Source organism: Ornithorhynchus anatinus, chromosome 9 (assembly GCF_004115215.2).
Source record: "Ornithorhynchus anatinus isolate Pmale09 chromosome 9, mOrnAna1.pri.v4, whole genome shotgun sequence".
NCBI classification, from domain to species: Eukaryota; Metazoa; Chordata; class Mammalia; order Monotremata; family Ornithorhynchidae; genus Ornithorhynchus; species Ornithorhynchus anatinus.
Genome location: NC_041736.1, coordinates 49,425,586 through 49,542,402, shown reverse-complemented (window position 1 = coordinate 49,542,402; position 116,817 = coordinate 49,425,586). Strand labels below are relative to the sequence as shown.

The window sequence follows — 116,817 nt, the reverse complement described above, 5'->3', positions numbered from 1 at the left end:
AAGCACTTACTATGCATGAATGACTGTACTAAGTAGTGGGGTACATACAAGATAATCAGGTTCATTATCATCAATGGTATTTATTGAGTGCTTACTACATGCAGAGGACTATACTAAGAGCTTGGAGAAGTAGAGTATAACAGAATTGGTAGAGATGTTTCCTGTCCTCAAAGAGCTACAGTCTAGAGGGGGGAACAGACATTCATATGACTACATAATTTGTAGGTTGGACACAGCCTATATCCCACATGGGGTTCACAGCCTCAATCCCCCTTTTACAGATGAGGTAACTGAGGCATAGAGAACTTCAGTTGATTTACTCAAGGTCACATATTCCTTGAAGGATCTCTCCAGCTCCCTACCTGTGACCCACTCACCGCTTGCTTGCAGTGTCCCAGCAGCTATGGCTAGTTTCACCTCTAGACATTCCAGAAGCTAATAAGGCTTTATGGGCAGTGATCCTCCTTTTGGCAAATTCCTCCAAAATCATTATAACTTAGCAAACCACCCACCTCTGGTAACTCCATACCACAGCATCCTATGCTTGCCCTCTCTTAGGGGCCCTGCGTTTCTTAAATCTCTTTCTAAATTGACTCCAGGCAAATCAATTGTCCCCAGATGGTGCTCCAATTAGTCTTCAGAGTGTTTTCTTCTTCTAAAACAAGCATGATCCACAGTGTTTCTTTCTCTTTGTTTTTGAAAATTTAGTATTTATTAACATAAGTGTATTGTACAAATGAAATAAACATGATGGGTTTCTGTTGATATGACAACTCTGGTGTTCAACTTTTGCTTCTTATTTCTTCTCTGTTGAGTTGATGATTATGGTGATTATCTTCCCCACATCCCCACTGCTGATCACCCTTCTGTCTGGCCACGATGGTGCAAGCATCATAGTTGTATGTGTGTGTGTGTTTTGGGGGGTGACTACTGTGTTTCAAGAGAGCTACATTACTTGTCCCATACAAAGCAGTGTGGCCTAGTGGAAAAAGCATGGACTCGGGTTCTAATCCTGATGCCCCCTCTCTTCTGCTGTGTCACGTTGGGCAAGTCATTTAACCTCAGATTCCTCATCTGCAAAATGGAGATTAAATTCCTGTTCTTCCCTCTTACTTAGACCCTAAGCCTCATGTAGGACCTGATTATCTTGCTATTTATCCCAGTGCTTAGTATAATGCCAGATTCGTAGTAAGTGCTTAACAAACACCATAAAACCCCCACAATTACTATTGTGACTGTTGTTAATAAAGACAGAATCAGGTGCTTCCATGTTGGTCAGGATTACCCAATCTAATCCACTTGAAAGGTGTCCTCCTCTCCAGCCCTAGGAGTCTAGGATGCTAATCTCTGAACACTGTAGCTTTCAGTATTTTGGTATTTTTGCTGCAGCCTGGCTTGTGACCCAAATCCAGAAGTTCAAAACTATCTAGAATGAAGCAAGAGAAGGGTGAAGAAAGAGGAAGAAGGGAAATGATGAGAAAGTGAACCCACCTTATTTAAACATTAACCAACCTCAGAAATCAACCAGAAGTTTGATGTTGGTTTGGCTCAATTTCAAGACAAAAAGGAAGGGCAGTTTTGGGCAGTTTTAATATTATTTGGGAACCTGTCTCCCCGGCATTTCTTTATCTATTTGGGAAAATCTGTTGCATAAACCTTTCAGTGCATTACCAACTTCACCTCTTTAGGAACACATAATGTTTTTGTTGAGGGTGCAGAGAATCAGGGCTAAATCACAGCACATGGAAAATCACTACTCTTACCCTTGTTATTTCACTGGCCCTTCTGCATCATAGAAAGTCAAGATGAAATGTACTGGGTTTATTCACACCCTCACACTTTAGCTTGAATTAGGATTTAGATATCGCTGACTGTTAGATCTGGTGCCCATCTGCTTTGCACAGAAGACCGTTTCTCCAGAGAAGGGTTGGCTAGTGATTCCAGCCCTTAACCCCACTCCGTGATGATTATTATTATGATTATTATATGCCGTTGAGTCATTTCAGATTCATAGTGACTCCATGGATATGCTTTCTCCAGAACATCCTGTCCTCTGCCATAATCCGCAACCTAACGGTTCTTCCGTTATCGTTGTTACGGTCCCTGTCCATTTAGCTGCGGGTCGGCCTCAACATCCTTTTCCCTGGATTAGCAAACACAAATAGATGAGTGGATTCGTTTTCATTTCCCTCTCTGCCCTCTTCTGGCAAATCAGTTTGCAACAATACTTCCTGAAACCTCAGAGGCGATAGTGTCAAGCCGGAAGGTTTTGATAGAGTGTTAATTAGGGGGTTTTTTAATCAAATTTTGCATGGACATGGTCGATTTGGTTTATCTTCAAATTTCAGACATCCGTGGATATGTTCTTCAGTGTATCAGTATTAAAAAGGACAAAAAACCTCAAACCACAATACATTTTTGTCATAAGGAAGTGAATGGAGAGAGAGAGGAAAGAGAGGTCAAAACCAAGGCTTAACAAGTCCAAAACAGGACTCTTCATTTTCTCACCCAAACCTTTCCCTCCCCATGACTTTTCCATCTCTGTAGAAAGCACCACCATACTCCCTGTCCCGCACACTTTGCTCCTGTAATGACAACCTACTCATCGTACCTCAGTCTAATCTATCTCGACGTTGACCCCTCAACCACATCCTGCCTCTGGCCTGGAATAACCTCCCTCTTCGATTCTGACAGACCATACTCTCCCGTCCTTCAAAGCCTTAATAATAATAATGATATTTGTTAAGCGCTTACTATGTGCCAAGCACTGTTCTAAGTGCTGGGGGGGTGGCGGTTACAAGGTAATCAGGTTGTCCCACGTGGGGCTCACAGTCTTAATCCCCATTTTACAGATGAGGGAACGGAGACACAGAGAAGTGAAGTGACTGGCCCAAAGTCACACAGCTGACAAGTGGCGGAGCCGGGATTAGAACCCACGACCTCTAACTCCCAAGCCCGCGCTCTTTCCACTGAGCCACACATCTCTTGCTAGAGGTCTTCCCCAATTAAGCCCTCATTTCTGCTTATCCTACTTTATCCTATAATAATAATGATGATGATGGCATTTGTTAAGCTCTTACTATACGCAAAGCACTGTTCTAAGCATTGGGGAGGATACAAGGTGATCCGGCTGTCCCACGTAGGGCTCACGGTCTTAATCCCCATTTTACAGAAGAGGTAAGTGAGGCACAGAGAAGTTAAGTGACTTCCCCAAAGTCACACAGCTGACAGGTGGCAGAATCAGGATTAGAACCCATGACCTCTGACTCCTAAGCCCGGGCTCTTTCTACTGAGCCATGCTGCTTCTCCATGTTGACCTTGCACTTGTATTTACACCTTTTATTCACCCCTTCCCTCAGCCCCACAGCACTTATTTATTTCTGTTAACATCTACCTCCTACTCTAGGCCGAAAGCTTATTGTGGCCAGGGAACGTGTTTACTCTGTTATATTGTACTCTCCTAAGCACTTAGTACAGTGCTCTGCACACCTAGTTAATGCTCAATAAATGATCAATTGACTGAGCAAATCAGATATGATCCTAAGATGGCTTCACAATGCAGCCAGCCTAGTCTGGAAAGGGGTAAAAATAAAACCCGCCTTTATAAGCCACCGCTTGTTTTTTGGTTGTCCATTCCTTCCCAGTTCAACCTTCACAACATTACTAAAGTCTGCCCTTTCCTTTCCATTCAAACTGCTTCCATGTTCATCCAAGCACTTAATTCATCTTACCTTAATTACTGCATCAGCCTCCTCGCTGACCTCCCTGCCTCCTGTCCCTCCCCATTCCAGTCCATATTTTACTCTGCTGCCCGCATCATTTTTCTACAAAAACATTCAGTCCATGTTTCCCCACTCTTCAAGAACCTCTAGTGATTGCCCATCCACCTCTGTATCAAACAGAAACTCCTTATATCACTCAATCGCCTTGCCCCACCGAACCTCACCTCTTTCTAATAACAATAATCGTGGTATTTGTTGAGCGCTTTCCGTGCAAAGATGTTCTCTGATGAGGTAGTAAGAGTGGTAACTGAAGAGAGGGAATTTTGGAAAATAGCTTCCATTCCTTTTGTAAAAAAAGAGCATTTTAAAATCTGATAAAAATGGCATTATTGCTCCTGTTAATAATAGAGCCAAAGATGGTTAACAAGACCAATTCGAGATGGAAGAGCTTTCTCACAAGCCGGGCACCTCTTTGCTGGTATATGAATGACTTTGGTGATTTCTTTTCTTTTTTTTTTTGTGGCTCATTTTTTTTGATGAATCCACTTTCTGCTCTCTGAGCATCATTTTAACATTCTAAGATCCTGGCAAGAGGTTCTTCTTCTAAGTGAGGGGGTCTTCAGTGAAGGTTTCTATTTGGGTAACCCATAGGCCGCTATGTCTCCGATGTTCATCTTTGTATTGTTCTGGGGAACGTCTATCTTCCCCTTGAGAGCAACCTCAATGAAGTTGGGGCAAAAAAAAGGTTTAATTCAGTCGTCGAGAATCATGGCTCCTATCAACCAAGTTACCACCCTGAGTAAAGATGCTGACGTAGATGTGAATGTTTTCTGACGTTCCTAAGGCTCTTCTTTTAGCCCATGTTGATGGGTAGGTGTGAACCTTGGATCAAAGTCTTACAAATTGGAATAGGAATAAAATGCAGAAGAGGGCAACCCCAAATCAATGTGCATTTGTTACTGAGCAGCTGAGAAATGGAGGTATGGGCAGAGTACAAATGAAAACCTGTGCTCATCCTCACGAAGCAATCAATCAATCAATGGTATTTATTGAGAGCTCATCATGTGCACAGCACGGTACTAAACGCTTGGGAGAGTGCAATGCAATAGAATTAGCAGACACATTATGAGATGTTCTTCCTCTCGACTCTATTTATTGCCATCGTTCTCGTCTGTCTGTCTCCCCCGATTAGACCGTAAGCCTGTCAAACGGCAGGGACTGTCTCTATCTGTTGCTGACTTGTTCATTCCAAGCGCTTAGTACAGTGCTCTGCACATAGTAAGCGCTCAATAAATACTATTGAATGAATTCTTTGCCCATAATGAGCGAGGGGTCTTTGAAAGTGGACACCTCTCTGAGTACGTGGATTAAAAATCTATTCATCACAAGGTTGTCTCTACCTTTTGCAAACCTCTAGTGTAATGTCTTAATGAGATTATAAAACATTTGCTCGTGGATGAGGGACTGAACAGTGTGTCTACTGTTTGAAAGCTGTGCTGTTCAAACCAGCATGTCCTAGTAGACAGGGTGTGGGTCTGGGAGTCAGAAGGACTTGGGTTCTAATTCCAGCTCTGCCACTTGTCTGCTGTGTGACGCTGAACAAGTCGCTTAACTTCTCTTCTCAGGTCCCTCATTTGTAAAATGGGGATTAAGACTACAAGCCCCGTATGGGACATGGACTGTGTCCAACATGATTAGCCACAAACGCTGGTGGCTTTCTGAATCAGGTATTATTTTTGCTGTCTCTTCCTCTCTCATAGAGACCACAGGCTCCCAAATTCTGAGGTGCTGGAGAAGTAAATGGTTTTCATAGACAGAAGGAGTCCTCTATTTGCCCCAGGTTATTGTCAGAGTCCAAATTGCCTTTAAAAATAGTGAAATAATGATCCCAGTGGTCACGAAACTTTACAGAAGCACAGGAGACTGAATGGCGTAGTAGAAAGAGCTCAGGCTTGGTAGTCAGAAGACCTAAATTCTAATTCCTGCTCTACCACTTTCCTGCTGTGTTACCTTGGGTAAGTCATTTCACTTTTCTGTGCCTCAGTTACCTCATTTGTAAAATGGGATTCAATACTCTCAGCCCCAAGTGGGACATGGACCATATCCAGTCTGATTAGCTTGTTTCTTCTCCAACGCTTAGTGCCCAGTCAGCGCTTAACAAATACCATTAAAAAAAACCAACAAAAAGAACCCAAACTTCTCTATGCCTCCATTTCCACTTCTGTAAACTAGGGATTAAATTCCTCTGCTCCCTCCCTCTTAGACTCTGATTGCCGGGACTGCGTCCAATCTGATTATTTTGTATATTCCCCAGTGCTTGGCACATGGCAAGTACTTAATAAAGACCATCATTATTAGTAGCTGCCAGCTATGCATTTTTGCTCGGAACGAGACTGGCTAAATGTCACAGGAATTGTGCGGCTAGAGGAAGTTACTTGAGCCGAAGGGTTTGCAGCAGGCTTGCAGCTACCTTTCAAAATCTTATGCTCACAAGGCTTTCATTTGGCCTCAAACTGCAAGACTCCCTCCACATTTGCTGACAACATAGCTTCCACTACAGTTGATTTTGTTCTACCGAGAGAGAAGGGAAGAGTCTGCCTGCTGCAGAAACACTCTGCTTCTCCCTCCAACTCAGATTCTTGTGAAAAATTAATCCAAGAGTTACAGGAAGGAGGGGCAGAATCAATTCTAGCCTTTTGGTCATTGGGCGCTCCCAGGCCCTGAACACATAGGCAGTTGTTTATTTTTACGACTTGCCTTCAGAACTAGGAAGCTTGCAAGAAAAAAATATTAAAGTAACAAATGGAAACCACAGCAGCCAGGAAATGAATACCCAAGCCTACCCTTGCAGTTCACATTTTTTGACGACTGGTTAAGCTACTACAAAACTGGGTTTTAATCCTGGCTCCTCCCCTTGGTCGTCTGTGTGACCTTAGGCAAGTCACTTCACTTTACTAGGCCTCAGTTACTTCATCGGTAAAACAGGGGTTAGGACTGTGAGCCCTTTGTAGGCGGGGACTGTGTCCAGCCTGATTAACTTGTATCTAACCCAGTGCTTATATCGGTGCCTGCCATTTAGTACGCACATAACAAATACCATTAAAAAACAACCAAAAACCCCTCAAAAATTCTTTGTGTGTCATGCACCAAATACGGACACATCGACCCAGTGAGGCTGCATTATATTTGAAAATATAATACCAGCTTGTGAACTATCTCTGGGAAATATGCAGGCGCAGTGGGTACTGTAGATACAATAGGGTGTTTTTTTTTCATTTCCCTCAGACTCTTATTTGTAACATTTGATTTCCTCTCTGCAGCTCAAACCACACTAGTGCTCATCCAGATGCAGCCCAGGTCTCCATTTATCTATAATGTAATAGTTTAGGATGTCTATTAAGTATATACTCTGTGCTTCCCAGACTATGAAAAGCAATGTGGCCAGTGAAGTCTACTTAGACTACAGAGGACAACTGATAGATGGCTGCATTTGTGGCAACAACACAATTTTCTTGGAAACTGCTGCTTTAGTTCCTTTTTTCAATGGAATCTTTGAAATGATTGTGCCTATAGATTTGATAACCTTCAATATGGCATTGGACATCATGCTCTTGGAGAAATATCTTAAAAGAAACCAAATAAATTTCCCATCTTAAACACCTTCTTAAGCAGCACATGAATCGATATCCCAAACCTAAGAGTATCAACGACTCTCATTGAAATGGGGCTGATGGTAGAGGCACAAAAGCAAGAATAAATTGACAAATTGACAAATTACTGACATAGCAATGCTCGAAGAGGCTTGAAACTTGTGAAAGTGCAGGTAAATCTCGTTTAAATTTTATTTTTCTGATGTTCAAAGGTCAGGTGCTACAACTCCTCTAAGGAGACGCTTCCACCTTTTCATTTACTTTTACTGAGTAGTTTGGCCTTAGTGGATCCCAGTAGGGATTTTAGTATTTGTGCCCTTTGCATGCGGTATCTCTTTAATGGTATTTACAGTATGCCTAATACTAATATCGATCAATTAATAGTATTTACTGAGAACTAAAACAGAATTGGTAGACGTGCTCCCTGTCCTGAAGGAGCTTACAGTCCAATAATAATCATTACTACAATCATTTTTGTCATATCTGTTAAGCCCTTATTCTGTGCTAAGCATAGAGGTAGATCAAAGATCATCAGATTGGGAGCAATCCCTGTTCTACAAAGCATACACAGTCTAGGAGGGATTTGCTTGTTTCCACCCCAGCGCTTAGTACAGTGCCTGGCACATAGTAAGTGCTTAACAAATACCATTATTTTTATTATTATTATTCTACTTTGTTGCCTGCATGGAAAGCCAGGCAGGACCTTCTGCGGTGTTTAGGAATGCATTGTGCTGCGTGAGATCCAGCGGCCTCCAAATCCAGTGTTTAATAATAATAATAATAATAATAATTATGGTATTTAAGCTCTTACTTTGTACCAAGCACCATTCTAAGTGCTGGGGTAGGTACAAGGTAATCAGGTTGTCCCGCGTGGGGCTCACAGTGTTAATCGTCATTTTACAGATGAGGTAACTGGGGCACAGAGAAGTTAAGTGGCTTGCCCAAGGTCACACAGAAGACAAGTGGCAGAGCCAAGATTAGAATCCACGTCCTCTGACTCCCAAGCCCGTGGTCTTTTCACCAAGCCACGCTGCTTCTCAGTGATGCAGTGATGTATTCATTGCAGGGCTGGTAAGAGGTCTCTTTCTGAATTTCTGGTCACACAAAGTGAAAAATTTCCAATGCTGTGAGATAGGGGAAAACCCTCCTGGTGCTTCAGATTATTTAACTGTATAAGCATAGTAAAAATGTTCCTAACCACAAACAGTCTTCTGCTAGGCTGCTATTGAAAGTTTCTGTATAATGAAAGACATAAAATATGCTTTGTGAATGAAAACATTAATGAATGATTTGTCCCCAAGATCCCACAGCAAATTCTCTCTCTTCCTGGCCTGCCTTGCCACTAATAATGATAGACTTTGTTAAGCGCTTACTAAGTGTCAAGCACCGTCCTAAATGCTGGGATAGATACAAGCTAATTAGGTTGGGCACAGTCCCTGCCTACAGAGGGCTCACAGTCTTAATCCCCATAAGTGAGGCACAGAGAAATTAAGTGACTTGCCCAAGGTCACACAGCAGACAAGCGACGGAGCCAGGACTAGAACCCAGGTCTTTCCGACTGCCGGGTCTGTGCTCTATCCACTAGGCCATGCTGCCTCCCAGGCCGTGCCCAAGCCCATGTCCGTGCCCCTTTTCATGCCCCTCTCCCAAGCCAGGTCTCCTCTAGTCCTCGGGCTGTTTCTTGGCCAGAAATTCCTAACGCACACACACGGGAATTTCCAGTAGTCGACCAACACTCTTGTTGCAATGATTCAGCATACGACATATATACCGGTGGTATTTATTGACCGCTTACTATAATAATAGCAATAGTGGGATTGGTTAAGCACTTACTATTTGTTAAGTAGTGGGGTAAACACAATTCAATCGGACCTCGTCCCTGTCCCGCAAGAGGCTCCCAATTTGAGAGGAAGTGAGAACAGCGCGTCATTGGGCAGGGATTGTCTCTGTCGCCTAACTGTATATTCCAAGCGCTTAGTACAGTGCTCTGCACATAGTAAGCGCTCAGTAAATACTACTGAATGAATGAATGAACGGACATTTCATCCCCATTTTACAGATGAGTCAACTGAGGCACAGCAAAGTTAAGTGACTTGCCTAAGGCTACGTAGTAGGCAAATGGTAGAGCCAGAATTAGAACCGGGTCTCCTCATTTCCAGTTCTTTGCTGGATTCACTAAGCCTTGCCGCTCCCCGTGTGCAGATAGATATAGCAAAACCTATATTTGAAGATCACCTGTCAGAGAGTTCACTTTCTCCGGGGACCACAAGAATTGCGTACCTATTTGAAGTTATGCATATCTATGCATTTGCATATGAAATGAAGAGGTTTTCCTCTCTCTCTTTCGTTCTCTCTGCCCTAGGCATAGCTACCACTGTATTTATGGTAAAGGCATAGTCTAGGATAGAGGCACAAACAGCATGACCTAGAGGAAAGATCAGGGGACTGGGAGTCCTAGGACCTAGGTTCTAATCCCGGCCCTGAGGCCAGCTCTCTCTTTGAAAGGAGGGATTTTAGTTTTTCCAAATAGCCAGGTATTTTTATTATTATTAACAACAATAATAATAACGATTGCATTTGTTAAGCACTTATTAAAGCACTTACTATGTTTTTTATATAGCCATAAAAATGCTACTTGATCACCCTAGCCTCAGGCTAATGACTTTCTCGTGGACAGAGGAGGGCAGTGTACATAAGATTGCACGTATACACTTAGCATTTCCTTAACGTGCATTTCCCCTTCACAGTTTGAATTAAACAACGTTAGGAATTTATTTTTCTTATTATTATCATTAATAATGTAGTACTGATAACTGTATTTGTTAAGCACTTACTCTGTGCCAAGCACTTTACTAAGCACTAAGGTAGATACAAGAAATCAGGTTGGATCCAGTCCATGGCCCATATGGGGCTCACAGTAGAAGTAGGAGGCAGGACAAGTATTGAATCCCCATTTTACAGATGAGGAAACTGAGGCACAAAGAAGTTATGTGACTTGCCCAAGATCACCCAACAGGTAAATGGTGAAGCGAGGATTAAAATCCAGGTCTTTTGACTCCCAGGCCATTACCTTATCCAATTCTATTTAGTTGCCATTGTTTTTACGAGATGTTCTTCCCCTCGACTCTATTTATTGCCATCGTTCTCGTCTGTCCGTCTCCCCCGATTAGACTGGAACCCCGTCAAACGGCAGGGACTGTATCTGTTGCCGACTTGTTCATTCCAAGCGCTTAGTACAGTGCTCTGCACATAGTAAGCGCTCAATAAATACTATTGAATGAATGAATGAATGAATAAACCACACTTCCTTAAGCTGAGTATCTCACTTCCAAAGGGAAGGGGAATGTGCCCCAAGAGGATAATATCAATTTAGCTCATTAAGACCCAGATTTGGATTCTGTTGTTTCTGCGAGGAAGGCTATAGGAGACACCAAAATCTTGCCATTCAAGATTCATTATCACTCTCAGATGCCTCACATTGTGACCAGAGAAGGGAAGAGTCCAGTAGAAGAGAACTACACTCAATCAGTCAGTCAACCAAATGTATTTACTGAGCACTTACCACGTGCAGAGAGAGTGTTGTACTAAATGCTTGGGACAATACACTCCCGGAGAATTGGTATCAATCAATCGACCAATCTTACTTATTGGGCCCTTACTAAATGCGGAGCACTGTACTAAGCGCTGGGGAGAGTACGATACCTCAGAATTAGCAGACATGGTCTCTGTCCATAATGAGCTTACAATCTAGAGCGGAGAGACAGACATTAATATGAATTCACGTTCCCTGCTCCTCAGATCTCTTAGAACGAGGGGGTTAAATTCCCTGCACTGTGCCTGGCGCCAGGCACGTAAGCGTCTCTTGTGATGTTCAATCAGTGGAATTTATTGAGCGCTGACCGTTTGCAGAGCACTGTACTAGTTACTTGGGAGACGATGAGAGTAAATTTCATCATCTGCTTTTCCAGAGCAGCCCACGGTGAGGTAAGGAATGAGACTGCAACTAAAAACTCTTTTATCTGGCAGGGTGGGGTGCCTTGAAAACCTTGTGGTAAGAATGACTATAATTTTCTTCTGATTAGTCACAGCTTCGCTGCTAATAAGGGGAAGGATCTTATGGTCGAAGGGGGTTAAACGCTTCTCACCTCTTGAAGCTTATGAACTCAGACCCAACATCCTGTTCACACTGGCTTGCAGTCTGCTTCTCTGGAGCTAAAGCATCACTGGGGAGTAGAATCAAAGCAGAGATCTTTAACCCCCAAGTTTATGGAAGGCTCTCAGTGATAATAATCCTGGTTTTTTCATTCATTCAATAGTATCGATTGAGCGCTTACTATGTGCAGAGCACTGTACTAAGCGCTTGGAATGGACAAATCGGTGACAGATAGAGACAGTCCCTGCCCTTTGACGGGCTTACGGTCTAATCGGGGGAGACGGACAGACGAGAACAATAGCAATAAATAGAATCAAAGGGATGAGAGGGTTTTTTTGTTAAGCCTTTACTATACATTAATCCCCATTGACACGTGAGGCAACTGAGACCCCGAGAAGTTAAGTGACCTACCGGATCACACGGCGGCAAGTGATAGAGGAGGGATTAGAACTCAGGTCTCCTGAGGTCCAGCCTCGTGTTCTTTCCCCTAGGCCGTGCTGCCTCTGGCCCAAAGTGAAAGAACTGTGTCCCGTGGAAGCCGTCCGGAAGGGCAGGTGGATGGGCTGAATTGAAATACTCTGTAGACTCTCGGGTCGGGTCTTGTCCTAAGGGCATCATACTGTCCAGTTTCCTTCTGCGTCATCTCTGCTCTTGGACTTGTTACTTTTGGGCATTTGCTATTCACCCCATCCTCAACCCCACAGCGCTAATGTACATATCTGTAAATTATATTATTATAAATCACTTATTTATATTAACGTCTCTCTCCCCCTCTAGACGGTAAGCTCGTTGGGAACAGGAAACATGTCTGCTAACTCTGTTGTAGTGTACTCTCCCAAGGGCTTAGGACGGTGCTCTTCACATACTAAGTGCTCAATAAATACCATCGATTGATTGATTCACTGAAGTTGCTTATTTAGCCCACAGGGGTTTTATCTGGAATACTAAAATGATGTCTTCATCTCTCTCTCACCATCTTCAAAAGCCCAACTATGATTCACATTTCATTCATTCATTCATCCATTCAATATTATTTATTGAGCACTTACTGTACGCAGAGAACTGTACTGAGCACTTGAGATACAGTAAAGTGACACATTCCCTGCCCAAAGAAGCTTATAGTTTAGTCTCCTTCGGGGAGTCTTACCCGATGAATTTCTCATCTCCCAATGAATCAACATAATCAGTTAATTAATATTAATATTTTCTCCTATTTTCCCTCCTCGCTGTATCACCTAAGCACTTGAGTCCTTAACCCCTTAAGCACGTTTCTAAATCCCACCCCCAACCTCTAGAACATGGATGTATCCTTACACTCAGGGGCTTACCCTATCTGTATTTATTTAATATCGGTCTCTCCCGCTAGATTGCAAGCTCCGTGAAGACAGGAATGATGTCTACATACTCCATTGTACTCTTCCAAGTGCTCAGTACAGTGCTCTGCCCACGGTAAGCGCTCGGAAACTACCACTGATTGATCTATTGATGTTCCAAGAGTCTTGAGCTAGCCCAGTGAACAGAACAGTTGGAATCAAAAAGAGAAATGAGACAAATGGGAAAGGATAGTGACGAATGTGGACGGCAGGGAACGCGTCTACCAACTCTGTTGTATTGTGCTCTCCCAAGCACTTAGCACTCTGCACACCGGAAGTGCTCAATAAATTCGATTGATTGTGTGATGGAGGCTCCCGTTGTAGGAGAGCGACGAGTCTCAGCCCAGTCAGCAAAGCTGCAGGAACGAGAGCCTGTGTGTGAGCTCTTTTCCAACTTCCTTATTGTACTCTCCCAAGAGCTTAGTAAAGTGCTAGTAAGCGCTCAATAGATACAATTGACTGAAGGAAATGATTATTCTAGTGGACTGTGAAAGCCACTCCTACACTCCCTCGTCTTTGTCCTGGATGCCTGAAATGGTGCCTCCTAGTAGACATTTGTGGAGCCACTGTCTGAGGAAGTGCAGGGCTCATTCATTCATTCATTTATTCATTCAATCGTATTTATTGAGCTCTTACTCTGTGCAAAGCCCTGTACTATGTGCTTGGGCTCCTGGGTGTGTGGGCAAGCTAATGTTGATGGGAAGTAGGGGAGAGTGCGCAGACTCAGTACCTGTAGATTAACGACCCGGAGTTCAAATCTTCAAACTACTCAGATGATACAACTGATGTACGATATTTAAAGGCATTTTTTTCAATGCAGTCTTCTGAATACATCAAACTAATAATAATGATGGTATTTATTAAGCACTTACTATGTGCAAAGCAATATTTGTTCTAAGCGCTGGGGGCATACAAAGTGATCAGGTTGTCCCAGTGGGGCTCACAGTCTTAGTCCCCATTTTACAGATGAGGGAATCTTAGTCCCCATTTTACAGATGAGGGAACTGAGGCACAGAGAAGTAAAGAGACTTGCCCAAAGTCACACAGCTGACAAGTGGCGGAGCGGGAATTAGAACCCGTGATCTCTGACCCCCAAGCCCGGGCTCTTTCCAAACCATCCACCAGATAACTTGCACTGTGATGCAGCAATTGTAGATGTAAGTTATAGTTACGATGCTGATTATTTTATTTAAAAATGGATTTTCTAAAGTTATCCCTATCCTTTTATAGCCCTTTTATATATACCATCATCTCAGTAGAGTCAGAGACATTTTAAAAAAAACTATGTGGTTTCCCCTTTTACAGAGCCTGAGATGACCAGAACAACCACTCCAGTATTTAATATTCCATGTCTCATAAGATATCTTAAAGTTCAGGAAATGATGTGCTGCAATTTGCAGTTCAACCTAATGCAGTTAGCCAAGTAGGGCGCAGAATACATTTCCTTGTAAAGACTAGTTTGGTATAACAAAAATAGATAAATGAAAGAACAAAGGAAGTGAGAAACTATGTAAAAGAAAAGCTGTATAATTAGGATCGGAAATTAAACGAAGTGTGAGGTGCAGACCAAATACTAAGTATTTGTAATCTGTATTTAATTTTAATGTCGGTCTCCCCGACTAGAATGCAAGCTCCTCGTAGGCAGGGATCATGTCTACTAACTCGCTTGCATTGTACTTTCCCAATTGTTTAATTCAGTGCTCTGTCTACAGGGGAGACTCAATAAATAATATTGATTGATAGTCAACCATTCATCAGGGAGTACTAGCATTGGGAAACCCATTTAGTGATCAAGTTTCAGGCTGCTGGAACAACATGTGTGAGATGCTTTGAGATAAAAGGACTCAAGAACCTTTGTAGCTAATGAAAATGATAGGGTTTTGTTAGAGAAAGTAAGATATTCTCCTGAGGTGAAATGGATCAACGCTAAACTTTGGAATGCTCAGTTAAGAGTAGAGACTATCACTCTCTCCACCTTTAAAGTCTTATTAAATTCACATCTCCTCCAACGGGGGAGAAGTGGTGTGGCCAAGTGGAAAGAGCATGGGCCAAGGAGTCAGAAGACCTGGATTCCAATTCCAGGTTTGCCAATTGCTTACTGTGTGCCTTTGGATGAGTCACTTAAAACTTCTCTATGCCTCAGTTTCCTCAAGGGTAAAATGGTGATCCAAAACCCGTTCTCCCTCCTACCTGCAGGACTGAGAGCGTGTCCAACATGATTAATTGTACCAACCCCAGCACTGAGAAGAGTGGTTGACATCTAGTAAGTGCTTAACAAATAGCATGAGAAAGAGGCCTTCCCCAACTAAGCCCTAATTTCCTCTTTTACTTCTCCCTCTCGGAATCGCCCTCGCGCTTGGATTTGTACCCTTATTCTCCCCACCCTCATCCCCGTAGCACTTAGGCACATATCCATAATTCGTTTGTATTAATGTCTGTCTCCCCCTTTAGACTGTAAGTTCCTTGTGGGCCAGAAACATGTCTATCAATTCTGTGATATTATACTCTCCCAAGCATTTAGTACAGTGTTCTGCACACAGTAAGCGCTTAACCAAGACAGTTGATTGGATTATGCTGCCCATACCATGCAAATTGACTTTTCAAGCTCTGAGATTTTCTTTTGCTGTTGCCTGGGTCCCGTCTCGGAGCGAAGATTGTTTTTACACAATGATGAAACACAAAAACCCGTACTGATGTTGGGGAATTTCCTATGCTAATAATAACAATAACGTTGCTATTTGTTAAGCACGTACTATGTGCCAAGTACTGTTCTAAGTGCTGGGGTAGATACAAGGTAATCAGTTGTCCCACTTGGGGCTCACAGTCTTAATCCCCATTTTACAGATGAGGGAACGGAGGCACAGAGAAGTGAAATGACTTGCCCAAAGTCACACAGCTGACGTGAGGGAGCCGGGATTCGAACCCATGACCTCTGACTCCCAAGCCCGGCTCTTTCCACTAAGCCATGCTGCTTCTCTATGATGAGAGGACGCTTTTAACTATTCAGCTCTTCTTTGAATATGTTGTCTCAATATTTGCATTTTAAAGACCACAAGAAAGTCTCTCAGTACTCGCTGAAAAACACTAAAGCAGACTGATAATAATAATAATGTTGGTATTTGTTAAGCATTTACTATGTGCAGAGCACTGTTCTAAGCGCTAGGGGAGATACAGGGTAATCAGGTTGTCCCACCTGAGGCTCACAGTCTTCATCCCCATTTTACAGGTGAGGTAACTGAGGCACAGAGAAGTGAAGTGACTTGCCCACAGTCACACAGCTGCCAAGTGGCAGGGCCGGGTTTCGAACCCATGGCCTCTGATTCCCAAGCCACACTGACTGATCTACGTGGCACTGCTGACCACAGACAGGGTAGGCATGTGTATCTGGGGACTTGGTGGATGGAGGGGTGACGGAATAAATCTCCGGACAGATTCAGTATAAACTTGGAAATCCGGGGGAAGTAGAATCGGACTGGGAGGAAATGTAGCTTCAAAGACATTAGAGATCTTGGAAAACCGGCTAGTTGTTCCTAGATGATGGAGAGAGAGAATGTTGTCCGGGAGTCTTGGTTTTTATTATTTTTAGGCTGCTCACGAGGTGGCGCTAAGAGTCTTGCTTAGCGAAAGTTATGGCAAAAAAATTGGTGCAATTGTGATTTCTCTGATCTTCCCAAGGCACTTTATAATACTAATAATGTTGGTATTTGTTAAGCACTTACAATGTGCCGAGCACTGTTCTAAGCGCTGGGGTAGATACACGGTAATCAGGTTGTCCCGCGTGAGGCTCACAGTCTTCATCCCCATTTTAATAATAATACTAATAATGTCGGTATTTGTTAAGCACTTACAATGTGCCGAGCACTGTTCTAAGCGCTGGGGGAGATACAGGGTAATCAGGTTGTCCCGCGTGAGGCTCACAGTCTTCACCCCCATTTTAATACTACTAATAATAATGTCGGTATTTGTCAACGCTTACAATGTGCCGAGCACTGTTCTAAGCGCTGGGGGAGATACAGGGTAATCAGGTTGTCCCCCGTGAGGCTCACAGTCTTCATCCCCACTTTACAGATGAGGGAACTGAGGCACCGAGAAGTGAAGTAACTTGCCCACAGTCCCACAGCTGCCAAGCGGCAGATCCAGGATTCGAACCCATGACCTCTTACTCCCAAGCGTGGGCTCTTTCCACTGAGCCACGCTGCCTCTCGAGCCACGCTGAGTATCTTTACTTCAGGGAGGTATCTAAGTGCCTAACGATAAAGCTCCAGTACTCGAAATCTCATTTTGACAAACAGCTACGGAATAATTAGATTTTGGATTTTTCCTATGCCATTTGTTAAGCGCCGTGCATCGTACAAAGCACTGGGTCGGATACCTTGATTCAATCGTATCGACTGAGCGCTCACTGTGGGCGGAGCACCGTACTAAGTGCTTGGGAGAGCACAACAGTATAACACAGTCCGGGTCTCAGTTGGTGCTCATAGTTTTAATCTCTATTTTACAGAAAAGATAACGGAGGCACAGAGAAGGTAGGTGACTTGTCCAAGGTCATTAAGCGGACAGGTGATCGGAACCTAGCCCCGAGGTCCATCCGCTAGGCCATACGGCTTTTCTTGCTTCCTGATTAAGCCCTCATTTCCTCTATGCAACCTCTCCGCTGCCTCACCTGTCACGGCTTTGTAACCCCTTAAGCATTTTAATACCCCCCGACCCCCCGGCATGACGCTCAAGGATATACTTGAGTATATTCTTATGCTCTATTTCCTCTGTTATTTAACGTCTAGCTCCCCCTGTAGACTGTAAGCTCCCTTTAAGCATACGATAAATACCACTAATCATTCCTTCTTTCGTATTTGTTGAGCGCTTACTGTGTGCAGAGCACTGTACCAAGCGCTTTGGAGAGTCCAATACAACAATAAAGGGACACATCCTCTGCCCACAAGGAGCTTGATGATGGGTGGGGATTGCATCTACCAACTCCACTGCACCGTACTTTCCCAAGGGGTTCGTATAACGCTGTGTCCACAATAAGTGCTCAATAAATACCATTGATTGCTCAAATCTCTTTAAGGACACATTTTGAATCTCATAAGACGACCACCTTTTCGAAGACGAGTTGTTTTTCAAGTATGATTTAATAAATAGCCCCAAACTATTTGCGTCTAGTATCACGTACACCGACACTTTAATGGTGTCTAAAATCACGGGCTCTTCTTAGGAACGGGTATCTTCTGCGGCTCACCATCCGGTCCCCTCGCTGAAGCTCTTCCCTTGGAGCTGGTTCTTGTCGTTTGGCTCATCTCTTCAGCGTACAGCTCACAAAAGCTTCCTGCTTCTTCAGTGGTCACCGGTGCGTCCGTATGAGGTGACGCGTCGTATCGAATTAGAAGAAACAGCCTCAACAAAAAACACGCCAAACCGTATTTCCAAATGGTTCAAAGGCCGGGGCCGAATGGAAGTCGAATTTCTGAATGATTCTTCCTTGGCCTCGGGCGGGGGGTGGTCATTAGTTTCAGTCACGCGACTCAGTCCTGTGCAGGTCCATCGTTGGACCAGGAGCCTGTCCTATTTGCAGCTGGGGCGCAGAAGCATCCGCCGCCCATTAGCTGCCTGTTTTATTTCCCTCGGGACATAAGTCTGCCTCGGATTGGAAACTCGCCCCGATAAGTTAGCGTGGAGGCGGCCGTGGCCTGGTGGAAAGAGCAGGGTCACCGGATCTGCCTGGAGCTCTTCCACTCCCACTTGGTTCGACACCTTGAACTTCTGTAGATTTCCTAGAGCCTCCTAGGCTGCTCCACATACAGCAGATGCTTAAGTAAATAACACTGCTACCTGCTGCTGCGGATGGAAATGAAATGGGTGCAGAGTCCGCAGAGGTCCAGAAGGGGATGTTTCAAGGGAAAGCGAGTAAAATAAAATCTGTCAAAATGCACTCGGCTTGTGCAGATCTGGCTTCTACGTAGCAGATACAAATCAAACGCAAATGGCTTCCCATTATTACAAAGCAGAATTTTAAAAATAGATCCACAAGAATATTTAAATCACTTGCCTAGAAAGGTATTTAAAAGATAAAATGTGTTGAATTTTAATGTGTACATTAAAAATCTGCCACATAAGAGCTTTTTTCTAATAAAGTGCAAGATAAAAATAAATTAAGCTTAAAATTTCATAAAATGTTCCCATGAGCTTTCTTCTATTCACAGATAATGAGTAAATAAATAAAAAGTTGTGCCCTAAGAGTCAGTTCGCTTTCTTTTCATTTCTGCTTCTAGAATTTCTCCCCACGAGTCTGCGTCCATAGGACAAATGCATCTTTTGGGCAGGCTAAAGGGAGAAGAAATGTTACTGTATTTGCCGCTCAGCCATTCGTACTTCACTTTGCTCATCCAGTAATTCCTCAGAAGTGTGACCTGAAAAAGGAAACAAAAACCAAAGAAAACGAATAGATGAAAATGAAACGATGGCAAAGATCTGTTTATTGAAAACCGAAAATGAAGATATAAAAATGTTGGGTCCTGCATCGTTACTATTGAGCTTCCGGGCATTTAAAGTAGGTTTAAAGTAGATCAATCACCGTTTGACTGAAAGCTTCTGGAGGGCAAGGGTTGGGTCTAAGAATGTGGTTCTACTCTCCCAAGTGCTTAGTACAGAGCTCTGCCCAGAGCAGACACTCAGTTAATACTGTACTACCAGAATTTTTGGGTAGAAAACTAGGTAAGAGATAGGAAACAAGAGGATAAAGATCCATTTCGTTCATTCAGTCGTATTTATTGAGCGCTTAACTGTGTGCGGAGCACCGTACTAAGCGCTTGGAAAGTACAATTCTCAAGAAATTGAGAAGCGGCGTGGCTCAGTGGAAAGAGCATAGGCTTTGGAGTCAGAGGTCATGAGTTCAAATCCCGGCTCCGCCACTTGTCAGCTGTGTGACTGTGGGCAAGTCACTTCACTTCTCTGTGCCTCAGTTACCTCATCTGTAAAATGGGGATTAAGACTGTGAGCCCCACGTGGGACAACCTGATTCCCTTGTGTCTACCCCAGCGCTTAGAACAGTGCTTGGCACATAGTAAGCGCTTAATAAATGCCAACATTATTATTATTAAGAAAGGGAGAAATCCCTGCCCACACCGGTCCTTTTCAGGATGGATGAGTGGTGTATCCAGTTCGGGCCTCCCGGAAATCACTGCTCGGATTAGCTTGGTTTAGCATTTTTATAAATGCTTTGCACATAGGAAGGGCTCAAGGCATACGACTGAATGAATGAAATGATCTGGAAGGGGGAGTGGCAAAGAGTTCTCCACACCTGCAGAAGGCCCGAAATTCTTCTAGGTGGGGAAATGCTACGCAGATGGCAGATGGCCATTAACCTCCAGGTGACTTAAGAATGCTGAGAGAGCTGTAAAAGGCTAGATAAGCTTCCACGGGAGTCACTGGTTCAGTGCACGGGAGCAGGTAAAAGGCAACTAAACACAGAGAGGCATCGGAGAGCACATCAAAGGGCAGGGCTTTGCTATTTTTTTTTTAATGGCATTTGTGAAGCGCTTACTATGCGCCCGGCACTGTACTAAGCAATGGGGTCGATACAAGCTAATCAGGTTGGACACAGTCTGTGGCTCGCGGTCTTAATCCCCATTCGATCCCCAGATGAGGAACTGGAGGCACAGAGAAGTCAAGCGACTTGTCCAAGCTCACGCAGCAGACAAGTGGTGGAGCTGGGAGTAGAATGTGGGTCCTTCTGACTCCTAGGCCCATTGGCTCAGTGGAAAGAGCCCGGGCTTGGAAGTCAGAGGTCAGGGGTTCTAATCCCGGCTCCGTCGCTTGCCAGCTGTGTGACCGTGGGCAAGTCACTTCACTTCTCTGTGCCTCAGTTACCTCGTCTGTAAAATGGGATTAAAAACCGTGAGCCCCACGTGGGACAACCTGATCGCCTTGTATCCCCCAGCGCTTAGCACAGTGCTTTGTACATAGTAAGTGCTTAACAAATACCACCATTATTTATTATTATTATTCTATCCACTAGGCCATGCTGCTTCTGCGCTATTAAATACAGCCGTGGGACATCTGCACTTGGAATACTGAGTGCAATTCTAAGACACACGTTTTAGGAAGGACCGATGACAAAGTTGCAGAGGGGCGTAAGGTAGGAATCCTTTTTACCACTTGGCTTCTCTAATATCATCATCCTCACCACCAGTGGAATTTATTGAGCACTTACTTTGTGCAGGGGGGGTGGGGGCACCGTACAACAGAGCTGGCAGACACGTTCCCTGCCCACAGCGAGCTTACAGTTTAGAGGGCGAGAACCGGCACCTACTGTCTACTGCACAGATAACAGCCATCAGGCCCCTCATGGCGGACGGGCGCCCTCTTGGTTCCCCGACCTAAGGCAGGCAGGGATGGGCGCCGCTGTGGAATGGCACCTCCAAATGTGAGCCCATCCCACAGAAGACGGGGGGAAAGGTCTGATCGCGTTAGAGCAGGCGGACTGGGGGCGGTGGGAGGAAAAGAGAGGGACTCAGAAGGTCAAAGAGGACTTCCCCCTCCCAGCCCCTCAGCACCTACGTCCCTATAATTTATTTATTTGTATTGACGTCTGTACACTGCCCTCCGCTTGACTGTGAACTCGTTGTGGGCAGGGATGTGTCTGTTGATGGTTGTTTTGTGCTCTCCCAAGCGCTTAGTATAGTGCTCTGCACACAGTAAGCGCTCAATAAATACGATCAAATGAATGAATGACAGAGGTAGAATGAAAGATGGTATGACAGAGGCAGAGGATGTGGCAGGCAGAGAAAGTTGGCGTCACAGAAAGTTGGCGTTAACCATTTCGGCCCTTCCTGGAGAACGGATAGGTAAACAGTTCTATGCAGCTTCCCCAACAGTTACTACAGCGTTCTGCACGTGACGGAGATCTGATACTTATGAAGACGATGACGGTGTTGATAAATGCCGGTTCCTTTCCTCGAGCACCGCCTCCAACAGGCCAGGAAAATTTCAACTTACCCTCCATGAATACCCATTTCCTCGATCACCATCAATTTCTTTCTGGCAGATGGCTCGGCGGGTCAGACAGTGGTGCTTCCATAAGTAGTCGCTCTTTTCAATGGCTTGGTTCCACCTTTTGCAAGTCATGGCGGCCTTGCATAAACTCTGGATGTCAAGTTTACTAAAAATTTCAAACGTGACTTCTGGAGGGAGCACTTCAACAAAGTCTTTTTGACTTTCTTTCTTCCTGTCAGTACATGATTCCTTATCAACAGGATGACTATTCCTTTTGGAGTTTTTCTGCATAATGTCTTGGCTGATCAGAAATTATATCTGGGACCTGAAACACAGGATTGAAAAATGTCAAGTTTTTTTTGTTCACATTACATTTCAGACTATAATTTATGGGGTTTTTTTTTTTTGAATTTCAATACTACTTGACTAAATGAAAGCGTCCAGTTTGACAAAAAATGATCTTCCAATCTTACAAAAATCCTTATTTTTAACAGTGTAGAATGTTCCATTTGATTTTCAGTAACTACATATTACAGTTTGACAAGAAAATAAGTCACTGAAGTGTAGGCTATTGACACGGTAAATCTGTGAAACAGATCTGTTAGGTTACCAAAAAATTTGGTGATGTGCTTTCTAGAGAAATTGTCTGGGATTAGCCCTCAATTTTTGAACTGGATTTAGGGATGATGGACGCTTATGAGCTCCAAACGTGAAATTGTGTTTGGTTATCAGCACTTGGTCGTCTGAGGAAAGTTATAGGCACCAAAACCATTTGAAACAATCAAAAGGTGTTTTTAAATGTAGCTTCTGAACTACTCACTTCCCAACTGTCATCCTTTTCCCTGAAATTCAAATAAGTAGCAAAAAACCCAATTCTAATCGAACAGTGGTACTTTTTGAGCAGCCGCTACGTGCGCAAAGCACTGTACTGAGTGCTCTGGAGAACATAACAGTTGGGTCATGTGTTCCTTGCCCTTAATGGAAATTACAATCTAATTTTTTTTTTTTTTAGTGGCTGCCTCCTCCTCCTTAGATTGCAAATTCCTTGAGGACTGGGACAAGTCTTTGAATGCTATTGAGCTCTCCCAACATCTGGTGTTCTGTATGCAACAGGTGCTCACAGAGTACTATAGATTAAATCATCTTAAGCCCCTTGAGGACAGAAATTGTGTCTACCAACTGTTGTGCCGACTCTCCCAAGCACTCGGTACAGTGCTCTGCCCAGTAAGCACTTATCAAATGCCACTGACCGAGAGCAATGGAATATATCACCACTGCAGAGATTAAAGAAGAGCGGGTGGTTTTTAATGGACCCCATCAACTCGGCGATTCTCTCCCCCATCTTCTGCCATGTCTGCAAGCTGTTTTGGGGCCCGCTCGCTCCCCTTTACCCTGCGCTGCGCAGGAGCGAAATTCGTTTCGTGAATGCCTGGGAAATGACCACCCAACCTTGCAACTCTGGTGCATGTAGATAAGGGAGCACTCGGAACTATCAATCCTGGACCTCTCGCCCATGACTTTATTTTTTTACCACATTTTACACCTAGTTTCCCCGAGGTGCCAGGATTGGGGTGGTGTTTCTGAGTTCCACAACCGGGGGGGCTGTTCATTCATTCAACAGTATTTATTGAGCGCTTACTATGTGCAGAGCACTGTACTAAGCGATTGGAATGGACAATTCGGCAACAGATACAGTCCCTGCCCAGTGACGGGCCTACAGTCTAATAATAATAATGTTGGTATTTGTTAAGCACTATGTGAACAGCACTGTACTAAGTGCTTGAAATGTACGATTCGGCAACAGAGAGAGACAGTCCCCTACCCAGTGATGGGCTCACCGTTTAATAATAATCACGATGGTGGTATTTGTTAAGCGCTTCTATGCGCAGAGCACTGTACTAAACGCTTGGAATGGACAATTCAGCAACAGATACAGACAGTCCCTGCCCAGTGACGGGCTCACAGTCTACTAATAATGTTGGTATTTGTTAAGTTCTTACTATGTGCAGAGCACTGTACTAAGCGCTTGGAATGGACAATTCGGCAACATCTCTCTCGTTCTCACCCCACACATCCGATCCGTTACCGAGACCTGCCGGTCTCACCTTTACAATATCGCCAAGATCCGGCCTTTCCTCTCCACCCAAACGGCTGCCTTACTGCTACGGGCTCTCGTTATATCCCGGCTAGACTACTGTCTCTGATCTCCCTTCCTCCTCTCTCGCCCCGCTCCGGTCTATTCTTCACTCCGCCGCCCGGCTCATCTTCCTGCAGAAACGCTCTGGGCCTGTCGCTCCCCTTCTTAAACACCTCCAGGGGTTGCCTATCGACCTCCGCTCTAAACAACAACTCCTCACTCTGGGCTTCGAGGCCGTCCATCACCTCGCCCCTTCCTACCTCTCCTCCCTTCTCTCTTTCTACCGCCCAGGCCCAACGCTCCGCTCCTCCACCGCCCACCTCCTCGCCGTCCCTCGGTCTCGCCTATCCCGCCGTCGACCCCTGGGCCACGTCCTCCCGCGGTCCCGGAACGCCCTCCCTCCTCACCTCCGCCAAACTGATTCTCTTCCCCTCTTCAAAACCCTACTTAAAACTCACCTCCTCCGAGAGGCCTTCCCAGGTTGAGCTCCCCTTCTCCCCCTACTCCCTCTACAGCCCCCCTTCTCCTCTCCGCAGCTTAACCCTCTTTTTCCCCCATCTCCCTCTGCTCCTCCCCCTCTCCCTTCCCCTCCCCTCAGCACTGTACTCGTCCGCTCAACTGTATATATTTATTACCCTATTTATTTTGTTAATGAAATGTACATCGCCTCGATTCTATTTAGTCGCCATCGGTTTTTACGAGATGTTCTTCCCCTCGACTCTATTTATCGCCATCGTTCTCGTCTGTCCGTCTCCCCCGATTAGACCGTAAGCCCGTCAGACGGCAGGGACGGTCTCTATCTGTCGCCGACTTGTTCATTCCAAGCGCTCAGTCCAGTGCTCTGCACCTAGTGAGCGCTCAATAAATACTATTGAATGAACAGTCCCTGCCCAGTGAGGGGCTCACAGTCTAATAATAATAATAATGTTGGTATTTGTTAAGTGCTTCCTCTGTGCAGAGCCCTGTTCTAAACGCTGGGGGAGATCCAGGGTCATCAGGTTGTCCCACGGGAGGCTCACAGTCTTCATCCCCATTTGACAGATGAGGGAACTGAGGCATAGAGAAGTGAAGGGACTTGCCCAAAGTCACACAGCTGACAAGTGGCAGAGCCGGGATACTACTACTGTCGGTATTAAGCGCTTATTATGTGCAGAGCCTGGAAGGCCCTCCCTCCTCCCCTCCGCCCAACTCATCCTCTTCCCCTCTTCAAAGGCCTCCTGAGAGCTCACCTCCTCCGAGAGGCCTTCCCACACTGACCTCCCCTTTTCCCTCTGCTCCCTCTTACCCGCCCCTTCACCTCTCCGCAGCTAAACCCTCTTTCCCTCTCCCCCTTTCCCTCTCCCGTCCCACCCCCTCGGCACCGTCCTCGTCCGCTCAACTGGATATAGATTTTCATCACCCTATTTATTTTGTTAATGAGATGTACCTCACCTCGATTCTATTTATTGCTATTGCTTTAACGACATGTACCTTCCCTCGATTCTATTTATTGCTATTGTTTTTGTGCGTCTGTCTCCCCCCGATTAGACCGTGAGTCCATCACTGGGCAGGGACGGTCTCTATCTGTCGCCGATCTGTCCATTCCGAGCGCTTCGTCCAGTGCTCTGCCCATAGTAAGCGCTCAATAAATACTATTGAATGAATAATGTTGGTATTGAGCGCTTCCTCTGCGCCGAGCGCTGTTCTAAGCGCTGGGGGAGATCCAGGGTCATCAGGTGGTCCCACGTGCGGCTCCCAGCCTTCACCCCCATTTCCCAGATGAGACAACTGAGGCCCGGAGAATAATAACGTCGGTATTAGAAAGGCAACGTTGGCTCAGTGGAAAGAGCCCGGGCTTGGGAGTCGGAGGTCAGGGGTTCGAATCCCGGCTCTGCCCCCTTGTCAGCTGTGGGACTGTGGGCCAGTCACTTCCCTGGGCCTCAGTGACCTCATCTGTAAAATGGGGATGAAGACTGGGAGCCTCACGGGGGACCACCTCGTTCCCCTGGATCTCCCCCGGCGCTCAGACCAGTGCTCTGCACCTAGTAAGCGCTTAACAAATACCAACATTATTCTCTGTTAAGCGTTTACTACGTGCAGGTAGACCCAGGGTGACCAGGTGGTCCCCCGTGAGGCTCACGGCTAATCCCCATTTCCCAGACGAGGTCACTGAGGCCCGGAGAAGTGAAACGACCGGTCCACCGGCACCCAGCTGACAAGCGGCGGAGCCGGGATTCGCACCCCGACCCCCCCCCCACCCCTCCAAGCCCGGGGTCTTGAAGGGACTGGCCCAGAGGTCTCACGGCTGACGAGTGGCAGGGGCGGGATTCGAATCCATTACCTTTGACTCCCCAGCCGGTTCTCTTCTCTAATGGGGGGGCGGGAGGGGGAGGGACAGTTCTATTTCCCTGCGTGCAGCTGAGGGAGAAATCCCTGAGCGTCCAATAAGTCGCGCGGCGGCGACGGCGGTCGGCAAAGAGAGAGCGCGCGCGCGCGCGCGAACACACGTCCTGCTCCTCGGCCCTCCCGCCCCCGACTGAGCGTTGGCGCGGGGTCGCGAGATCTAAGGCGGGGCCGGGCCGGGCGGGGCCGATCCGGTCCGATCCGGTCCGATCCGGTCCGATCCGGTCCGATCCGGTGGCCTGGACCCTACCTGCCGGCGGGGGGCGCCCGTTTCCGCTCCTCGGGCCGGCCCCGCCCCCCCGCCCGCAGTGCGCCTGCGCCCAGGCGGCGCGGGGCAGGCCGGGAGCGGTAGTTTTCCCCGCGGGTGGAAACGCGGGGCGCCGGGGGGCCGCGGACTACAAGTCCCGAGATGGGCCGGGGCGCCGGGGGATTTCCTCCTCCTCCTCCTCCTCCGCCCCCCCCCCCTTTCCCCGTGCCCGGCCGGAGCCCCCCGGAAGGCGGGCGTGCGGGGCGGAAGCGGGGAGCGCCGGGCGGAGCGTGTCGCGCAGAGTGGCGGCCCTGCCATGGGCGGGGGCTTCGAGCTGGCCCCGGCGGACGGCGGCGCGCGCGTGGCCCTGGCGGCGGGGGAGACGGTCATCGGACGCGGGCCGCTGCTGGGAGTAAGTGCGGGGGCCTCGGCCCGCCCGCCCACAACCCGACACCACCGGACCCCCCCACACCCCGCCGACGCCGCCCAAACTCCCACCCCCTCCATCCACCACACCAGACTGGACCCCCTCATCACCCTCTCTACCCCTCCCCACCTGGGCTGGATCTCTCACCGCCCTGTCTCCACCTCTCCACCTGGGCTGGATCCTTCACAGTCCCGTCTCCACCTCTCCATCTGGGCTGGACCCCCTCAGCGCCCCGTCTACACCTCCCCATCTGGGCTGGCTCTCTCTCAGTCCCGTCTACATCTCCCCTTCTGGGCTGGACCCCCCTCAGCACTCCGTCTACACCTCCCCATCTGGACTGGATCCCTCACCATCCCGTCTACACCTCCCCATCTGGACTGGACCCCTCAACCACCTTGTCCGCACCTCCCCATCTGGGCTGGATCCCTCACTACCCCATCTACACCTCCCCATCTGGGCTGGACCCCTCACCACCCCTTCTACACCTCCCCATCTGGGCTAGATCCTTCACAGTCCCCTCTACAGTTCTCTATCTGGGCTGGATCCTCTCCCCCCAACACCCCAACTTGGCTATGCCAGCCCTGTCTGGGCTAGATCCTTCACCCCATCCACACCTCCCCGTGTGGGCTTGGTCCTTCAGAACCCCATCTACACCTCTCCATCTGGCCCCGATCCCCTCCCGCAACACCCCAACCTCGGCGACCCCAGCCCCATCTGGGCTGGATCCCCCACAACCTTGGTTACACCTCCCCGTCGGGGCTCTGATCCCCTCCAGCAGCGACGACAGCAGCCCCATCTGGGCTGGATCCTTCACAACCCCGTCCACACCTCTCCATCTGGGCTGGATCCCTCACAACCCCATCCACACCTCTCCATCTGGGCCGGATCCTCTCCCGCAACATCCCAACTTTGGCTCCACCAGCCCCATCTGATCTGGATGACGATGATACTTGTTAAACACTTCCTATGTGCCAGGGACCGTTCTAAGCGTTGGGGAAGCTACAAGGTTATCAGGCTGTCCCACGTGGGGCTCACAGTCTTAATCCCCATTTTACAGATGAGGTCACCGAGGCACAGAGAAGCGAAGTGACTTGCCCGAGATCACACAGCAGACAAGTGGCGGAGCCGGGATCAGAACCCACGTCCTCTGACTCCCAAGCCTGTGCTCTTTCTGCTCAGCCATGCCTCTTCACTATAGTTGGTGCATTTATTGAACGCCCACACGATATAGTGGACTTTAGTGGATACTCGGGAAGTATGGATAAGAAAGTGACACGGTCCCTACCTCTAAGCAGTTTACATTCTGAAGGGGGAAACAAGCATAAACATATTTACCACAAGAATGGTCAAAATAAATTGAACAGTCACGTATCCCCAAGTACCAAGGAGGGTGTAAAGCTCGTAAGCGCTACAGTTGGTTCAAAGGGTAGTTAATGGGAGACGGGTTGTTGGAGGAGGTAAGATAAGGAGGAGAGATTTGGATTTGGGGAGAGCCGTGATCTGTCCGATACGAGAAGGGAGGGAAGGCGTTCCAAGCTGCAGGGGAGTCGAGAGGGAGGAATGGAGACGGCAAGTTAAGACGGGAAACTTCCTGTGAGCAGAGCACGTGCCCACCAAATCTGGTATATTGTCCTCTCCCAAGTACGTAGTACAGCTCTGTACGGAGTAAGCGCTCAATAAATAGAAGCACCATGGCCTAGTGGATAGAGCAGGGACCTGGGAGTCAGAAGGACCGGGGTTCTAAATCCCGGCTCCGCCACTTATCTGCTATGTGACCTTGAGCAAGTCACCTAACTTCTCTGGGCCTCAGTTACCTCATCTGCAAATTGGGGATTAAGACCGTGAGCCCCCTGTGGGACATGGACTGTGTCCAACCTGATTTTCAGGTATCTATCCTTGTGCTTAGTATAGTGCCTGCCCGCAGCATGGTAAGCGCTTAACAAATGCCATAAAAAGTACCATCATGGATGATGGCAAATAAATACCAGTGATTGATTGATGAGTGATTGATGAGTGAGAGAGTCCCCATTCTCCTTGCTGTGTTCAACCACCTTGCATTGTAAGGACGATTTTCCGTATATCTATTCAAACTCTGTCTTGCCTCAATGCCAGAACCTTAGCGCACATTAAATCCCATTGATTGATTCCAATCCTGATGAGGAGTCTAAAACCATCAGCACGTGGTGACTGCAGGTGCTACTGTGAACATATATATATATATCTATATATCTATAGATATATATATTTCAGCTTGAATAGCATCCTCAGTCATTCCACTGCTTTTAGCCTCTAATGACGGTAGCACCTGGTGAGGATGAGGAGGACTCATCCTAGTTTCCTGCATGGTCACCCAATAACATTATCCAACTATAGGAGATGGTTTGGTCTGGGGCCGACAGACATTGTGGAAATCCGTCGCCCAACAGAGGTGAAAGATGGGATCGATACACTTGATGCATTAGTGCAGTACCAGGTTGTAGGTTAAACTTGTCTTAGGAGGAAGGCACTTTCGATCTGGTTTCGTTTCTTCCAGACCCTAGAAATGTGGAATCTGACTGATGTAGGATTTATTGAACTACTCTGCTTTCCCCCTTTCTGTCTCTCTATTCCTGTTCTATACTTGTCTTTGTTTTTAGGCGGTCTTTAATGAAGCGCATGTCCAATAACGTTATTTCGTCCCTCCAGATAGCAGACAGAAAAGTATCAAGAAGACATGCCATACTGGAGGTGGTAGGCGATCAACTTCGAATCAAACCGGTAACTCGATTGTTGATTTGTTTTTTCTTCCCCGTTTTTCTTCTTTACAAGTTAGTCTATTGAGTTTCTCAATTTTGGAAACATTTGGAATTTTTTTTTTTTAAGCAGTGTGGCCTAAGTAGAAAGAGCATGAACCTGGGAGTCAGAGAACCTAGTTTCTAATCCCAGCTCTGCCCATGTACCTGCTATGTGACCTTGGGCAAGTCATTTAACTTCTCTGTGCCTCAGTTACCTCATCTGTAAAGTAGGGATTAAGGCTAACATGGAATGAGTCCAGCCTGATAAGCTGTCCGGCATTTAGTACAGTGTCTGGCACATAATATGTGCTTAATAAGTGCCATTAAAAAATTAAAAAGAACGGCCAGCTTTTGTTTCTTTGGTGATGACAAGATTTCAATGTGTTTACTGTCTTAGGAGTCTTATAACTCGGCTATTGATGATAGCCTAGGGACTGCCCACCTACAGAATGTCTCCCCTGACCAGTTGCCAAAATTGGGATAGAGAGGGGTGAGGGAAAACATTCATTCAATCGTATTTATTGAGCGATTACTGTGTGCAGAGCACTGTACTAAGCGCTTGGAAAGTACAATTCGGCAACAGATAGAGACAATCCCTACCCAACAATGGGCTCACAGTCTAGAATGGGGAGACAGCAAAATAAAACAAGCAGACAGGCATCAACTGCATCAAAATAGATAAATAAAACAGATCGACTTGGGGGGGGATGGAGCTCAGAGAGGGGAAAAGGGGGATGTTTGTCGAGGACAAACCCTGAGAGGCCCGACTCTGCTTCTCCCCTTTCTTCACTCGCCTTCTCCACTGATTTCTGCCACTGCCGGAGGAGATGGTAGATTTCCAAACCCACCGATTTTGTTGCTTTGGCATGTAAATAAATTGAACAAATGACAAAGGGACAGTCTAACAGAGTCCTCAATATTAGGGCTAAGCAAGTGTCCAAATAATAAGCTCCAGTAGTTGAAATGGGGCTAATTTTTTTTTTTCTAGGTTTTTTTGTTCTTGCGCAATTTCCGTTTTGTGTTGGTTTCAACCTCGATTTATAAAGAAAATCTAGTAAGGTATCCATTTCACAGTTAATGTCCATTTCCCTAAAGTTTTGTGTTCAAGGAAAGGAAGTGGCTTTTTTAATACTACTACTAATAATGTTGGTATTTGTTAAGTGCTTACTATGTGCTGGGGTAGCGCTGGGGTAGTTACAGGGTAATCAGGTTGTCACACTTGAGGCTCACAGTCTTAATCCCCATTTTCCCGATGAGATAACTGAGGCACAGAGAGGTTAAGGGACTTGCCCACAGTCTAAAGCCCGTGCTTTTTCCACTGAGCCATGCTGCTTCTCTTTTTATGGGAAAAAAAATGCTTCTTTTGTCTTGTGGTATTCTGTGTCCACATACGGTTCCCTACCATCAGTGAGAGAAGCTGGCAGAGAAGGGAGGGTTGGGTTAAACCGAGAACGCACCTAACCAGTCCTTTGGGAGAGATCGGCCCTGCAGGGTTGGAACACTTGAGGAGAACTGTTGTATCTGCATAATCTGTTTTCTGTTTTGGTAGGAAAAGGCAGGATTGCAATAAGAATTTATCTGCTTACTTAAACCTAACTTTCCCTTCAAAGACCTTCTTATGGTGTAGGCTACTCCGGGGAGATTAACTCTAAATTGTTAATCCTTTTGGGGAAAAAAACCTTATTGCAACTCGCAAGAAAGAGAGGATGCCCAAGCTAATCGGGAGAATGCCCCCAGAACCCAGTTTCCCAGAGAAACAGACCCTCTCCACAACCTAAGTCTAACTTTAACTGATCTGCCTAGCTATGACAATAATTAGCTGCAGTTCTTCATTTTGCTTCGTGGAAAAGTTGTTTTGGAAAAAAAAATTAAACACTTGGATCCTCCAGGATTTTTTCCAGTGGTGGTTTGTTTTGTCCCCTGTGGTCTTGGCCAATGTTTATTCTTCCTAGAAAGTGTGCCAGGAAAGGATTCTTCCTTGCAGTGAAAACTTCCTTTCAGTCTGGGCTTTTTGCTCTTACTCTGCCCATCTGCAGTAGTTCCATACATGTTCTTTAATATTTACGGTTCACGTCAAATGCTTTTTTCTTTTGGTATCAGGAAGGTTTCTTTTGACCCAAGTTTTTGGAATGACATACCGTTTAAATAAAAATATACAAATAGATTCAAATTCCATATTCCTGTTGTAATTTAGGGAGCAGTTTCTAGAAAACTAAACTATCCAATGGCTCTCTCCTTATCTCTCTGAAGAAGATATTGCGAGGAAATGTTTGCAGAGTATTGTAGAGCTCAGTGATCAACATTATCTCTTGCTTTGCATTAGGGATGCATTCTTAGGAAAGGTTGAAGGAGTGTTGTTTTTAGCTGAGGACCATTTTAACCAAGGAAGACCGATTCCTGGAAACCTTCACATCTGCCTTCCCAATCACGCCATGCCCCTGTCGGTCACCTCTCAGTCAAGTCTCAGTGCCTGGGATGTTTTATGGGTCTCGGTTAAGGATGGAATTTATTAAACACTTACTGTCTTTTAACTAACCGTCGACGTAGATAGAAGATAATCAGATTGGACCCAATTCCTGTCCCACTTGGGGCTCACATTTCATGAGGGAAGGAGGAAAGGTATTTTATCCCCATCTTACAGATGTAAAAACTGACACACAGAGAAGTCAGGTGATAGCCTGAGGCCACCCAGCAGGCAAGTGGTGGAGTCGGGACCAAAACCCAGGTTTCCTGACTCTGAGTCCCATGCCCTTTCCACCAGGCAGTGTTGGTTTCAACCTTGATTTCTACAGAATCTAGTAAGGTTTCCATTTCATGGTTAATGCCCATTTCCCTTACAGCTTTCCAGTCATTTTTAAGATCAGACACTCAAGGTAGCCCCAAGGCGGCCATCGACAGCCAGGAACTACGTTGGGGCACACTAGTGAACCTTGAGATTTCCCCCGGGAGTTTTCTGCCCCCATCGTGTGCCACTTGGATTGGGAGCCTCCGATAGGCACCGGAAGCATCTGGCATTGAGCAAGTCGGCCCCGCTTCCTAAGGGCTGCCTGCTGAGGTTGGCGGGATGTCATAATTCCACTCCCCGCATGATAGCATGTCTCTGAATTGGTAGATTTTGCATTCTACATGACGCAGACTCCTTTACTTTCAAAGAAATTCCTGGTATTTACTAAGGTTTTCACAGCAGCCAGTAGTTGTTCAGCAATCATAAACTAAATCCAAGTGTGACTGCCTTTTCCTGGCCTGTACTCATTAACCCCAGAGATAATTTGCCTTACTTAAACCCACAGTTAGGCCTCTCATAATATCTTTTTTGAGGGTACGCTGTCCTCAGGATAGTAATGATAATAAAAAAAATAAAAAATCAGTCTCCCTTGTGCCCTCCTACTTAGACTGTGAGTCCCAAGTGGGACAGGGACTATGCCCAACCTAATTAACTGGCAACTACCCCAGCACTTAGAACAGTGCTTGACACAGAGTAAATGCTTCACAAATACAATAATAATAATAATGGTAATTGTGGTTTTTGTTAAGCCCTTACTATGTGCCAAATACTATGTCTACACTGGGGTAGATAGAATTGATCATTCATTTATATTTATCGAGTGCTTACCGTGTGTCGATCTAAGCACTTGAGAGACGACAATAGAGTTGTTAGATATGATTCCCGTGCTCAAGGAATTTACAGTCGAACTCAAAGATGATTTTTCATTCCCATCCTTTAAGAAACCATCTGATCTGGGCACTGTGGGAGGTAACGCCTACCTGCCAAGGTTCATTTAAAGGAGTCGGCGCTAGTTCTAAACCTGTTCGAGGGGTCATCAGGTTAGTGATGATGATGATGCAGAAGGACAAAAAATCTCAGACACGGTCTGTTGTAGATTATGCAAATGAAAATGGCTCAGGTCCAAAGGGCCTTGCCAGTAGGACCATAGACCAGGCTCGGAAAAAGGATATGGCATATGGAAGAGTGCCTTTTGAACAGTAGGTATTTTTTCTCTAAATTGTAAGGGTTTAGTCAGGGTCTGTTAACCCTCACATGGGGCTGGGATTAATGGATTTTGTGGGGGCCCGTGCAACAGGCGACATCATTAGGTCACACTGTGAATGACGACATTGGCGTCTCGTCCGCGGGTCCAACCGAATGGCATCCGCGGAGCCTCTCCCTTGGCCATGCTGGTGGCTTGGTGGGAGTTGCAACTATGACCCCTATTTGCCCCTCACATGCTGCCCCTGCCAACTGGCCATTGCTAGAGGGAGAAGGGGCCGGGGAGGCCTCCTCACAATGGAGAGCTATTGGAAGAATAGGGTCCCATCGGACTTGAGAGAGGCTTTAGGTGGGGGCTGGAGTGGAAAAGGCAGGTTGCTTGGCTGGAGCCCACACAGTGTGGGGTGTTTGGGGTCCAGTCTCCCCCCAGGCCTTAGCTGGAGACCCCTGAGCTTCAGCCCCATGGACCCCTTAACCCAGCCCTGGACTTACTGATATGCAGATGGCTCTGCTCACCCAAACACTCTTGTGTTCTGAACTGAAGTACATTTTCTTCTGGGTATTTTGGACTCTCACAACTCTCTGAGTCGGCTGTTATTTGTAATTCGTTGTTCTTCTAGCCCATAGTCATCCTTTGAGAAGGTACTATAGTGTATCCTTTATTTCTTTTGTTTGTTTGGCAGACCCACAGTAATCCTTGTTTTCATCAGGCTTCTGAGGAGAGCCAGCTATTGCCGTTGGAAACAAATGAGTGGCATTGGTTGAATCATGGAGATAGTTTTTCCCTGTTAATAGATAAATATGTTTTCCGGGTTCTCTCTACACACTCGCAGATGGAATGCACTTTAAGGTAAGAATATTCTGAAGTGAGGGCAATAAATAATACGGTTAGTTCTGCAGTTGCTCAACTAAGCTGATTGGTTCATAAAATACTTCTGAAGTTACTTCTGCCTTAAAGTGGAATTTAGCTCAGTGACTTTTTTTTCTCTTAGTATGCTAGACTTATGAATTTAGATATTAAAGTTTTGTAATGCATCAGTGAAAAAAGGCAGTTTTAAGAAGTTAATGTAGTTGAAGCCGAGGAGGGAAAAGTAAAAGGGTGATTGTAGTGAACACCTTTTCCTTATGCATCTGGAACCTCTTTATCTTATGGTATGGAATGCTTGACTTAATCTCATCCTTTAGGACGATTTTCTAGCTCTGCTTTTCAAGACAAAAATAATTCATAGAATAAGGAATAGGTAAATCTAGGAAATGATACATTAATCCTTTAAAAGAAATGAGGTACTGTTTCCTCCTTGCACTTAACTTTTCCAGGAACCTTTGTTAATTCCCCTACTGTTAGCTCCTGAAACTTAGAACATCTACAAAAACCTCTCCCAGCAGGAATAGAAACCTTAATTGTGCCCATTTCCTTCTCTAGCATGTTACAGAAGGGCTTCTTGTGAGATGGGCCAGAGAACTGTGGGTCTGTGGGCAGTTTGTCTAGGACTCTTCATTGTAGGTCCTCCTCTTTCTCTCTTGATCTTGTATGGTGCTCTTTCCAAATTAGGTAGTTAAAATATGTCTAAAGGTTAGCAACCTCTGATTTTGTAAGGTGAGAAATATTTTATATTTTGTTGTTTAAAAAGTCATCTTAGTGGGTCAAAAACAACATAAAAAAAGAATTTGATTGAGGGCTTATTACAAAACAGATGCAATCCTGGACAAGTTTTGTTTGAGAACAAACATTCGGCTGAATTGCCCAGTTTTTATTTCTTTTTATTTTTATATCCTGGCAGAAAGGTTCAGAAATTTCATATTTTTTTAAAAAAATTTAGGATTATATTCCTTATATTGAAACCTTAATACCAGTAGATGTTTAAGCAATTTGTCTGTGCTGATTGCTAGCTTTCTTATGTAAACTTAGAACCTGTTGAGATTCGCTGCTGGTCAGCAAACGTTCTGTTCGATACAATAGAGAAAACTGAGTCATCCATCAGTAGCTGAATTCAGTTTAAATCAAATTTTCGTAAAATACAATTACCCTGTTTCATTAAGCCATTTACGAGAATCCTTAAGAAACCGACTGTCTTTTGAATCGCAGTAAAAAAGAACAGAATAACACTAAGGGTTCCATTAAAGCTTACCAAAAATTTGATTCAGACTTATGCTTCTGAGTATTTAGGAAGGTGGTTTGGGGTAACGCTAACCCAAGAGATAGTTAACATATGAGAGGTACAGATGGCATTTTAGCTTTGAAGCTGGCAGTGATCATTGATTATTATCTTCTTTTTTTAAAAACTCATGTCAGGCATTGGATGTGGAGCAAAAACCATTGGTAGTTGAGCCTTGGGGATGAAACTTTCTGTACTGATCATTTTTGAAGTATAAGTTATTATCCTTTAATATGACTAATGACCCATCTCTTGAAACAAGGAAAAATCATTTCGATCAGATTAGAAATTTCAGTGAGGTGCCACGATTTTTCTTGATTCAAGCCATTCTGAGATAGCTTGCGTTTTCATTGTGTGTTGGAGCATGAATGCTGTTGAGGAATTAGGAAATGTTCTTCTGACAACACTCACCTATCTGGGTAGGAGGGTAAAATGGTATGGTGTTGGAGGGAAGGTAGTGCATATACATTTGGCATTGTTCAAGGTAGAAATCACGATGCTGTCTGAGTAAGAAAAGGAATATGGACTGTAAGCTCTTTGGAGCAATGTTAAAGCACTTTAATTTGTGTTTTATGAGGTTTCTCTTATTTTGGGGAAATTACCTGTGGTATGCATAGACTGTTTTTAGCACAAGCTATGTCAGATCTAAAAATAAAGCAGCATATTCGGGGAGTATATTTTAGGATTCAATACGGTCAATTCAGGCTGCCATTATCTAGGTTCTGAACATCCTCACAAGTTACTTTTTGTTACAAAAATATGAAGCAGTTTGGATTTGATTTAGGTTGCCCTGTATAGTAAATAGGGATTCAAATTGGGAGTGGAGGTTGGGATTCGTGCAGATCTAGCCAGTGGAACTTTCGTGAAGCAAGCTCTGGTCTCTGAATGCTCTACCTTTCTAATTTGTGTCTTGTATTGTTGTCCTTTCTCAGGCACTTAACACAGAGATTAATCTCCAGAAGGCATTTAAATACTCTTAATTCATTGATTGATGCTCCCGGAATTTTTGTTTGATGAGAAAAGCAATGGGAAAACAAAAGAGACTTTTGGGGAGGGGAATGGTATCCTCTGGCATTTTAATAGATGTTATGCAGCTAAAGAGGCTATTAGAAAGGTCCACCTGGTAGGTGACATGTGGGCAGAGAATGTGTCTGTTATATTGTTCAATCAGTCGTATTTATTGAGCACTTACTATGTGCAGAGCACTGTATTAAGAGCTCAGGAGAGTACAATACACCAGAATTAGCAGACGTGTTCCCTGCCCATAACAAGCTTACAGTCTAAAGGGGGAGACAGACATTAATTAATATAAATAAATCAGTAATTTATAATATATAACTTAAAGGTACATGTATTAATGCTATGGGGTTGGGACAAATATCAGGTGTCCCAAGGTCACAGATTGAAGTGCATAGATATCAGAGAAGGGAGAGTGAACCGGGGAAAAGAAGGCTTATTTGGGGAAGGCCTCTTGGAGGAGGACTCCTTATTGTTGGGTTGAACTCTCCCAGGCACTTAGTATAGCACTCTCTGCACACAGTAAGCACTCAATAAATATGATTGATTGATTGGTTAGTTGAGGACCAGATGGTGATTATAAGGGAGGAGGGGAAGGGGGAACAACATCGAGGAAGCACCTTTAGCAGTTCAAGATTGTGAATTTGTAAGCCAGTGTGAGTGATGATGTGGTCTACCGGGAAAGTTGGAATAGAGGAAGTTTGGGCAGGAGGATGAAATCCATGTTTATAAATGCATTTTCATTTAACAGAAACAGTCCAATCCTTGATGAAGATGACCTACTGAATGATGCGCCTGAGTCCCCCTTAAATAATTTGCCTATTAGCCTGTCATCTGGTCCTCGGGTGGAGTCGTCCTTGTCTTGCAGTAAAAATACTGCTAAGAGAGCACATGCAGGCCTCCAGGGGACAGAAGAAACGGCCTCTAATAGTTTGGTGAGAGCATTTGACATTTGATCGCAATTCTACCATGGTTTGGGAACTGGGATTTGGGAGCTGACAAGAAAAGTGGGGTCAGATCCAAGTGGACCTGATTTCAGAGTAACCGTGTTAAGCGAATGTGGTCCAAGATTGTCTTGCTGGGTTTTGTCCATGGGCTTCTACTGGCCGTTCTCCCCTGGTGATGAGAAAGGGACTGCTAAGCTTGGGAATAAGGAATTCACCTTGGGAGCAGTATGCCTAGTGAAAAGAGCAAGGATCTGGGAGTGAAGATGTCTGGGTTCTATTCCGCAGCTCCTTTACTAATCTGCGGTATGGATTTGGGCAAGTCACTACACCTCTCCGTGCCTCAGCTTCCTCACCGATAAAATGGTAATATGCCTATGCTAGCTGCCACTTAGTTTGGGAGCACCATGTGAGACTGTATCTGATCTGATTATCTTGTGTCCACCCCAGGGCTTAGCAAAGAACAAACTAACCTTGCCGTGAGGTGGGTATACTGCTATAGTTAGCCTTATCCATCAGGCTGTCTCTACAGAAGGGGAGAGTGTAGCTCTGGAACCAGTTTCTACGTGTCCCCGGTATTCTTCTTGGAGGAAACCCGTAAGAGACTTAACTTGCCTCTTGGAGTCAGAAGTGACTAGCCGAATTATACACAAGATATCCAAGGAGAAGGTCTGGGGATGCAGGCTTATTAACTTTATCTCTGTGTCTTTACCTAGCTAGGTTTGGCCCAATTCTTAGCGATTACATCAACCTACAGAACAACGTTTATATCTTCTTTTCCGTGACTAAACTATATCTAATTTCCTAATAGGTAACAAATATCCACCTTTTTAATGAACATAACTACTTTGGTTGCAAGCAGGATAGGGTCAGACTACCGACCTTGGGAATTGCCTTTATTTTAGAAAATTAGCTGGATTTATCTTCTGCATAAGGGATGCCCGTCCAGCCACAGTAACTGGCCTTGCACAGGTCAGAAACCCAGGACTTGGTCTGGCTCTGGACCACAGTGTCCTGATGCCCAACCAGACCATAAGCGAGCCAGCAACATCTACTGCAAATCTGTACTGTGCCTTCTGGAAGCGAGGCCTAAGCTGCCTCCAGTTTATCCTCAGCGCAGATCCCGTTTGGTGTATCAAGGCTCCATAAAAGAAAAACCAGATGAGATAAGGTCATTATGGTCAGGGAATGTGTCTGTTCATTTCTCTTGTACTCTCCCAAGTGCTTAGAACAGTTCTCTGCATTGTACAGAGTGCATAGTGCGAGTGTGAACTGCAGTGAACTGCTTTCAATAAATACCACTGATTGATGGGTTGATTGAGATCCGGAAAAGCCGGGTGGTATAGTGGAAAAAGCACAAGTATGGAATCAGGAGATTTGAGTTATAATCTTGGCTCTGCACCTTGCCTGCTGTGTGACCTTGGGCAAGTCACTTAGCTTCTCTGTGCCTCAATTTCCTCATCTGTAAAATGGGGAATAAATTCCCATTCTCCCTCTAACTTAGACTCTGAACCCCATTTGGAACAGAGGTTGTGTCCACCCTGATTATCTTGTATTTACTCCAGTGCTTAGTGTAGCACTTGGCAGGTATAGTCAGTGCTTCATTAATACCTAATTATTATTAGTAGAATTATTATTAACCTAGCTAGGCCTACATGGGCTCAACTTTTTGCTGATCTGCCTGTGCTTCCTCCACCCGCTATCATCTGGAACCCAGATATCAGGCCTGGTTATACCAGTTGCCCCCCATTAACTCCTTAAATCCGTGCAGGAGTAGTGTTTTGCTTTCACTGCACTGCCTCTGCTTGCTTCAGATGAATCTTTTAAAAATTTCCAAGGGCAAGAGTCATATAGTCCAATACCATTAGATAAAATTATTTTGAAATTCCTTGATTTACAGGCGAACATTTAGCAAATGTCGATCAGCTGAAGATGGATTTTTTTTTTCTTATAATGCTTTTTAAAATATATGGATTTGAATTTTAAGGGAAAGGGGAAGGATACATTATCGATATTGTGGTATTAATCAAGGATGCTTCTTCAGTCTCTTGTGGGAATCAGCAGTGTTGAGCCAAACCCCATCCAGAGGAAACGGATCCTTCCGGCTTGGATGCTGCAGGAAGATCTAAACGCTCCAAGCCCCTCAACTACACCAACCAACGCAAGTGAGTTTGTGCCCTCCCTCATCTTTAAACTAATACTTGGTGTGTCATTTTCTGGAAAACAACCCCCCCCCCCCCCGCCCCCACACCAGTCCTGCTACTACAAAGTGCTTGGTGCAAGTGTGAGCTGCAGTTTTTATCCACTGCCAAGAAATTTGTAGAATAGTTGAAATCAACCCATTAGTTTCCACCTTTTGTCATATCTTTCTGTTTATGATTTTGAGGCAATATCTCATGCTTTCCCTTATAGATATGTGGGTTTTAATATGTAATCTATACATACAAATAGCTAGAACTGGAGCAGGTATGTCATTGGTCTTTCCTACTGCATTTGCTCCGAGCACCTAGGCATAGGATGAGTTAGAGAAGAAGCTTGAAGCATGTTGTGAGGAATTTTGTTTTATGCAGAGGGACAGAGAAAGCCAACGGAGGGTTTCGAAGGCAGGAGAGATGTGGAATGAGCAACGGTTCAAGAAAATAATCTGTGAAGCAACGAAAAGTGTAGAGTGGAGGTGGTGAAACCTTGGCAACTGGGAGACCAGCGAGGAGCCTGGTGAATAGTCTAGCCATGTTGACTATAAGCTCCTTGTAAGCAGGGTTCACATCCTACCAACTCTGTTGTGTTAATACTTTCCCATTCATTTAGTACAGGGCTCTGCATCTAGTAAACCTCAATAAATGCCATTGACTGATTGATATGATGAACTCGTACCAAGGTGGTACCAGTTTGGGTGGAGAGGAAAGAGTGGGATCTGAGAGGTGATGAGTAAGAAAAACTGACAGGATTTGACTGTAGATTGAATGTGAGAGTGGAAAGAGGTCAAAAAGTCTAGGATGGCACAGAGGTTGTAGGCTTTCGGGACAGGAAGAATTGTGGTGTTTTTGACCGAGGTGGAAAAGTTAGGGGGAAAGTTCCTTCCTGGTTTAGAAATACTGAATTTGAGATGCTGGTGGGCCATCGAATTGGAGATGTCATGGAGGTAAGAGGAGATGCAGGACTGGAGATTGGAGGAGATATAGGGCAAGAGAGAGAGATTTGGTGATTGGCTTGCAGGTAGTTCAGTGGAAATATACCATGCTACATTTAAGGATGACTTGCTTTACATTGCTGTCTCTGTCCAGATTATCTAATTTCTGTCTCACAACCCTCCCAAGAAAAAGTGCCATTTTCATCAGCACCTCTGACAAGTAGAAGGTGATAGCTGGTTGTCATGAGGAAGAAAATATATTCAAGCTGTCATATGTTCAATGTAATGATGTAGAACCAAAGTGAATAAACCTTTTAGAGCAAACTACTGCTCAAAAAAGACAAAAATAAAGATTTGCCGATAGGAAAAGAGCTAATTTGATTTTCAGCTGATTTGCCCATAATTTTGAACATTAGGTACTAGGTTGTTTTTTGTCAAAAATTTTACCATATGTCTAATAATAGCATTTTAAATGAAGTGGGCCACTTTTTCATTAGCCAAAGGTAATTAAGTTTTTAACTTTACCCACCAGCTTGTCTGCATAATAAAATCCCATTAAATAGCATTACCAGCTTAGAAACGTAATTCACAAAAGACCAGGGGCTTCTCCTCCCTCCCTCTCTCCTAAAAGAATATTTAAGCCTGTCTGACTTAAATCTTTGTAGTGAGGCCAACGCTGCTTCCCGCGTTGGTAGAACAGAGCTGGTCTTGGTACCTAGGGGTGTCTCCCCTTTGCTTCCGTTCCGATTTCTCCGTAGCACGCTGCTGACAAGGGCTCAAGGAGGGAGCTGGGGAGAAGATGGCAGCACAAAGCAGGTTGGACCAAATCGTTTTTCTCTGCCTGAAGCAAAGATAAACCTGCTTCTAGAGGATACTAGGGGAGGGCAGAGGGAGGTTGCTTTCTCAATCAGTGATTGGAATATGTTGAGCTTCATGTATATGTGTGCATGCGAGTGCCTAATATACACTGAGGTTCTAATTTTATTTAAATTGAGGGTTACCTCCTGCTGTTCTTTAAAACAGAATTAGCCACCTGGGAGAAGTTAAGCCATAGTTGAGTTACACTGTCTCACATACACACCAAAAAATGTATTACCCTTTCTACTTGTGAATTGAGGTGCCTTTGCTGAAATTCTTAATAGTTTTCAAGGGAGAAAACCACACATCACCATGTAATCATAAATCCTATGGAGTTTCTTAACTGTTGCCGGGGACTGATCTTTATTGTTCTAACAGTGTTAAAAATCAATATCCATTCATCATCAAGCCATCCCCAGGGTCCTTTAGAATTACTGTCCCAGACATTCCTCCTCCTCCTTTCTGCACCACCAAGCAAACAAAATGAAAAGAAAAGAAACCTCCTGGCGGTGCACGAGAAATAGACACATAGAAAGATCATTTTTTTCCTTTTCTCCACTTGCCTTTTCTTTAAGATGTGGTAAGGAGGACCAGAAATAACCTCACTAGAGAGAACAGGACGAAAGGGATGGACACACCCCCCCCCACACTGTTAGAAAGGACGAGTGGTATAATTTCTTTTCCATTCTCATATAACAAAGTTTAGGGATTCATCTTAAGATCAGAGTCAGGTTAGCGCTGGAGAAATTTGGAATCTGCACCCCATTTTGCTTTATTCATTTAGCTTCCTTTGTCCCCTTTTTTGTAGTCTTTTCTGTTCCCCTTTCTCTTTTTCTATAGAAAGTGCCTTATTTTTTAGGATAAGTAAAGACAGAGTCCTGTAGTTGGTCTAGTGGAAAGAGCACACTGCTGGAAAACGGGACATCTGTGTTCTAGTTCTCCAGGTCCCCTTTGCCTTCCTCTTTTCTTGCCTCACCTGTTCTTTGCTGCCATCTCTCCCTCATTTTCCCTGGCCCTACTCTTCCTCAGTGGCACTGCCATGGAAGCCAAACAGCAGAGGCTAAATGGAGATCAGCTTGCAGAACTGCTTCCTATTCCTCTCTACAAGTTTCTCTCCAGTGCCACGACTGTCCTCTACAGCGCCCCCATCTGAGCTCAGTTGGGTGGACGGGAACAGTGCCTATTATTAAAGTAGATTTATTAGAATAGTTAACATTTAGTTTTGCTTTAAATTATATTTGGTTAAAGCACGAATTGGACAAGATCCTGAGCACGCTATTGCTTTAGTGTAAATTAAACCCTTTGGGAGATGTGTTAACTGGCTAGGACTCTTGCAGTAAGCACTTAATACTACTGGTTCTCCTCTCTCTGTGCTTAAGAAATTACTGTCCCGTGGCACTAATAGGGGTGGCCCGATGGAAGAAACACAGGACTGGCCATCCTGGAGACCTGGGTTCTAATCCCAGTTTCACCAGTTGCCCACTGTGTGGCCTTGGGCAGATCCCTTAGCTTCTCTGCATCTGTTTTCTCACCTGTAAAATGGGGATTCAATACCGTTCTCCCTCTCGCTTAGAACTTAAGCCTCATGTAGGACAGGGACTGTGTATGATCTGATTGCATGGTATCTGCCAGATGTCTTAACTGATGGAATTTATGGAGGTTACTTGTCCCAATTAGGTCTTAATCTACAGACAGAATATTGTATCTTAATGCCAAGGGAATGGGGATCATAATTAAGGATTATGAAGTGCATTGTAGTTACTGGATTAAGAGCTTTTCCATTGTAAAGCATTCACCCTGTAGATCTATTTTTAGACCAATCTGAAGTTTAAATTCTTTCCTCTTGCTATTAAAAATTGCAATAATATTTGACAAGCTTTATAAATAATCAATGTAGTGGTAACAAAAATGAGGAGCTAATACAATATATATTACTCTATTTCATGATTTCTCTTTTTCTATTTTTGGAAGGTACTGGAGTAACTAAAGGGAAAGGAAAAGGAAGAAGTGTTCCAGTCTCTCAACAGCCGGGGAGAAAGCGATTGCCTTTATCAGATTTAGAAGACGCTCAAGAAAATGAAAGCGATCAGGGGAAGAAATTAAGAGTGGTTGAACAGGAACTCGAAGGAAGTCTCAGTTCAGAGGTAATTTTTTTTTCCTTTCTCAGGTATCCTCTTGGGGATAATTACAGTAGGCCAGGGACTTGGTTAATTGGGATACAATTGAATTTATGCACTATAATTTGATAGAATTGAAATGAACATTAGAAATTATAGCCAAGCATACTTAACTGCAGAGCTAAAAGAACTCTTTACAACTGCTGAATTTTGGCCCATTTGGGTCTTTGAAATCATATTCCAGGTCCTTTTTTATTTTCTGCTTAGTTTTCTTGCTTCACTCCGTGCATCTCTGCATTAATTTCACTTCAACCTTCATTCATTCATATTTGAGTGCTTACTGTGTGTAGAGTGCTGTACTGAGCGCTTGAGAGAGGACAATACAACAATAAACAGACATATTACAGATATTTACATAAGTGTTGTGGGGCTCTGGGGGGGATGAAAAGAGAAAGCAAGTCAGGACAGTGCTGAGGGGAGTGGGAGAAGAGGAAAGGGGGGTTTAGGGAAGGCCTCTTGGAGATGTGCCTTCAATAAGGCTTTGAAGGGGAGGAGAGTAATTGTCGGATTTGAGGAAGAAAGGCATTCGAGGCTAAAGTCAGGACAAAGGCAAAGGGTCAGCGGTGAGATAGATGAGATAGAGGCACAGTGAGAAGGTTAACGTTCGAGGAGCAAAGTATATGGATTGGGTTGTAGTAGGAGAGTAGTTAGTGAGGTAGGAGTGGGCAAGATGACAAAGTGCATTAAAGCCAATGTTGAGGAGTTTTTGTGTGATGCGGAGGTGGACAGGCAACCACTGGAGTTTGAGGAGTGGGGAAACATGCCTTGAATGTTTTTGTAGAAAAATGATCTGGGCAGCAGAGTGAAGTATGGACTGGAGTGTGGAGAGACATGTGTCTGGGAGGTCAGCAAGGAGGCTGATGCAGGAATCCAGACAGGATATGATATGATGGCTTACTGACCTGCCCACTCCCATCCTCTTCCCTCTTTAGTCTACCTTACATTACATATGTGCGTAGCATTTTTCTAAAACACCATTAAGAGTGCATATCCCTCCATAAAAAAACTCCAATTGGCCCTCAAATATGTATTTCTCAAGTGTTATTTATCCATTTGCTTTTTTTGTCAGTCTGTTCTCACCCTCTATTAATTGCGGTTTGGTCGATTTATCTCTTTTCCATTAGACTCCAAGCTTCTCAAGGACAGGGATTGCATTTTATATTTCATCTGCAGGTACCCTAAGCATCCAGTACAGTTCATTGTTCACATTAATTACTGGTTAAATATAATAAACGCACTTGATGAGGATTGGCCTTGTATTTTTTCCCCCACACAGGAAGTAGTTAGACCAGTTTCAGGGACAGCACATAAAGCCAAGGTGAATACTGCCGAGGCTGAATCACCGAGAAGTGAAAGTCCTTTGGCGAGACTTGACTGGGAGCCCAACGGTGATGATGCCGAACACACACTAGATTCTAAAGGCAAGCACTGCACAGAAGCAAGTAAGATGGACAGAAGTGACCCAAGGGGACATTCTGGAAATCCTGAGTGTCATGAGAACAAGTCATCTCCATCACACGCTTCTCAGATTGAGACCCAAGACCTTGATCCTGAATTAATAAATCCAGACCCTGAAGCTTCTAGTTCAGCTCCAAACAGAACTGTTCCTCAAAGTGTTCAGGAAAAGAAGCATTGCAGAATACCTTGCATGTATGGGAAGACTTGCTACAGGTAAAATAGGGCTGCAGGTATTCTTGGTGGTCTCTTGATTCATTGTTTTGATCAGGGTGGGCGTAATTGTTGATAACCTTAAGGTCTATGGGCTAGTCAAAATTTCCAACTTGGATTAATTTTTATCTTTGTCACAGTGCTTATCTTCAATTATTTTCAGTAAAACTCTCATTTGTATTACCGCAGATGAGTGTATTGTAGTCAAATATTCCTAGAAACTGGGTGGATGTTGAAGTACCTCTTATTGGTTTCCAGAAACTCAGGCATATTAGCTGTAATTTCAAGCTTCTAGCTTTACAAAGCCTCTTAAGCTGTTCAGCATTTAATAGCCTGTAAAATCATGTTTGCAAAGAGACCCCAAGGTCCTTCACCCATCCTAAAGCTATCCTGTGCCAATCTAAACCAAAGAGTTGTGAACTGGTGAAGTGATATAAAATTACTAGTTCAACAGAATGGCACAAACATCTAGTACAGTAGAGCGGGACATTTTGCAAGAAGCTGCATTTTAGTGGATTTAAAGGTCCACTGAAATGTTTCATGTTCTCCTGCTTACTTCACAGAAAAAATCCTGTCCATTTCCGACAGTTCAGCCATCCTGGAGATAGCGATTACGAAGATGCGGACGAGGCAAGTCAAGATGATGGTGATGAGAGACCAGAATGTCCTTATGGAGCTTCCTGTTATAGGTGAGGGAAATGACCCCTGATTACTATAAATATTCAGTGGTTTTCGTCTTCTCTTTGGACCCGCCCAGAAAGAAGATTAAATTCTGAGTTGAAGCTGCCAGCAGGTTATATACCAGCTCCTTAAAAGGCAGAAATCATGTCTTCTACTTTTTTCTGTATGCTCTAAGTGGCTACTACAGTATCCTGGGCCCCATAGGTGCTCAGTAAATATTGTTGACAGTGATAATGATGCTGTAGATGAAGATGTCCCAGAAGCAGGAGGAGATATGAGGTTGTAAAGGGTGCGAGAGAGGTCAGTCTGGGGATGCATATTTGGGATTCTGTGGCATAGCAGTGGCAGCTGAAGGCAAGTTTCCCAATGACCTTCCCAAGCAAATAGACGTAGAGCAAGAAGAGCCTCGGACCCGGAATGAGCCTGATTTGAACACCCATAAGTAAAGAGGAAGTAGAGGAAGAGCAGCAAGAAAAGGAAATTGGAAAGGCATGATTGAGGAGGAAGGAAGAAAATAAGGGGTAATACTCTTAGTCCCATTATTATCCTTTAATGTTATTAACCAAAAATGTGGTGCTGATTGATTCATATTTGTACTACTTTCTAGGCAAAACTGAAATTTGTTTTAGGGATTTACAAGCTGTTCACTCCTTTGCATCTGAATTTGATATGCGAGAGTTAATTAGGTTTATTTCTATATGCATTCAGGGAAACCTAATGAATTAAAATGATGAAATGTTTGTTTCAATTCTAATTTAATTTGCATGAAAGTTATTTTGCATGAAAATTAAAAGACAGATATTAATTTGGCTGTTAGTTGCAGATGGTAAAATTTTTTTTTACAAAGGGGCTGATTTTTAAAGGAGCCCACTTTAGACACTAAGTAGACCCCTGCAGCTACTGAATAGAGGATACTTACCCAGTGCAGTTTGCAACTCGTTTTCTACACCCTTACAGGGACCCACTTACCCACTTGTCCAATAGAAGTGGGTAAATATTCCTGTTCTCCTTCTTGCTACCACCTTCTCACTTCTTTTCCTAGGGAAGCAAACTGCAATGGAGGAAACTGAGCTCTGGAAATGTGGTCCTTAGTCATTTTATTTGCTGCCAAAGAAGATTGTTGAAGAATCATCCCAAATGAGTTATAAAATAAAGTGTCTAGATTCTCTAGGGTTCAAGATGAGATAGGGCTGAAAAGGAGTGGAAGAAGAGAGAGAGAGAGAGAGAAAAAAAAGTTGGACAATGGAAAATTCAAACCGCCAACATTTGGATTTCAGTTCTCAAACACATCTTCAATTAGGAACTGGGTCCTAATCTTCCATTGCGAGTCATGGTGTCCTTGCTCATGTTTCAGAACTAAAAAACACACCATGCTCTAAATCATTTTTCAAATGGTTCCAGCCAGGTTATGATGACTTTCTATGTCACAGAGTGAGACTTCAGGGAGCAAAACAAACATCAGGTTGAAATAAATTTGCAGATCCTGCCTGCTTAGGCAGTAATGATAGAAAGCTTGAAGTAATGGCTAAACTCAATAAATACAATTAAATGACTAAAAGGAGAAAGCATAGGGAGAGAGCGAGAAAGGCAGAGAAGGAAAGGGGGAGAGAAGATTCTTAAGTAGGGAGTGCCCTGAGCGAACGGAATCGTACCTAATTCCAGCCTAAGTACTATTTCCCAGCACTTAATAAATGCTATTAACTACTAATCATTCTAGAAGAGTTAACGAAAAGATTCATTGTTGTTGTTGCTATTATCCTCCTCTTTCACAGTTGCTAATAGTTCCACCACCTTCCAGCCCAACCAAAGCTGGGTTTTCTGGTGCGGCTGGTTGCATTGTCCCTGTCCCACACCTGAGGGTCCAAGGAAAGGCTGAAGATGGGTCATTTTGGCAGCAGGAACTGTTGCCAAGTAGGAAGGAGGAGCAGGAGCTTCATCCTCCTCTCCACCATCACTCCTTACCCCCTTCCTTTCCCTCCTCTTCCCCCACCCCATTGCTGTGCCCTGGCCACCACATTATATCCCCTCCTGATACCCTGTTTTCAGCTGGGAACTCTAACGGATCCTACTCTAGGCCCTTTTGAGGCAGGATGAAGCCCTCTAAAAGATGGCCCTTCCATCCAATTCAGGAAATCTTATCACTTTAACAATTGGGTGGACATAACTTATAGTGGGGAGGGGGATTTAAGAGATCCTTTCCACTACAGTAGAGAAATTTTGAGTTACCGCAGGTGATTTTTTGGGTGAAATTCACTCTGATAAATGACCTTTTGCTAGAGTTATATTAACGAGAGTCTTTACGATGTCCACTGGGAGAAGGATAAGCTGAATGTGAAAGAGCGGTTTCTCAAACAAAACACTTTTATTCTTCCCAAACTTACTCTCTGATATTGTAGTTTTAGCCAAGGTAATGAAACTTTGCATTAAATGGATGCTGCCATTTTACTACTCCAATTGGCCTAGGAATTCTGTCAGGCATGGGTTGAACCATAACCTGGAATAGTTCATACATTGGAGCAGTTTAAAAGTAAAAACATCCACCTTCACCTGCTCTATGACTGCATGCTTGATTACTAGCAGAGAGAGAGGTAAGAAGTGGAAGAGAAGTATCTCCATGAGATCAGTGGGACTGGGCTCTAAGGAAAAGATTTTTTAAATGTATAAACAGAAAAATCCCTCTGCATTCTCAGAGGGACTTCTTAGTTACGAGAAGGAATTCAATAATGAAACTTTTTTTAAAGGTGTTAAAAACTTTAACTAAGTGAGTGGCTTATAAGGTTGAATGTATTTCTTTGCATTTAAAATGAGTAATTCCCCCCGCCCCAAATTGAGTTGCAAATTATAATTAATAGGGATGTTCAATCTTGGATTATTTGGGTCGCTTTTCTCCCCTCAATTTACAAAAATGGACATAATCTATAAAATGTTAAAGTGTTATGGCATGAAGTAATATGATTTAAAAATCATGATGAAGCCACACAAAGCACAAGTCATACTGGAGCAAACCTAGGTTTATATAAGGACAGCCAAGATGTGGGTAGGGACGTCAGTCTCAGAAAGTATTCAAGGATCATGTATTGATATTAGTACAAGAATCCTGGCTAAGTCCTACACTTTGAGTAGAAAATTCAAACCACCAACATTTGGATTTCAGTTCTCAAACATGTTTTCAATTAGGAACTGGTTCCTAATTGTCCATTGTGAGTCATGGTGTCCTTGCTTATGTTCCAGAACTAAAAACACACCGGGCTTTAAATCATTTTTCAAATGGTTCCAGCCAGGTTATGATGACTTTCTATGGCATATGCTGAGACTTCAGGGAGCAAAACAAACCTCAGGTTGAAACAAATTTGCAGAACCTGCCTCATTAGCCATTAATGATAGAAAGAAGATTAGCTGAAAGAACTGAAAAACATTAGTGAGTTTTAGGGCAGAGAGGGTTTTTTTTTTCTTTCCAAAGAAGGATATGTCTTCCTTAGTGGCTCATGATTTTTTCCTGGATTTGCCCTACTGACAGCTGTCATCCCAGGTCTCATGTGACTCTTGTCTGGCCTCGTCACCCTCCTCCCAAGCTTGCTGGAGTGGGGGGAATTCTATAACCCACACCAGGGATGCAGTGGGTTGGGAGGACGGGCAGAACTGGATGGGAGATTATCAGGGTTCCTGGGGGAGGGCCTGGGAGAAAATAGTAGACTAGTGGCCCCATAAACGGGAATCTGGTGTCTGTTCAGGACAGTCCATGCCAAAGCCATCTTAAGATTTAAATTGGCCCTGTGAGGATTTGGTTATAAAGGGATTCTTACAATAGAACCTTCCTTTTAAAATTCAGTGCGTATGTGTATGTTTGTGATGAAATAGGTTCAAATGCCCTTTCATTTCAGTCATTACAAATAAGGAAAATTGCATGTGAAAACCATCTCTGGAAAAAGATTAAACCTCTCTACTCTTTTTCTAAAGATGACTGTTTTTTTATAAATCCCAGGATGTTTTGAAAAGTTACTAGAGTAGATCTATTTAAAAACAACCCACATAATGGGAGTGGATCTGTCACATATACAGATGCGGAATAAATGGAACATTGATTGTCAAGACAAGTTGCAGAGCAAGAACAATTTATAAGGGTAGTAAAGCTTCCATTAATAAGAACAGAAGTACAATTGGGCCTTCTAAATAATATGTACAGTTTTTGAATATTCCTGACCCAAACTCACTCTGCACCAGCTTTAGGAAATTGCATTTATGGACAGAGAAAATGCTTTGGTTAAATGGTTCCACAATACCCTCAAATGCTGTTGCAAACGCCTAGAAATAATTGCGTTTATCAGAAAATATTCATGAGGTTGGAAGTTCTCATAAGCAAAAAGTCTATGATGGCTTCAGAGAGTTGCTGCTTGATTTGGAACAAGATAACATCAAATTAGATCATTCCATATCATGAAAACATTAGATACTGACTTGAATATTTCTGATTCTAAAAGATGTTTCAAAATACAATCTACTTTTAAAACACCTCTCCAAAGGAGAGATTGATATGACTGTGTCAAGCCTTATCAAGGGGTCTAGTATTTGATAGACTGAAGAGTTTGTGGCCGATTGAAGAACTGGACATTGTATTTACCTTATTGAAAGTAAAAATAAGCCACTCTGATATAATTAGTTTGCTTCTCCTGACATTTAGAGTTTCCCAGAATTGATTCATTTGTTTGGGTAACAATCCTTTCGCTGAATTAGAACACTTGGGCAAAGGTTACTATACCGCTGTGTTTTTCCAGAATATATGTTGACAAGAATATAAATGAGCATGAGTGCCAGGTCAGGAGAATAATAATAACGGTAATAATATAGTGCTTGTTAAGTGCTTACTAAGTGCCAAACACTGTTCTGAGTACTGAGGTAGATACAGTTAATCAGGTTAGACACAGTCCGCCCCACATGGGGCTCATACTCTTAATCCCCTTTTTAGAGATGAAGTAACTGAGGCCCAGAGAATTCAAGTGATTTGCCCAAGGTCACATAGCAGACAGCTGCAGAGCTGGGCTTAAAGCCCAGGTCCTTCTGACTCCCAGTGCTGTATCCACTAAGCCACGCTGCTTCAGAAGCATTCTAAGGCTCCAGATGAAGGTATAGTCAACCTCCACTGGAGGTTGTTAATGGAAAAGAAGACCAGCCGTCTCTTTGCCTCTTCCTTGGCACTTCTGAATCAGTTCATCAGTGCTATTTATTGAGCACTTACATTGAGTGGAGCACTGTATTCAGTGCCTGGGAGAGTACAGTGTAACCGATGTGGTAGACATGATCCCTACCCACAAGGAACTTACAGTTTAGGGAGGAGCTTTTGAAGCTGTGCTTATGGTAAATATACAGTGACGAGGAATGAGATCCTGATCGTTTGAGGCTAAACTGACAAAATAAGACCGGAATCTGGACAGGAAAGGCTCAAAGGGGCCAAGCAGCACATGCCTCGGACTCCTCGAACAAGGCAACCCAGTCCTGAGGTGCTTCAGGGTTAGCAGAGCTACTACCCAACAAGGGCCAGGAGTATAAGCTCTTTGCGGTCAGAGTACAGGTCTACCAACTCTGTTTTATTACACTTTCCCAAGCACTTAGTAAAGTATCCTGCATGGCAAGCACTCAAATTCTTTCGATTGATTTGAATGATTTATTGGAGTTCCTACAGGGATAAAGAGTCTTATCAGAATTATTCCCTCTCCCGTCCCTCCTTCTCTCTCTTTTCTGCAAAAGTTAATACTACACAGAAGTGGAAAGAGCCTAGGCCTGCGAGTCAGCAGACTTGGGTTCTAATCCCAGCTCTGCCACTAACCCAGTGTGTGGCCTTCAGTAAGCTCCTAAACCTATCTAGGTCTCAGTGTCCTCATCTGTAAAATGGGAATAAGAGCAATCAGGGGTCCTCTGTGTGGTCAGGGACTGTGTTCGATGGTAAATGCTTAGTAGCATTTGAAAAGTATTAGAAGTTTGGATTTTATGTTAGTACAGCGCATTGCACATAGTGAGCGCTCAACAAATAAGATTGATGGCTGAGTGAAAGATTAAGTCTGAATCTTATAGGTAATATTGACATATGATTTTGGACTCTCACATGCAGTAAGAACCCCAGATATAAGTGTAGTTGAAGAGGAAAATAATTCCTTTACAACAAAATGAAATTTGGGTCTAATTTTATCTGTACAGTGTATAATTTTGAGTAGCTGCTGTAAATTTGAGCTTACTATACCCCTCTGTTTTTCCAGAAAAAATCCCCAGCACAAGTTAGAATACAAGCATCCTGAATCCCCAGGTAAACTCTTTTATTCTTCCATGCCTTTTCCTACCTTCCACTGTACTTATGACCTGGTCTTTTAGTGTTTTATCTTCCTTGTTTCACAGTTGAATTGTTTAGTATTTTTGTGCCCTTTTGGGCACCATCTCACAATTCTTATTCTGCGTGCCTGTCTGCTCCTTGGTTTGTGTGACTGTTGGGGGTGGAAGGAAGGGCCAGATAGACTGATGTGAATTTCCCATTGTGAATAAATTTGGATTGTATTTTATGCACAGTAATAATATGACTTTAATAATTGAAAGTATTTTCTATGATTATACAAAAGATTTAAATATTTTGGCTGAATCATATTTCAATCTCTCTCTCTCTCTATATATATATATAGATATGTGAATTTGTATATAACATTTTTTCTTTCTACAGAGACTAAAGCCAAGAGATCCCGAAGGGCAGCTACTAAGACAGGTTGGTAAATAATACTCTTTGAAGGAATTCCAAAGATGGATTACTGCATCATGAGAAAATAAACAGCCATATTTATTGGGCATTTACTATGTGCAGAGGACTGTACTAATTGCTTGGGAGAGTACTGTACAATAGACAGTGCTTGGCACATAGTAAACGCTTAACAAATACCATCATTAATTAGCAGACACATTCCTTGTACATAACTAGGTTACACAAGAAAGAAAAGCTGTCGTAGTCCTGTAGATAATGTATGTCACCTACAGAATTAGTGAAGAAATCATTAGGTGATTAGTAATTAATAATTAGTAATGATTAGGTGATCATTACTTGCTCTGAGTATTTTCTAAATCAGAAGAAAAAATGAAATTAGGAGCATAGAAGAAAACTGAGTTTTTATAAAGTACCAAAAGAGTTTTCAAAAAAAAAAATTGAGCCATACCAGGTGTTATTGAGTATTCATCACCAGTGACTAGGGGAGTTCACATCATGCCCTGTTGCAGCACATTTTCTGTTTCTCACCAAAATTTATTGCCATGCGTGTAAATTGGACTAAGTTTTTGGAGAGGCTGCTTGCATTTAAAAAATGGAAATACTAACTACAATAAATTGATCCTCTGCTATATACCATTTGCTGAACTTAAACCTCAAATGAAAACCTAGGTTACAAACCAGTTGGAAAAGATTGCTCACACGAGCAATGTTTAAAAATGTCTGTTCATTAGTGCATTCTACCCAAACTATTCTCCAATAGCCATATAAATATATTCATCAGAATAATTTCTAAATTTAGAATAAATTCTAAAGAAACCCTGAAGCAGATTTGAAAGTGCCTTAATTTTGGCTTTGCAGAATGTGTGAACAAGAACGGCGAGAATGTCCATGTGTTGAGAAACTGATGTACACCACTATCTTAAAATTTCTGTTATCCTATATTAAATCCTTCTTATCAATGTTATCCTTTGTCCCAGGACACTGCCATATTTATTTTGTGATGTCTGTTCATTTTATTTTGCAGCTGACAGCACCCCCTCTTATGTCATTTTCAGACAACCAAGTTGTCTGCCCCTAATCTGCATTTAGTGTTTCCCTACCTCACCCACCTCACACTCCATAGAGAAAGGTGGAAAAGGCAGAAGTTTAAAGCGAGGTGACTGGTTACGACATCAAACTAAGACAGTCTCTTTCCAGTTGTCCTCTTTCTATGGAGTTTACAGTCTCTCCCTAGAGATCATAAGCTCCTCGTGGTCAGGGAACATGTCTACCAGTTCTATAGTATTGTACTTTCCCCAGTGCTTGGTTCAGTGCTCTGCATGTAATAAGTGCTCAGTAAATACCATTTGATTGATCGAGTGGGGGAGCCAAATGGGCCAGTCTTTTCAAGAGGGGACAATGGGACTAAAGAGGGTTGGATGGCCACCCTCGCCCTGCTCAGAAACTCATCTGTTTTCAACACCATTTAGAATCTCTTTAGGTTTTGCTGGAGTCCTGGACTGAGCAAGTCTCTCTCCCCATTTTCTCAGGGGAGTCGACATCTCTTGGGAACCAGTTAATTTTTATTTTTATTTTTTAACTCCAGTGCTGGATATCTAAAGGCTTTAAAGGAAGCTTTTCCTGACCTGTAGGCAAGGCATAACCTTCCATTAGCAAAGCCTTAACAGTAGAAAAGCATTTCGATTAGGGATAGAAAACCAGCCTTCTTTTCACCAGTCTCTTCTTGCTGTTGAACTGTTAAATATTACCCATTAATACCTTTGTGCATATGGCACCACAGAAGGCATAAAAGTTAATGCAAAGAGAAGGGATGGTCCCTGACCAGGAGATGCTACAATATGTAAGGGGAGACTTCTATTCCAATGGGGATGTGTTTCCTTGTGTGTGAGCATGACTCATTTCTTATTTACTTTAAAGATTATGACAAATGTGAATTATTCCTTTGCCCTTCCAAAGAGAATAATGAGGAATCCTGCTTCCTGGGGCTATTGCTAAAGTTCAAGAAAGCTGGTAAAAGGTTCAGCAAGTTCCTATTTGAAGCAGTTTACTGAGCTCCATGTAATATATCATTCAGGCAGACAGAGCTCCATTAACCTTTTTCGCAAGCTGCTGGGCACAACTGCGGCAAAGAGCCCAGCTGACATTTCCTTAAAAACATATCTATATTCAGTGAACAACCAACTTCTACTGATGGCATTTGACATATTTAATTCTTAGAAGCATTAATGTAATGCCTGAAAGATCTGTTTGGAGGTAAGTGTTTGGGGCTTTCTCTGAGAGAGCACTAGCAGAACACCTGGGGATGGAATTCTCGGCATTGTTCTTCTCACATCCTATCAATCCGTACTCTAACCATGCTGCCATTTTGAGACATTCATTTCCCATTCATTTTAAGCTCTCTCTGAAAGCAGACTGAATTACGTGCAGTTTGGTTATGGTTTTGTTAGAGACGCGTTTTTCTGTAAAAAGAAAATCGTACGAATCCCAAGAATAATTTGGCAAAGGAAATAAGTCTCTGAAAGAAAGAGATTCAAACATCTCACAAATCCCATGTTTGTTGCCCCAACAGATGCTATTTGTACAGGATTAGTCTTCTTAAAAGAGCGGCAAAGAGAGTGACATTTGGATTGCGTGACATTTAATGGTACTTGTCGGATTTGCAAGTTGTAAACCCAGAACGAGAGAAATCTTACAACCATTTGTAGGATTGTAGCATAAAAATCCATGATTTTAAATGGTGGGTTTTGATAAGCTTGGGAATGGGCTAAAAAATTTTTAACGGACGAGCGTCTGTAAGGAAATACATTAGCAGTAATCAAATTAAAACAACCAAACAAAATTGGTTTGGGTTTTTTTGGCCAAAAATTTCCCCTGTAGGTTAATGTCGGCAAACATGAGATTTACTGGATTAAAAGTCAAGGCTAAACAACTTTCCTTATCTGCCTTTTTTCAATCCACATTAGCTTCCTCCATTTTCCTGTTGTTACTCTTCACCCTCTTCTCTCCAGAATGCATCTTCTCACCTTTGAACTGTACTGTGCTCTCATGCCTCCCGCCTTCCACTCCTTGCTCTGGCCACAGAACCCTGTGTAGAACTCCATTCCCCACCAAATCCATTAGACTACAGCTCTCCCCCCACTTCAGGGCTGCCCCCACGGTAGTCAGCAGTCCTAATCACAACCTTCTCCTAAAAGCATACCTTGGCGGTTCGTTTCCTGGATATCCAAATATCCTAAAATGAGATCACTGCTATGAGAGCATTTTGGAAGATTAAAAGAACTATACCAATTCAAGGTCTCTCCTGTAGTAATTGCAGCCTCAGGTATTCTTAATCTGATGTTGATGCAGGCAAAAGTGAATTGGATGAGGACAGTGATAACGGCGGTGAACCCAACGAGTACGACCTGAATGACAGCTTTATAGATGATGAGGAAGAAGATGAGTATGAACCCACAGATGAAGATTCTGATTGGGAACCAGAAACACAAGGCAAAGAGAGCGAAGATGTTGAAGGGCTCTTGAAGGAAGCAAAGAAATTTATGAAAAGAAAAAAATAGCTTTGCCTGGAAATATTCAGTTTGAAGTACAGGCTTTCGTGTAGAAACACATCCAGGGATTACAGTGGCATAGTTCTTTCTTTCCAACTTCCTGATAGGCTTGATTTTTAACTTCACATTTCTTTAGCTGATAACTTTATGTGGGTGGCCTTCAAAGTGGGGGAACTGTCACTTAGTTATTGTTTACATAGTTTAATATTATGAATAATTTAGTTGCATTGGGATTTATTTTGTCCTACTGAGCTGAAGAGGAGCAAGCGACTCTTCTTCCCTATTCTTTCTCTGTGTTTATAAAAAGTGCAAGTTAGGGAACAGAATTAACAAAACACTTAATTTTGTGCAGATTTCTGCTTAATGAAAATACTTTGTATTTAAAAAGAATAAATATATTGTGCAATTTGTGCCCTGGCTGGATTGTGTCTTTAATAAGTGTAACTGTGATTCTTCAATGGAGTCTAATTGATAATGTTCAAAATAGTCAGGAATTGTAAAAAGGGGTGTCTTCATAAAATCCCCGGCATATTTTTATAGTAGATTCAATGTGAACAGTGGGATTGCAAAGAAACTTCAACTCTGAACCTGGACAAAAATCAGTCCAAATCATGTTACTGAAATAAATTGAATTGGCATAGAAATGGTCTCCAAGCAGGGAATGCCATTTTATACCCTACAGCTACCATATGCTTTGCTTTTCAATGTAGAAAGATTCAAGCAATGTCAAGGATAGCTTCCTTAGAGTGCTTATTGTGTGCAGGCCACGGAAGCCTCAAGAAATGTTTTTAGCTGTCAGTATACAGAAAGTACTCTGGCCAAAACACATGTTATGGCTGAACTCACTGCCCAGTATTTCACTGCTCCCAATGAAATACTGTGCACTCAGTTTGGCCATAACATGGGTTTTGGCCAGATCGCTATTAGGGAAAGACTATCAGAGAACACAGGCCTGCTTGGGTGCAGTGCGCTGCAGTGTTGGAAGAAACGGTTTGTAATTTTCTGGCATTAGAATAAATATCACAATGCAAGTTTTCCGAGAATGCAAACTCATAGGAGACCTGGGGGAGGGGGTGGTAATTGGTTTGGTATTACCCCCAGTTCTCATATAATGCAAGGATTGAGGATTTAAAAAAAAAAACTAATAATGGTACTTTTCTGCTTTCCCTGCCTTGAACTCTTTTTCAGCTTCTGGTCTGCTGCAACCCCCCCAAAAGAGTGTCCAATAGCACTCCCCAAGGACTTAAAGTAGATACATTCCCTGCTCACAAAGGAGCTGACAGTAACCTAGTACAGTGTTCTGCACACAATAAGCACTATTAAGATAGAAAATAGATACTAGAACCATGTGAATGTACAGCGCCCTTTTCCTGGTTGGAGCCCAGTACCAAAGTATGTAGATCCCCATAGTTTCCAAGGGAGTTTTGCACTTATAATAATTGCAGTATTTGTTTAGCACTTACTATGTATTAAGCACTGTATTAAGCGTTGGAATAGATAGACGATAACCAGGTCCCACCTGGACCTCCCAGTCAGGAAAGAGGGAGAACAGAACAGATTCCATACGTGAATCCCCACTTTACAGGTGAGGGAACTGAGCCCCAGAGATGTTAAGTGTCTTGCCTAAGGTCACACAGCAAATGAGTGTTTTAGCACAGTACTGTGCACTCAGGAGGTGCTCAGTAAATGATTGACTGAACTACCAATAAAGGTTCATGAAGTGCCGATCTTCAGCCTTGTCCTTTTTTGCCTAAAGTTGTTTTTGAGAACAGAGTAGGTGATAAGTAGTTTTAGTCAAAACATTCGTTGCATTAAAACTAATTCAACTAGAAAGGAGAGAAGGAAGAAAGGAGATGAAAGGCCCGGTTGGATCGATCAACTTGACATCCTGTGTCTTTCTAGCAGTTTTTGGCAGAGAACAACAGACTCGATACCAGTCCTAAAGAAGTGTACAGTGTAGCTGATGAGACCAAAACAAATTACAGTCAGGAGGAAAAAGGAAAAGTAAATATGTAGCCGAGTGCTTGAGGTAATAGGAAATGTACGTTGATATAAATAGAAGTGCTTAAGTTAGTTATGAGGACATAAGTGTTTTTGCTGGGCCTTAAATAGGGTGGTGATGGTTGCCTTATGCTGTCAAGTCGTGTCCTACCTAAAGCGACACCACAGACAGACCTCTCCCAGAACACCCCACTTCCATCTGCAATCATCCTGGTAGTGAATCCATAGAGTTGTCTTGGAAAAAATACAAAAGTGGTTTATCATTACCGCCTTCCACGCAGTAAACGAGTCTCCGCCCTCAACTCTCTCCCAGGCCGCTGCTGCCCAGCACAGGAGAGTTTTGACTTGCAGCAGATTGCCTTCCACTCACTAGCTACAGCCCAAACTAGGAATGGAATGGGTAGGCCTCTGCTCCACTCTCCCTCCTATAGTGGAAACTGGTAGAGTTCTGGAAACACTCCAGCTGTGACCCTGAGAGGGGCTAAGTTGGGTAATTCAGTAGTATTCAAGGATCATAGCAGGAGGTGTGGGGAAATTGCAGGAGTGTCTGTCTAAAGGGCTGAAATGATGGTTTAAATTGCAGAATGGTGGAGGGAAGGGTGGCAAGGGGAGAGTAGGAACCCAAGCCTGTGCTGCCCTTGTTTCCCGCCTCCCTGAGTGTGTTTACAATCCATTTATAATCATAATAATAATTATGGCATTTGTTAAGCACTTACTCTGTGCCAAGTACTGTTCTAAGCACTGGAGTAGATGCAAGGTAGTTAGGTTGTCCTACGTGGGGCTCACAGTCTTAGTCCCCGTTTTACAGATGAGGTAACTGAGGCCCAGAGAAGTGAAGTGACTTGCCCACGGACACCCAGCCGAAGAGTGGTGGAGCTGGGATTAGAACCCATGACCTTCTGATTCCCAGGCCCGTGCTCTAACCACTACATGGGCTGCTTCTCATCCCATGAAATCTGAGTCTAGCGAACTGCAGTGTGGCCTAGTGGAAAGAGCCTAGGCCTGGGAATCAGAGGATCTGGTTCTAGTCCCAACTCCGCCACTTGTCATCTGGGCGACCTCGGGCAAATCACTTTTACTTCTCTGTGGCACAGTAACCTCATCTGTAAAATGGGGATTAAGATTGAGCACTGTATGGGACAGGGACTTTGTCCAACCCTAGATTGGAACGGAAAACTAATCTACTCTGGAGGCCCTTACTTTGGGTCTACAGAAGGTCGTTATCCTATCAGATTTTTGTGGCCAGTGTGTCTGAGGCTTGTCAGACTAGCCCTGTGAATAGGGAGGCAGTACTACTTGTATCTATCTGACTATACTCAGTTCTCCCAATGAAGTATGAGCTACTTCTTGCCAAACCTTGTTTAATGGAAAATGCATATTATAGCATGCCCACAACTGATTCTTCCAACCTCACTTAGCGTTCTATCCAGCAAGAGTGTTCAAAAAATGTTCCCTAATTCCCTAGTAGCTTCTCCCCAAAGGTGCAGGGAAAATGTATTGTGGAAGAACTGAGTATACGTAATTGAAAATGGGAGATAGATTGATGGACCTGAGGGCAAAAACAATGGCAATAAGGAGAAATAGTGGTTGTTGATCAAGTAATTCTGAAGGAAGAATGTCCTTATAATTCTTTCCCCATCTTGCGCAGCCTGTGTTGGGTCTGCAATTGGACTTGGCCTTTGGCCTGTTTTACCTAGAGAAGGTTATGGTAAATGTTAACCTACAAAATGTTAACCTACAAAATTTTTGAAATGTTTTACAAGTAGTTTTAAAAAGTGCTTAGATTAGCAGGAATTCCATTGCCTTTGAAAATTTTGCATTGGTTCTGCCCACACTGAAAAAATGGTGCCGCCTTCTCTTAAATCACTTCCATCCCCTCTTCTGCTCCCCTAACATCAGCTTAAGAAAACGCGAAGGAATGCCACTCGATTCTTTCACAAACAGAGATTCCCAAGCAAACTCACTAGAAGGGGGTTTGGAAAAAAGAGGTAAGTACATTTGGCCCGCTGCCCGATTTCCTTTTAGACCTGCCCTGATTTCTATCAGGCCTTGGATGGACTTATATGTTCTAGATAATTTGAGATAGCTATGAAATCGGAAAAAAGAGAGAAAACTTGTTAGGCTGGCTCTGTAGACTTTCCTTAAAGCAGAGTTTTAAAAATGGTAAGGTATATCTCTGGCAGTGACCTTAACCCTGCCACAACTCCCAAGCCCGCCAGGTTTACTTCTCCTTGAGCCTAGTATAGGCAGCACTTTTGGGGTTCTACTCAAACATGCCATTTCTGCTAAAGTGGTGGCCCCGGTTGGGCTCACACTGATCTATTAGCTGGCCTCTGGGCGGAGAGAGAAGGGAGCAGATAGGTTTAGTAAAGAAACCTAATGGAGAGAGCATGGGGCTAGGAGTCAGAAGCACCTAGGTTCTAATCCCAGCTCTGCCACTTATCTGCTGTGTGACCTTCGGCAAGTCACCTAACTTCACTGTGCTGCAATTACTTCATCTGTAACGGGGATGAAAACGGTGAGGCCCTATGTGGAACACAGACTGTTTTTTACCCCAGTGCTTAATACAGTGCCTAGCACAAAGTGCTTAATAAATACCATAAAAAAAAGAGCACAGTACTTAAATGAAGCAGCGTGGCTCAGTGGAAAGAGCATGGGCTTGGGAGTCAGAGCTCGTGGATTCAAATCCTGGCTCTGCCAGTTGCAGCTGTGTGACTGGTAACTTCTCTGTGTCTCAGTTACCTCATCTGTAAAATGGGAATTAAGACTGTGAGCCTCACGTGGGACAACCTGATTACCCAGTAAATCTACCCCGACGCTTAGAACAGTGCTCTGCACATAGTAAGCGCTTAAATACCAACATTATCATTTTTATTATTTAATTCTCAGGGCATGTTACAGGCACCCTGGTTAAATTTTTTAAGATTCTTTCATTGTAATTCCAGGGTATATACCCTATGTTCTACATGAAAGTTAATTCAGTACCACCGAAGAGCAATTGGAATAGCATTTCTCATCCTTCAGTATAGTCCAGAACTCTACTTTGCTCAGCTAGCCCTGCAGCTACTGTCTAAATGTCACCATATATTAATATTTTATACAATAGCATTCTGAGTTTCCTTCATCTGAGTTGGTGCCCTCATACATTTTCCAACTTCGTGGATGTTTGCTGCTGCTCTTTTCTATAGAAAAAAACCCCAAGTATTACTTTTACAAGTTTTTTTACAATGTGTTTTCAAAATGAAAAAGTCAAGTCTTTGAATTCCGGCACATCTTGCTAGTTAGATTGCCCAGTGTAGTGCTTTCAGACATAAAACATGAATGTCCAAAGACCACAACTTTATTAATATAATTCTGCCAGGCAATGCAGAGCCTCAACTTTTGGGGCACATACTCATTTTTAGGGATGATATATATTTAAAATAGTTTAAGAAACACAAATCTGATTTTCAGTTGATGTTGCACTTCAGGAATTTCTTAGATAAACCACACTTTAACAAATACCATAATTGTTATTATTATTAAACCATGAATCACTACCTGGGTATATATTGCTTTTTAGTATAACAGGTTTGGGCCCAGTGGATTGTAAATTCCTAGAGAATTACCATTAAAAACTTTGGGACCTTTGTCAGTATGACCCCATTTTCTACATTTGCTGTTTTTAGATAAAAACATATTGCTGAATTGTGACTCTGTACAGAGGAAAAAAAGAGTTCTTAAAGTCCAAAATAACACTTGCCCTTTTTTTTTTTTTGCCAAAGGCAATTCTTTGTCTTTTAAGTTAATTTAGTTTTCTAAAATCAATTTTGAGAAATGATTCAGATATCAATAATTGGACATGTAAGTCTTTCATTCTCTATACCTCACCCATTAAATCTGGCACTGCCCTTAATAAACAGAATCAAGAGACCTAATACATAAGGTCGTGTCTGAGTCCTTGTAGGAGGACATTTTCCTAGAATGGATGACCAGTTGGGATAATAACCCTCAGCTCTTCTGTAGGTCATTAACTCTCCTGAGAGACATTTACCTCAGGAAATGTTTCTGTTTGGTTATTATTGCTACAGAACCAGTATCTTAAGGTGGCAGTGAATTTGGCTGTAACATAATAGTTCCTCTCACCTTAATTAACACTGTGCAGCAGTAGCTTTATTGAGCACTCACTTGGTGCTAGGCAATTGAGAAGTCAAAATAACCAAATGACACATTCCTTGCCTGCTGAAACTCCATCCGGTCCTGCCCCCTTGCAAGTGCTTTATCCAATATGTGGTTTAGAAAGGGCTTCACAGTGCTTTTCACTCATTCCCATCTCAGAGCTGTGAGTATTTTCATCAGGCTTAACAGACGAAGTGGAGGAACAGAGATGGTTGCCAAGAGGCTATCCAGCAAGTCAGAAGCCGAGGCCAGATGACATGGACCATGACTGTGATGGTCTGGTCATCGATGACTCTGTTTAAAATTCGCTTCAGGTAAAAAAAAACCCAAAAAACTCTCCTCACTTGAGTCTCATCTTTCTGAGGGATTCGAACTACTTGGATTAAATCTCATGTACTTGCATCAGCTCTCAGTAGGGAGTGAATTTCAGCTGGACCGAAGCTACCCTAGTTTTGAGTGTTCTGCTTTAAATGAATTGACTGCCCACACATCTGTCTTGAATCCACTTTGCAGCCATGCAGAGAGCAAGAAGCAGCGTGATGTAGTGGATAGAGTAGGGGCCTGAGAACCAGAAGGACCTGGGTTCTAATCCCCCTCCTCCACTTGTCTGTTGTGTGACCTTGGGTGAGTCATTTCACTTCCTCTGTGCTTCAGTTCCCTCATCTATAAAATGGGGATTAAAATTGTGAGTCCTATGTGGGACAGGAACTCCATCCAACCTGATAAGCGTGTACCTTTTCCAGGGCTTGAACGGTGCCTGGCACACAATAAGCACTTAAATACCATCATCATTATTATTAATAAAAACAAACACCATCATCATTATTATTAGAGCAGGGTGTGAGGGGGAGAGGGGACTGAGGGTTAGGGACTGGCGGCAGAGCTGTCTGTGGGCTAGCTATCTGGGGGAGGTTTAAGAAAGATTAGTGTTGGAAAGTTTGGGATGGGAGAAGGGGTGAAACCACAGGAAAGAACTAGTAAATACAATCCTGATACAGATCCAGGGATACTTAAGTACATCTCAAGATTCTGGTCAAATCAGAAGAGAGAGTTCTCTGTTTCCTGTGAATTTCACAGCTAATTTGGGCAGGGTTATTTTTGTTTGATTATTAGGCCATGAACATTGTAGGTTCCATACCACATGCTTAGTCATTTGGGAAGAACAAAGCAATTTGGGGGATTGACACTGATGAGGCTAAGATTACTGGGGCGATCGGTTGCGCTCTCCAGAGCCCAAGCTAATTTCCAGCTCTGGCCAGAGAGATGTGCTTCTGTACTTCCTGATGGAGGTGTAACAAGGCCCCCAGTAGGAGGCTAATGCCTTCCCCGACACATCTGGCCTTGGCTCGGACACGGGCGAAGAAGCTTGGTCCTTCATTTTAAGATCCCTGGTAATGGGTCACACAGTGGGTAAAAGCTCATCCCACCAACCCCCTGTGTGTGCAAAAGGCCCGTAATCTACTCAGACGCCAGGCTGAGAAGCAGATTTTTCCATCAGTGGATCTGAGTGAAGGCCTGTAGCAGCACATTTTCTCCTCTGCATTTGGCAAATGCTGACCCGAATGATAATCCCACTCACTGAACTCTTCACCAGGGCATCAGCCTCAGTGGGTGTCAGCCTGCTCCTTCCCAGAGGCCCACACTCAGAATCTCTGCAAACGTTCAGGGGCCACAAAACAGACTTATCTACCCACTTCATTACTAAGCATCTGATTTCACAGGCTTTTACTCATCAGAGTCTTGATAGCAATATTAAAAGAGCACCCATATTCCCAGGCCCGAATTGTCAGTTATCTGTCCAGGAGGGTTTTGTCATTCATCTGTTTGAAGACGGGTACTGGATGAGGTGACCTATCACTATTCCTTCCTGCATTGAGAAGGAGCGAGGCCTAGTGAAAATTGACCAAGACTGGAACACAAGAGACCTGGAGGTTCTGGAAGAGCAAATCAGGGAGATTCTAAAGAATACTCTGTTGTAGAAAATCCCCAAAGCATGCCTCCTGCCCTATATTGAAGCAATCACATGTGGGATTAATACATCAACTTTAATTAAATTCCAATTAAGCCAAAATGAGTTTAGTGTTTTGGCCAGGGGTTCTTTGAAATTAATTATTTAAATCTTGCTTTGCTTTCAAACCATTCTGTGTTCTGCAAAGGGGCAAAGGAAAATGATTTGGAGTGTCAGTTCTCCCTAACTGGATGACTAAATCTTAGCTTTAATTTGGCAATTGGGAGTGACTGTTTTGCATTAGAGCACTGGAAGTGTTGATTGGAATTTAACCAGAAATATAAGATGAATGTCTAAAAGATTTAACATATAATAATAAACCCATTTTATCAACAACGATCATAAAATCCAAATTTACAAGCAATATTTTAAAATGTTCATTTCATGTTTATACAGTTGCCATCAACCCCAAAGATAGCAGAATGATATATACCATGATAAAAACACTCCACCCAAGATCCAGAAGATAATCATTGATCAGAGTCTTTGACCAGGATTTGGCATTGCTGGAGAAAACCCTCTGCCACCAACTTTCTATGTGGTCCTGAGCAAATAATTTCACCTCTCTGTGCTTCTTCCTCCATCTATCAAATTGATCCATAGCATTTATTGGGCACCTACTGTGTGCAGAGCTCTGTACTTAGCCCTTAGGGGAAGCAGCATGAACTAATGGGGTCTTGAGGTTTTTGGATGAATAGTGCTATAAGGAAATAAATTTCAGTCATTATAAAGGATGAAAATACAAGCATAAACAGAAACGTTGCTATTTTTTCTGTTGAATATTGACTGCTCAGCTTTGGGAGATAATTACTCTGATGGATTTCTCTAAGATTACCTTGAGGAAAAGAAGTCAAGATTACAAAAAAGGCAAAAACGTATATATCCATTCTTCTGTTTTCTTGAGGTAATAGCTCCTGTCTCTCTGTAATTCTCTATTTCTGTGCTGGAAAAAAAAATGGAAGAACTGCCTCTGTCTCTCTAATCCTACAAACTGTTTTCCCCTTTCTAGATTTGTCATCCTAGGCATTGAAGGTCTTTCTAAGAAAATTTCATTCTCTAAAAGTTTGGTAAAGTCTGGGGCTTCTTTGCTGCATTGGTTCCAATTATCCTAGTTTCCTTACTCTCTGCTTTTCAGGCAAATAGCAGGGTGAGAAAATTGGGTTCATGGCAATGGTTCTCATCCAGGCCACAGAGCAAGAATCTGAATAGCATTTGCATATTTTCATTCACAAGAGCCACTGCACAGTACAGACCCAGATGTTTTCATTCTATCTCTTGTGAGATGGGCTTTGAGGGGTAGCAGACAAAAGGTCAGTGCTGCAACTCTGCATTAAATGGAAACTCAAGAGGGCCCACAGCCCTCTCTATAGCTCAGTCCATTTTCTTGTTGAACGTGCTTAGATGGAAAAAAAAAAACCTACATCAAAACAACCATATCAAAAACAAGCACGTCGCTGCCTGCAGCTGTGACTTCATGGTTTGTGCAGCTTCCCAGAAGCTTATGGATTTCAGAAATAGGCAGTTCTGAATAGATTCATCTCCCAAGCACCCCACTCATTAGCCTAATACCACTAAGGTGATCATTCATTTACTCCACTCACGGCTCCAATTCCAACCTATGAGCAACCCTACTCACATACTTCAGACGCACAGAGAAGTCAGATAACTGTAGTTTGTCCTAACATCGCTCGTAAGACTGAAAATAATGTTTCAGTATTTTCAATAGCCTCCTTGAAACCATCCCCCCCCACCAATAATTTTGTTTCACAGAAGAAAAATGGTCACTTAATAGTGATGAGATGAGGGATAAATTTTCCAGAGCAGACGGACAGCCCATCTGAGGCTTTGGAGCCAAGTACTACTAATAATAATAATGTTGGTATTTGTTAAGCACTTACTATGTGCAGAGCACTGTTCTAAGCGCTGGGGTGGAGACAGGGGAGTCAGGTTGTCCCACATGGGGCTCACAGTCTTAATCCCCATTTTACAGATGAGGGAACTGAGGCACAGAGAAGTTAAATGACTTGCCCACAGTCACACAGCTGACAAGTGGCAGAGCTGGGATTCGAACTCATGAGCCCTGACTCCAAAGCCCGTGCTCTTTCCACTGAGCCACGCGTACTGGGTCAGGACTCCTCTCACCACAGTGCCATGATCATGATTAGGGTGAGAGACATGGGGGTGGAGTTTAAAGCCCCAGAGCCACTTTGGACTTGAAATTTGGGGGTTGGAGCACCTGCAGTGGGATCTTGTGTAAGAGGCAGCTGGCAGTGAGCCTGCTCCAAGCCTTGAACCTAGAAGTCAAAGTATCTTTGGACCTTGCCAATAAATGCCACTGACTGACCATTCCAGGCTCGGCTCTGGGCTTCCTTGGACGGAATAAAGTTGGAGGAAAGGCAGCACTGTAGGGAGCAATTATCCCTATTTCTTTCTGAGAAATCTGCTTTTACCTTGGGGATGGGGTTTCACCTTTCGTCACTCACTACTGAAGACCACCATCCCCCTGGAAGCTACTGCAGACCACCCAGGTTCATGTGTGTCTGTAGGACCCAGTTTCCAATTTCAAATTCTCTCACTTATTGCACTGACTTGGACCACATCCACTTGGGACACATCCCGAGGCAAATTGCAAAAAAAATCTTCCAAGTTCAGTTTTGGCCCTGATGGCATTAATGATGCCTAACTTGTCAGCTAGCTAAAGTTAGATGATTTTTGCCCAGTTCATCATGGAGGGCGTGAAAAGAATGAAGTTTGAAGGAGTCACAATAGGAATCTACATTCTTCTAACAAGGCTCCATTTTTAGCTCTCTTTCCACCACTTATTGACTCTTCAGTGTTGCTAAGGTCCTGCTGTTTTAAAATCAATCAGTGGTATTTGAGCACTTACTACTTCTAGACCACTGTACTAAGCACTTAGGTGATAATAATACTTATTTATTCAAAGCCTTTTCTCTAAAGCAGTTAAATCTCCTCTAGTGCCTGTCTTGTTTCTGGCCATTTACAAGTGTAATGTACCTTAATGCAATTCAGTCATCTTTTTCATCTCTCATGGGGAAAGTCTCTGTAGAGTTTGTGATTAGCTTGTACCTAACCCAGCGCTTATTACAGTGTCTGGTACAGAGTAAGTGCTTAACAAATACTATAAAGCAAAAAAAAAAAAACCCACAGGGCTGAGAGTCAGAGGACCTGAGTTCTAATCCCAGTTCCTCCTCCACTTGTATGCAGTGTGACTTTGGGCAAGCCACTTGATTTCTCTGTGCCTCATTTACTGCATCTGTAAAATGGGGATTAAAAATGGGAGCCCCATGTGGGAAAAGTACTGTCTCCAATATGATTAGCTTGTACCTAACGCAGCATTTATTACAGTGCCTGGCACATAGTAAAGGCTCAACAAATGCCACAAAAAATAATCCTGAGAATACTGAGATGGATTCGCTGCCTCTAGCCAGGGATCATGCTTCCTAATTGTGCTTTTTATCAAGCATTTTCTATGTGCCCAACCACTGAGAAGATATTCCCATCAGGCACACTCCCTTTCCCACATGGGGCTCATAGTATAAGAGGGAGGGAGAACAGGCTTTTTAAAATCCCCATTTTATAGATGAGGAAAGTGAGTCAGAGAGAAGTTAAGTGATTTGCCCTAGGTCACAAAGCAGGAAAATGGCAGTCAGGACTAGAACCTGGATCTTCTGACTCCCGGTGCCATACTTTTGCCCTTAGGCCGCACCTTCTTCATCCAAAACTCCTGGCCCAACGTGCTCTGGGCTGTTGAATGCTTCCAGGCCTATGGGCCCATTCTATTGACAGTCTAGAAAACCAAGGGCCCTGACTCTGAGGCCTGCAGAGATCTCCTGAAGGACAGGTCTTAGCACAGTACTTAGTACATAGCCAGTGCTTAATAAATACCACTGCTACTGTTAGAAGACAGGGCTCCAAACTGGGTGAGGGGGGACCTGAGGAATGAGCTAAGGTGAAGGTAGAGGCTCCCCCTCCTCAGTTATTGGGATTCAAGATGCTTGAATCTTGCTAATTAGGCAAACAACTTCTGACCTTTACATTAATGGGTTTGATTTAATTGGTGATTCATGAAGCTTCTGAAACAATTATCCTGATACAGCACTGGTCACTCTCAAGCACTTATAAACACCAAAGTGTTGAAAATGTTTCTGGGTTTGAAAACACTGTTGGGTGGAGGAGGGAGGAAGGTGAGGGGATTTGAAGCTTGTGCTCAAGTTCAGGGGACTGAAATGGTAGCTAGTCAATTGTATTTATTGAAGGTTTATGGTGTGTAGAGCACTGAATTAGGTACTTGGGAGAGTATAATACAGCAATAACAGACACATTCCCTGCCCACAATCTAGTGCCCAAACACTGAGAGCTTTCCTCTCCTTGTCTCTTAGCCTTCCCTAAACCCTGTACCTAGTCCTTTACTCCAGCCCTGGCACTGATCAGAAGACCGTGTAAGGGCTCTGCTGAGGTTGGTGGTCATTTTGCTGCTTTTCAACCCTGAGCTCATCACTGCACCTTGGAGTTTTAATTCTCAAATTTTACACGGAATAAGCCATAGTCATTTACTGTAAAAACGTTCATCCCACATTGAAAGTATCCAGAAATGCCATACCTGACTGCCAGCGGATTCGGTCGGCGGGCTCTTCCAGGGTCCGGGTGGGACTCCAAGAACTTCAACAGTCATCACCTTCCCAAGGTAGAAGTGTAGGGAATGCAGGTTTCTGACCAGGCTGCTTCAAAAGGACCCGTCTTCCATCCAGCAGTGGTGGGTCAGGGAAAAGTGAGGAGGAGAGGGGAAGAGATGAGAGAGAAGAGAGAGACCTGAGCTGTATAGCTTAAGTGTCAGCTTCCACCCTCCCCCTCCATCTGCTTTGATTTATGTTTGAAATTGCCAATCTCCCCAGATTCTTCACCAGGTCTAAGCCTAGGGAGACATCTGCCACTGACTCAGTCCACTGCCTTTCCTAGATATAAGCCCACCTGGGAATAGGAATGTCTTACTTTTCCAGGGCTTGACCTCACTAAGCCAGTAAAAGGCTCAAGAAAGATTGCTGACAGGTGAGCTGACTTCTAAGTTCTGGAAACCTGATGTCTGCTTGGGTTACTTTATTACAACACATTGGCGAAGATTCCCAAAGTCCTGGAAGCTGGGCTGGAGTCACTCAGAGTCTACCTCTTGAAATTTAGAGACAAGGGGCTTTTGACCACTGATCTCCTAAACTCCAGCAAGTTAGAAAAAATCCAGTGCAACCATGATTTTAATTTCCTGATAATCCAACTTGATTGCTGCTGCAGTGTGGAATTAATCCTTTAAGTGGATTTTGTAAAGAGCACTAAAGTGCAGACTTCATCCCAGATAAAAACAACACAGAGCAGCAAGACTGCCAGAAAGCAAGGGAAAGAGCATGTAGTCTCTGAACACCTGAAACCCATCAGTTTGCAAACCCTCCTTCCTGCAAGGGAAAGGAAACACTCTTATGGAGAGCTATAATGGCAAAATTGAGTTTTCCACAGGTTTTTCCCTCTACTATCGCATCAGCTAGTTTCAGGGAATTATCTTTGGAAGACTAGATGCTTCCCTAATGAAGTATTAACACATTGGTCTTTGGACTTGATTTTGTGCTTTTTCATCCTTTGAACTTTGTCAGTGCACTATAGACCAAACAGGGGAGAAAATTTTGTCACTGGATGAACGGTGTGAGGACTTGGAGAAATTAAGCTCGAAGCCTTGATCTCTGGACATTTGAACTAGGTGGCTCCAGTCTATTAAACCTTGAAGATTCTATAAACCGAGGCTCAGAACAGACCAATCATCTAGGTGAATGAGAGCTTCATATTTTTCTAGATCTGTTCCTCTGAATGACTGAGAATACTGTCCTAATAACTCAGATAAGTTAAGCAATGAATGTGTCTGAAGTCTAAAGGTTGAAAACGAAAAGTGAGCTCACCAGAATGGTGGTGGCACAGAGGCTGAGCCTGAACACATTTCCTTAACATGACACCATGTGGTTCATGGGGGGCAGGGAGGAGTAGGAAACAGAGGGCAAGAGCAATTATCAAATGCTAATTGTGGGCGCTGCTGACTCTATTGGTAGTCAAAGGCTCTGTGGGTTCAGCTTCCTTTTGGTTAGGTTATTGACTGTGGTACTTGTTAAGCACTGACTGAATGCCAGGGTGGATCTAAGCAAATCGGGTTGAACACAGTCCCTGTCCCACAGGAGTCTCGCAGTCTTAATCCCCATTTTACGGAGGAGGTAACTGAGGTCCAGAGAAGTGAAGTGACTTGCCCAAGGTGACACAGCAGACAAGTGGCAGAGCAGGGATTAGAAACCAGGTTCTTCTGACTCCCAGGCCCTTGCTCTTTCTGCTAGGATACTGAGAGGTAGAGGTCAGAGGTTGGGTGATAGAGGGACCAGTTCAGCCGTTGACAGGCCGACAAGCTTTTTAAATGCCACAAATTTCCACAAACCAATGAGGATGGAAAAGTTGCTACTGGATCAGACTAATTTTGCAGTCTTGGAAACGTGTTTGTGGTGTAGTTGTGGTTAAAAGGCGGAATCCCGTGACTGCCAACTCTGCTATATTGTGCTCTCCCGAGCACCTAGTACAGTACTCTGAACATTAGGCACTCAATAAATCGTTGTGAGCAGGGAATGTCACTGCTGTTGTGTTGTACTTTCCTAAGCTCTTAGTACAGTGCTCTGCACACAGTAAGCCCTCAATAAACACGATCGAATGGATGGTTCCATTGATCTCCCCTCCCTGAGCGTGGTTAATGCTTAAGCTACAGACTCAAGCGTGGCTCAGTGGAAAGAGCACGGGCTTTGGAGTCAGAGATCATGGGTTCGAATCCGAGCTCCGCCACTTGTCAGCTCTGTGACTGTGGGCAAGTCACTTAGCTTCTCGGTGCCTCAGTTACCTCATCTGTAAAATGGGGATTAAGACTGTGAGCCCCACGTGGGACAACCTGATTCCCCTGTGTCTACCCCAGCGCTTAGAACAGTGCTCTGCACATAGTAAGTGCTTAACAAATACCAACATTATTATTACTCAAGCCCATTCACCCGTTGGGTGCTAGGAACTAAATAAGTAGAGAGCTAATCATCCACGGGATGAGAAGTTGGGCAGCTGAAAAACCAAGACGACCAGGAAAAAAAAATTGTTGAGTAGTGACCCAAATGATGCTAGGTCACAAGACGGCCCTGATTTTGTCCCAAGTGAGATAGGTTCTGGACTGTGAGACAGTGTTGGGTAGGGATTGTCTCTATCTGTTGTTGAATTGTACTTTCCGAGCGCTTAGTCCAGTGCTCTGTACACAGTAAGCGCTCAATAAATACGATTGAATGAATGAATGAATGAATGGGTTCTTAACTCCTCGGCACCTCGCGCCATCTGCTGGTACAAGGGGATCACTGCAAGGTAAATGACCCCGGGACCCTTCGCCCTGGGAAATTGGCCTGGGATGTTAGGGATGTTAGGGATGAATGCGAAAAACATGCCAACTGGAGAGTAAACCTTAACTAATGGGAAGAACCTCCTAGTCCGGCCCGCTGGAATCAGTGGACGGTGATCCCCCGATCATCAAATTCTCAGAGCAGAAACTCTGTCCGGTGGGTCAAAATGGGAAAATCTAGATACCCTATCCACTATGGACTACCAAAAAGCGAATAGAAAAGAGTTGGAAAAAATGAGACTGTGGAATGATTTTTGAGGCTTCTTAAGTGGTGTATTTAACTAGTGAAGGAATAAGGGGCATGGAGAGAAAGATAAGGAGGGTCAAGGGCTGGCCAGAAGTCAAAGAAAAGTAAAAAGGAAGCCAGGAAGCTATTTGAAAAGACTGGAAATTGGTCCTCTGCCCTATTTTCTAAGACCCATCTGATTTCTTTTAAAATATGCTTACTTACAGGAGGAAGATTGCTTTAGCTTGTTGATGGCAGTCCCCCAGAGCAGAGCCCCCAAACTTACCGTTTTCAACCCTTCCACTGTTGGCCCTCATTCTCTGCTCCAGTGGGGTGGGGCGGGTGGTGACCCCTCCACCATCATGGGTGCCAGATGGTCCCAGAAAAGAAAAAAAAACCACATTGGGTTTGACGGGGACCATTCAGTCTGTATTACTGACCTACTCTTTTCTTATAGTTATAGGAGGCAATGGCATAGTGGATAGAGCACGGGCCTGGGAGTCGGAAGGTTGTGGGTTCTAATCCCGGCTCTGCCACGTGTCTGCTGTGTGGCCTTGGGTAAGTCACTTCACTTCTCTGTGCCTCAGTCACCTCATCTGCAAAATGGGGATTTAGACTCAGTCCCCCATGGGACGGTGACTACGTCCAACCCAATTTGCTTGCTTCTACTCCCGTGCTTAGTACGGCACCTGGCACATAGTGAGCATTTAACAAATACCATAGTTATTATTATCGTTATTATTATTATTATTATTATTAACAGCAGAGTTGGAGAGGCTCAGAGTCGAGGCAGCTGCCCATCTGGGAGGTGGGGAAGAAAGAGGGAGAGGACGATCATGAAATCATTAACCTTTCTGCCTTTTTGAAACCTACTGACTGGTCTGTGGCTCAGAAAGGATTTGGTGCCATTTATGACCAGAAACATTGTGTGGCGCTTCCTGGAGCTGGATTTCTGCCTAAAGGCCTTGTCTTAGCCCATGACAGATTAGAAGGACATGTGTATGAATCAATCACTGGTATTTGTTGACCTCTTACTATGTGCAGATCACTGTACTAAGTGCTCGGGAGAGTACAACAGATAGTCATTATCCTTATCCTCAAGGAACTTACAATTTACCAGGGGAGACAGACATTAGATTCCAGATAGGATTACTCCCAGATGACTCCGTGATATAACACCTGGAATTTGTACAATGCTCTTTCCTTTTTCCAAAGTGCTTTAAAATCATTTATCTCTTTTGTCTCCATAGGGGTCCTGTGACGAAAGGACCACTATCCCCATTTTTGTGTGAGGAAACAAGCCCAGAGAGGTTGAATGAAGTGCCTGAAATCACAGAGCAGGTGAGTGACAGAGTTGGGACTGGAACACAGCTCTCCTGACACCCAGATCTGTGGTCTGCCACTTGTTTTTATTGGCTCTTGGGGTCCCCGAGAGGCACGGAGCGGCTTCTAGAACACAGATCGGGTACCTTGAATAGCAGCTGCGAGGGAAGAAAACAAAAAAGGAAACGTCATATTGTTGTACCGAGGTCGGAGCCGATGGCAAGTTGCTGTGAGTCAGCTGCTTCCTGGGAAGAAGTGCCTCATGCCGGGATGTTACTGGGAGCTGGGACGTCAATGGGGCGTTCTGGGCCAATGACTTATCCCATTACCGCTCATAGTTATCTGATTGAGGAGTCTGGCCCTATTGAAGAATAAATCTGAAGATGGGAAATTAAAATCGTCAATAAAGATAAGAAGTGATGGGAGTAAGAAAAAGTTACTCGCTCCAGAGGGTAATATCAGTAATAACAGATGTGTGCTCACCTCCTTTTGATTTCACTCGATAATGGAAGTTTTAAAAGGACAGTTTTGGTGTGTGCTCTTTTCCATAGGTTAGTCGCTTCTCTCTAAATGATTTAACTGACACAAATTATGAAAAAGCATTAAATGAGTATCTGTGGTCATGACTGATCCCTAGGGTTGGTCTATTTAAAAAAAAAGTAGTAGCAATAATAACTATGGTATTTATTAAGCATTTACTATATGCCAAACATTGAGTTCAGCACTGGGGTTGATATACGATAACTAGGTCAGACACAGACCCTGCCCCATATGGGATTCACAGTCTAAAAAGAAGGGAGAACAATCATTTAAACGTTTACAGGTGAACAAACTGAGAAACAGAGAACTTAAGGGACCTGTCCAAGATCACCCAGCAGGCAGGTGGTAGAGCCAGGATTAATTCCAAGTGCTTAGTACAGTGCTCTGCACAACGTAAGAGGTCAGTAAATACCATTGATTGATTGATTCCCAGGCCCATGCTCTTTACATTAGGGCTTGCTGCTTCTCTTTAAAAAAAATCCACATATATGTCATTCCTAAAACCAAAAATAGCTCTAGATTCTTCTGACCGTTGATAAAACTGCTCTGGCCTTATGTCCATAATGACTACTCTTTAGAGAACTGGCCCCGTGAGATCTTAGTTGCTCTTTCCATCATTCCTTAACACACCTGAATAAGGAAACCCACAAAGTTGGTTGCTGTGTGTGTGTGTGTGTGTGTGTGTGTGTGTGTGTGTGTATGTTTTGATCACTAAGTAATTCCATTCATAGGTTTGATTCTGTGTTTGGGCTTTGTATCTGGGCAAGAGAAGTGACTTGGTTAGATCTCCATATCAGGAGACAAAGTCGGAAAAAAAGTAAAGGGTTTTAGAGGAAAAAAAACCAGTGCCCCTCTTGACAATACAACACAATGGGTAAGGTTTGGAATCAGTCATCACTCTGCCTCTTCTTCTGAAGGCTAAAGCAGCAACAGCTGGGGGGTGTTGAGCTGAACAAACTCACCTCAACAGGGTGCAGTGTTGCCTAGTGGAAAGAGCCCCTGGGAGTCAGGGGGCCTTTGTTCTAATCCCGGCTCCACCTCTTACCTGCTGGGTGACCTTGGGCAAGTCACTTCACTTCTCCGTGCCTCAGTTTCCTCCACTGTAAAATGGGGATTCAATATTTCTCCCTCCTACTTAGGCAGTGAACCCCGTGTGGGACAGGGACTGTGTCCAACCTAATTAACTTGTACCGACCCCAGTGCTTAGAACAGTGTTTGGAAATGTTAGTCCTCATTCCTGTTTGCTACAGAAATCACTCTCATTTTCCTCAGTAAAATCCAGTGAAGAATTAATTGAGCCCCTCTGACTTACTCCTTTTCATCCTGGAGTATTAGTAATGATATTCATTACATATCAACAGTAAAAAAATACACTGGTAAAAATCAACTACCTACTAGAGAAAACTAGACAGTACTTTTCTTCATATTCTGTTTACGTTTTAAAACAGCTCGAATTTTCCAACCAGAAGTAGAAGACATCGCCACAGTTTTCTAATAATCCCAGAAAATGCAGCATTTCCCTCTACACAGATGAGGTTTGCTGAGATACTTGAATTAGCAGCTTCTTCAATTTCAAAACCATTTTCAAATCTGTAAACAGCAGTGAGAGTTTTTGAACAATCTGATCACAAACCTAGTCTTCTGGCTTTGTGTTGGCTAATGAATTTTCATTATCTGCCTTAATAAAATCAGGATTGTTCCTCCAATACGCCAATGCTGTAGAATGCAGATAAGGTGATATTAATACAAATAAGTGCATCTGTTAGACAATATGTGCCAAACACTGTACTAGGCATTGGAGTAGGTATGCGATAATCAAGTCGGATGCATTCCCTGTCACGCATGGGGCTTACAGTCTAAAAGGGAGAGAGAGAGCAAGTATTTCATCCCCATTTTATAAATTGGTAAACCAGAGGTACAGAAAATTTAAGTGACTTGCCAAGGTCACCCAGAAAGCAAGTGGCAGAGCTAGGATTTGAACCCAAGTCTCTTAGCTCCCAGTTTTTTTACTCTTTCCACTAGGCCACACTGCTTCTCAAATGCATTGTCAAATGAGAGGATGCACTTAAAGCTAAATAAGCCTTTGAGAAATACGATTTTGTCAGCAAAATATATAAATAAGCAAATTATTCTTTTGACAAATTTCTGGTGGGATTCTAATTGCCAGGTGGGTGTTAACGTGCAGGAGTGAAAGAGGTTGTCAACACTGTTTTCCCTACCACCTTTTCGAATGAAATAATCAGATTCTAGAAGAAGAATTTAGACTAAAACATGAAAGAAAAATCAACACAACCGCACCACCCATGAATACAGAGGTCAAACCATCAAATTTATTATTTTACAAAGGAACACCAAAATCACAAACAGCCATGAGTATTTAGAAACGCTTTACCTGTCAGAATTAGCGGGGCTACACATTTCAGGTTGTAAGGGATGGAAGGGAATTGTAGCAGGAGATAAAAGCCTTGACTTGAAACTGTGAAAAAGAAGAAAGATTCACACACTGCAACTTGTGTGGCTAAGGTGAACTGCACTTCACTGTTACTCACGAACAAAGTGAAAGCCACACATTGCCTTGGAGCTATACAAATGGGAAATAAGAAAAATAGCATTGGAGACCATCACAATAAGCATTTTAGGAACAGACTGAATGAGGCATTAGAGTTCAGCAGGTTTGTATCAACTGGACAAACTGCAATCCAAAAGGTACAACTTTCTGTTCCTGATTGCAGTGGAGACTAGCACTTCACATCCATAATACTGGGGGAGAAACGAGAGATGGGAAAGTTACCTTCAGCACAAAGAAAGACAGAGAGGGAATCCTGAATCCTGTAGCCAAAGTAGAGGGATTTTTTCCTTTATAAGAAGCTGGAAGCAGTTAACAGAACATTCTTAAGGATGGGGAGGACCTGGTCCAGAGCCCCCCAGAAAGCCTGGGGTCAACAGGGTAAACTGGGGAAGGCACAGCCCCTCCTGCTCTGACCTGCCTGACTCAGGGAATGCTCCAGCAATCAGAAGACAAGTGAGGGGGAAAGTCTTATAGCCATTTCTCTGGGAAAAGAGAGGGTCAGGAATTTTCTGGGTCCGGACTGAGAACGGCTCCCACGCTAATGTCTGGCAAGTACCACCGTAGAGCTAATGAAACAGAAGATCAATCAATGGCATTTGTTGAAGAGCACTGTACTAAGCTCTTCAGCGAGTAACGGCAGAGTGGAGGCAGAGTGGTCCAGCGGGAAAAAACACAGGCTTAGAAACCAGAAGACCTGGGTTCTAATCCCAGCTCCGCCACTTGCTTGCAAGTCACTTGACTACTCTGTGCCTCAGTTTCCTCAACTGTAAAATGGGGATTCAATCTCTGTTCTCCCTCCTACTTAGACTGTAAGTCCCATGGACAGGGACTGTGCCTGACCTGACTAATTTGTATCTTACCCCAGTGCTTGACGCATACTGAACGCTTACCACAAGCCATAAAAAAAGAATAGAATTGGTAGAGTCTCTGCCTACAAGGAGTTTACAATCTAGAGGAGCACGGAAACACCTGCCACATGTACACGTGCGCACGCTGTCCAAAAATCAGATCGGTTATTTTAACCGGATGCAGTCCACCTCCTCGGTGGCGGGCAGCCCGCTGGTTTTGAGATCGACGTCGGCGCTGGTTTTGCTCCCGTTATAGGTGGATCTCCACCGGAGCAGCAGGATCTTCTTGAAGTACTTCATGGTGTTGTTTTTCACAGTCACGAAGCACATGGTGTTGATCATGCTGTTGCTCATGGCGATGCACTCGACGATGTAGAAGGCCGTGAGGTAGTGCTTCTCCTTCACAAACACGGTGGGGAAAAAGTCTCGCACGATGGTGAACCCGTAGAACGGGGCCCAGCAGACCACGTAGGCCGTGAGGATGCCCATGAGGACCAGGACGGTCTTCCTGCGGCACCGCAGCCGCTTCCGGATCTGCTCCGTCTGGAAGCCGGGCACCGCCTTGAACCAGAGCTCTTGGGAGATCCTGGCGTAACACAGGGTCATGGCGAGGACGGGGCCCACAAACTCGATCCCGAAGATGAAGAGGAAGTACGACTTGTAGTACATCTGCTGGTCCACTGGCCAGATCTGGCCACAGAAAATCTTCTCCTGACTTTTGACGATAAAGAGGACCGTCTCGGTGGCAAAATACGCTGACGGGATGGCGATGAGGATGGACACCAGCCAGACCAACGCAATCAGGAGACTGGCTGTCTGGTAATTCATCCTAGGCTTCAGCGGGTGGACAATGGCCAGATATCTAAGAAAACACAGATGGGTGCACACGTAAGCACCCAACACACACACACACACACACACACACACACACAATAACAGCAGAAACAAAACATCAGCATTGAGATCCAGAGTAAGATAGATGAAAGAACAGAACTCTCTCTAGGGGAAATATGAAGGTTAACGACTTCTTCCAAAAGCTTTGGGGGAATCCAATCAACTATGGATTGCTGGGGAGACAGAACAGGCATTGTGTATATGGGAACTAATTAATCAGTTGGAGTTATCAAGCACTTACTATACTTTTAAGCACTTGACTGTAAGCTCTTTGAGGGCAGCGTTCATAACTACTTATTCTATTATACTCTCCCACATGGCAAGTAGAGTGCTCTGCACAATGAAAATGCTCAATAAATGCCATTGACAGACTGAGAGCGGAACCCGGGCCCCTGTGCTCAGAGTAAAGGAAGCCAGATTAGGTTCAAAGAAAATTGAGCAGTGGCAGTTAAAGTGTAAGGGCTCTTTGTCTCTCCTTCCAGTTTCCTTTGTTAGGTTTTTGGGAGACTTTATGGGTTACCAGGAAAAGAGGCTCATGCTCATTTGGGCTTTTTTCGCCCACCAATATTACCCCCACCTTTAACTTTCTGTTTTCCTTCTAACCACTAGCAAGAGGCACCCCAATTGGGTGCCACTGGGAAATTTCACTGAAGAGCAATTCACTCCCTCGCATAGACTGCTAACTACACCTGGGTGGATTTTTAACACCTAGTCACTCTAGCTGGCTGTATTAATATTTATGTTTGTTATTTTTGGTCTTTAAGCGGGTCTACCCCATCAGTGGATTTTTATCCAACGACTTTACTCAGTACAACAATAACAAAAAAAGAAGGTGCTGCCGGCTTTGATTTTTGTAAGTGTCCTTTCTAAAGGCCATAATGGCTGTCTCATGTAATCCACTCTTAAATAACTCAAGCCAAGTTATTACTCATGACCAGAACCTAGGGGTTTATGGATTTTCTCTGTTTGGCTACACTATATGCAGTGCAAATATTAAGTTAGCAGAAAACGATTTCCAGATTCAAACATTTTAACCAGTCAACCTCACTTCAGCTTCATTCATCTGAGACTTGTGATGTCTTCCCTAATTGTCCTTGATGGTTCCAAATGAATTCCAAATGCTTCACTTGAGCAGCCAATCCCCTTAGGATCCTAAAATGCCTTTTATCATAATTTCATTTGCATATCTTATTTTCCTTTATTCCTTGTCACGACTCAAGGTTTGAATTGTCCTTTTTCGTTTTCTAATTTAAATTCAGAATTTAGAGGGGAAGGCCGGCCGACGTGGGTACCATGTAGCCTATGGCTCCCCCAAAATTGGAGTTCTGGGGTTCTGCCCAAGAACCAAGGCAACTCCCATCCCTCCTTTGGACCCCAGGGCTACTCTGGGGAGAGGCTTAGTTTCCCAATGTTTGGAACATGATGAAGGCTGAAATGTTCTTTTCCCCACACAGGGTTGGTCACCTGGAGCTTTGAGATGCCAGAGGATTGTACAGTAAAAAATGATTTGAAGAGCAAAACTGTATTGCTCTTGCTATTATTATGATTATTATGGTATTTGTTAAGCACTTACTATGTGCCAAGTACTGTTCTAAGCACTGGAGTAAATATAAGGTAATCAGGTTGTCCCACATGGGGCTCACAGTCTTAATTCCCAATTGTACAGATGAGGTAACTGAGGCACAGAGAAGTTAAGTGGCTTGCCCAAGGTCACACAGCAGACAAGTGGCAGAGGTGTGATTAGACTCCACATCCTCTGGCACCCAAGCCTGTGCTCTTTCCACTAAGCCAACTGTAGCAAGATAACAGAATAGTCAAATCTATTTTTGCCTCCTATTCTGACTCCCTTTAATTGTGGACCCTTCCCGTGTGCCCACACATTCTTTTACTCACGTTATTTTGCAAGCTGCTCGTGGGCTGAGTTTGAATCAATGTCCTCTTGATTATCTGTCTCCCTTTTTTTTTCTTAATGGGTAAGTGCTTACTATGTGCCAGGCACTGTACTGGACACTAGGGTAGATGCTCTGCACATAGTAAGCGCTCAATAAATATTATTGAATGAATAATCGGGTTGCACCACAGTCTGTGACCGACACAGGGCTCACAGTCTTAAGAAGCAGCATGGTGTAGTGGATAAAGCATGGGCCTGGGAGTCAGAAGGTCATGGGTTCAAATCCCGGCTCCGCCACTTGTCTGCTGGGTGACCGTGGGCAAGTCACTTCACTTCTGTGTACCTCAGTTACTTCATCTGTAATATGGGGATTGAGACTATATGGGACAGGGACCGTGTCCAACTCAATTTGCTTGTATCCACTCCAGCACTTAGCACAGTGCCTGGCACAAGGTAAGCGCTTAATGAATATCATTATTATTATTAATAATAATCCTGATTTACAGACGAGGTAACTGAGGCCCAGAGACGTTGCCTGTGGTCACACAGCAAAGTGGCGGAGTAGGCATTAGAACCCAGATCATCTAAATCCAAGGCCTGTGCTCTATCCACTAGAGCACACTGCTTCTGTATTACTTTTGGCTCTGTAGACTTTGGCAAACTACTGCAACTTCTCTCTCTGTCTCTCTCTCTCTCTCTCTCACACACACACACACACACACACACACATTGCCCCTCTCCATCTGGGTTAATATTCCTGAAGAAAAACAGCAGCTGCTTAATTTTCCCCTGCTCATGGATCTGTTTCTGCCTTGCTGTGTGTGCAGCCAGTCCCAAATCAATTTATTGTTGACATTTAACAGAGAGCAAGGGACAAAACTATTGACTAGGAAATTCCCCAGAAATACCAAGGGGATGAAAGAGCGCTGATGGGAGGTTAGGTACAAGGGCATTCCACACTTCCAACTCTAACAGAACATGCGCCTCCGCTATCACCCTTATCAGCAGTTACTAGACCCACCAAGGAACACGAATGGTGAAATATCCTCCAGATCTCTCAAGTTGAGTTGAGGCTGGTCCCCTAGCAAATGCTTCTCTCCCTGACTATCTAGACCCTGAGGCGTGGAGTTGAGACACTCAAGTGACAAGCTGAAAAATCAACCAATCAGTGGTATTTAGTGAGCGCTTACTCTGTGCAGAGTACTCTATTAAGAGCTTGGAATAGTGCACTACAACAGAGCAGACACGTTTCCCCCCAGAACGAGCTTATAGTCTAGAGGGGGAAAGGTATGCTGGTGACGGTTACCTTCATGTTGGGAAAAGATCATTTTCATCCATTATGTGTCTCTTTTGACTGGGCCACTGAGTGGCTGGAAGTATCAGGAAGGCACGAGCAATTTCTTTCTTCCACCTAAAACATTTTGTGTTTACATGTGCAACCATTCCACCATTCAGACTCGCATCATGACAGATTATGTGTGTGAGCTTCTTTTGACCTAACCTTCTAGCATATTTGTGCGGGGTTAGCTTAGTGCTCTTGCACAAAGTAGGCACTCAATAAATACTAGTGAAAGAGGAAAAGAGTTTGGAGCATTATTTGCCTTAACAAGGAGGGCTGGGATCAGAAATCAATCAAGCTCCACCTAATGTCTAGCTTCTGAAAGATGAATTTTGGATGAGTCTCTGTTTTGCTCAATGCGTTCGTCTCAGATTGTTGCAAATTTTGGCACTGTTCAGTTTCAAATGCCGCAGTAGATCCCTGGTAAAAAGTGACAATCCTTAGGTAATCACTGTGTCGACAAAATTAAATTGTGGTATTTAAGTGCTTATTACGTGCCAAGCACTGTTCACAACACTGGGGTAGATAAAAGCTATTCTCCAAAGAGACACATATGAAAGTCCCAGTAGTTTCAATAGTTTCAATGAATCATTTAACCAAAGTTTCTCCTTTCAGGCTACTCCCGTGCAATATGTGTCTTATAATGTGTTATATATTTACTGATCTGGTGGCCTACATCAACATCTCCAATGGGGCAAAGCAAGAGGAAATAGGCTGAAATTACAAGGGAAAGATTTGGGTCCGTTATTGGATCAGCATCATCAACAGCTGTGATTTAAGTGTCTACTAAACTAAGCAATTGAGGAATCTATACTAAAAGTAATACAAGTAAACCACCCACTCTAATAATAATAATAATAATAATTATGGCATTTGTTAAGCGCTTACTATGCGCTGAGCACTGTTCTAAGCGCTGGGGTAGATTCAGGGTAATCAGATTGTCCCAAGTGGGGTTCACGTTTTTTAATCCCCATTTCTACAGATGAGGTCACTGAGGCACAGAGAAGTTAAGTGACTTCCCCAAGGGCACACAGCAGACAAGTGGACGAACCGGGATTAGAACCCACTACCTCTGCCTCCCAAGCTCGTGCTCTTTCCACTAAGCCATGCTGCTTCTCTAGACCATAACCTCATTGTGGAGAGGGAACGTGTCTGCCAACTCTGTTCTATTGTACTCTCCAAGGACTTAGACAGTGTTCTGCCCACAGTAAACAGTTAATAAATGCAGTTGATTGATTGAAGTAAAGGACATGGTTCCTTCCCTCAGAAACCTAAACTTCCTGACAATCATGGTTCCAAGCATAGAAATCAGTTTGGAAAGAAGATGATGGAATCTACTTTGTTGAAGATCTTTAAGAATAGGAGAGTTGGCCACCCACCCACCTATCTGGCCAGAATGCTTCAATCCCTCCGGCCCCTTCAGAGATGATAGGTCAGTGATGGAGCAAAAACTCTCTGTAAGATTTTTGGCTTCTCAAACAAGGAGATTTCCAAGTTTAATGAAGAGTTTCAACTAACCTCTGGGACTGTAAAAATATATCTATCGATCCATATGCTTCAGATTTTTTCAGGCTTCATCTTAATGAAATGGGACACACATGAAAGAGGAATCATTTCCAAGAATCCTAGAAAATCAGAAATTCTGGAATTATTACTGATTGGTTCCATGGAGCCTCAAGTGAAGAAATCACCCATATGCAGAGCATTTTTATGTGAATAAAGCTTTAGGGATTTTTTAAACTCCTTTTAAATATGTGCGGTCAGTGGCTCTATGCTGTTTGCTTGTGAAAAAAAAGATTTTCACTTACCTAAATTAAAAGAACAAGACGATAAAAAATGGATATGGATGATGCCTTTTTATTTGTGTCCACCCTGTGTCCATTTGTGTATACACCCTGCCAGAGATTCAACCTCACCCTATATCTCAACCCCCAGATCCGGTGACATGGATGAAATGAGTTAATTTCCTCCCAAGATCATCGTAAAGCTATTACCACCCTCTTTTCTTCCGTGCCTCTCCCGCTTGCTCATGCCTTTCCCTCCCCCAAATCTGCCAGACTACAACTGTCTTTCTCAATCCAAGCCCTCCTTAAAAATGTCCTTCCTCCAGAAGTCTTGCCTGAACATTTCCCAAGACCCAAGTCATGTCAGCCCAGCGGTCACCATTGGAGCAGCCCGGCCTAGTGGGAAGGGCACGGGTTTGGGAGTCAGAGGACCTGGGTTCTAATCCTACATCCACCACTTGTCCGCTGTGTGATCTGTGGGACCTCCTGGAGACAATGAGGCACAGTTAATTAAGGATGGAGATTCGGGCAGGTTAGAGAGCAGACTATCCTCAATAGTCTTCTTGTTGGATCTGTGTTAGGGCACGGGTTTGGGAGTCAGAGGACCTGGGTTCTAATCCTACATCCACCATTTGTCTGCTGTGTGATCTGTGGGACCTCCTGGAGACAATGAGGCACAGTTAATTAAGGATGAAGATTCGGGCAGGTTAGAGAGCAGACTATCCTCAATAGTCCTCTTGTTGGATCGTGTTCTTCCTCCTGCTCACACTATTTGTAAATCCTTTTCATCCTTCTTCCCCATTAGTATGTAAACTACCTAAGGGCAGGGAATGAGTGTTTTGTTACTGTAGTGCTCTCCCAAGCATGTAGTGCCGAAGGCACACACACCAATCAATCAATCAATCAATCAATCGTATTTGAGTGCTTACCAGGTGCAGAACACCGTACTAAGTGCTTGGGAGAATACGATATAACAGAGTTGATAGATACGGTCCCTGTCCAGAACGGTGATTGACTGAGCAGGCCTCAGACTCAAAAACCTGTCTCTTGTGGGCAGGGAATGTAGCTACCGACTCGATTATATTCCACTCTTCCAAGCTCTGAATCCAGTGCTCTGCACACAGTAAGTACTCAATAAATACCACTGATTAATTCTTCACCTTCAAAGCCACTTAAATAAAATGGTAGCCCAATGGTTCACTTTGCCTTATTTCCTCACAAATGGAAAGAAATGTTTCAGTGCCAGAAACAAGAAAGGAAATCATTCTCATTTCCCAACAAACATTTTCACTGGCCTTATTCTTTTGTGCTTCTGGAGCCCATAACCTGACTAATCCGGTATCTACGACCGCACCTAGTTCTCAGTGCCCTGTATGTGACTGTTAACTGGAAGCCAGCCTGCCACATTGCTACCTGAAATAGACAACAGTTGCCTGGACCCAGAAACACTCAGAGATGAAGGCAAAGAAGGGGGCCTTCCGATTTATTGTCGGAACTTGAAGGACGTCCCAGAAAAGCCTAAGGGGAATGGGCCATATTAAAAAAAAAAAAAATCAGTCCACTTTGGAGATAATTAAGCAACCCACCAGTCTACAAAGGTGTTTTCTTTTTCATAGTTCCAACCCTTCACTCCTGATAGCAAAACTGGTCCTACAAAGATTGAAAAATAAATCAAAAACTCACATTAACTGATCCTTATTCTCCCCTTCTCCCCTCTTTTCTTAGTCTCCATTCTTCTACCCCACTTTCTCCCTTGTCATCTATTGAAACTAGCCTCAGTGCACGGGTGAAGAGCTGACAGCTGAAATAACAGAGTATTTCAGGTTGGCCTTATGGGGCAGGATAAAGGAGCTGAGTTCAGATCAGGGTCTGGGCCTTTCAAGTCACACAGGAGCCCACATTGCTTTATATTAGACTCAAGTCAGTATGGTGCTGAATCTGGAAATGCTGCTTCTCTCCAGCCTGTACCCTTCCTCCTCCTCCTCCTCCTCCTCCTCCTCCTCCTCCTCCTCCTCCTCCTCTTCCTCGTCTATGTTGCCGGCACATACCACTTTAAAGTATGTCAGGCAAGTTCTGAGCATGGCCAAAGGCCTGATTTGGTATTCCTTTGACTCCTCGGCTGTGTGCTGAAGATCTGGAGAGAGAAGACAGGGAGGAAATAGGGTGCAGCCAACTGATGCTTTCTACTCTGGTCTCCTTCCAGATGTAATCTTCTGTCTGGGGAGGTGTGCTGTTTGAAAACCTCTATAATGTAAACAAACTTCACACACCTGTCCCACCGTCACATGAACACACCCTTCTGCACCCTACACTTCTATCAGTTTTAACACAATTTGGGCACCTTTGATCGTTCTCTGACCAATAGGTGAGGAAGGGACAATATGAAATCACTAAATCCCCAAGGCTTTGGACAGGAGGACCTGTCTTTCCTCTTCTCTTTGGAAAATAGGACCGGGTGAACAAAATGGCAAGTGAGAAAATGTTCTGCATTTAGTTGAATCTAACTCCGGGGCTTGGATACCGCCAATACTAACTGCTTTGGAGGATGTTGGAGCAAGAGCAGAGAGATCTTCCTAATTTAATGTGAGTATCCGGTACTTTGGAGCATCTGAGAACATGCCAGAGGTGATGGGGGAGGAGTCGCTGTGCAGGCAGGAGGGGATGCTGAAATCATCCAATCTGTCTCTTCCCAGCTCTTAACACCCAACCCCTTATTCTGTGAGCTGTGAGCTGCAACTTTACCATAAGAAAGAGATGAGCCTCTGCCTTTCCAAAATTTAAGAGGCCTTTCCAAAAGTTAAGAGGCCAACAGCTCACTCCTGGCCAGTCATTCAACCTCTCTATCTCTCCTTGGGCTCCTTTAATGAGGCATAGTTAATAAAGGATGCAGATTCGGGTAGGTAAAAGGACCCCAGGGCAGACTATTATCTTCAATAAATGTCAAAGTAGCTCTGGGGAAGTCATGTCGCTTCCTGAAAAGATAGCTACAGCCAGCAGCAAGATCGGGCAGATGGCGATGGAGCAGAGCGGCTCCAATAATAAGAGCAATTGTGGGATTTAAGCGTTGAATGCGCACCAAGCACTGTACTAAACACTGGGATAGATACAAGATGATCCAGATGGACACAGTCCCTGTCCCTCATGGGGCTCACGGTCTAAATAGTGGGAAGGACACGTACTTGATCTTCATTTTACAGATGAAAAAAACTGAGGCAGAGAGAAGGCAAGTCACTTGTCCAAGGTCACGCAGCAGGCAAGGGAGTAGAGCTGGGATTAGTACCCAGGTCATCTGATTCCTAGGTGTGTTGCTCTTTCCACTAGATCACACTGCTTCCCCTGCCCTGAGGATGGAAGGGGCAGTGAGGGGCTGGAGCTTGGGGCTCAATTTGAAGGTGACTTTAAAAGGGGACTAGTGGAAGCTCTCACTTTCGGAGACTATTGCCCCTCTGTGGTCAACCGTGCCAGATTCCCGGGATTCACTCCAGGCTCAGCCTGGTCCTAGAACTCAACTGTTCCTCCTCTCAGCACAGCACTTCCCTGCTTCTAGGAGTTCTGGATATTGGCCTGGAAGTCATTTAACTACCCTATGCTATTTTCGGCACACAGTTAAGTACTCAGTAAGTACCATCGGTTGGTTGCTGCTCTTTGAGTTGGGTTTTTTTCATAAAATTTGCATGTTCTGTTCAAAATATAAGCAAGGCAATTTGCAACCACACATCCCCGGATTTTCTGCAAAGCATCTAGTCATCTTATTTGAAAAGCACCTATTGCTAAAGAGGGATTATTTGATGGACTGCTTTGATGAATCTAGTGGCAAGAGCACGGGCTTGGGAGTCAGGAAGTTCTGGGTTCTAATTTGCCACTTGTCTGTGTTGTGTGACCTTGGGCAAGTCGCTTAACTTCTCTGTGCCTCAGTTACCTCATCTGTAAATTGGGGATTAAGATTGTAAACCCCATGTGGGATCATAGTCCCTGTGCCCAACCTGATTACCTTGTATTTACCCCAGCGCTTAGAACAGTGATTGGCAGATAGTAAGCATTGAATACCACAATTATTACTATTATTGTGAAATCTCTACTTACTCCAGAAGAATTTGGGCTACCTTGCCACGAACAGGAAGTCAAGTACTTCTCTTCCTACAAGTGGGAGTGGCTGTGAGGGATGCAAGAAAGATCTGCCCACTCATCTCTTCACAAATGGGGCTGGGAAAGCTAGTTTTCTTTTGGCCACAGCTCAAGGCCGCTTGGGCCTCAACGGGCATCATAGCTGGACACCCATGTGGTTCTGAACTCTTTCCAGATAGGGGAACTCCACACACACACACACACACACACACACACACACACACACATTATATCCCCACCCTGCCCCCTCTATACCTGTCCATGGCAATGGCCAGCAGGGCGTTGGTGGAGACGTAGAGAGAGACCGTGCGCAGGTAGTTGACGGAGGCACAGAGGATGTGACCGTGCTCCCAGCTCAGCTGGCGCACCACGTAGTAGTCCATCTCGAAGGGGCAGCAGACGATGGCCACCAGGAAGTCGGAGATGGCCAGATTGGCGATCAGCAGGTTGGTGAGGTTGCGCAGCTTCTTGTAGCGGGCCAGGGCGGCGATGAAGATGAAGTTGCCGACGCCGCAGACCACCATGATGCCCACCAGGGCCACCCCGATCACGATCTTGGCCGCGAAGAAGGTACGGGTCTTGGTCACGTCCTCGTCCTCGTCCAGAGGCAGGTCGTAGTCACCGTAGCTTAGGTTGAAAGCGAGGGAGGGGGCGCCGTCCCGATGGGGGGCGGAGGGGACGGCGGGGTTGGTGTGGACGGTGGCGTTCCGCAGCTCGGGCCCCATGGTGCGGGCACGGGACGGCGGGGCCGGGGTGGCGGATTCGGAGGGAGCGGTCAGCCTCTCTCTGCCTTCATCAGGCGAAGAGTGCCGAGAGGGCCGCGAGTTTCAGCTGCATTCCCGGACATCTGGGAAGACAGGAACGGCAGGCCACATCCATCAGTGAGCCTGGCACGGTTCGGTTCGGTTCAATGGTGCCCACTGCCCACCGCCAGCTGCCCACATTTGCCGGAGGTGGCTGGCAGGCCCCGGGGCCGGGACGGAGCCAAATGGCAGGAGAGCCCTGTGGAGTTCTGGAGACCCAGCATCCCCTTGGGGCTGAATAACCAGCCAAAGGGAACAGGAAAAGAGTTCACCTCATCCCACGGGGTCCTGCTGCTCATTAGCAATCAGGGGAATCCCACTTGACATCCTGGTTTAGCAGAATGGGGTGTAAGGTACCAAAACCGACTTTGGCTCTGCACTGCCTTGCTGTGTGACGACGGGCAGGTCACTTTAGCTCAATCCACCACTGGTGTTTAGCTCAATCCATAAACTGTACTAAGCACTCGGGAGGGTACAGTACAACAGAATTAGTAGATGCGTTCCCTTCCCGTTACAAGCTTACAGTTCAGAGAATTGCCTCGATGCAATATTCAACCCACCCACTGTGGGTCCCCTGAGGTCCAGGAGCGATGTCTAACTCCCACCTGTGCATTCTTTCCTCGCACTTTCAGTGCTCTGCACACAGTAAATAATAAATACTAGTACTTCGGCCCAAATGACCCGGCAGAGGTGCTGAGAAAGCACAACATAATGACAGTTCTATCACATTTGAACTCCTCACTTTGTAGCTACAAGATGCAAGCGTATCTGCAAGGTATAAACCCTTCTGTACACTAACTCTGGGTATTCTAAGGCTCCAAATCTTGATCTAACCTCCCCCTTTCCCCCGATCCCAGCTACTTACTGTCCTTTTAATGCTAAAACCTGGAAGGGAAGCAGCGCGTTCTGGGTATGTCACCCCCCCGGCCCCGTCAAAAATCTCCAGCGGTCGCCTATCAATTTCTGTATCGAGCAAAAAGTCTTCACTGTTGGATTCAAAGGTCTTCATCCCCTTGCCCCTTCCTACCTCACCTCCCTTCTCTCCTTCTCCATCCCAGCCCACACACTCCACTCCTCTGGCGCTAACCTTCTCACTGTGCCTCGTTCTCGCCTGTCCCGCTGTCGACCCCTGGTCCACGTCCTACCTCTGGACTGGAATGCCCTCCCTCCCTGCTCATATTCCCCTATCGCACTTCCCCCACTTCGCAGTCCTACTGAAGGCTCACCTCCTCCAAGAGGCCTTCCCAGACTAAGCCCCCTTTTCTTCAGCTCCCCCTCTTCATCGCCCAGACTCGCTCCCTTTGCTCTACCCCCCTCCCCACCCCACAGCACTTGTGTATGTATGTACATATCTCTAATTCTATTTATTTACATTAATGCCTGTCTACTTGTTTTGATATCTGTCTCCCCACTTCTAAGCTGTAAGCCCATTGTGAGCAGGGATTGTCTCTTTATTGCTGAATTGTACTTCCCAAGCACTTAATACCATGCTTTGCACTCAGTAAGGACTCAATAAATACTACTGAATGAATAGCGAAAGGAGCATGGACCTGGAAGTCAGAGGACTGAATGTGATCTTAGGCAAATCACTTAACTTCACTGTGCCTCAGTTACCTCATCTACGAAGAGGGGAATAAGATTGTGAGCCCTATGTGGAACAGAGACCGTATCCAACCTGATTAGCTTGTATCTACACCGGCGCTTAGTATAATGTCTGGCATATAGTAAATGCTTAAAATATCTTTTTTTTTTAAATAGAAAGTCAGCGCCTGGTCTAGGAATGATGGGCTAGCAATCATAACGGGTTAGTTTTATTTAGGGAGGCGCTGAGCAATCGAGCAGCCCGCCTGGGACTTTGGTGGGAAGGGGCCGGGGGGGAGGTGGTAATTTTTCCTAAACACCTGAACCAAAAGGAAGATGGTTGTGTGACCCGGAGGCGGGAGGGCAGGGTTCTGGCTCCAGTCAGGCTATGGAGAGGCTGGGTCCCCCAAGGCCTGTCCCCACCGTGTCCCAGCCCCCACGGTTGTCGGGATAAATTTGTCTCTTTCTCAGAGGTCCTAGAACTGTGCTGGAACCTCTCCCTGGAGGACACTGCCCCGATGGTCCAGATAGCCAGGCCCTGACCCCAGCCTGTCAGAACACCTGCCCCTTTGGTCAGTTCCCAGCTGGCTCCGCACCCTCCTCCGACGGATACTTCCACGAAGGACACCCATCACGGGTACAGCGGAAGCCCTGCAGGGTAGGAGACCAGATTCCACGTCTTTTGGGGGTGGGGGAGAGGTAAATTGGGAGGGGGGGAATACCTGTCTCTGTCATTTGTCTGCCCTGTGACCTTGGGCAAGGTACTTAACTTCTCTGGGCCTCAGTTACATCACCTGTAAAATGGGAAGTAAGACAGCGAGTCCTATGTGGACGGGGACTCTGTCCAACCCGACGATCCGGCATCTACCCTAGTGCGTAGGACGGTGCCTGGCACGTAATAAGTACTTGACGGATACCTTTAAAAAAAAAAAGAAAAGAACACATAGGATCTCAACCTGGCAGATGAGACGGTAAACCCCTCGGACCGGATCGTAAGGTCGAGGAAGTGATTCTCGACTACTGTATCGCATTGCACTCTCCCGGGCGTTTAGTACACGATCAGCCCTCCGCGAATACCAGTGGTGGGCCGATTCCGCACGATCTCCGTGGGTCTGACCCGAGTCCCGGGGGCTCACAGTCTACGGGGACGGGAAGCGATGGGAGGAATGGGATGGGATGGAATCTGCCCTGCCCAGATGATGACGATGGCGGCATGGTGGGATGGGGAGGGATGGGGTGGGATGGGATGATGGAAGGGGATGATGGAAGGGGATGATGGAAAGGGATGATAGGATGATGGCGTGGTGGGATGGGGTGGAATGGGGTGGGATGGAATGGAGTGGGATGGGATGGGATGATAGGATGACAGCATGGTGGAATGGGGTGGGATGGAGTGGGATGGGGTGGGATGGAGTGGGATGGGGTGGGATGGAGCCGCCGCCGCCGCCGTCGTCCCGCTTGGAGTTGCAGAGTTTGCAGGCGGCGGGGGGCTCGGCTTGGGGCTCGGCGGGGTCGGCGGGCTCCGCAGGGGCCCGGGCCGGGCCGCCCCCCTCCCCCGCGCCCCCTCACCGGCCCGGACCCCGCCGCGGACCCCGGGGCCGCCCGCAGCCTCCCGCCGCCAACTTTCTCCTCCGACCGACCGACCGACCGACCGACCGACCGCCGGCGGCGGGGGCGGGGGCGGGGGGCGCGCCCCGCCTGCACGGGCCCGCACCTCCACCAGCCCCTCCACCTGCCCAGTCCTCACCAGCCCTGCCCAGTCCAGTCCCGTCCTGCCAGCACTGCCCAGCGCTGTCCAGTCCTTCCCAGCTCTTTCCAGTCCAGTCCTGCCCAGATCGGCCCCGCCCAGTCCAATCCAGCCCCGTCCTGCCGGCACTGCCCAGTCCTTCCCAACGCTTTCCAGTCCAGCCCAGTCCCGTCCTGCCAGCACGGTCCAGCACCGTCCTGTCCTTCCCAGCCCTTTCCAGTCCAGTCCAGTCCCGTCCGGCCAGCACTGCCCAGCACTGCCCAGTCCTTCCCAGCCCTTTCCAGTCCAGCCCAGTCCCGTCCGGCCAGCACTGCCCAGTCCTTCCCAGCCCTTTCCAGTCCAGCCCAGTCCCGTCCGGCCAGCACTGCCCAGCACTGCCCAGTCCTTCCCAGCCCTTTCCAGTCCAGCCCAGTCCCGTCCGGCCAGCACTGCCCAGTCCTTCCCAGCCCTTTCCAGTCCAGCCCAGTCCCGTCCGGCCAGCACTGCCCAGCACTGCCCAGTCCTTCCCAGCCCTTTCCAGTCCAGCCCAGTCCCGTCCGGCCAGCACTGCCCAGCACTGCCCAGTCCTTCCCAGCCCTTTCCAGTCCAGCCCAGTCCCGTCCGGCCAGCACTGCCCAGTCCTTCCCAGCCCTTTCCAGTCCAGCCCAGTGCCGTCCCGCCAGCACTGCCCAGTCCTTCCCAGCCCTTTCCAGTCCAGCCCAGTCCCGTCCGGCCAGCACTGCCCAGCACTGCCCAGTCATTCCCAGCCCTTTCCAGTCCAGCCCAGTCCCGTCCCGCCAGCACTGCCCAGTCCTTCCCAGCCCTTTCCAGTCCAGCCCAGTGCCGTCCCGCCAGCACTGCCCAGTCCTTCCCAGCCCTTTCCAGTCCAGCCCAGTCCCGTCCGGCCAGCACTGCCCTGCACTGCCCAGTCCTTCCCAGCCCTTTCCAGTCCAGCCCAGTCCCGTCCGGCCAGCACTGCCCAGCACTGCCCAGTCCTTCCCAGCCCTTTCCAGTCCAGCCCAGTCCCGTCCCGCCAGCACTGCCCAGTCCTTCCCAGCCCTTTCCAGTCCAGCCCAGTGCCGTCCCGCCAGCACTGCCCAGTCCTTCCCAGCCCTTTCCAGTCCAGCCCAGTCCCGTCCCGCCAGCACTGCCCAGTCCTTCCCAGCCCAGTCCATCCCAGCCTGGCCCAGCGCCGCCCTTCCCTGCCGTCCCCAGCCCCTCCGCGCGGGGGCGCCGTACCTGGTCGGTGCAGATGGGGCGCGGGGCTCTCCAGCGCCGGCCGGGGGACTGGGAGGGGAAGGGACGGGCGGAGAGGAGAGGGGAAAGGAGGGGAGGGGAGGGAAGGGGAAGGCAGAGGAGCCCGCCGCCGCCACCGCCGGCTGCCCCAGCTCTGCCCGCTCCGCTCTGGGCGCCCTCCCCGCTCGCTGGGGCTTTTCTGCTTCGTCGGGAGGCCGGGCTCCGCCCCCTCCCCCCCCCCGCGCCCCCTGGCGGTCGGGGCACAGCCCTGCAGCCCCGCCCCCCCGCGCCCCCTGGCGGCTGGAGCTGGGCGCTGCACGAGCTGCACGCGGCCCCGGCCGGCCCCGCGGAACTGTACTAAGCACTTGGCCCTCCCACCTGGCGGAGCTGAGCGCTGCTCGAAGCTCTGCGGTAGAAACAATGTAACGGACAGCTCACCTCCTCCAAGAGGCCTTCCCAGGCTGAGCTCCCCCCCTTCTCTCTCTGCTCCCCCTCCACCCTCTGCTCCTTCCCTTTCCCCCTTCCCCTCTGCTCCCCCTCCACCCTCTGCTCCTTCCCTTTCCCCCTTCCCCTCTGCTCCCCCTCCACCCTCTGCTCCTTCCCTTTCCCCCTTCCCCTCTGCTCCCCCTCCACCCTCTGCTCCTTCCCTTTCCCCCTTCCCCTCTGCTCCCCCTCCACCCTCTGCTCCTTCCCTTTCCCCCTTCCCCTCTGCTCCCCCTCCACCCTCTGCTCCTTCCCTTTCCCCCTTCCCCTCTGCTCTCCCTCCACCTCTGCTCCTTCCCTTTCCCCCTTCCCCTCTGCTCCCCCTCCACCCTCTGCTCCTTCCCTTTCCCCCTTCCCCTCTGCTCCCCCTCCACCCTCTGCTCCTTCCCTTTCCCCCTTCCCCTCTGCTCCCCCTCCACCCTCTGCTCCTTCCCTTTCCCCCTTCCCCTCTGCTCCCCCTCCACCCTCTGCTCCTTCCCTTTCCCCCTTCCCCTCTGCTCCCCCTCCACCCTCTGCTCCTTCCCTTTCCCCCTTCCCCTCTGCTCTCCCTCCACCTCTGCCCCTTCCCCCCTTCCCCTCTGCTCCCCCTCCACCCTCTGCTCTTTCCCTTTCTCCCTTCCCCTCTGCTCTCCCTCCACCTCTGCCCCTTCCCTTTCCCCCTTCCCCTCTGCTCCCCCTCCACCCTCTGCTCCTTCCCTTTCCCCCTTCCCCTCTGCTCCTTCCCTTTCCCCCTTCCCCTCTGCTCCCCCTCCACCCTCTGCTCCTTCCCTTTCCCCCCTTCCCCTCTGCTCCTTCCCTTTCCCCCTTCCCCTCTGCTCCCCCTCCACCCTCTGCTCCTTCCCTTTCCCCCTCCCCCTCTGCTCCTTCCCCACCTCCCTTCCCCTCCCCTCAGCACTGTCCTCATTTGTACATATTATTGATTACCCTATTTATTCTGTTAATGAGATGTACATCCCCTTGATTCTATTTATCGTGACGCTGTTCTCTTGCTTTTGTTTTCTTCTCTTTTGCTCTCCCCCGATTAGACCGTGAGCCCGGCACTGGGCAGGGATGGTCTCTATCCGTTGTCCATTCCGAGCGCTTAGCTCAGTGCTCTGCACATAGTAAGCGCTCAATAAATACGATTGAATGGATGAGTGAATGACGAGCGCCGCAACAAGAGCCCGACGCTGCTGGGCAAAGGGCAGATGGCATCGTCCGACCCCCCCCCCCCCCCCCCCCCGGGCTATTGCCGCCCGCTCAGTGTGCGGTGCAGGGCGGTGCAGGCAAGGCCCGCACGGGCATAATGATGTTGGTATTTGTTAAGCGCTTACTATGTGCAGAGCACTGTTCTAAGCGCTGGGGTAGATACAGGGTCATCCGATTGCCCCACGTGAGGCTCACAGTTAATCCCCATTTTCCAGATGAGGTCACTGAGGCACAGAGAAGTTAAGTGACTTGCCCACAGTCACACAGCTGACAAGTGGCAGATTCGTGGGCCTCTCTACCTGCTGCGCTGGAGGAGGAGGAGGAGGAGGAAGCTGCAGATGCTGCAGATGCTGCCTATTCATTCATTCATTCAATAGTATTTATTGAGCGCTTACTATGGGCAGGTCACTGGACGAAGCGCTCGGAATGGACAGATCGGTAACAGATAGAGACGGTCCCTGCCCAGTGACGGGCTTACAGTCTAATCGGGGGAGACGGACGGACAAGAACAATAGCAATAAATAGAAACGAGGGGATGAACATCTCATTAAGACAATCGCAAATAAATAGAATCGAGGTGAGGTACATCTCATTAAGAAAATAAACAGGGTGATGAAAATCTATATCCAGTTGAGCGGACGAGGACGGTGCCGAGGGGGTGGGACGGGAGAGGGAAAGGGGGAGAGGGAAAGAGGGTTTAGCTGCGGAGAGGTGAAGGGGCGGGTAAGAGGGAGCAGAGGGAAAAGGGGAGGTCAGTGTGGGAAGGCCTCTCGGAGGAGGTGAGCTCTCAGGAGGCCTTTGAAGAGGGGAAGAGGATGAGTAGGGCGGAGGGGAGGAGGGAGGGCCTTCCAGGCCAGAGGTAGGACGTGGCCCAGGGGTCGACGGCGGGAGAGGCGAGACCGAGGGACGGCGAGGAGGTGGGCGGCGGAGGAGCGGAGCGTTGGGGCTGGGCGGTAGAAAGAGAGAAGGGAGGACAGGTAGGAGGGGGCGAGGTGATGGACGGCCTCGAAGCCGAGAGTGAGAAGCCTAGTGATCTGCAGTCGGATGGGCTGTGCCCCCTTCATAGGCAACACTTTTGGGGGTCATTTTGCAGCTCCCTTTCCACCGCCGTGCAAGGTAGCTTCTAAGCTAATCGGATCGGACACGGTCCCTGACCTACTTGGGGCTCACGGTAATAATAATAAGAATGAGGATGATGATGGCATTTCTTAACAATAACAATAATTACGGTATTTGTTAAGCGCTATGTGCTGAGCACTGTTCTGAGCTCTGGGGTAGATACAGTGTAATCGAGCGCTTACTACTACTGCTATTAATAATTACGGTATTTGTTAAGCGCTTACTATGTGTTGAGCACTGTTCTAAGCTCTGGGGTAGATACGGTGTAATCGAGCGCTTACTACTACTACTACTAATAATTATGGTATTTTTAAGCGCTTACTATGTGCTGAGCACTATTTTAAGCTCTGGGGTAGATACGATGCGATCAAGTGCTTACTACTACTTCTAATGATAATTATGGTATTTGTTAAGCACTTACTATGTGCTGAGCACTGTTCTAAGCTCTGGGATAGATATAATGTCCGCAAGCGCTTACTACTACTACTAATAGTAATTATGGTATTTGTTAAGCGCTTACTATGTCACTGCAACCCATGACCTCTGACTCCCAAGCCCGAGCTCTTTCCACTAAGCCACGCTGCTTCTGCTACTATGTGCGAAGTGCTATTCTAAGCGCAGGGGGGGGGGGGGAATACATTCATTCCTTCGCCAGTATTTATGGAGCGCTTACTATGTGCGGAGCGCTGTACTAAGCACTTGGAATGAACAATTCGGCCACAGATAGAGACCATCCCTGCCCGGTGACGGGCTCACGGTCTAGTCGGGGGAGACGGTCAGCGGAGCAAAACAGAACAAAACAAAAACAACATCACCACGATAAATAGAATCAAGGGGATGCACACCTCGTTGACAAAATAAATCGGGTCCCACGAGGGGCTCACAGTCTTAATCCCCATTTTACAGATGAGGCAACTGAGGCACAGAGAAGTGAAACGAGTCGCCCAAAGTCCCATAGTTGACAGGCAGAGGGCCCGGAATTAGAACCCGTGACCTCTGACTCCCAAGCCCGGGCTCTTTCCACTGAGCCACGCTGCTTCTCTAAGTAGGGAGAACAGACGTTAAATCCCCATTTTACCCACAGGAAACAGAAACACAGAGACGTTTAATGGCCTACCCGTGGTAATATTAATGATAATAATGATGGCATTTGTTAAGGGCTTACTATGTCCCAAGCACTGTTCTAAACTCGGGGGCGTGGCGTGGGGTGGGGGGAGGTGGTGTTACAAGGTAATCAGTTTGTCCCACACTGGGTTCACAGTCTTAATCCCCATTTTACAGAGGAGGTAACTGAGGCACAGAGAAGTTAAGTGACTTGCCCAAAGTCACATAGCTGACAAGCAGCGGAGGCGGCATTAGAACCCATGACCTCTGACTCCCAGACCCGTGCTCTTTTCACTGATCACTGGGTAGGTAAGGGACACAACTGACACGAGAAGCCAGGAGTCCCATGTTCTTTTCACTAGATCACTTTGCTTCCCAATTCCACTCGGCTTCACCCCTATTCCATCCTGATAATAAGCAGAGCCTGAAAATAAAGAGAGAGTCTCGTGGCTGTAATAACGTTGATCACTCCTTCAGAGCTAAACTCTCTCTCAGTGTGAACTGGTTTCACCGCACGTTTTTCCTCCTCCTCCCCCCGTGCAAACAGAGAAGTAACTGAAACATCTAAAACAACAAAAAGTGCAGTCTAGAAGTACATCCCAAACTCCAAGAGCTAATAATAATAATAATATTTGTTAAACGCTTTCTATGTGCCAAGCGCTGTTCTAAGCACTGAATGAAAAGCGGAATCCTTTACTCTTCCAAGCACTTAGTACAGTGCTCTGCACACAGTAAGCACTCAATAAATATGATTGATATGATTAAATATGATTATTTATCATTTATTTATGATTAAATATGATTATGATTGATTGAAAGGCTGGACAGGGGGTTCCACTGTGACATGAATCATCAGGAAGATGATTCAGATTTTTTTTAATTGCTTCCCCATCCTCATGGCACATTTTTTATCAAGTTTTAAATTTTTCTGTTTCTCTTCCCCCATTTAGAGTGTAAGCTCCTTATGTGCAGGAAACATGTCATATAAGTGTCTAGTATAGTATACTACTGCACCAAGCGGTCACTCAATAAATACTAATGCGAGTAATAGTATGGCTTCTTTCACACAGGCAGGGATTATGGATGGAATTTCTGTTCTCTCTGCTTTTTAATCTGATCATTTTTTCCTTCTGGTGCTCCTAGAAAATTGATTTCTAATATTCTTCCTTATCTAGGGACTTCTTCACCTCAAAGCATTTGCCTTTTTAACATCTAAGGGCTTAATATTATTTTTCAATTGGGAGAATTTTTGTTAGCTAATTTTAATATCCCTGCCCTTCAGTTCCGGATCTGCTTTGCAGGCGAGGAAACTAAGGCTGGGATAGATTTTTACCATCATCTCTTCCAGCAGTTAAGTAGACTGGGATTCGCTAAACTGTACAAATTCCCCTGAACTCCAGAAGCCTTTCCTGAACTCTGTTTCCTCATCTTCTCTCAGGGCAAAAAAAAAAGGGGGGGGGAGAAATACTTGGGTTCTGCTTCTGGCTCCAACGCTTCCCTGCCATGTGAACTTGGACACGTCAATTTATCTGTGCCTCAGTTTCCTCATGTTCTTTCCTTTCCACTTTGTCCACATGACTGTGAGGTCATGTAGGACAGGAATGTCACCTAATCTGATTGTGTTGTAGCTACGCTAGTGTTTAGTATAATGCTTGGCACATAGTGAATCTCAACAGATATCACAATTATTACTAGTGGCCATTCTATGTTTTGACAATGCAGGTGAACTTTTCCTTGATGTTTTTCCTGCTTCTCTGCACTACAGTTTGCTCATCATTCATTCATTTATTCATGTTTATCGAGCGCATCCTGTGTGCGGAGCACTGTACTAAGCGGTTGGGAGAGTACCACGCCACAGTAAACAGACACATTCCCTGCCCTGCGAAATGAGGATGAAATACTTTTGCTCCCTCCCTATTAGATTGGGAGTCCCTTGTGGGACACGGACTGTGTCAGTTCTGATTTCGCTGGACAGTGCTTTACAAATATCCGTCATTTTAACATCTCCTTTCTCCCCTCAGACTGTAAACGGATCGAGACCAACTCTATTATACTGTACTCTCCCAAGTACAGTGCTCTGAACACTGTAAGTGTTCAATAAATATGATTGATTGATAGGCAGTGCTTGACAAATACCGCCATTATCACTCCACAGAACTGAGTGATTGAGATTATTATCCCCATATGGCACTGGGAATTGCCATCTTTCAGGGTCTGCGAGGAGCTTGCCGACAGGACCCTGCTTTAACCTGAGCCTACTTGTTGTCCAAGGTCTACATTTCAGGAAGCCCTCCCTGTATTTATTAAACACCCATAAACTGCTTGGGGAACATGTTTAAAAATGAATGTATTCCCTACCCTCAAGAACTTTGCATCTAATAGGATGATAAATCCATAAATCCATATCTGTACAGCCACTTCAGTCTACACCTATATGCTCAGTATCAGGAGGTGACTGAGTGGGTCTCAGGCTCTCCTGAGAGGTCGAGAAATTATTTGGAAATTCTGCAAGTTGAATTAGACCTGGCACTCTGTGTTCAGCGGCCGGTGACTCAAGTGAACATTTCTCGACCTGGATACAGAGACATTCATAAGGCATACCTATTCTGAAAGAGCGCTTGTGGGCAGTTTTGAAAAATGGACAACGCTGCTTCATATCTTGAAAGGAAGCGTCTGAGAGGAGCAGTGAAATCACCTTGGTACTGGCTATAATTCTTCTGAGAGGTATCAAAACAAAGACAATGAGAAAACAAGCGATACCCAAGTGAGATTCATTGAAAGGAAGAGATAGACCTTAATTAACTCTGGACAAGGTTATTGTTATTTAAGGAAGTCGGAGGATCTTTTCAATAAAACTCCCTTTTCCCACCTGATTAGTACTTTGTTGTTAATCTCTTGCATCAGCCTAGATTGCACTGGTCTAGGTGTTGATATAATAACAAAACGTACCGTTTTCTCAGGCTTATTTAACGCCCCCCCCCCCAAATGGGTACATTGTACGCGGCTTCCTTTTAACTCATTAATACTTTTGTGGGCGTTGGCGGGATAGGATGCATCAGAGAGGGGCAAATGGGGTTAGGGTGAGACATTTCTAAAGAAAGGATTAATTTTCGCTGTATCAAGTTTAATGTGCGTGTACACTGATCTTCTTCATAAGGGAAGACCCTAGAGAAGTGGGATCACATCCATCTCACTTGTACTTTACTGCACCAGCACAGAACCAGAGTGGACCCAATAAATGATTAATAATAATAATTATAGTGTTATCTGTTGGGCAATTACTAAATGCCAGACACCATTCTAAGCCCTGGGGTAGATACAGTTTAATCAGATCAAACACAGTCCCTGTCCAAACATAAGACACAGTCTAAGGAAAAAAGAGAACAGGTATTTAATCCCCATTTTCCAGAGGAGAAAACTGAGGCACAGAAAAATGAAGTGACTGACCCATGGTCACATACAGGCAAGTGATAGAGCCAGGATTAGAACCCAGGTCTTCTGACTTCCAGTTCTGCATTTTTTTCAACTAGCCCATGTTTTTCAACTAGCATAGAAAAATTAAGTGACTGGCCCATGGTCAATGCAGCAGGCTAGTGGTAGAGCCGGGATTAGAACCCAGATCTTCTGACTCCCAGTTCTGCATTTTTTTCAACTAGCCCAAATTTGGGTGATCATGGTGAGGATATTAGAACCTGAAAGGTTTTCTTTGGGGGAGAAAGGGGTGGTGCGTGTATGTGTACGCACATGCGCATATATGTGTGGGCGCATGTGTATGTGTTTGATTTTCTCCGAATGTGTCCATTTTTGCAGCTGCTGACTTGGTTCTGATTTTTCTGCAGAGTTGACTTGCTGATCCACTAGGTCCCCACCATGCCCCACTTAAGTTATTGTAGGGCCAGTGAAATCAATTTTGGACTCTGGCTATTGGATTGCAGAGAGCACAGTTGACAAAATCATTTCATTTACTCTTTTGTGTGCCTTGAAGCCTATACCCTTTTAGTTTGATTTTTTTTTTCAGATATCCAATTGGCTCAGACCTTCCTGTTGTTGGTTCTAAATTCCAGTATTTGTCTGGCACAGATGGGCTTTTTTTAAGCAGGAAAGTATTCTTTTGCCCATAGAGTGCTGAGGTATTTCTCTTTTCTTCTGCTCAGGTATGCCTTTGATGCCTCAACCTTGGACTGATTTTTCCAAGACCCAGTCAGTAGCCGGAATGATAGAGACTGCAGCCTCAAGGGCTAAGCTCAAAGACACTCTCAGCTCTTTGCTGGGATCAGCACCCGCTTTAGCAATATACGGCAGTGTGATTTGTTTCCCTCGAGTCAGTTTACCCTGAATTTTTTCCCCTGAAAATTAAAAAAATCACTGGTATCTGAAAACCCTAGTAAAGTGGGAAAGAAGGGCAAGAACAAACAGATTTGAACTGAGTTTGAGCTCTTTATCTTTTTGCCAGGGAGGATGTGGTCAGCAAGTTGGGTACCTCTTGGCTGCCACTGGCTGCCTGTAGTCCTAAGGAAGGTCCAGCCTCACCCAAACTGGATTGGTTCAGAATGGGACTCACCATCCTGAGGGTGGCCAGGGACAATTTGGGCCTTGGGTCGCAGGTCATCCAGGGGGTCCCAGGACATGCCCCACCTAGGCATCCTGGAAAAAGCAGGATGGTTTTGGGGCTTCCCTCTCCAGAGTTCCCAGACGTCTCTATGGTCAAGCCTGAAGTGGTCTTGGGTGTCACAGGCAAAGCCGTACTCCTGAGCCAGTGAAACAATAACTTAAATCCCTGGGGGGGGGGTCTAGAACTAAGGTCTGCAGGCCCATCTTGGGACAACTGGAATCCTCCAATTTGCTCATGACAGATGTGTTCACCCCAGGGGAGTCCTGGGATTCTTCTTTCCTGACCTAACTCAAGGGTTTGGGAGATAATTAGACGGATCTGGGGACTGAGAAAGCCAAATAGGAAGGCAGTGGCCTTTGGATGACTGTTTCCAGCTCCCTTTTAGACAACCCTCTCACCTCTCTCTTTTTCCATCTCCATCATCATCATCATCTATGTATTTAATGCTTACTTTGTACTACACCTCTCTGCTAGACCCTAAGGAGACATATCAAAAGAACAAAATAAAGTCCTTCCTTGAAAAGATATTTACAATCTAATATGGGGATAAAATATGAAACGTCTAAATAAGGTACAATCAATCATTATTTATTGAATGCTTACTCTGTGCAGAGAACTGTACTGAGCACTTGGGAAAGACTACTGTAAAGTAAGTAGACACAATCCCTGCACCTCAAGGAGTTTACAAAGTAGTGAAAGTGACTGGATTCAGAAATTCATACCAAAAATACAGATAACTTACAAAACTGTTGGAACCTGTTGTGATCCATGTGACCTGAATAACTGGGGAATTGCCCAGAGAAGGTTTTCTCCCTTCAGTTTTCTTAGTTTGGGATCTAGGAAAGAGAGCAAAGAAAGTGGAACTATGGAGTCCAGGGAAGAACGGGCCACAGGCTAACTTCATGCAGGTTTTTAAGCCTATCCACAGGGGATAGGGACTATTTGAGTCCCAATTTTATGGTCAGAACAAGGGGAAATGGGCTTTCACTGTAGCATATGGAGCTTTGCTTAGATGGTAAATCTTTTGCATTTTACTCTCCCAGGCACTTAGTATACTGTTCTGCGCATAGTAAGCACTCAATAAGTACCGTTGATTGGCTGATTGAGTGATATAAGATCAGAAGTCAACCAAGAGAATTGTAGAATCTTCTCCGGGACCCCTTAAAAATAGGATGGGTTCAGCCTTAGTGGAGGCAGGGGAATGGACTAAGTGATCTTTCAAGAGCCCCTCCGGTCTGTGGAGGCTATGGTTCTGAGAAATGTATTCCAGATCTCCATTCAGTCATTCCGGTTACAAGATACACCCCACAGCCTCGATGCCTCACTCCTTTCTGAAATCTGTTTGTAATTGTCACCCAGAGTCCCGTATTGAGAGTGGAAAGCTATTCAACTTTTTGGAAAGCGTGCAGTCCCTCATCGGCTTTTGCTCCTTCTTTCTCATCTCCCTCCACTCCGTCATGCATTTGACACAGACCCAAGCTGCTCTCTAGCTGCTTGCCATTTATTTTTCCCTCTTCCCTTCAGATGTTGGTAGATCCCGGTGAGGTCATTTCTCTCTCAGGTCTCATTTTCTTGGCCTTCTGGAGCAGATGATACTTCAATACTCGTTATTTTAATTGCTGGATGCTACTGCCCCCTGGTTCTCTCCCTCACCCCATCAACCCCCACCATCTCTATCCCTGTGGAGAACAGGGCTGTTAGCTATATTTTCCAAAATGGGACTCCTGTTGATCTTTAGGAACTTATGAAGCAATTCTTTTTCCCCCCACAAATCCAGGCCAATACATTTGTTACTGAACTCAGAATATTATTTCAGGGGGTGAGGTTTGTTTGGGACCGTAGTCTCTTCCAGAGGTTCTACTTTCTTCTTTTCAGGATAGCTTTCTCAACTTTTACAAGATGAGATTTAGAGCCACATTGGTAATGTGGGCTGAAGGTGTCTGAAGTCTCCCACTGTAATTGGTGCCTGATATTGGAGTGGAGTTTGGTTTGTGTTTGTCTCTTTTCAACACATCTTTTCTTTTTCCCACTCCCTCTAGCAGGATTCCATGATCAACAGACTTTATACTGTTTCCAGATTCTGAGCTAATTCTATCCCTCCTATAAAGTTCTTTTTTCCCTGGAACTTTTAGATGATTCTCAATATGGAAGAACGCTCTCTGTTTTCATGCCTTTAGCATCTCCTGAATTTTCTCCAATTAGGGAACACTGGGTGATGATGAATGTTTATTGATGTCTGAACCCAGGCCAGGAAAAAGGGTTTGAGCAAGAAGTTGGAGGTAATTGCTCAATGGTATTTATTAAGTACTTACTATGTGCAGAGCACCACACTAAGCACGTGGGAGAGTACAATACAACAGAGTTAGCAGACCCGTTCCCTTCCACAACGAGTTTACAGTCTAGAGGGATGAGAGATGAGAACAAGTCACAGTGGGTAAATTGGTTTGAGAGAAACAAATCATGTGAGCTGGGCTGTAGTGGGAGAGGAGTAAGGGTAAGTAGGGGAGAGGGAGCTGGTTGACTACCTTAAAGTCAATGGTCAAGAGCTTCTGTCTAATGCAGAGATGAATGGGTAACCGCTGAGGGTTTTTGAAAAGAAAGTAGGCAATAGCTGAGTAACTGTTTTGTAAAATGATCTAGACAGCAGAGAGAAGTATGGACTGGAGAGGGGAGGGATGAGCGGTAGGGAGACCAGTGATAAGGCTGGTAGTGTTGAATGTGGAAAGCAAAAGAAAAATAAATAAGACCAAGATAACACCACAATTACAAGTCAGAGAAACCGGGAGGAGAGATTGATAACAACAGGGAATTTGGGATGGGAAAACTTTGATGATGAAATGTCTTAGATATAGATGGTGTCAGGGCAGCTAAGGACATATGTACTAAAAACAGCAAGACATTTGAGACCAGAGAGAGGCTGAAAAAGGACTGGGCTGAGAGAAGATAGGGCTGGAGATTCAGTTGGAGAATCATTCAAGTGCAGGGGGCTACTGAAACCAGGCAAGGATGAGCAGCTGGAGGACGTGAACGTCAAAGGGAGCAGAGCAGAGAACCAAGGGCTGATCCTTTGTGGGGATATCCACAGTGAGTGGGAGAAGGAGAAAGGGACCAATGAAGAGCCAGTCAAGGAGCCAAGAGAAGTTGTCAGAAAAGTGGGAGGAAAATGAAGCAAGGGTGATGGTCCTGAAATGGAGACTAGAATGAATGTCAGGTGAAGAGGATAACCATTAGAGGCAAAGACATCAAAGAGGTTCAGAATGAGGAGAGTGAGAAAGAGTCTATTGAATTTGGCGAGGAGGTGTTCCTTAGTGCCCAGAATTTGAATCATGGGAAGGATTTGGACAGATTGCGAGCATCCAGGAGGGAATTAGTGGAGGAGGCTGCCACGGCCAAGGACTGAGAGGTTGTAAAACGTGGGCTTTGCTCAGTTGGGCCAGTCACCGACTAATTTTGCTGATTATTGGTCACTTCTAGCCTCTAAATGAGGAGAAAATGAATCTGTGGAGAAAGCAAAAGCCAGTTTTTGCACCACTGCTTTGAAGCTTCCTACAAAGAATATGGGATTTCACCAACAGCTTGTGCTGGGGGCTGAGGGCTGGATTCATGCCCTGTGAAGGTTCATTACAGGGAAGGCTCCTGGCCAACTATTCCTGCTGATGCTTGGGCTTATGGACGCCCATCTGGGAGCCAATGGGATGATAGGTTACAGTAGCCTCATCTGGAAGTCAGCAAGGCAGAAAACTACAGTCTTAGGGCCAGGCTGAGTCAACAAAAGCTACTGCGGTCTGACTTTATTGGGGGAGGGCAGTGTTCCTTCAGACCTTTGGTTCTGTGTTTGTTTTAAAGTCACCGATCCAGCTCTTTCCTGAGAGGTTTTTGCCATGGGAGGCTGGGAAAACCTAGTCGTTAAAAGGTTAGGTCACAGAGACTGTCAATACAGCCAAAATTGAATGGAAAGGTGAGGCTATCTAACACAAACAAATCTTGATATTGAGGGGAAAGGGGACTGAGGGTGGCAAATTATCCAGCTTTCCTGGAACCAATGGAAAGAGAAGCCTCAGAGGCAGGAGACCCGTGTGCTAGTCTTGGTTCTGCCATTGACGGACTCACTGTGTGACCATGCGCAAGTCACCAAACCCCGTTTCTCAATTCCTCATCTGTAAAATGAGAATGACAATATATGTCCTTCCCTTCCTCAGAGGGTTGTCCTGAGGGCAAAATGGGATAATGTTTATGAAAGCCGCCTGAGGTCTTAGGAAGAAACATCCTAAAGAAATCCAAATCTTTCTTTGGACCTACTTGAACAGGTACTTGCTTCAGTCCTACACTGTATGTAGTCACAGATGAATCTAACCTTCGAAGGCATCCCTTGTCTTCCTGATCTGCACATTTACTCAAGGTAATATTACAAGCCTCACTGGGAGAGCCCGAGGATGCCACCTGTTGCCTGATGCTAAATACCTCCAAGATTCTTGGAGAAAGGGATACTATTATAGAAACCCGCCGAAAAATAGCCCATGCCTTGCCCATCTTTCTGAGAATATTTATTATCATAGACCCCGTGACATGTTCTGACAAAGTAATGCTGAATAGAATAATGCGTTCTTTTCAACAGTGTTCCTCGCTTTAATTGTTTGAGGTAATATGGAGACAAAAATTGAAGTCCCCAGGTGATTAAAATGCAGTTCATGATCTCCAAGAATAAATACGCTGAATGTTTTGGGGAAGTTAAACCGTAACTCATCTGTAAAAGTACCAGTCTGTAATATCAATTTATTTCATGTCTGCCTTTCCCTCTCAACTGTAAGCTCCTTGTGGACAGGGAACATATCTACCAACTCCGTTATGTTGTAATTTCCCCAGCACTTAGTTCAGTGCTCTGCAGGCAGTAAATGCTCAGTAAATCTGAGTGATTGATTACTGTATTGCTGTCTTTGTACTTTTAGAACACGAGACTTATGTTTTATGTGCAGGGAATTGTTGACTCTATAAAAATCTGAGAGGACAAAGTTAGAAAGATAAAACCTTGGATTTCTTTAGGATGTTTCTTCCTAAGACCTCAGGTGGATTTCATATACATTATCCCCTACGGAGCAGGTATTAATCACCCACCACCATTGCCTTTGATTGATAATGCTATTGACTGATAGATCAATCGATCAATAGAATTCACTGAGCACCTATTGCATGTAGAACACTGTTCTATATACTTGGGAAATTACAATAGAAGAAAACAAAGACACCATCCCTGCCCAAAATAAGCTTTCAATCTAGCTGCTTCTCTGATGGGCACATCTATTTCCTTGGCATCTCTGAGTGTGAATTAATTGTCCTGCACATGGTCGAGACTCTTCATTTAAGGAAAAGTGCCATTCTCTACTTCCCCAGCGCTATCTGAACATGAAAATCACTGATGACAGCTTTCTGAAAATCAAGCTGGCCCTGATCAACATTCTTTCCTATTTGCTAATGAGAGTGGGCTTTGTTCAGGTTAGGATGATGGGTGGAGTTATCCTGATATAGCTCCATTTGGAGGTCAGATAGCTTCATTTTCTGACTTTGACCCTAACCCTATTCATTAAAAATGATAGTGGCACATCCTCAGAAGAAAAGCTTTAGGAGGTCTGATATGGACAATTCATTTTAACCTGTCATACCGACTGAGAATTCCAGCAGTTCTAGTCCTAGCCGGCTACAGGAGGTCATAAAGCAACCCTGTCGGTGATGGTGTTGATGAAGTAACTAGGAGCAATGGGCTATGTCCTCCACTGAAACAGTGCCTGAAAGGTAGAATCCTAAAGTTGACTTATGCAGCTTTGTGGGGGGACTAAGTCCCCAAAAAGTCACTCCTTGAGACTGTGCACTTGGTTTATCAGAATGCCCCTCCAATTCCAGAAGCAGTTTCTGATGCCTGTTGATTCTTTTCAGCTTTAGGATCTGGGTGGATAAGAGAGAAGAAACTTTGTTCCCAACTCCCTCGCTTCTTCCCAACCAAGCTCTGACTCAGAGGTGGCAGCTGGGAAGCGTTGAGTCAGATTGAACGAGGAACTCGTCCTGGTTTCAAAACCTTGGTGGCGGCCCCAAGGTCCCCATCTGTGTACCCCATATGGGATAGTTGGGCCACAGAGGCAGACCCTCTATATTAATTCATCCTTCTGACCACCAGGAAAACGTTGATTGGCTCAAAAAACCAGTGACACTGTTTGACTTGCTGAGTCAGTTTTCCTGGGACCGCCCAATGGAAGGACATAAAAAACTAGCTTCAGGGACATTTCTCCAAGATACATAAGCTTTTGTGCCACAAACACGTCCGAGAATCAGGGTCCTAAGCCTAATCGGGTTAGACAAAGTCCCTGTCCCAGGCTCCTAAGCCTTCTTCCTCACTCATATAAATCACGCGCTGGGATCTGCCCTCAAATTCCCTGTTCCTTTTCCATCTCACTATTAGCTTCCCCTTAGAGCATCACATTCCCTCTCCTTCGCAGTATTGGCCTCCCCTTTCTGTGATTATCAGATTTAACCACAGTATCTCTAACCTCACACCAAGAGACCCTGGGAGAATTTAGATTTGCAGATCACGAGAACACTAAGACCCAGGTTCCCAATGCTTCATATCTTTGACCAAGGGTTCAGCCCAAACTTATCCAGGTTTCTTTCACTTCTTACCTTATTTGATTTTCATTTGAGTGAGGTATTATCAAAAACGGGCAACAACGAGCTCTGTTGTGTAGGTGTGCTTCCTATTTGCAATGTCTGACATCATTATTCATTTTGCCTTTTGGGGGTTAGGAAAGATTTACTTTTTTTAAATTATGAATCCTATCCTTTTAGGGGTTGATCTTTTTGGAAAATTGTTTGCCATTCCCAGAAATCTGCCTTGAAAAGTCTTAAATGATTCATTATTAATAATAAGAAATGATTGTTTAAATAATTTTCATGTTTCTGTTAGCTCTATTAGGTTTGCCTGTCATTCCTTCATTTTGCGACTCCATGATAAAATTCATAGCTGTACATGTGGCACTGAAAACAAATCTGAGCACTTTGCACTGTGCAGATGAGGACAATATTTGGTTTTACATGCTGGCACTATGTTTGGATATATATCAACCTGCAAACCTCCAAATTAAGGCTCTGAGGATTAGGGAGTTAATCGAATAAGGCATTGGGTCTGGACTTTCTCTTGGCTCCATCCCACTGCTTGGACTTGGGCATTGGCTTGGAACTCCTAAATTAAGCTTCTTACTTAGGCTTTTTCTTCAAAACAGCATTCCCATCCCTGGGAGGGCCCACTGACAGAAGATCTTGTCATGTCTTATCCTGTTGTGTCATCTCCGACCCATAGTGACACCATGGACACATCTCTCCTATAATTCCCCTCCTCTATCTTCAATCATTCCTGTAGTGTATCCACAGAGGGGGTTTTTCGGTAAAAATACAGAAGTGGTTTACCATTGTCTCCTTCCACACAGTAAACTTGAGTCTCCTCGCTCGACTCTCTCCCTTGCCGCTGCTGCCCAGCAAAGGGGTGTTTTGACTTGTGGCAGATTGCCTTCCACTCGCTATCCCCTGCCCAAGCTAGGAATGGAATGGGTAGGCCTCTGCTTGACAACTCCTCCTGCAGTCGAGACTGATAGAGTTCGGAAAACTCTCCAGGTGTGACCCTGAGGGGACGAGAGAAGAGCACTGCCCCTGAAAAAAGCTGGAGTGGGAGAGCCATGATCCAGAGGAATTTGGTACACAGCAAATTAGAACAGTTACCAAACGAGGCAGGTAAAAACTCTCAACCTCATTGCTAAACATCACCTTTCATGTGTGGAAAATTATTTCCTAGTGGTATCAAAAAGCTTTGGGTTTATGTAACACCTTTCTCTAAGGAGAGTGAAATAGAGAAAAAGAGAGAGAGGAAAGGAAGAGAAGAGGGAGATTAAAAGTCTCCAAGGGAACCCCCTACCACCTTACCATCTAGAAACAGGCATGGCACTTGGGGAAGTTGCCCTACTTCTTCTAGGGGCCATTCAGGAAATTCAGCAACTGGTGCTGGGGTGTTTTGGAATGGTAGTAAGTGGGTACATTGTGGTCGAGCTCCTATCAACGGGGATAAGAGCAGACTGATAGAGGTCAGGAATATGGAGAGGTTTCTGGGCCAGTGGTGGGTGAGTGAGAGTGTAATTGGGAAGAAAAAAGGCCACAGGGGAACATTTAGAATTGTAAAGACACCATAAGGTGACAGGACAGGGTAAGGACAGTGGATGAGGGGTGCAGGAGGATGGAAGTAATCATGGGGAGGAGGTTAGACAGTGAGAGTGAGTGCCAGGGTTCAGGGTGGGAGTTGACTCAGGCTAGTGAAATTTAGGGAATCATTTTCACCATGGTGATTTGCATTGATTCTTCCCCTCATTGTTTTCAATACATCATCTGTCAGAATGATGGAATTCTTGTTTTTTTTGTAGTGGATTAATATATCAAGCCTGCTGAAGGGTCACCTTGACCTGCTGTTTTCAGCATTTGATATGTGTCTTCTCCATAACAGTTTTTCTGGGTGAGGAGATTCTGTTTGAGGCTGTAAACCCATAAAATCATTCCTTGATATACCTCATCTCCAGTTTTCTTTGGGGCTCATTTCTTCTTTTCTTTCATACTTTCAATGAATTGCTTCTTAGGTCTTGCCAAGTCATAGGGATGGGGGTGGGGGTGGGGGGGGAAGAGAGAGAGAGAGAGCCAGAGATAGAGCCAGAGAGAGAGCCAGAGAGCCAGAGAGAGAGCCAGAGAGAGAGAGAGAGAGAATATGAATCTTGACTCTACCTCTGTTAAATAACTTCTTATCAAGTCTCCTCCAGTCCTGCTTTCCAGGTTCTACCACTGCTAGGTGGTGAGCTCCAATTTTACACCTGCTGCAGATTTTTATATTCTCTGAAAGAGTAACACCCAAGCATCTTAAAGTATGCAAACGTATCTGCCCATTAGCAGTAGCCAAAACTTAACTTAAGCAACCTCAGTTAATAGTGTGACCAGTCATGTTTAAGACAATTTTCAGTACTGACCTAGTGCCTTCTTCATCCCTCAACGAAATTAAAAAAACTTAGGCTTCCTGTAGCAAAGGAAAATCAGACCATCTGGGCTAATGGTTGACCACCTAGGAAGATTGAAATATTTGGCCACCTATTTGGTTTGCTCACGGATGTATTTTATGATCCATTATTTTGTGTTTGTTGTAGTCTGGATTTCTGTGGTTTGGGTCAATTACATTAGGGAATTCTGCTTTGGGGACCTCTAAAAACATGACTGGGAACAGATTGTTTACTTTGGGAAATAGTATAAAGTGCATTTTCAAAAGCTCATTCCACTTTGAATTCTTTTTAATCTAGTAGGAACATGTCAGACAATTGTTTACTTGACATCATTTTTGCACTGAGTAGAATAATCTCACCTATTCAGGAAAAAAAAATAATTTTTCTCCCTTCTGGTCCAAACTTCAGGCCTATAAGTGTATTTCTATGGGCATTATCTTCATTTCCTTTTTTTTTTTTTTTTAAACACAGAGGCCAAAGAGAATCCATAGGGGAATATTTTAAGCAGCTTAAAATTAGCTTAGAATGTAAGTTTACAAACAATTGTGCTTCATTTTCAATGAATTTAGATATTTATTAGCCATGCACAGTCAAATAGAATTCTAAGCCATGTAAGCAATTGAAAAAGAATTAAGCAATGAAATGAAAAAGATTATGATTTGGAAAAAATGCATGATCCTGATTAACATTTGTTCAGACTCTAATGGATGTGTTCATCTCTTTGGTGATGTAAAGCATAGAACTTAAAGTCATAATTCCTTAAAAAAAAAATTGAAGCCCAAAATAAGTACTGCCCAAATATTCTAGTATAGCTTCACTTCGATTCATGTCAAAACTATTGGTCACAGAATTTCAGCCCATATCTGCCCCAGTGCTCACTACAGTGCTTGACATATACAAGATGCTTAACCAAACCACTTAGAAAGTCACAGAGATGCATATTTTCTTTTTTGTAATATGTTTCTTTCTCTTAAATAATGAAAAAATGGGATTTAAGTAGCAATAGAAGGCCAACTCTCCCTGATTTTGACATGACAAGGTATTTTCTTCCTAGTTCCAGGCTCAATATAATCTTGAAAAGTGACTATTTCAAAGGCAGATGGAACCTTTAGTTGAAAACACCCTTTAGGAGAGATCAACCTCCTGACTAAGTGTTCACTACCATGATAAAATGGTAATCAATTTAAATTCATTCCATGATTCAAGGAAGACCGCCAGAGGATTTCGTGGAATCGGAATTTTTAAAGCAACCTAACAACCACCCCTGGCCTCATATAGCCCTGGAAAGAATCAGTCCAGCTCAATTAGGAACAGTACATGAGGTGACTGATTAATGCCCCAAATTACAAACACAAACACAAGGATGGAGAATCACAAACTGTTCGTTTGGTGTCAGACAACTTCTCCTTTTCAATTACTGGTTGATAAAAGGGGGCCACAGACTCTCCCAGGGAGGGACCACTGACCCACTCTCCTCCTGCCCTGCCCTAGCCCACCCTTGTCCTCTGCCTCCTCTTCATCCCGGTTCTATGGAACTTGTCCCTGTCTGTCCTCTCTCTCTTTTTCCAGAGTTGTGGAAGGAACCCTGTTTGGAAAGGCTTCTAAGGCCTTATGATTCCCCAATGTCCTAAGTGTTTACTAAACACTTCTCCCTTTCCCCACCAGCACATAAGTACAAACCTTTAAATCCTGCTGCTTCCCCCTACCTGAAATATATTTAAATGCCCACTAGGCTGAAAGACCACAGGCCTGGGAGTCAAAAGACCTGGGTTTTAATCTTTGGCTTTCCCACATACCGGCTGTGTGACCTGGGGCAAGTCACTTAAGTTTTCTGGGCCTCAACTCCATCTGCAAAATGGGGACTCAATACTTGTTCTCCCCCCACTTTGATCGTGAGCCCCATATGGGACCTGATTATCTTGTATCTTCCCTAGTCCTGAGTAGTGCTTGGCACATAGAAATCACTTAACAAATGCCACAATTAATTGTTATTTTTGTAAACTCCTTGAGGACAGGGATAGTGTCTATCAATTCTATTGTATTCTTGATAGTGCAGCATTCTGCACAAAGTAAAGGCTCAATAAATGAATGATGGGTCAGGCAGTGAATCTAAAACTACCTTTGGCAGGATGCTAAGTGGATCTGTTGTTACAGGGCTGAACTGGTGTCATAGAATTAGGACAAAATCTCATCATTTAGCTTTCATGGAACTTCTCAGCCACATTACAGAGGAAAGGCCCAGGCTTGGAATGAGGCTTGGATTTTAAAATCAAGGTGTTAATATCAAAACATGATTTCTTTTTAGTTCAGTTGATTTATGGATAGGAGTTAGGCACCGATTATTCTGAGGGTGGAAATCACGCAAGCTCACGCCCTTCAGAATGTCTCACACTGGAAAACTTACTCTTTCTCAAAATCATCTCCTGTAATCTCTCTGCAACTGATCTTGCCAATTCTTTCATAAAGGCCGGAAGAGATTTTGACTTTGTTCAGGGGAAGTGAGCCTGGGCCCAGATCTCCATTACAGTAAATGGGCATCATGTCACCCAGGATGTGCCCTTGGGATTTTTGGAGCGGAGCTGTTGACATTCATCACCCTCCACATGTGGGTGTGTGACCGAAAAAGCCAATATACGAGCAAGAGTCCTTCCATGCTGAGTACACGTAGAGTCTGTTCTCATGTGCCTATCCAAGAATGGCCAGTGCCTATTGTTCTGGCCAAAAAACACAGTCCTGAGTGAGTCTGTGAACCGATACCTGAGCTGGAGCAGATCTGGGGCATTATATGGGGGATCGGACTGACCAGTGGAAGTTTTTCTTGCTTCTCTGATTTCTCTGAGTCTTTGTAGACTTCAGATGGACATAGGGGAAAACTCTCAACCTGATGATGTCCTGTTGTTTGCGTTAAAATATTGCTATGCCAATGAGGGTCAGAGGCAAACAGCAAGGATATTTATGGAGGAATTTGGACCTTGCTAGAAACAGGAAGTTGTCTGTACACGCAGTCTGACTACCATGTCAAGTCTGGAGAAACTTCTCTTAGAAAGGCACTTCGGAGCCCTTTGTTCTGATGGCCATTAATTTTCATGTGAAGAGTCAAAAATTCCTTGTAGTGGATAAAACGGGCATAAACACCACAAGGAAGGAACATCCAGAAACTATTAATTATTAAATTCCCCAAATGCTAAGAGAACCTACATAGAGGGAATGGGGACATTGAGGAATGGCCAGAAGCACATAAGTTACTGCCTAAATTCAGAAGATTAACTTGAGCAGACCACTGGAGCTTTGGGACAACTCACCTGATCCATGAGCCCTGATCCTTGACCCTTGACTTGACCCCAGGCACTGATTTTAATCAAGACTTTCTCCACACCATCATGTTTCTTGTCAGAAAAGGAAGAGCAGAACTACCTGGGTCTTTAACTCCCTACGCCCACAGAGATTGGGAGTAGGGCTCTCAAGATGGAAGATCCCTTTAGAGAAATATCCTAAATATCACTGGAAGGCTTTGAACTCTATTCACACCTTCAGGTCTTCTGTGCTTCCTAGAGGTTTCCATTTTCCAGTCCAGACAGTCTATCCACTGGGAAAATGGCCAGACATTTTCAGATCGTGAATTGGTTGGCAGAGATAGACTTGCAAATGAGGTTGGTTCCTACTTAGAGTCAAATATTAACTAATAATACTTTCATATTCATACATATTAGAGACTCGAGGGCACCAACCTTTGTGGTGGGAGAGCCAACATCTCCCAACTTGATTTTTTGCTCCAGTTCAACTTTAAGATTTCTTGTGTTGGAAATTTTTTCATCAGATCCAAGCCTAAAGCATAACTGAGCTCCTATCTTTGAACATTCTAAAGTGCTTTCAGGGAAATGGCAAGGCTTCATTCCTGTGGGTGATAAATGCTTTTGACTGTGATGATCCTTATCATTAAAAATGATACCGGTTCATCAGAAATGATCAACATTGCACAACTCAGATGGCTTGATGCTGTGACCCAGCTGGATATGTCGAGGATAGAAAACGGGGATTTTTGTAAATTGGTTTAGGGCCACAGCGATACTGAGCCCTGTTATCCCAACTGGGGCTCCTGAGGGAAACTTATTTCAGCAGTGGTTGGATTTAAAAAAAAAATCAATAGACGAGATTGATATAGATTGGATGGCAAGCCTAGAACGGTAGCAGTGCCAGGTTTTGATATCGCATATTATGGTGGAATAAATATACACTAGAGGCCATAATCACTGAGGGTTTACCAAGTGGGCACTGGGTACTGCCTTCCTGATTCCTTCAGCAAAAGATGTTTAATTTTTGAGAATAAAGATTCTAGGACTTTGGTCCAAGATAACCTTTTCTTTCAATGGGGCTGATTAGGGATGAGCTTCCAGTGCCTGTTTGCTCTTTGGGAGAAATGGAGATGAAAGTGCTGATTCATCTCAAGTTTTTGAGTGTTACAAATCAACTATGAAGGCAAAGTACTGGGCAGATACAAAGTTTGAAGTCTCTGGTGGGGAGTATGAGTGAGAGACTGTTTTACTAATAATAATAATATTATGGCATTTGTTAAGTACTTACTATGTGCCAAGCACCGTACTAAGCACTGGGGTAGATACAAGCAAATCAGGTTGGACTCAGTCCCTGCCCTGCATGGGGCTCACAGTCTTATTATATTGTAGTTCAGAACTATAGAATTATAGTTCTGGCAAACCAGTTGCCTTCCACATGGAGAGAGAGAGAGAACAGTGCATTTACAAAAGGTGAGTAGTTTACCATACTCACAGCTAGAAGTGAAGCTGCAGAGCTTGAGTTTGCAGTGAGTTTGCAGTGGTTTGCGTTCGTGGTTTTTGCCTGATTTTTTTCTTTTGTATCTATCCCAACACAGTACAGTGAGTCCCCTGAGAGACAGGGACATTGTCTAATTTCCACCTGTGTAATTCTTTCCCAGTGCTTAGTTCAGTGCTCTGTACACAGTAAGTACTTTATAAATGCTATTACTACTACTATAGTGCTTGGTACATAATAAACGCTTAGCAAAATCACAAAGAGAAGAAACTCCAGTAATAGCAGTAGTATTTACTGAGCCCCTACTTAATGCCATGCGCTACACGAAGTACAACGGAAGTAAAATGCATCGCCAGCCCGTAAGAAGTTAACACTCTGAGGTGTGTCTAGGTATTCATGAGAGATGTAGTTCAACATTAAAGACTGTGAAAACTATATAGTAAAGGATTTTTACCCAATTTGATTCCCTTATATCTATTCCAGAGTTGAGCAGAATGCTTGGCACAGAGTAAATTCTTAATAAATACTGTATTATCAGCCCAGTTTGGATCAGTTCATTTTCTTTTTCCCCCTCAACCTTCCAACTGCCCAACCCACTGTTGTCCCAGCTCTGGGCTAGCCCAGCCCTGATGGCTTCCGCTACTGGTGAGCTGATGTGACAATCCCCCAGATTCCCCACTCGGGGCCATGGCAGACTTTGGTTCAAGGTGACAAGCCCTCATTTTAAACTCTCCGAATAGTGCCCTGCACTTATTCATTCCTCCCTCAGTCCCACGACACTTATGTTCATATTCAAAAATTATTTACATTAATGTCTGTCTCCATCTCTAGAATGTAAGCTCATTATGGACAGGGAACATCCCTACCAACTCTGTTATATTGCACTCTCCCAAATGCTTAGTAAAGGGTCCTGCATACAGTAAAAGCTCAATAAATATAGACTGTAAGTCCGTTGTTGGGTAAGGATTGTCTCTATCTGTTGCCAAATTGTACTTTCCAAGCGCTTAGTACAGTGCTCTGCACACAGTAAGCATTCAATAAATACAATTGAATGAATAAATAAAATTGACTGTGTAGAGTCTTTCTGGTCTCTCCATCTCCAGTGAATATGACACACAGCTGCAAGACAAATTTCTCAAAATTCATTTTCTCATCAATTTAATGATTCAGAGAAAACAATTT

General features: G+C 44.8%; 3 protein-coding genes and 1 non-coding gene across 6 annotated transcripts; 1 reads left to right on the top strand and 3 right to left on the bottom strand.

Moving 5' to 3' along the window:
• Positions 1 to 18,011: 18,011 nt before the first annotated feature.
• Positions 18,012 to 26,554, bottom strand: FBXO48 (F-box protein 48). Its single transcript, XM_029071595.2, has 3 exons — positions 26,347 to 26,554; positions 21,893 to 22,214; positions 18,012 to 19,305 (listed from the first exon to the last, which is right to left on the bottom strand). Exons 2-3 carry the CDS (start codon positions 22,178 to 22,180, stop codon positions 19,129 to 19,131), a joined length of 465 nt encoding a protein of 154 aa, XP_028927428.1. The 5' UTR covers positions 22,181 to 22,214; positions 26,347 to 26,554; the 3' UTR covers positions 18,012 to 19,128.
• Positions 26,555 to 26,916: 362 nt separating this feature from the next.
• On the top strand, positions 26,917 to 57,170 carry APLF (aprataxin and PNKP like factor). 3 transcript variants are annotated; one of them, XM_029072175.2, is made up of 11 exons: positions 26,928 to 27,067; positions 29,768 to 29,839; positions 34,528 to 34,694; positions 37,769 to 37,952; positions 40,006 to 40,126; positions 43,921 to 44,093; positions 45,403 to 45,797; positions 46,358 to 46,483; positions 52,724 to 52,770; positions 53,176 to 53,217; positions 56,560 to 57,170. In XM_029072175.2, the coding sequence occupies exons 1-11, from the start codon at positions 26,972 to 26,974 to the stop codon at positions 56,766 to 56,768; spliced, it is 1,632 nt and encodes a 543-aa protein (XP_028928008.1). In that variant the 5' UTR covers positions 26,928 to 26,971; the 3' UTR covers positions 56,769 to 57,170. The 3 variants fall into 3 exon arrangements, with proteins under 3 accessions (XP_039768997.1, XP_028928008.1, XP_028928009.1); XM_039913063.1 differs by lacking the exons at positions 52,724 to 52,770; positions 53,176 to 53,217; positions 56,560 to 57,170 and adding an exon at positions 47,518 to 47,709 and having other exon boundaries at positions 26,917 to 27,067; XM_029072176.2 differs by lacking the exons at positions 34,528 to 34,694; positions 37,769 to 37,952 and having other exon boundaries at positions 26,932 to 27,067.
• A 1,933-nt stretch (positions 57,171 to 59,103) lies between these two features.
• LOC114814378 lies at positions 59,104 to 59,241 on the bottom strand. Its single transcript, XR_003762176.1, has one exon. It is a non-coding gene; the product is annotated as a small nucleolar RNA SNORA7 (small nucleolar RNA).
• An 18,709-nt stretch (positions 59,242 to 77,950) lies between these two features.
• LOC100083742 (prokineticin receptor 2) lies at positions 77,951 to 88,768 on the bottom strand. The gene is made up of 2 exons (XM_029072312.2): positions 88,183 to 88,768; positions 77,951 to 78,756 (listed from the first exon to the last, which is right to left on the bottom strand). Exons 1-2 carry the CDS (start codon positions 88,650 to 88,652, stop codon positions 78,060 to 78,062), a joined length of 1,167 nt encoding a protein of 388 aa, XP_028928145.1. The 5' UTR covers positions 88,653 to 88,768; the 3' UTR covers positions 77,951 to 78,059.
• Positions 88,769 to 116,817: the final 28,049 nt, after the last annotated feature.

Excerpts from the sequence above, each read along its gene's own strand:
- LOC100083742 (XM_029072312.2), bottom strand. The coding sequence starts at position 88,652 with ATGGGGCCCGAGCTGCGGAACGCCACCGTCCACACCAACCCCGCCGTC. Across the intron at positions 78,757-88,182 it reads CTGGCCATTGCCATGGACAG|ATATCTGGCCATTGTCCACC; the intron begins GTATAGAGGGGG and ends GTGTTTTCTTAG.
- APLF (XM_029072175.2), top strand. The coding sequence starts at position 26,972 with ATGGGCGGGGGCTTCGAGCTGGCCCCGGCGGACGGCGGCGCGCGCGTG. Across the intron at positions 27,068-29,767 it reads GACGCGGGCCGCTGCTGGGA|ATAGCAGACAGAAAAGTATC; the intron begins GTAAGTGCGGGG and ends TCGTCCCTCCAG. Across the intron at positions 37,953-40,005 it reads AAACGGCCTCTAATAGTTTG|TCTCTTGTGGGAATCAGCAG; the intron begins GTGAGAGCATTT and ends ATGCTTCTTCAG.
- FBXO48 (XM_029071595.2), bottom strand. The coding sequence starts at position 22,180 with ATGCAGAAAAACTCCAAAAGGAATAGTCATCCTGTTGATAAGGAATCA. Across the intron at positions 19,306-21,892 it reads GAAATGGGTATTCATGGAGG|GTCACACTTCTGAGGAATTA; the intron begins GTAAGTTGAAAT and ends TTCCTTTTTCAG.